We start from the raw sequence: 144179 nt of genomic DNA on the forward strand, positions 1-144179 counted from the left end.
AACAGAAAGAAGACAACTTGGACAATTTCATTGACATCCAACAGCCAAACTTCCCAGGTAAAATTAAAAATTCATATTTTCTAGAAACACCTAAAAACAACATCTTAAACGATTTTTTCAAAGAATTTTCTCACAAAACCATCAACATAATTTCACAAAACAGAAAGCTAAAAAACAATCTTACAAAAAGACAAAAACATAAAAATTCTAAAAGCTTGTTTGTTTGTTTTGGAATTTCGCACAAAGCTTCTCGAGGGCTATCTGTGCTAACCGTCCCTAATTTAGCAGTGTAAGACTAGAGAGAAGGCAGTTAGTCATCACCACCCACCGCCAACTCTTGAGCTACTCTTTTACCAACGAAAAGTGGGATTGACCGTTACAATATAACGCCCCCACGGCTGGGAGGGTGGGCATGTTTGGCGCGAGTCGGGCGCGAACCCGCGACCCTCAGATTACGAAGCTCACGCCTTAACGCGCTAGGCCATGCCAGGCCTATTCTAAAAGCAGATAAAGGTAACGCTGTAGTCATAATGAACACGAATGAATACATCCAAAAAATGAAGAACATCGTATCAGACACGGACAAATTTAAACCAATACACATAAATCCAACAAAGACACACGGGACGTAACTAAACAAATTACTACTAAAAATGAAAAAAAGCCAACACAATTTCACAAACACTTTATTCCTACCTACGTAAAACCGACTCACGCACACCACAAATATACGGCATCCCCAAACCTCATAAACCAGATTGTCCATTACGACCAATAATGTCCACATATGAATCGTTTAATTACAATCTTGGTAAATACATAGCATGGGTATTCTCCAAATATGTAACATCAGCCAGCTCATTCATCAAAGACTCTTTTAATTTCAAGTCTAATCTAAATCAACTTAATCATAAAGCCTTAATGGCCAGTTTCGATGTTATATCCCTCTTTACAGAAGTTCCAACCACTGAAGCCTGCAAGATCGCCTCAGAACTCTATATCCGAGACCCTAACCCAACTATAGACATTCCCAGCAACCAATTAGCAACCTTCCTAGAATTCACCACGATAAAGACAAACTTCATGTTCAACAACCACAACTGTATACAAACAAATGGCCTAAGCATGGGCAACCCAGTATCACCAGTTCTAGCCAATATTTTTATGACTCAAGTTGAAACACAAGCAATTAACACAGCATTACATCCACCACTATACTGGTACAGATATGTAGATGACACGGTTGCGAGATTCAGAACTACAGAACACATACTTAATTTTTTCAATCACATTAACTCTATACATCCCAACATTAACTTCACATGTGAACAGGAAGAAAGCAATCAAATATAATTTCTTAACCTCAAAATTACAAGAACCGACACACAATTCAAAACAGAAATCCACCGAAAAATTACCCATACTGGACTATACATTCCTTGGGATTCAGCACATGAAACAAAACAAAAACTCAACATACTAAGAAACCAAATAAACACAGCCATAAAACTATGCTCACCAGATAAAATTAACTGTGAATTAGACAAAATTAAACAATACTTCATCAACAACAGTAAGTTTCCTCCACAAACCATAGAAAACATTATACGAACACACCTAGACAGAAAGCAAAATCAACCAACAAAAGTAAATATATCTCACGAATAAAAAAATCACGAAACCATATACTGCTGCATACCATATATTCCCGACATCAGCAGACAAATAACCAACATTTGGCAAAAACTAGTAACAAAATATGACATTCCAGTTAATACCAAATTTATTCAAAAACCAGGCACAAAACTGAGGTCTATACTATGTAAAAACTACACTGACAAACACCACACCAACATTATTTATAAAATACAGTGTGATAACTGCCACGACTTCTATATTGGAGAAATAAGTAGAAAAATGGAAACCAGATTCAAAGAACATAAAAAGTCACCTTCACACGTTTTCGAACAAACACTGCAAGTCAAATAAACACAACATAACCATAGAAAACACTCAAATACTAAATAAAGAAACAAACATAAACAAACGCAAAATTAAAGAAGCCTTACTTATACAACAACTTAAACCCAAAATAAACCAATATAAAGGAACGCCTTTATACCTATATTAAATATAATAAAATTATTATATATTCAAACATCTAACATTGCCCTCTACATTCCGACACTCAGTTACACAACTCCTCCCATACATGTGGTCAGCTTCCGGTCAGTTACCTCTTTCTTTCTTTGTGAACCTGACGATGACCGAAGAAGGTCGAAACGTTGTTCGCTCTTCTACGCAAAATATTTTCTCAACCCAAACGAGCCGTTTTTGCATATATATAACTACCTCACAGGTTTATGTTTTCTTTACTTTTCTCTTGTATACTCCTAACAGACTAAAATTAAACCGATCCATTTTTGAAATTGTTTGGTCAAGTTACACTTAAAAATAACAACAAACAACACATGTACTCTGCTTATCCAACAATGCCAACTTCATTTCGTATTAATGCTTTAACTATAACATGCACAACTTATTTCCTACATGTATATATACACCTATATTTTTTGGCTTAACCTAATATGACACTCTCTGTAATGATATCGTTATTCCAAAGCTCAGCTTATTACGATGCAGGTTATACATTTATTTACTACAAAGCCTGGCCTAATGTGATACTAACTATACCTTTATTTTTTGATTTGGCCTAACATTATAAATGTATTTTGGACATACGGTGCTTGAAGTCAAAGCTGCTTAACTTTTCTAAAAACTGAAATGTAATTTTCTATCTCTTATTTAGTTTAAGATTTACCTGGTAAACAGTAGTTGTGTGGTTTGTGTTTAAATTAGTACACCTAGACTCTAAGACAAAGAATTAATTACATTTCATAAGAATAATTTGTAGATACATATACATTCAATAAAATTTCCTGACTGTTATGAAGTGCAGTGACACAAGTGACATGTTTAGAACTCTTTCTTCTTTTGGTTCATTGAGGCAAATTGTCAATCAAGGTTAGTAATGATCTTGTTTAAATAAACAAATAACACAAACCACGAATGGGTAAGGTGCTTCCCAGACAAACTGGCTTGAGATATCCTTCTAAAATAAATAAATAACAAACTATAAATGCGTAAAACTGGAGAGAAAGAAAGAGAAATTGCTATTATTTTACAAAAAATGCCTTCCATTTGATAGATGGGAGCTTTTTACAGCATTATACGAGAGTTTGTTTTTATTGAAACAGTAATTAGACTTCTTATTTTTTGGAGTTAAGCACAAAGTTACACAATGTCTGTGCTATACTCACCACAAATATCGAAACCCGGTTTCTAGCAATATAAGTCAGCAGCTATGCCAATAGGGATTGAGTCTTTGCTATTAACTTTAAGTGCTATACACACAACAAATATCGAAACCTGGTTTCTAGCAGTATAAATCAGCAGCTGTGCCTCTGGGGATTAGGTCTTTGCTACCAACCATAATTTTTTTCAACATGTTGCAGAGAACGTAGAAAAAAGTTTTTCTTCAGGCGTTAGTGTTATTGTAGTTTTCTCAAAAAAAAATGGAACACTTAAATTTCTCTAAGTGCATTTTCGTAACTATCGAGAGAAAGTAATTATACCAATAACGCAAAAGAAAGTGCTTGCATATACTATGTTCAGGAAGCCAAAAAGGTGTAGCATTTGACAAAACTGACATATATTTTGTTCTTCTAAAACTACGTGATAGAAATAACTTCATTAAGTTCTATGCATTGACTCAGTGCCCTTGTTAACAGAACGAAACTATTACTTCTTTAACTTTCACGTTTTTAAAGGGTGGGAATTGGGAGTCATACAAATGTAGAATTATTGAATGGTTTATTTCTACTACAAGGTTATTTGAACATTTAATAGGAATGACTGCCTTTCCACAAATGTCTCCAGACACCAAAAGGCAGTAGTAGTTCAGACTTTGAGAGTCAAAGCACTCAACCCTTAACACCTAATTTGATATTCCGTAACGGTTAATTAGTTTGACATTTACGTTTAGATCATGTCTAATAGATGGAACATCCCCAACACCTTTAAGCGTTATGACCACAGGCATTTTTCTTTACAAATGATTGTGGCAGGAACTGGCTATGAACAGTACAATACACATCTCGGTTCTGGTTTTTATACTAACTCTTATCAATATTACAGAGTGATGATTTTATATATTTTATAGTACATACGCTATTTACTTACTTGTATATGGATCAAGCGTTCACAGCTGTTAGCATGTTAGGCTACGATCGATGGGTCCGCGGTTCGAGGCGCGATCCCACTAAGTATGCTCTTCATCTTCAGCTTTGATCATATTATTAAAGTGACAGTCTAATCCACCGTTCGTTTCAATAACCAAGACAAAGCTTTTGCAGTAATGAGTATTGTTAGCTAACTGCTTCCCTCTGATCAAACCTTATAAATTACTGACGATTATGTCTGAGCCATGAGGATCTCTAACGTAGACACTTAGTCTATGAGTATGAAAGAAAGTGGTCGTTCAGTTCTAAAATTATATATGCATATAACAAAGCCATACAAGTGTATTATTTAATATTATAATCGATATTCTTAATATTATTTACTTATTTATGCTTTTCAAATTTGCGATCAAGCATTTTCATTTATTAATTATAAAATACAATCAAAATGATGACCCTACTTGGATTTAGAATGCTCTAATATACCTAATTTATTTATTTTTATCTCAAAGTCTCCCGGTGGGACACAAGTGATTTAATAGATTTATAATGCTAAAATCTAGCCCCCCCAATGGCACGGCCCGGCATGACCAGATGGTTAAGGCGCTCGACTCATAGTCCGAGTCCTTTCAGCCATGAGGCGTTATAATGTGACGGTCAGTCCCATTATTTGTTGGTAAAAGAGTAGCCCAAGAGTTGGCGGTAGGTGGTGATGACTAGCTGCCTTCTCTCTAGTCTTATGCTGCTAAATTACGGACGACTAGTGCAGATAGATCTCGTGTAACTTTGTGCGAAATTCAAAACAAACCAAAGCCCAGTGGCACTGCGGAATGTCTGCAGACTCACATCGTTGGAAAACAGGCTTAGATACTCTTAGTTAGCAGAGCACAGAAAGCCTATTGTGCAGCTTTGTGTTTAATTCCAAACGAACAAACAAGTTACAATCTAGAATTCGATACCATACGGTGGACAAAGTGCAAATACTCTCTTGTTTAGCTTTACACAAAGAAATAACAATAATTTACCTGTCTTTCGCTGGGACAGTGGTAAGTCGTCGGATTTAAAAGGCTAAAATCAAGGGTTCGTTTCCCCTTAGTAAACACATCATATAGCTGGATGCAGCTTTGCTATAAGAAAAAAACAAACAAAATATATTCACACACAAAAGAAGTTACCAGGAAAAAAATAATTATAGCACTTGTTTGACAGTTTCAATCAATTTATGCACTTCAGATATTTTGATTATACTTCTGTTCTTGTTAAAAAAAATAACAAATGTTAAAAACAAAAAAAAATGTTTTTGAAGTAACTCATATCATATTAAAGATTACAGATTAGAGTTCAAGAACATAAGCTTCGTGGTACCTTTTCTTGATTTAAGGGAAAGCTTAATTCATTTTCCTTTTTAGATAAATATTCTTAGTACTATGATTCTTGCACCAAGCAAAATCTATTAAGAAATATTAAAAACTTACTTTTACAGTTCATCAGCTAATACTATAGTAGTTTAAAGAGAGCAAATAAGTATAACTTTAATGGCTTTATTTTGTCCTTATGTAAGTGGGTTCGAGTCTCGGTAGTAATTAAGTAGCCTTTGTTAGTTTTGAAACAATATTCCATCATTCGTTTGACTTGCTCCTGTTGTCAATGTGAGATGAATAATTTGCTCTTTGGAGAAATATTTGTCAGAAAATGGGAAAGTAGTAATCTTGATGGCTAGTGCTAAGAGGCACTCTTATTGTTATTTCTGAAAGACCTGCTTTATTTTAAACATACTTCCCTTTTATTTGTCTAATTGTGTTTATATCTTTGATTTGTTAGAACCTTATTTTATCTAACTTCTTAGCTTACAGGATGGGTTAGTATTTGCAGAAGTATTTAACTTATTGAAATTTTATATTTTTGTGTGTATGTGTGAGATTTTTTATTATTTGTTATCGAACTTAATTTCAAGTCATCTTATGTTCATGGATAGACCTTCTAGAATCTATATCTTTCACATTGTTCAAGAAACGAAATTTACCGACATTGCTTTAATCCTTCAGTTGAAAAATCCCTTTCATTCTTTGATCGCTTCGTACAGCCTCGCCATAATTATAAGGGTTGTCGTAAAAAAACAAACACACACACACACGATATTATCCTATATTTTACTCTCATTAACTTAGCATGGATTCTTCTGCTTGAAATCCTTGATCTGTTTCTACTGTAGTAAACTAACAAATATATTTTTTCTTGAGCTTAGAAAACCTCTTTTTAGCTCATTTATATAACCAATCGCTACTAGCTAAAGCAATATTCACTACTGTATTTATTACTATTATCGAAACTTAAAAGCTGGCAGCAAATGGGGAGTAGTCCCTGAAGTTAAAACACAAAATAAGTATATAATTAATCAGCTTTCTACCCTCACTTCTATATTAAACTTTGATGAATGATGTTAAGAAACCCCCTTTTTTGTTGAAGGTTATCTTGTAGTCTCATCTTGGAGCATGGTTAACTCATACCTGAAGACTCACTGGGTTAATTCTCTTTACTCATCTTACGTTGCTTTTATTCGTTATCAGAAACATCATCCATATAGTAAACAGAGTGAGAGTGAAATATTATTTTACACTTTTCTAGATTTTGAAAAATCTTTAAGGAACTAGGTAAAGAACGTAATGATAACAAATATAATAGATTTAACAGTAATATATGTCACTTAAAGCATCTCAACTTTACAATAAACTCAGTTTTTAGTTCCTTACACAGTGTAATAAGACAAAAATGATACAATGAATTATAAAAGGTATGAATAATTTAATAATTTACTCTGTAGAACTTGAAAAATTCTGCATAACTATTTGATTTGAGAAAATGTCACTTTTGTTTATTTACTCGAATGTTATAATAATCCAAGTTTTTTTACCATTGGTTATGTGTTTTTAATGTGCTAATTGAAGTACATATATTTATGTGTTTTGAATACTATCAATGATGTTTAATTGCTTTACGGCTATATAGTATGAAGTTTACTGTCCATTATTACTTTTTGTTTATGCTTTTGTGTTGGAAAGGTAAAACAAACATGTCTTTTGAATAAGTTATTTGACAATAATCGGTGTACTCTGTAGATTTTTCCTGAAATGATAAAATAGCAAAAAACATAAACCATTACGATTTTATTAACGACAACATTAAATATGTAAGGGATGTACATATATGATATTGAGATAAAAGCGTACTGACGATCTAAAATTACAGGAAGAATAAAAGATTTTACCAGCGGGTTTGACATTCAGTTGATTCGTTAATCGTCGGTATGACAAATTAATAAATAATATTAATTAAATACACTTGTGTAAAATATCTATTTACCATGAAAAGCAAGAAATCGTTAAAATCTTACATAATAACTAATTATTAAAAACAGTGACATGCCCTAAAAGGCTCTACATATATTTCGGTTTGGTTTGTTTTGAATTCCGCGCAAAGCTACTCGAGGGTTATCTACGCTAACCGTCCCTAATTTAGCAGTGTAAGACTAGAAGGAAGGCAGCTGGTCATCACTACCCACCACCAACTCGTGGACTACTCTTTTAGCAACGAATAGTGGGATTGACCGTCACATTATAACGCCTCCATTACTGAAAGAGCAAGCATGTTTGGTGAAACAGGGATTCGAACCCGTGCCCCTCAGGTTACGAGTCGAGTGCCTTAACCACCTGGCCATGCCGGGCCTCACATATTTCGGTGTTTATATGACACTATCTTCAGATTATTGTTTTTGAATTTCGCGCAAAGTTACTCGAGGGCTATCTGCGTTAGCCATCCCTAATATTGCAACGTAAGGCTGGAGGGAAGGCAGCTAGTCATCACCAACCACTGCCAATTCTTAGGCTATTCTTTAACCAACGAATAATGGGATTGACCGTCACATTATAACGTCCCACCGCTGTTAAGGGAGAGCATGTTTGGTGCGACGGGGAATCAAACCCGCGACCCTCGGAGTACTAGTCGAACGCCTTAACCCACCTGGCCATGCCGGGCCCTTCTTCAGGTGTAAGAGTGGAAGAAAGATTATCTTGAAAGTATTTATCATTATTCACCAAAATATTTAACGTTTGGTTATTAAATCAATTTAAACTTATCCCCTGTCTAGATTGTATTTGAATCAAATAATTGATTTGAAATTTGATCTTTTGATAATCAATGTATTCTAAACATCCTGTGGTTTTTCTGTAAATTTCATATATTACAGAAACACCACTTCAGTGATTGTCTGGACTACTTTCATTGAACTGGTGTTTAAACCCTGTGTTATGCATACCTTTTTCTCATTGTTTAACAAAAAAATTACTCCTTGTTTAGTTCTTGATTTCATGCTAGGAAGGAATATTTTGCTTAAAATGTGAAGTGACGTAGTCTTTGATTAGTTACAGGCTACACGTTTACTAAATGAAATGAAAGGGTTAGAAGATAAAGCTGAGGAAATTTCTACTGACAGAAGCATTTCCACCTTACTAAACGAGGATTTTCTCTGCAAAAGTAGTAAATGCATTAATTTTAGGAGCTCCAGATGGTAATTGTTAATCATCGTGTTAAGGTAATATTGTAGAAAGAGTTTCAATAGACTGATTATCTAAGCCTCGAGAGCTTACCTTCAGTCTATTTACTTGTATTCACATTTTCTTGCGTTCTTTAGTTTTACAGTTAGATATTTATTAATCGCAGTTTTGAGAAATACTATAATTGTTAAGTTTACTGCAAAACTTGTAATAATTATATATTATGCAATACATAATAATGTTATTTATTAATTTGAAAAAAATAATTTTAATATATTGTCCTGTTTATATTTTATAAAGCTAATAGTAGCGTTTGTTAATGATTATGCGCATTAAGAAATATATTCAATAAATTAATTAAAGGCAACGTAGAAATAATATCTAACTCTATATTGCTACATATTTATTAAACCTAAGAAAGTTCTTTCCCTCTTTACCAACAATAAAAACTTCACAAACTTCGATGTTAAATCAACTTTGAGATGGCACATACAAAATCTAACTAAAACGTTCTACAGTCGAAAATAAAGCCTTCCAGACAACTAATTTTAAAATGACATATTTACAGAAACCCATAACAGTTTTGACGAAGAAGAACATCAAGAAAAACCGTAACGTTTCTTCAGCCAAAAACCAACACCATCTGCACACCATCGTGACGTTTCATTAGCCAAAACCAACATCGTCTTTACACCAACTAGAAAGAACAGAATGTATTCAAATTGAGCTTTTTCCATTACTGTAAAGTCAATTTTTTGCGAGTTTAACTTGCGATTAAAAAGAACTTTTTACCCTTAAAATACATATGATTCTTCAATTTTTAGCAAAAAAATCATAGAACAATAAAATACTCTTCTTAACATGAAATTCAGACTGTCGCTAGTCAAGGAAGTCATGACACCTAATTTCTTCGTATCAAATTTTCGTTTGAATTTCAAGAGTGACATTCTTAACTATTCAGAGTTCGTTCTATAGGTAGTCACAGTACCGAAATTTCCATTTTATAGCGTCGACTACTGTCCATTCAAAAATAATTTTTTCATTAATGGGAAATTCAACATAAAATCAGCTTTAAGATAAAGACCTGGTCACAAACATCCGATACGTTAAATACTTACACAATTGTAAAACTAACATTTTCAATACGTTCGCTAACGTACACAACAGGGCACAAGATTTCAATTAATTAAACCAAATTTTAAGTAAAAAAACAACAACAAACTTCCAAACACAAATTAAAATAAGTAAATTGTAGCAATACTGAACAATCAAATCCCAATGAATAGTCAGTCACTCGCCAAGGTTATCGTTTGTTTGTTTGTTTTGAATTTCGCACAAAGCTACTCGAGGGCTATCTGTGCTAGACGTTCCTAATTTAGAAGTGAAAGACTAGAGGGAAGGCAGGTAGTGATCACCACCCACCGCGAACTCTTGGGCTACTTTTTTACCAACGAATTAACCGTCACATTATAACGCCCCTACAGCTGGGAGGACGAGCATGTTTGGCGCGACGGGGATGCGAACCCGCGACCCTCAGATTACGAGTCGCACGCCTTAACACGCTTGGCCATGCCGGGCCCAAGGTTATCGTGAACCACGATAATGGTTCGTATAGTTTTGTATAATTCCTTGCGATCCTTATAATAGATATTTCGGGCAAAGAACATCTAAGACATCAAAGATTCAGTTCAAACAACATTTTAAACCCTTTACCACTGACTGCTGAGGTTATATATATATCTAGATATCCTGAAAAAAAAACACGCACGTTTGACTTACAAGGAAAAGAAAATTTGCTCAAAACGTTCCGTTTGTAATTTTTCTTATTATTATTATTCTCTTTCCAAACTAATTTACTGTATTTACTGTACCTTCAATTTCGCCTGCTTACTTTGCTACGACACCTATTTACAGGTTTTTAAATTCCCATTATTTTATTTATATTTTTATTATATCAATCTATAAATAGCTCATCTCACGCACATCTAACCTGATACCAGTCAGTACAATTTGACTTGAGCCCCTCTTTAGTAACAAGCTACGAAAAGAAAAGAACATGAAACTTTGTATTATCCTCCATCAACTACTGATCTGAATATTAATTCTTCTTAACAAATTTTAACGTTCTGTACATTTTTAATGAAATATATTTGTTACACAATAATGAATAACATTGCAAGAATGTTGTAGATAATCAAAGACTACTATTACAACAGAACTGATTTCAAAGCTAAAAAAGAACAACGATCATCAGTCTAAGATCATAGACGAATCCAACTTTTTATATGTACAACACTTTCAATACATAGGTTCTTTATGAGCATCTCAACTGGATACTATCATTGATTGATTGATTGATTTAGTGTTTTATGGCACAAAGCAGCTAGGCTATCTGCGCCAAACGTCCGGTAAAAACGTAAAAATAAATTAAATGTAGTAAAATACAGAACAGGAAATGAAAGTAAAACAAAACATCATTGAAAAACAAAAAATGTTGACACCTAGTTTACAATGTTAAGAGAGAAAGCAGAGTAAGAGAAGTTGTAGAGTATTTACTCTAGCAAAATGGTAATGATCATAACCCGCCAGGAAGACTAACAGGTAAGTTCAAGAACCACCGTCAGTCACCTGAAGTTGGTCTTTCCAGTCCTGGTTCCGGGTTATGTGTCATAACAGCCATTATCAAAAGGTAAAGTAATAAAAGTTTAAAAGACATGCAGCAAAAGTGTAATAACAACTCGCCAGGACGACTAACGGGTAGTTCAAACGGATAGTTCAAACAGCAGCGTTAGTCACCTGAAGTTGACCTCTCCAGTCCCGGTGTCGAGTTATTTAATGTTCTGGCCATTTTTCAATGTCAAATTGAACTAGAGAGAATGAAACTGTGAAAAGGGAACCACAATTAAAAAGTTGTAATAAATAAATATCCAACACTTAAATGAGATTAAAAAACTAAAAACTTTATCCAGGTGGACAGAGTCACCATCACCAACAACACTGTCCAATGTTACAGATAAACCCTGGGAAAAAACATGTTTAAAATATTGCCGTCGTTGAGAATCGTAACGATGGCAAGAAAGTAAAATGTGGCTAACAGTGATTTGAGTGTTACACAAACTACACACTGGTGCATCAGTTCCAGATAAAAGAAAACGAGGAGTTAAAAAACTGTGACCAATGCGTAGTCCAGTTAGAACAACTTCCTCCTTCCGAACCTTACGGAAGCTAGATGGCCAAAGTCCAATATAGGGTTTTATTTGAAAAAGCTTGTTGTCGCGTTGCTCACTCTAAGTGGACTGCCAGCTGGCACGGAGCCGAGCCTTGAAAACAAGACCATAGTCCATGTATGGAACAGGCACAGTTGTGATAGTGCCGGAGCAGATAGATTTAGCTGCCGTGTCTGCAAGCTCGTTCCCGCGAATACCAATATGGCCTGGTATCCAGAAAAAACTGGATAGAAGTAGATGTTAATGAGAAATGGGCCAGTCGGTTTTGAATGTCAGCGAGAACAGGGTGTGAACCAACGTGTAGCGATTCCAGGGCCAGTATAGAACTAAGCGGGTCAGTATAAATAGTGCAGTTGGATTACTACTCAGCTTCAATATGATCCAGGGCAAGAGATATGACATACAGTTCAGCAGTGAACACAGAAGCTGTGGAGGGGATTCTGCGCGCAACCACCAAACCGCAGCAAACCATAGCAGAGCCTACTGAATTACCTGATTTGGAACCATCTGTATAAATGTGAACGGAATGATTGTTTGAAAGATGTTCATTAAATAAAAGACGGTACTTCCAATCTGGAGTATCTGCCTTTTCCAGATGACTGAAAGAAAGGTCACATTTGGGGGCTGTAATAAGCCATGGTGGGATGGGCTGACCTGTGGAATCTGCAATGTTATCCAAGGACAGACCCAAGTCATCCAATTGGGCCTGGATGCGAAGGCCAAACGGAGCAATGGCAGATCGTCTGTTCTGAAAAAGTACAGCCCACCGAGGAAGAAAAAACACATCCCCAGGTGGGATGCTTTGGTAAGGAACGACGTTTTGAAGAATATAGTAAAGATAGTTGCAAACGGCGAAGGTGCAGAGAAGGTTCATGAGATTCAACGTGCAAGCTTTGAACTGGAGAAGTGCGGTAAGCCCCAGTGCAGAGTCGAAGTCCTTGGTGATGAATGGGGTCTAGCATCTTTAAGGCCGAGGGTCTGGCATAGCCATAGACCATTGATCCATAGTCGAGTTTCGATCGAATAAGAGCACGATATACCTTTAACATAGAACATCGATCCGCTCCCCAACTGGAAGCAGACAGGACACGGAGGATGTTCAGTGCTTTTGTGCATTTGACCCGTAGCTGCTTTAAGTGTGGTATAAAGGTCAGCTTACGGTCAAAGATAAGCCCCAAAAACTTGGTCTCAGGGACCACTGGCAGCGAAACTTCACCAATACGAAGTTCAGGATCAGGGTGAATACCCCGTTGGCAGCAAAAGTGCATGCAAACGGTTTTAGAAAGAAAGAAATTTAAACCGTTCGCCACAGTTACATTAAGTACACGATTAAGTGCAGTTTGTAGTTGCCGCTCAATATATCTCATGTTCGACGACTGACATGAGATGTGAAAGTCGTCGACATACAGCCCATTCGCAATAGTGAGAGGGAGTTGTTCAGTGATGGCATTTATCTTTATACTGAAAAGTGTGACACTCAAAACACAGCCCTGAGGGACTCCAAGTTCCTGTACAAAAGAACGGGAAAGTGTCGAACCCACACGAACTTGGAATCTCCTGTCCACTAAAACCTTTTTAATAAACATGGGTAAATGGCCACGTAACCCATGTGTATGAAGGTCTCGCAAAACGCCATATCTCCATGTTGTGTCATAAGCCTTCTCAATGTCAAAGAATATTGATACAAGATGTTGGCGTTTGAGAAAGGCTTCCTTGATTGACGTTTCAAGTCGAATTAGGTGGTCTGTGGTGGAGTGCTGTCGTCGGAATCCACACTGGGTGGGCGAGAGGAAGTTGTTTGATTCGAGGAACCAAACAAGACGAGCATTAACCATCCTTTCTAAGGTCTTAGAGAGACAACTCGTCAAAGCAATTGGACGGTAGTTTGAAGTAATCTTAGGATCTTTCCCTGACTAAGAGAAAGGTAAGATAATAGCCTGGCGCCAGGCATCAGGAAAAACATTATCCTGCCAGATCCGGTTAAAGACAATTAGAAGGACATCAAGAGAAGCAGGAGATAGATGGGGCAGAATGTCATGGTGTACATCATCATGTCCAACAGATGTACTGCTAGACCGATGAAGGGCCAGTTTCAGTTCCACCAGTGTAAAGGGACGATTATAGTCAAAGAGATAGTCAGTTCGAAAGGAAAGAGGTGAACGCTCTGCCCGAGTCTTGATGGCCAAGAAGGTGGAGGAACAATCGGAAGTGCTAGATACCTGGCAAAAGCTTGCACCTAAAGTATCAGCGATGCTCCGGACATCAGCCACCTCCTGACCATCAGAGAGTAAGATCGAGAGGGGAACAGAATTGTAGTGCCCACTGACCTTTCGAATCCTGTCCCATATGACCTTGGAACTGGTGGTAGAAGATATGCTAGTTGTGAACTTAATCCAAGATTCCTTCTGGCTTTGACGTCTTACCCACCTAGCATGTGCACGGGCCCGTTGGAAAGCGACGCGGTTCGAAAGTGTGGGATATCTACGAAAAGTATCCCAGGCCCGATTTTTAGCCTTCCGTGCTAAGTGGTAAGCAGGATTCCACCACGGACGAGGATATCGTGGAAAACGTGTGAAGGTTTTAGGAATACACTGAGCAGCTGCCTGTATAATACAGCCAGTTACTGCTGCCACACAGTTGTCTATTGATGGCTGATTCACGATGGCAGGATTAAGTTCTGCGAAAGCAGTACTTGTAGTAGACCAGTCTGCTTGATCCATTTTCCACCGGGGCAAGCAGGTAGGGTGACATCGACCACGGCCAATCTCTCTCAAAAGTATTGGAAAATGATCACTGCCTAGCAGATAATTGTCAACCCTCCATGAAAAATGGGAGAATAATGAAGGGGAGCAAACTGAGAGATCAATAGCGGTAAAGGACTGACTAGGTGCATGAAGATAAGTGGAAGAACCAGTATTGAAAAGAGAAAGATTGTGATCAGAGAGCATACGCTCTCCAGAGCGACCCCTCCCATCAATAACAGCACTTCCCCAGAGAGGATGATGTCCATTAAAGTCCCCCAAGAGTAGAAAGGGAGACGGCAACTGTTCAATGAGAGCATCAAGGTCTGATTGATCATATGTCTCTCCAGGGGACATGTAAAGAGAACAAACAGTGATGGTATGACCCAAAAAAACACGGATGGCTACGGCCTCCAAGCATGCTAATCAACCAATGGTGCCACCATGCACTCATCCATCACATAGCCTGTCATTTCTGTACAGAGAAAACTGCCGAATGGTGACAGTATCAGCAGGTTTTAGAAATGTTTCTTGTAAGGAAAGACACACGGGATGGTAGGAAGCAATCAGTGTTACCTCTAGGAGTGGAGTGTAAAAGATTTTTTGTGGTTGCTATTCTTGAATTTCAAATATACTATGCATATGTAGTATAGTATGAAAACATTGTAAACTCATTTATATCATAAACATAAAAAATAATCATTTCTATTTCCACTGTCATGTTAATTTAATGAAGCTATTAAAATATATTGAATATAAATAATTTGTTGCAGGTTGTCTCTTATTATTTTTGTATATTTTTGCAACATATATAAACTACAATGTTTCTTCTCAATAAATAATTATGTAGGAGGAGGTAAACTTGTATATGGTTAGTCGCAAATGAGCATATAATGTAATTAGTTATCAGATACTTATATTTTTAGTTATTATTGCTACTATTGAGTGGTAACACAAAGGCCAGTGAAAGCGAGAATTCAGACATATAGGAATCTGCAATACATACACTACTGGCTAAAATCGTAAAGCCAATGAACAAAGAAAAAATATGCATTTTGCGTTGTTAGACTCAACCACTTATTGAGTAGAGCTTCGAAAGATGAAAATAAGAAACGAGAAAATAGAAACAAAAAATCTTTCAGCATTTAATAGGGAAAATGTGAACACTATGAAATTAGCCTAAATATTAGCTGGTCAAAAGCTTAAGACCATACTAAAACGAAGCGTTAATCGGTAAACACGTAACGAAATTTGTGTTCAAGCATTAGCGTTGTCAACATCTCCCACTGATATCTTCTGTGTTATATTGGGTAAAAACATTGCAAAGGCTAAAAAGTTGACAGAGTTTGAACGTAGCAAAATTGTCGGACTGTAAAAGCAAGGTCTCTCTCAACGTGCTATCGCTGGTGAGATTGGGTGTAATAAAACTGCTGTTGCAAATTTCTTAAAAGACTCTGAGGAATACGGAACGAAAATTTCAAGCGGTCGGCCCAAAAAAATTTCGCCGGTGTTGAGCAGGAGGATTCGAGAGGTTGTCCGGCAACACACCAGCCGATTGTCGAACCAGATTAAGGCCCTTACGGATGCAGAATGCAGCTCAAGAACAATAAAACGGCATCTACGAGAGAAAGGCTTTAAAAACCGTAAACGTCTTCAAAGGCCACACCTCTTTCCACACCACGAAACCTATCGGTTAAACTTTGCTGAGAAGCACCAAACATAGGACGTAGAAAAGTGGACAAAAGCTTTGTTCTCTAATAAGAAAAAATTTAACCTGGATGGTCCAAATGGCTTCCAACGTTACTGGCACGATAAGGATATCCCATCAGAGACATTTTCTACACGACACAGTGGAGGAGACTCCATCATGATCTGGGTTGCTTTCTCCTTCCAAGGAAAATAGAACTTCAGGTTATAGAGGGGCATCAAACAACAGCTGGCTACATTGGCATGTTGGAGAGAGCATCCTTATTGACTGAAGGCCCTCGCTTGTGCGGAAATGACTGGATCTTTCAGCAGGACAACGCTGCAATCCACAATGCCCGCAGGACAAAAGACTTTTTCATGGCGAATAACGTGATTCTTTTGGACCATCCACCGCATTCGCCCGAACTCAACCCCATTGAAAATGTTTAGGGATAGATGACAAGGGAAGTCTTTAGAAATGGACGTCAATTCCAAACAGTGCATGACCTTCGTGAAGCCATCTTCACCACTTGGAATAATATTCCAGCCAGCCTTCTGCAAACGCTTATATCGACCATGCCAAAGCGAGTATTTGAAGTTATTCGCAATGACGGCCATGCAACTCACTACTGAGACTTCTTGTTGGACGTTTATCTACCCTGTTTAGGGCTTTTTTTTGGTATGGTCTTAAACTTTTAACCAGCTAGTATTAAGGCTAATTTCATATTGTTCAAATTTTTCATATTAAATATTAAAAAAGTGTTTTATTTTTATTTTCCCGTTTCTTATTTTCATCTTTCGAAGCTCCACTCAAATAAGTGGTTGAGTCTAACAACGCAAAATGCATATTTTTTCTTCATGTTCATTGGCCTTAATATTTTAAACCAGCAGTGTATTACCAGAAAAAGTCCGTACAATAAAATGGAATAACACGAAATAATAGGATATGAAACACACAAGAAAAAAGTAGCTTTCAATATCTACATAACTAACAAAATACTCAGAGTATAAAAGTCGGCAAGGTTTGAATACCCTCTTGAAAGCATTAAAATAATTAGCTGATTAAAGCTTTGATGAAGGATATTCCAAGTGAGTGGATAAAACTGGTGACTAAAACACGAAAAAATACAAAACAGGATTTTCTTGAATATAACAATAGCCTAAATGTATGGTATAAAGTAACAAGTAAATTAGAAAATGAAATACAAATAGTTACTAAAGTAATCGTAAAAGCTACATCATAATCTAATTAACACAATCTTACCTTCTTTTTAAACACAACTATACTAAATGTCATTAACTGCTGTGGAAGCAACTGAGACAACTTATTATATTTGTACAATCGCAAAATTAAAATTTTCAATATTTTGCCAAAATACACAACAGGATACAAGATTTTAATTAATTAAGTTAAATTTTAAGTAAAAAAATATACTTTCAAACACAAATTGAAATAAAGAATAACACTGTCGTTTGAAAACAAGTACATTATTAAATTTTGTATCTTGATGTCTTACCTGTAGAAGTAGAGTAAAAAAAATACACTGTTCTCTTATCTAAATCAGTAACCTTAAAATATTTTTTGTTTACATGAAAACGTTAGCTGATTCAACACTTTATAGCGTGAATATTGCGTCCGTGAGAATTTTATCTCGTAAGCAAAGAGTAAGACACTCTAATGAACGTGAAACGTCTTCTGTTGTCCATATTCATGTGTGATGGTGTTTAGTGTTAATTTTGTGGTGTTATTTCTTTAGACTTATAAACATAACACTATAAATTTATTTCATAGTAATGGGGACAATACTTGAAAGAGCTGGTGGCTAAGTCATATAAAAACATTAGCGAATTATAGGTTACAAAAACATACTAGTAATAGAAATAATTTTCTCACGGATTAACGACAAGGAATCATAATCCAGAAGTCCTGGGGCTAATGCGTCAGAGAATGTTATAGAAACGTATATATGACAAGTCCACTGTAATTCATATAATACAGTCACCTGTATTACATAAGTATCATCTATTGCCGTAAACTATTTTAAATGTTCAGAAATATGTGATAAATGCGCAAAAAAACACCTATATCTTCATTCCACAAAAATACATATCTATCTATATGTGGTTAAAAATTATATATGTAAATTACAACAAACACAGCATATTAAAAGAAACAGGGGACGGAAATGGTCTAGAGTTTAGCATGTCAAGACAGTTAATCTGAAGGTTCATGGTTCGTGTATCCTTGCCGCAAAAATGTTTTCTGCTCTTACACTTTGATCCATTGACGTGCTACAAGACTGACGGCCAAATCCTATTATTCGATCAGACAAAAGTAGTTCCAGAGTTGATAGTGTTAAGTGATGATTAGGTTCTTTCCCTTCAATATATCAGAGCTAAATTTTTAACATAAAAAACAGTTATTTTATCTAAAGTCAGACAACTTAGTAACCCTAAAATATTTTTTTGCATGAAAATATTAGCTGATTCAACACTTCATAGAATGAATATTGCATCCGCAAGAAGTTTATTTAACCTGTTTGATCCGCTTTGCCGAAAAGTATCTTTTCTTTCCTGCCTTTCATCGACGAGTGGTCTGCAATTAATTCATACATTTTGGAAGAATTGGGGAATATGACAATGTGGGAAAGAACAGAAAAGTGTCGAATCTACACGAGTTTGGAATTGCTGGTCCATTAGAACACTTTTTGTTATAAATGGGCAAATGATCATGCAACCCACGAGTGGAAGTCTCACAAAATGCCATACCTCCACGTAATATCTTAAGTTTTCTCAAGGATAAAAAGAGAAAGTAGATATTTTTGCTTAAGAAAGGCTGCCCTGATTGACGTTTGAAGTTGAATGAGGTAGTTCATGTTGGAGTGCTGTCGTCAAATACGATGCTCGATGGGCGAGAAAAGGTTATTTGATTTGAGGGACCAAACAAGACAAGTATTAACCATCCTCTCTAAGATTTTACAAAGGCAGCTCGTCAAAATAGTTGGGCAGTAGATTGAAAGAATCTTGGGATCCTCCTGGGTTTGAGAGGACAATCGCCCAGCACCAATCACCCATCAGGAAAAGTATTCTCCTGCCAAATCTGGTTAAAAATAGCCAGTAGCGTAGCAAGAGAGGCAGGAAAGAGATGGCCCAGAATCTAGTAGTGAATGACATCTGGTCTGACTGATGTACTGCCAAACCAATGAAGTGCATACTTGAGTTCCACCAGCATAAAGGAGCAATTATAGTCATAGAGACGATTAGCCCAGAAGAAAAGAGGTAATGGTTCTGCCTAAGTCTTGGTAGCAGAGAAAGTTTGAGATGAAGCAGAAGTACTAGATACACGAGAAAAGCTTTCACCATGAGCATCAACAATGGCTGGGCATCAACAACTTCCTGGTCATCAGAAAGCATAATCAAAAGGGGACAGAGTATACTGCCCACTGACCTTCCGAATCTTGTTGCATATGTCTTTGGAACTTGTGGTAGAGGAAATGCTAGTTGTGTACTTAATCCAAGATTCCTTCTGGCTTTGATGTCTAACCTGCCAAGCATGTGCATGGGCTCACTGAAAAGCAAGACAGTTTAAAAGTGTTGGATAATTTGGAAAGGTATCCCAGGCTTGTGTTTGTACCTTCTATGCTATGTGGCAGACAGGATTACACCACAAATAAGGATACTGTGAAAAATGTATAGAGGTTTTAGGAATACACTGATCAGCTGCCAGAACAATACATTCACAGTCACTGCTGCCATGCAATCATTTATCAATCGTTTACAGATGATGACAGGATCAAGTTCTGAGAGAGCAGTGAAAGAGGGCCAGTTGGCTGGTCCAACTTCCTTCGAGGCACTCGGGTCGGGTAATAGCGACCACGGCCAGTCTTTCTCAAAATGATATGAAAATGATCAATGTTTCGTGGGTTACAGTCAACCCTCCACAAAAGGTAAATGAAAAGTGTAGGAGATCATATAGAGAGATCAATAGCAATAAAATGCTGACAAGGTACATGAAAATAAGTATAAGATCCATTAGTAAAGAGAAAAGGTTGTGATCTGACAGCATACTCTGTGGAATTACTCCTCCAATCAATATTAGCACCACTCCAGAAGGGATTATATCCATTAAAATCCCCCAAGACGAAAAAGTACAGTAACTGTTCAATGAAGGCATCAAGGTCTGATTGATCATAGATCTCTCCAGGAGAGGGTAGAGAGAACAAGTAATGATGGTACAAACAAACTGAACACAGATAGTTATGACTTCTAAGAGTGTATCAAACAACTAAGACAGGGTGGACACATGCTGATCGATCAGCAGTATCCCCCTACATGAACTCGACCATCATAAAACCTGCAATTTTTGTAAAAGAAAACTGCCGAAAGGCGACTGCATTAGCATGTTTCAGAAACGTTTTCTGTAAGGTTTGGTTTTTGAATTTCGCGCAAAGGTAATCGAGAGCTATCTGCGCTATCCGTCCCTAATTTAGCAGTGTAAGACTAGAGGAAAGGCAGCTAGTCATCACCACCCACCGCCAACTCTTGGGCTACTCTTTTACCAACGAATAGTGGGATTGACCATCACGTTATAACACCCGCACAGCTGAAAGAGCGAGCGTGTTTGGTGTGACAATGATTCGATCTCGCGACCCTCACATTGCGAGTCGAGTGCCTTAACCACCTGACCCTGCCAAGCCAGGTCAAGTAGGTAGATCTCTGTCTGTGAATAAATATTACAACAGCTGAGGGAGTGAATTAATAATCGTTTTTTATTTCGGGGCTGGAGAAGAAGATAGATTTGAGGAAACACCCAAAGAGTTACGAAAAGGGGTGACAGGAACAGAAATGGAGTAGACAGACTGGTCAACACTTTTAACCATAGAGTGTAAAAGACTTGGCAAACGACACTTTTGGAGGTATGGGGACATCTGTCTGCATTCCTGCTGTAGCAGTGGAATGGATTGAATCAGCTTATATCCAAGACAGAGTGGGGACAATAACTCAAGCCTCTGGGAAGGAGTTATTGTTCACAGTCTTCAAGTATTGAATCTCTTTCTTCACCCCCATTTAGAGCAAGATGTTGAGTAAGAGAGGTGTGAACCACTACAGTTAACACAGTGTGATTCCAGTTCGTATTTGTATGTGTCGTGGTCTTTGCCACTGTAATAAACACGTGTTAAAGAACCATGACATGTCTTTGAGTGACTAAACCACTGACACTGGAAACATCCGAGAGAGTTGGAAATCTATGGCCAGTTCAGGTAACCTGCCTTGACTGTGACAGGTGGACGTGGTGAGGTAAGCGTCAAAATCAGAACATTCTTACTTATCACAATTCCGTCTTTGCAAGTGAAGATTTGGTGCACTGCAAAAACACCTTGGCTGACACATCCAGAGAAGATTTTCAACTCGGGAATGTTCTTCACGTCCCTCTCAACAATAACTCATCTTGAGGAAATCATGGAGAGTAACCTCAAATGGGTACACCCCAATGCTCTTCGAATTCAGGAGGAATTTAGTGTTTCTACCAAACTGTCCTCAGCTCGTTACTTTCTTACTGACTTAGCTAGTAAACTCCTCTACTCCCTTTTGAATTAAAAAAAGGCATTTGCCCTAAGAATTTCTCAGAAATCTAGGCACAGAAACTGACTATGATGGTGATTGTTGAATACTCATCCATTCGTGGCCATAGACCAATTATTATTTTTTCTCAATTTATTTTATGTTTATGAATGGGGAATCCATAATAAAGTAAGAACATTTCAGCACTCACTGTCTCCATTCACCACAGAGCCCTACGAGAGAATGCTAAATAAGGACATTGCAGCAATACCAAGGTTTTGTGAGCACTATACCTAACACCCATATCAGACACAATGTTCACAACACCTGTTGAGAATGTCCAACACTGGTACTTGGTTGACCATAGATAGCATAAGGGAACCAACCAAATGAACTTGGGGTGGAGCAACCAAGGCCGCCCGTCTACAGGAAGTGAGGCCAAAGTAGTGCATTATGGTTCGAACCCTCAACCCCAGCATCCTCTCCTCTCCTTCTTAAGTCGCCTCGCACGGCAAACATATGCATAGATGTTCAGATCCCAGAAGGGGTAAACTGAAAGTACAGAATCCTTTCTAAGAGGTCCCCTCAACAGGTATAAGAGCCCACCTCCTTGAAGAGGTGCAAGTTATTGCTGAATCGTTGTCTTGAAAGACTCCTTGTCCTCCAACGTGAAAAATAAAGCATTGAAAAGGAGTTGAATTGATGAGTATAAGTAACGACATTCAAATAAATTATGGATATTTTACCTTCTAAGTGTCACATAACTCTTTGTCACAATAATGTTGACACTTATAACACCCCAACAGCATGTACTGTTAGAACACAGGACAACATAACAATGGCCAATGTTCCATGTATTTCTTCATATGCTTACCATCAGTACCAAAGAAAGGTGAAACACGAATCTACATATCGTATTACAGATTTTCTGGCTTCCATAATCTACAGTTCCAACTGAAAGTACAACTGAAACGGTACTTCCTTGTTTTCATCCGAGGTAAGCAATTTCGGACTGCATGGCAGTTGCTTTGTGTTTGTTTATTATCTCTTATGTGGTACAGTTAAAAATGGTTGAACCCTATAAACACTGTTCAAGGGACCAGTCATCTGGAACACAGTTTGGTATCTGTAACACTATAAAGACTGTTCAATGATCTTTTCTTTTAGTCTATCACAAGTAGTTAGCGAGCACACTTTTGATTTAGTTTCAAGGCAGATGTCTTTGAGCACCTGATAACAGTCAACAGTTAATTAAATCGCTCTTGAAAAACGGACACCTTTTATGCAACTTTGAATGTCTTACTACTTGTCTTGTAGGTTAACCATGCTATACCTACATTTCTTTGCATTTATGGAGCTGAAGTGATGGCCTGACACATCACATAATCACTCAGTTTCGCATACACAAGTAAATGAATTACATTAAAACTGTGTTTAGTGAAGCCGAATAAAATAGAAAGTCATTGTATCAAAGTATTGACATTGATGTTGACAAGGGTAATCAAATAAGTAACAATGTTTATAAACTTCTCTTTAGAAGAAATAAGTTAAGTTACGAAAAGAAGGTAAGTCAGGTTAGTTGTCATTAAGTTTCAAAACATTGTAATGAATAAAACAGAAATCTAGCTTTATAGATGCGTACATTTCCCTTACATTGTATCCTACGAAGACTAATTTCTAGTGTATCCGCAACTTAATGGAAATATTAGATATTTCTAGAAAATTATAAAACATTGAGATAGTTTCAACAAAAAAGTACTAGAACCAGCATAAGAACAGTTGGAAAATGTAAAGATTTTAAAAGTGAATTAAATAGTTACCTGAAAGTTCAGTTAGTCCCTTATTCCAATTTTCATTGGTCAGTTTAAGCATTTCATTGTATGTGCAATCGAAATTCGAACATGTGCTGTCTGGTACGTTAGAGTTACTGCATAAGGAATGTTATAAAATATCATAACAGTTACCGCCGTAACAACCAACCATACGATCACTTTGTTTCAATTTTCATTATTATACAGTTCCCACATCCAGAGATAACTGTAATGTTGTTTGATTTTAAATTTTCTCTTAACATTTAAATTACAGAAAAATAAGAAATCTTTAAAAGTCTGGAATCTCTGAAAACAGAATTAAGTGGATAAAGTTTTTTGATATTCACAGATGAGGTTCCAAAAAAGGTCGTTTGATCTCAATACTGATCAATTGTTATTTTCTTACAATTTCAACCATACATTTGTATACTTAGATTTTAATGCACTTCAGTTCTAATTAGATAGTGGTTTGTACTTGTACATCCAGCTGTTATCTGTGCTTCATTTACTCAGTTGGCATAACCATAATTTTTTAAAACATCTGTAACTGGAGTTACACTCAATGAAACTGCATCCTTTGCACAAATATACGGTCTAAATATTTTAAGAAATAGTTCAAATGCTTGTTTAAAAAAAAATAAATAAAATTCTACCTAAGAATATTAAAACGTCCACAACAAATAAGTGATTCTGAAAATTCCTATAACTGAAAGATTCTTTATATTTATTATTGTGTAAAACAACTTCACAGTTATATAACCTTTTCGTTTGTTTTATCTTCAATACACTTTACCGAAGAATTGTTTGTTTTTAAATTTTGCACAAAGCTTCTCGAGGGCTATCTGTGTAAGACTGGAGGGAAGGCAGCTAGTCATCACCGCCCACCGCCAACTCTTAGGCTACTCTTTTACCAACGAACAGCTAAAAGGGGGCGAGCATGTTTGGCGCGACGGGGATGCGAACCCGCGACCCTCAAATTACGAGTTGCACGCCTTAACGCGCTTGGCCTTTACCGAAGAAAGAATCACTCGTACTTTAATAGTTTACTCGTCATAGTTCAATACTGTACCTACAAATTAACGTTAAATCTCCATAATTCTGATATAGAAATTGTCTCTTCTTTATCGACCACACAATGACTGCGATTGTTTCTTCCAAATAAGACAAAAACTGGTTGGATTATTTTTCCGCTCTTATATTTATAAAGCATTCAGAAAATCTAATAACTTGGTCTCCTATAGTTAATGAGACCCTTATTACAATACTTCAAGGTCTACAAGCAGTAATCATATTCCCTAAGTATTAGTGTCCAACTAAATTTGCTCCATAATCCGTTTCAGAGGATAAAGATTTTCACTACACAAACCGTATGATTATTATCGTTCAAAAAGACAATCATAAGGTTATAAAGATTTGTTTTAAAGTTTGTTTTAGGTTGTATAGATTTGCATTAAAGTTTGTTTTGTAAACTAAGTTCATCATAAATTTGTATATTTTACCAATTCACAATGACATTTTTGGGTAGTACGTCTGTTCTTCAATAAAATATTAAAACTACAAATATCCTTTTGTTAAGAAGCATAGATTAGTATATACAAGTTGTTTAGTCTGATGCATAGATCCATCTTGGTCAATTATGTTTCAAAACGTTCAAAAATTGTTTATTCGTAGCTACTGTTTCAAACGCGTGTCTTGTTGCTTGCTGATGTTAACACAAAGTATGTGTGTTTTCTTACAGCAAAGCTACATCAGGCTATCTGCTGAGCCAACCGAGGAGAATTGAACCTCTGATTTTAGCGTTGTAACTCCGTAGACTTACCGCTATACCAGCGAGGGGCCACAAAATAAGAAATTCAATGTTTTTTGTTGTAAACTTAATTTTATGCACAAATAATGTTGACCTACACCTGTTTTGCTGATCCTCAATAAAAGTATATATGTGTGGGTGTGTTTTAATGAGCAATGTACACATTAGTAACAAATTAAAAAAGTAAAGATATACTCTCATCAGAAATATGAATAATTAATTAAAGACAAGCTTAATTAAAAGACTAGCACCAGATCTTGCAGCTTTCCACAGGTTTGATAAACAAGAGTATTTAAGGAGTCTGGAGTATTAAAATATTACTGCGATGAATACACTTCAGATAAGAATAAAACTCGAAATATATAATAAAAATGGGGTTGAGAATTCCACTGAAAATATTCATTGATATAAAGAGTATCACTGTCACCCACCTTGAATACGATACTTGATACTAGGCTACATAAAGTTTCAAAAACGAAGTTTGTATTTTCAATAAACAGAGCAGAGAATAATCTGTGTTAAAATATAAATTAAAAAAAAACGTAACTTCTGGTGCAGGATACACACCATTGACTGACTACTATTTGTTTTTAAAAACATCTTGTAGTCATTAGTTTATTGAAAAAATGGTGAAATGTTAATTTGGTGACGAACTTGCATCAGAACAAGAAATTGTAAAATCAAAGCTAAAGTCACATTTCCAAAACAATTATTTTGAAAACTAAAGAATAAACTAGAACTAATATATTTCCAAAATAAATATATGCACTAAATATAAACATGCTCAAAAATTACGCTTTTTGACAATTGCTAACAAATTCTGGCATATTGATCCTTGCCAGTGAAAATGGATAATATTAAGAGAACTTCCGATAAGGAGAGCAACACTCGTGATCCAATGTTTCTTAGTTGCATCTTTTAAAGAACAGAAAAGACTGAAATACCCTGTGAGGCAGTTAACTAAAATAAAACTTCTTAGGTTAAACATTAATGCGTTTTACTTAAAACTTCATGTATGCATTTTAATAAATTAATTTTCTTAAATATTCGTGATTACTTGGATAAGTTTATTGTTTTGTTTTGGAATATAGTACAAAGCTACACAACGGGTGATCTGTGCTCTGCCCACCATGGGTATCGAAATCTGAATTCTATCGGTACGATTTCACGGACATATCGCTGTGCCACTAAGGGGAGGTGAGTGCTATTTGGATAAGAAACTACTCATCCGTACATACGTTGTCGTTCAAGACTAGTATTGTCAACAACAGTATTGTTGTTTTCTTAAAGGGTGAATGTTTAAACTATTCTTAAATTATCTCAATATGGTTGATAAATACCTCACTTTTTAGTTATTCTTTTAAATTCAGTTTTGTGCCCCGCTCAAATGATTCTTAATATTAATAATTGAAGAGACAAAGAGGACCAAGTACAGTATATTAAAACTATTTTGAATATGCAAACAATTCCATATTTATTTCTCACAAACTCATTCCTTAAGTATATACATGCATACATATTATAAATACACACACACACACACTGTTCAACAACGACTAGAGCACAAAAGACTGAAATTACCCCTTGCCATAAACAAAAGCTAAATTCATCTTACCTAAACAAGATTCCTAATTTTCTGCAGCATCTACTTTATGCTTATATATATATAATTACCTTATTCTCGAGAGAAATTGAGTTAACAAGTGATACCAAATATCCTGGAGTCCTACCGCTTACGAATAATCAGAAGCCATTCTAAACTGAAGATTACAACAATGTAACTATAACAGAAATATGGTACTTTTTAGGGTTAGGCATTTAATCAGTCTCACAGCTTACAAAACTAAATTTGGATTTCGATACCCGCGACTGGAAGAACACGAATAGCCCATCGTGTAGCTTTACACTTAATTTATATAAAAGGCATTTTGCAGAAAAGTGATATTAACATACACGAGTGGCTTCTGTTAAGCAAAAACTACATATACTGTAACTAGTTACGTTAGGAGTCACTTGAAATGATGTTTGTGTATTCACAACAGTGGCTAGTTTACCTCTGTAAATCCAGCTTATAAAGTACGTCTGTATAATGCAACACATTCACCAGAAGGGCAAAAAATATCACTGCATCATGTTAGTTTTTGAAAACTTATATTATGTGACATCAATGTTAAAAAACACAAAGTTGTATTTAGTGAGCTGAACTATTTTCTTGCAAGAAAATCTTTTAACACAGTTCACTAGATAGCACATTTATTCACCAAATAATTACAAGTCATAGAATTGGACAGTGGTCAGCTAAAGCAAGGTGTGTTGGTCTTAGTGTTATACAAAAAGTAGGTTTTGTACTGTTTTCTGCAGCTTCATAACCCTTTAATTTCAACGAACATAACGTATTGTTAACGAAAGTTTCTCTGAATACAAAATAACATTTAGACAAACAAGAATAGTGTATTTTCAGAAACGAGTAACTAAGTTAACACTTCATTAGTTTTGATAACACTGCACAACAAAGTTTTTGCTTCTTGAACACTGTTGGGTGTTCCTTATAGATTTTTGGCTTTTATTCACGAAAATCACATCCAAATTTGCCCATCACGTACCGCTTCATCGAAATATTCAGTTTTGCTACAATGGAGAAAACGATATCAGGGCAATTGGAATCCATCAATGCTTGCTGACTACTGTTGGACACTGCAACGTGATGCACCTGACATTGAATACAAACGAAAATCAGGAGCAAAACACTTTTAATTATGTTGAACTTAATAGCGTATTAGAAACATAAACGCAATTAAATACGTTATTGACGATAAACAGTTAACTATTTCTCAGAGTTCCTACGTGATGAAGCAAAACCAAAACTATTTGTGCATACCTACCAGGTACCTGTCACAATCAGCAAAAACTTTTCAGTAAGCAAAACGTTTCAAAAAAAAATTGTTGTACAGTGTAATTCATTAGATAGAAAGAGACAAAGTTTGTTTTAATTATTATAGTTTCATCTGAGAGGTGCACACGCGAAAACGTAAATCTGATAAAAGCATGATGTAAGCTATTTTATGTTTTACATAAAAAGCGGTACCAGAATTTCGGTATTAGGGTATTCTGAAGAAAACAGTACAGAACTACATTGTCAAATTGCCACTAAATAATTTTTCTTATGACAAATCAACTAACTGATGCTTTCCAGTTACCCCATTTTTCGATCTGTGATCATCTACTAGCCTTTCAAAAAGATTGCATAAACCAGTTACTAAGATCGATAACTACAATATATATAAACATTAACTCGATATCGAGTGTTTCGTGCTAAATTCATCTCTTCAGTGATGTTCTAAAGTACGAAATTAATTTATCACGAAAGTTATACTTCTTAAGTCTTCATAGACAATCATTTATTGAACTTTGTAAATCTTGTCTATCACATAATCAAACATCAGATGAGTTCCAATTCTGAATTTTCGCAAAATACTAAAAACACAAAACCAGTTACACCAGTTTTACAGAATTTCCTGGCAAGCTACGCTCCTCTAGCTGGGTTTCTGGGCACGTGATGTGTTTGCTGCTGCCTCGACCATCCGGAAGAGAATACCTCAGTTTTTCCCAAAACCTCTTCTCCCCCCAACGAATGACTACTGCTGACCTTAGGCACAAGCGCGTATCAGCGTCCATGTGCTTAAGCGAAGTGTTGTCCAAAAGCACAACCACTAGGCAATGGTGTCGATTACACCTAGTTTCATGGTGAGCAGACTTCAGTTCAAAACGACACCATTCATTTTTGAGGAATTGCTCGGAAAGCACAACCACCGTTCTGTGACTGCACTCGATTGCTTCCGTGATAGCTTCTGCCACATATCCGACCATGGGAAGATCACGGTAACGCAGACATAATCTCTGCTGTGGGCTTGCACATTCGAGCTCTGGAGCCAGTATTTGTGCCACGAAAGCTTCGTCTTTTTTACAGTAGGATACAAAAGCATCGAAAAGCTTCTCAGCTTCTGGCGTGTAATGATTCTTATGAAACAGTCGTATGCCATATTTGGTATAGAACCAGATTTTGATTTCCTGCCTATATACACACAGTAACGCCATTATTACCACTATAAATAGAAATGCAATACAGCCCACAATTATGAAAGGCATGTAATCATGTACTGTGAAGGCAGCTTGGAAAATCGTTATAGCTGTTAAATTTCCACAAGCAGAAACGTTGAACGTTAAAATAAAGGGCCCTGCAGTGGTATTCTCATGGCATCGGATATTTGTAATATCATAAACATTTTCCCTGTGTAAGAATAACCAATCCTGAAATGCAGCCAGAAAGTCACAGTCACATGTCCAACTGTTATGACCAAGAGATAAGACCTTAAGGTTGGGATTAAGTGCAAGTATCCACACCTGAAAATGTGTAATGTAATTATTGTCTAAGAATAGGTACTCCAAGTGTATAAGGTGAACGAATGTTACATTATTAATTGTTCGAACTTGATTGTGTGACAAATGAAGCTCTCGCAACATACTAAGGTTTTGAAATTCAAAGCCCTGAAGAGCACTCAACTGATTGTGTTCCAAGTGAAGTATTTCAAGAATTAAAAGCCCATTAAATGTCCGGTTATGAATTATGTGAATATTACTATTGTTCAGATAAAGAACCTTCATGTTTTTTCGACCAATAAAGGAGTGACTCGAAAGACGAGACATATCTGTGCCATCAAGATAAAGATCAGTCACATCCATGGGGATTCTTTGTGGCATTTTGTTGTAGCTACTGGAGCTGCAATCCACAATATTTGTATTCCAAGTCTGGTCTGAGTAGCACGTACAGTTTTCTGGACACACCATTTCACAGTCACAAGCATCAAACTCACAGCAATGACACAGTGCAAAACAATGGCTTTGGTATTGACACAGAAAATCTTGTGGTGTTGTTTTGGAGAGACTAATGGAGGTGGCATGCCGTTTGAAGGGTAATTGGCACATAACTTTGTCTAAGTCTTCGACCCGTGGATACTGTCGTGTCTTATGCAAGCTGTTAATCCGCTGCAACCACTCCATGGTACAGTCACAAAAGAATGGGTTACCAGACACATGTAACTGGGGAAGAGTCTTATTTGAGGGAAAGCTATTCAAACGAAAACTGTTTATGTCCACTACCTGAAGGGAATTGTTGGACAGGTCAACATCAGTTAGGTTTTCTTTTCCCATGAACACAAAAGGATGAATCACGTTTATTCTGTTACTGTTAAGACGTAAATACCGAATGCTATTTGGAAACGAAGCAGGATTAATTTCTGTAATGATATTGAACGAAGCATCAAGATATTGCAGTTTTAGAGCTGATTCCAACTCAAAGTAATTGCCTAGAGAATCCACTCGATTGTCATGAATGTCAAATGTTCTTAGTTCAGCAGGTATTAGGGCATAATCAAACCACTTGATCTGATTTCGGGAAACATTTAGGAACCGAAGATTGTGTAAGTTCATAAACAAACCATTGATGTCAGTGAGAAGATTGTCCTTCAAAAGCAAGGTTTCTATGCTAGGTGTTTCTTCTAGCATGCCATGCTCCAACCACTGAATAACGTTACTGGAAAGGTCCAGATATGTCAACGATGGGAGATCTCTGAAAATCCCTCTTGTAAGGTTCCCAATCTGATTCTTTTGAAGACTAAGTTCGTTTAGCTGTTTTAATCCTACAAAAGTTGCGTTAGTTAAACTGGCCAGTAGATTATCTGAGAGATCCAGACTTTTGAGAAACTGTAAAATAGTCAGTGCTTTTGGTGTTACATCTAGACGATTTCCACCTAACTTCAAATCTTGAAGATTGCTACAGTTTTTCATTCCTTCTGAATGAATACTATCTATGCGGTTCATTTCTAAAGACAAAAAACTGAGAACGTAAAGGCCATTCAACGTGTGGACATCAATGTACTTAAGCAAATTGTAACTCAGATCTAGTGTATGTAGATTGTATAAGGAAGCAAAGGCATTATCTGTTATCTCTGTAATCCTGTTATGACTCAAAAAAAGCATTTGTAGGCTATACTGTGACTGAAAAGTTGAGGAATTAATAAACCCCAAGAGATTATGACTCATGTCGAGGACAACAAGTCTAATAAGATCAGTTAACGTCTCAGGAGTCACCCATTCGCTGGAGATGGCATTCCTGCTAAGATTCAAGGCCAAGATCTGCTGCAAACCACTGAACTGTTGAGGAGCCAATAATCCAAGAGAGTTGTTCTGGAGGTATAAGGCTCGAAGTTCTCCAAAATGATGAAATAAACTTGGAGGAATGCTAGCCAACTGATTGCTCGACAAGTCAAGAATCTGAAGTTTTGTAATTTCTTTGAATGTATCGGCTTCGATCTGTGATAACTGATTTTTCTGAAGATTTATCTCAATAAGTTTGGTAAGTGATACAAAAGAGTTCCTGTCAAGTTTCTGCAGATTATTGAAAGATATATCGAGCTTTGTAAGCTCTTTACCACAAGAATTAGGTTGCTGCTCCACTAAAACAGTTAGATCTTGCAATCTATTATGTGTAAGATTAAGTTCTTTTAAATTGGACAGATCACAAAACAAAGACCTTGGAAGTTCAGCAATATTATTGAATCCTAAATTTAAAATCTCAAGACTTTTCAGAGATGATAAACTTTCACGTTCTATTTTTAAGGAAAAAGAGCTCCACTTACTACTATGGCTATGAAGAGTTAAGTTTTTCAATTGGTGTAAACCATGAAAAACTCGTCTGGGTAAAAAAGGAAGTTTACAGTGAGCTATGTACAAAGATTTTAGGTGTTGCAGATCACTAAATGTATTGTTACTTAAATGACTTTCGACAAGCACTTGATCACAGATAAGGTGTAAACTCGTGGTACGATCTCTCTCGATTAAGCTAAAATTTGTACTTTGTCTACCACTTTTAAGAGCCATAACGTTACATGTTAACAGCACCTCATCCTCACCAGGATTCGGTGTTTTCCAAATGCAGTCTTCTGGAGCAACATATTGACGAGCAGTGGTACTAACAAGAATGGTAAAAAACACTACAACCAGCAGTATCGAAGGCTGAATCAAACATTTTGTAAGGAATATATTGACTAATGACGCAAACTGGTCATTCACCGTTGAGTGGTTCATATATACTGCAGAATTGTCCAGCCTAGATAAACGCAAATATTTCCTACAGAAATGGTGCAGTAATTTGTTCTCCCACTTCATGTCTTCGCCTTTTGGTGACCTTCTCATTACAAAGCCAGGACGGACCACATCACTTGTATATTTCGACAATATTCCGTAAACACGCATCAGATGACTCAGGAAAATAGTCTCTGTCAACTAAAGCTGGAACAATTTTTCTGGTCAGTTTCAAACACCATATTCTTTTCGAAACAAGTACACAGTAAATTGTAACTGGTACATGGTCACATTGGTTTCTTCACCGTCAAGATTCTACGTCAGGAACCTATGATAAAAAGAATAATGTTCACAATAAACCTTGCTTCCTCTATAATATATATAAATTCAGTATTAATAGATCTCAAACGAAAAATCAAAATAAAATTTAATAGTAAAATCACATTACTCAGATGAAAGATGGCAAATTAATATTTGAAACGAGCGTAGAATCGTAGCAATTACTTTATTAATTAAAACTTTCAATTAAAATTTCCCAATAAGATGCGCGCTCATTTGCTCACGATTTAGCTGAGAAATTACTTATGTTCCGCGAACACTAACCAGTGACTCCAGCTGTTTTTGGATATTTTTCTTTTTCACAGTATATTATTTTTATTCAAGATATAACGTAAACTAATCAAGAAGTATTAACTTTTGTTTCTTTTTGTTGTTTTCATTTCAGGAACACACGGATACAAGTTTTGTTCGTATATGTGAAGGCTTAGTGTTCTTATTAACTTTATCAGCTCTTCGTTTGCGGTTTGTATAAATCTGCCTGCCAAATAAATTTCACGGCTGGGGCATTTGCTTATCCAATTTTAATGTACAGGGTGGCCAGTAAGTCCCTACCCACCCATATACCTTATGTATCCAGTGTACCTGTGTGGTGTCACCAGTATTCTTGCGCTCATGTACCTACGTACTTGTCACAATACGCTCTTCAAGTGTAAATGGGCTTACATCGGCCATATTTCTCTGAAAAAAAAAGAAACAAATTTATAATACATGCGTAATTTAATATAACATAACAACATATGGATGGGTAGGGACTTACGGGCCACCATGTACAATTTACTCATGCGATGACAAATGTTCTTAGTATGATAAGAAAAAATAACAATAATAATCCTATCTCACCGAGACAGATTTAATAGCCAACAACAAAAATCACAATTTCTAATACATAAATAGTTTTTTGTTGGTTTTTATTTTGTTTGTTTTTGAATTTTGCACAAAGCTACTCGAGGGCCATCTGTGCTAGCCGTCCCTAATTTAGCAGTGTAAGACTAGAGGGAAAACAGCTAGTCAACACCACCCACCGCCAACTCTTGGGCTACTCTTTTACCAACGAATAGTGGGATTGACCGTAACATTATAACGCCCCCACGACTGAAAGGGCAAGCATGTTTGACGTGACGGGGATGCGAACACGCGACCCTCAGATTAAGAGTCGCACGCTTTAACACTCTTGGCCATGCTGGGCCGGTTTTTTATTTCCCATTTGAAAACTCAGTATTAAGTAAGACATACAATTCACATGCGTCATATGAAGAATGTTTGCTCTACCACGAAACAACTCCACAGTGTTTACAGCAACTGCCCTGAGAGCATAGGGATAAATTGTAGTTCGTTATTGTGGAATTGCTTAAAACCACAGGAAAAACATCTTTCACGACAAACATCCTCACGTCTCTGAAATTAAACAGATTGCTAAAAACATGTTTAAAACGTAGCACAAATGGTAAAACTGCGAAAAACGACTGTAAAATAACAAAAAGTCCAAATACTGTTAAATCCACGATCAAGACGACTTTTCGTAAATTTTTGGTTAATCTTATGTTACAACAGTATCAAAAATACAAGTGAAAAAATATTTAATATAAAAACATAAAGCTCAAATTATCTACTCGCTTACATATCATTCACCAACATTTAGGTTCGCATATTAAGTTAGAGTAATTTTGATTCTGCTTGTCACAATGCTCAGTGTAATCAACTAAAAATTTGGTGGATCCATTCATTTTATCCGTAAATTACATAGAAAAAACCTCAGGAGTAATTGCAGTAATTAGATGGAGAAATTACATAGGAAAAACCTCAGGAGTAATTGCAGTAATTAGATGGAGAAATTACATAGGAAAAACCTCAGGAGTAATTGCAGTAATTAGATGGATAAATTACATAGGAAAAACCTCAGCAGTAATTGCAGTTATTAGATGGATAAATTACAATATCAACAATAGTTGTGTTTGTACATTTTTGTACGATTCGTATGTTATAACAAAAGGCACGGCCCCCACATGTAATAAACAGTAGTGCCACACACTAGGGACTGGAGTAGCAGTCCCAAACATTTTGGTGCACCCGATGAAATCTAATTAGCACTTTCCGCTGCCGCAAAGACTTTATCTCGTTTTGAACCGAATAAATAGCGTAACCCTTCGATTATCTGATTTGCACGATGGCATATCCAGCCCAGGCATAAGATTTACCAAAGAATAAAACGATACTGTTATAAGTATCTCATTCATAGATCAAACAGAAAGTAAAAGTTCTGAGAATACTTAATTTGTGCTGATGCTTATCACATTTTCATATAAAGAACAAATAATTTGTTACATTTACCCCCTAACTGCTCTTTTCATGCTTACAACTACGAGAAAACTTAAACAAAACATTTCAATTAAAAATTCTTAGGGCTAATAAGCCGCACTTGTACTATATTAATGTATAGCTTATATTTTTAGGCATTATATACGAAAGGTGAACTCCTTTTCTGGATAACGTAGTTTATTCTGTTTGAGCTGGAAACGTGTTGTCATGAATGCAATTAACAACATACTAAACACCCACAATAAGTGAAAAAGTAAGGAAACAAAGCCACTTTACTAAATAAGTTGTATATACTACAAAGTAGTGTGATTAAACTTAGGAAAAAAGAATATACACTATCGCGTTGTAAAGTATACGAAAAAACAGTTCTACTACAACACACATTGACAACTTTCAATTCTATTTTCTAGTTCTAATAATCTGAGTGAAACAAAAACAAAAACAAAATAAGGAACGAAAAGGTCGGCTGGGATACGACAGACAGTAGTAGTTATGATCTAGCCGCTATTTATATCATTATTTTATGAACATCTGTTACGGGGTGAAGTAGAAAAGATAAATGAATTAGGATTATCAATTTTCCAATCACTTACACATCAGAATTATGATAAGGATTAATTACAGTATTATTTATACATATTTTAACATCTATTATTAGTTGCAGTAGTACTTGAATTATTTGTTATTAAGTGCTGGAGAACTAGCAGGTTAGTCTGGTTACAATAGAATGTGTTCCATATTTTTCTGAAAATGATGCACAATTATTAAATTTCATGGATATTTCCTTCTTTCACCTTAAGTATAATTATAAAACTCATTTGGTTAACAGTACAATTCAATCAACAAAAAAGTACTTCCATGAACCCAGAATTTATAACCACGTTCCTACAAAATTTTACTTCAAATAGTTTTATTTATATTAAAGTAATTTGACAATTTTTCTTCATTCTAATCTAAACCAGGCCTATTACGAGAAAGACATTACCCTAAATTAAAATGTTAAAAAATAAAATGCTTCAATTACAGTGAATTTAGCAGAGATTGAAGAATATTTCAAAATATTTTTTTATGACCAAAATTTGTGGGTTTTATAACAAATATTCTATCTTATAAAAGGAAGCACCTTACGAGAGATTTGTACACTGGGGATGTAATTACTAGCAGCTCTAATGTTTTTTTTGTTTTTTTACTGGACTTCTAAGCCTGGTGAAAAACACCATTTCCATAAGTAATATTTTTACGATGTCTGTACAGTGGTTGGTTAATTTAGTGTTTTATGGCACAAAGCAGCTAGGTTATCTGCACCAAACATCCGATAAAAAGTTAAAATTAAATTTAGTAAAATTCATAAAAAGAAATTAAGATAAAACAAAACAAAGTTTAAAAAACTACATTAATATCATTAAAACCAATGTTTACATCTAGTCTACAAAGGTAAGAGAAAAACTACAGCAATACAAGTTGTAAAGCACTTTCTGTAGCATAATTGTAATTATCATAACTCGATAGGAAGACTAACAGGTAAATACAAAAACCACCATCTGTCACCTGAAGTTGACCTTTCCAGTCCTAGTTTCGAGTATTTTGAGGTTACGGCCATTTTCTAATTTCAAAAGGTCCAATGTATAAATTCAAAAATGTTAATGACATTAAAAAGATTAACTAAGGTGGACAGCGTCACCATCACCAATAACACTGTCTAACGTTATGGACAACACTTGGGACCGAACAGTGTTAAAATGATGCCATCGATGAGAGTCATAACGATTGCAAGAAAGTAAAATGTGGCTTATTATTCCAGGTAAAAGAAAACGATGAGTTAAACACTGTGACCAATGCGTAGTCTAGTTAGAACAACTTCCTCTTTCCGATCCTTACGGAAGCAAGACAGCCAAAGTTCAATAGAGGGTTTTATTTGGAAAAGCTCGTTTTCACGTTGCTCACTTTCACGTTGTTCACTCCTAGTCGACTGCCAGCTGGTATGGAACCGAGCCTTGAATACAGGACCACAGTCCATGTATGGAACAGGCACAGCAATGACAGTGCCAGAGCAGATAGATTTAGCTGTGGTGTCGGCGAGCTCGTTCCCGCAAATACCAATGTGGTCCGGTATCCAGAAAAACTCGATAGAAGTAGATATTAAAGAGAAATGGGCCAGTCAGTTTTGAATATCGGTGAGAACAGGGTGCGAAATAACGTGAAGCGATTCCAGGGCCAGTAGAGAACAATGCGAGTAAGTATAAATAGTGCAGTTTCAGTATTGCTTAGCTTCTATGTGGTCCAGGCAAGAGAAATGGTGTACAGTTCAGCAGTGAACACAGAAGCTGTAGAGGGCATTTCTGCACACAACAAACCATGGCAGAGCCCATGCAGGCACCTGATACCGAACCATCTGTATAAATAAGAATAGAAAAATGGTTCAAAAGATGTTCAGCAAATAATAAACAGTATTTCCAATTGGGAGAGTCTGCTTTTCTCAGACGGCTTAAAGATAGGTCACATATGGGAACTGTAAGAAGCAATTGTGGGATGGGCTGACCAGTGCATACAGCAATGTTATCCAAGGACAAATCCAATTCATACAACTACACCTGGATATGAAGGCAAAAAAGGAGCGATAGCAGATCGTTTGCTCTGAAAAAATGTTGCCCACTGAGAAAGGAAAACACAACCCCCTGGTGGGATGCTTTGGTAAGGAACGAAGTTTCGAAGCATATAGTAAAGACAGTTGCAAATAGCAGAGGTGCAAAGAAGGTTCATGAGACAATGTATAAGTTTTGAATTGGGGAAGTGCAGAAAGCCCCAGTGCAGAGCCAAAGCCCTTGATGATGAAGGGAATCCAGCATCTTCAAAGCCAAGATTCTGGCACAGCCATAGACCAGTAACCAATAGTCGAGTTTCAATCAAATAAGATCATATATCTTTAGCACAAAACATCAATCTGCTTTCCAAGTGATGGAAGAGAGGACACAGAGAATGTTCAGTGCTCTTGTACATTTGACCCATGTCTGCTTGATGTGTGGTATAAAGGTTAGCTTACGATCAAAGATAAGCCCCAAGAACTTTGTCTCGGGGACCACAGGCAGCACAACTTCACCAATATAAAGTTCAGGATCAGGAAAAATACCCAGTTGGCAGCAAAAGTGCATGCAAAGGGTTTTAGAGAAAGAGAAGTTAAAGCCATTTGCTGTGGTCCACTACAGTAAACAATTGAGGGCAGTATATAGCTGCCGCTCAATATACCTCATGTTCGATGACTGACACAAGATGTAAAAGTCATTGACATAGGCCCATTTGCAACACTAAGAGGGAGTTATTCAGTGATGTCATTAACTTTTATACTGAAAATTGTGACACTCAAAACACAGACCTGATGGACTCAAAGTTTCTGTAGAAAAGAACGGGAAAGTGTCGAACCCACACAAACTTGAATTCTCCTGTCCAGTAAACAATTTTTAATAAAAATGGGCAAATGACCATGCAACCCATATAGGTCGGTTTTATAATGCCATACCTCCAAGTTGTATGCATAAGCCTTTCAATGTCAAAGAATACTGATACACGATGTTGTCGTTTGAGAAAGACTATATTCTGATGGACGTTTCAAGTCAAAGCATGTGGTCCATGGTGGAGTGATGTCGTCAGCACCCACACTGGGTGGGTGAGAGGAAGTTGTTTGATTCGAGAAATCAAATGAAACAAGCATTAACCATCCTCTCTGAAGTCTTACAGAGATAGCTCGTCAAAGCAACTGGACGGTACTTTGAAGGAATCTTGGGATCCTTCCAAGGTTTAGAGAAAGGTAGGACAAAAGCCTAGTAACATGCATCAGGAAAATATCCTCCTGCCAGATCCAGTTAACAATAATCAGAAGAATAGCAAGAGCAGCAGGAGATAGATGGTACAGCATTTCATACTGTACATCATCAGGACCAACCAATGTACTGCCAGACCAATGAAGGGCCAAGTTTGAGTTCCACCAGTGTAAAGGGACGATTATAGTCAAAGAGACAATCAGCTCGAACGAAAAGAGGTGATTGCTCTGTCCGAGTCTTGATGGCTAAGAAGGTGGAGGAAGAAGCAGTAGTGCTAAATATCCAAGAAAAACTTTCACCTAGAGAATCGGCGATGCTCTGGGTATCAGCTACTTCCTGGCCATCAGAGAGCAAGATCGAGGGGGGACAGAATTATATTGCCCACTGACCTATCATATCTTGTCCCATATGACTTTGAAATTGGTGGTAGAAGATATGCTGGTTCTAAACTAAATCCAAGATTCCTTCTGGCTTTGATGTCTTACCCACAAAGCATGTACAGGCCTGCTCTGAAACGATGCGATTCGAGAGTGTGGGATATCTACGAAAAGTATCCCATGCCCGTTTTCGAGCCTTCCGTGCCATGTGGCAGGCAAGATTCCACCAGAGACAAGGATTTCGTGGAAAAGGGGTCGAGGTTTTAGGAATACATTGAGCAGCTGCTGGTATAATACAATCAGTTACTGTTACCCCACAATCGTCTATTGATGGCTTACAGATGATGGCAGGATCATGTTCTGCAAGAGCAATGAAAGAGCCAGTTTGTGTGATCCAGCTTCCACCGAGGCACGCGGGTCGGGTGGGATCGACCACGGCCAGTCTCTCAAAATTATAGGAAAATGATCACTGTCTTATGAATCCTTTATGAAAAATGGCAGAACAGAAGGGGAGCAAATTGAGAAATGAATAGCAGTAAAGAACTGACGAGGCACATAGAAATAAATAGAAGAACCAGTATTGAAAAGAGAAAGGTTGTGATCAGAGAGCATACGCTCTACAGGGCGACTTCCCCAGAGCAGATAGTGTCAATTAAAGTCCCCAGGATTATAAATGGAGACAGCAACTGTTCAATGAGAGAACCAAGGTCTGATTTATCATAGGTCTCTCCAGGCGATAGGTAGACAGAACATACAGTGATGGTATGACCCAAGGAAAGACACACGGGATGGTAAAAAGCAGTCAGTGTTTTGATGTCATCCAGATTAGAATGTAAACCTGGGCAGTTCCATTGTGTCAAGGTGGCCATATTTATTTATGTGTAGGCGTATTGGGCGTAGAACGCTTCTGTTTACAACCACGTCTTTTCTCCTTACTTTCCTTATTCGAGGGAGATCTATCGACCTCCATGGATCCTACCCTGGGTCGATTGGGCAGGTCTTTGCTGTTAGAAGGGGATTCCAGAGACTGAGGACGTGAACGAATGATTGTTTTGCATCTTTGGGTGAGAGAGAAAGATGGTATCCGAGGAAATGCCTGTACCTGGAACCAAAAAATGTGGATCTTGGGGTTTGGTGGAATGTATATAAGGGACAGAGATAGGTGTCGAAGTTGATTCAACTTTTTTAACCGTGGAGGTCAAAAGACTTTTCATTTGTTTGGAGAAAACTTATTTAGGAGGCACAGAGAGATTTGTCTGTACTCCCACAGTAGCTGTGGAAGGAAGTGCAGCAGCAAACGTCCAAGATGAGGTGGTGGAGAGCAATTTTTGAGCCTTAGGATAGGTAATGTTATGAATCGTTTTCAAATGCTGCACCTCTTTCGTCCAACCATTTAGAGCAAAAATGAATTTAGGATTGGTGAAAGTCATTGCAATTGATGCAATGAGGGTCCGTTTCACACTCATAGGCATCATGGTTCTTGCCATTGCAATGAGCACACGTCAAGGAACCACGACATGATGTCTCCAAGTGACCAAACAATTGACACTGGAAACACTGGAGAGGGTTTGTAATGTATGGTCATACTCTGCAATTAAGATAACCTGCCTTGATGATGGCATGGGAACATGGTGACGTAAATGTCAGAATGAGGCCATTGGTCGGCACTATAATTCCATCTTTGCGAGTGGAGATATGCCTCACTGCAGAAATTCCTTGGGTGGAGAAACCAGTGAGAACCTCCAACTCTGGGATGTTCTTCAAGTCCCTCTCAGCAATAACTCCTCGTGACGAATTCAAAGTAGCATGAGGTGTAACCTCAACATGTATATCCCCAATTGCCTTTGAATGCAAGAGGAGTTCACTGTGTTGAGATGTAGATGTTTCCACCAATATGTCACCAGATCGAAGCTTCTTTACTGACTTTGAAGAGCCAACAAGTCCTTCTAGTCTCTTCTGAATGAAAAAGGGAGATATTTACCTAAAAAATTTGTCTCATAGTGAATGAAATATAAGAAAATGAGGTACAACAGGTTGTACAGATGGTGAGAATTGCTACTCAGAATCTTCAACGTGGTCATTTACCTAGACTGTGTTTTCACTATTTTATTAAGATTTGTAATTGGAGTATCCATAATAAAGAGAAGAAAGTTTCGATACCCACTAACTCCACCCACCATGGAGCTCTATGAAGGGATGAACTATAATGTCAAACAAGGACGATGCAGCAACATCATGGTTTCGTGAGCACTATATCCAAACACCAGCATCAGATATAATGTCTATAACATCTGTTAAGAATATCCAAAACTGGTACTTTGTTGACCCTAGCCCAAATGGGACAACCCCAAAGCCGCCCGTCTACATGAATTTAAGGCCAAAGTGGTGTATTAGGGTTGGACCTCTTAACCACCAAGATTCCCTTCTTCCCATTCACAGGTCGCCAGGCACGGCAAACACGTGGGTGGATGTTTAAATCCCAGAGGAGGTAAACTGAAAGAACAGAACCTTCCCTGGGAGGTCCCCTCGCCACGTACAAGAATCCACATCGAGGGGGTCGGTACAGTGTGCATACACTTTATTCGTATGAATAAACTGTAAATGCTTAGTTAATTTTAAATGTATGCATTAATCAGAATTTCCTTCTTAAAAATAACAAATGCTGGAATAAATTAATGGCAAAAAGTAATCGTGGTTACAGTCTGTTTCCTGCTTGATGTTAGGTTGTTCCCTCTGACTTTGATTACAACTTGACATCGTTGTGACAAAGTTTACGAGTGACTGAAAGTAATCTGGGGGTAATTCATAATGTTACACACAAATTAAGGCTTCCTGAAGTTCTAAGGTGCTTCTGTATTTCTCCTCTTGTACTTTGTTACCTTCGGCACTTTTCGGAAGGATTGAGGTTTAGAATGTTGTTACCTGGCTAGCATAGCAGCTTGATCTTCTCCCTTCCATTATTTTTCTTTATTTCACGCCTACTGCACAGAATGCATGATTATTAAACTTTTTTAGCTTTGTAGCATGGAGCAGAATCATCCTGCAATGTGAATTAGTCAGTTCTACCAAAGTTCTCAAACTGTTGGTTTTAATCCAGACTCCAGGATTTCGGATGTATCTCTTGGCAATGACAGTGTCTCTTCCAAAATACAGATGTACGGCTAGGGTTAGGGACGCCTATCTCCATATCACCTGACCCTGTGGATATTTCATAATTACATTTAAATACTTCCCATCAGACCTATATAGGATGAACTTTGATTTTTTCTAAAATAGATCACTTTGCTATGCACTGCTTCAGTCCATTCAGTCCAGTTTCGCCTCATCTTATTGGTGACGAGTAAGTTTCTTTCTTGGCTGTGTTGCTGAGAGTTCAGTCGAACGTAGAGAAGAAATGTGACTGTCCATGCAGTGACAATGATTCTGAAGTTTCCTGCCGTGTTGTTTTGAGATCTGTGGACAACCGACGACTCACGAGTCTCAAAAATATGAACTTCAGCTGTTATGGCAGCTTTCTTCCTACCCTTTCCCTTCCGTCGCTCAACATAACCAGCGTCATATCTCTGCATCAATCTGCTCACAGTAAACTGATCAAATATGATCTTTCTGCCTCGTTCATAGTAGTTTACCCAAAGAAACAATTACTTTTTTTTTCGTAAAATTAACTCGTAGCCTTTCATTATGGTATTATCACATACGTTGTAGCAGACAGGCTTGTAAACAGTCTTAGCAAGGACATTTACTCATAGTTAAAAAAAAAACTGATATGATACTTAGTCTGGGAATTTGATGATGCAAAAATTAACAGTATGTCATCGTCTACATGATACATTTGCGTTTGGGTCTCAGAAGTGACGACAATTCCGAAGAGTGAAAAATTGGGTAATGCAGTAAATTATTTCACCACTGTAAGTACGTTGAAGTATATACTTTGAAAAGGTAGAAACTGACGTTATAAGCTTTCAGATGTCGCAGTCAATTACAATTTTACGATCGTTAATATCTTCATGAATGGCATTTTAAAACAGTAGTACATAAAACCAGAATTGAAGCAGTAAGGTGATTTTCGTCAAAAACAGAAGCTGCATCGAAATTGAAAAATCTGAAGTTGCCAGGCATTATTTTCGAAGAATCCTTTTCGCTCTGCTATACTACAAACGGTATCCAATCCAAGGTTGTGGGGATGTACAGTTACGATTCATCACTTAGATATTTAACTAAGTTTCTGTACTGCAGTAAAATACAATGCAAGTGATATCACGCAAAAAAAAAAGTACTCTTTTTTGCGGGTTTTTCTTTTCAGTGAAAACGTTCACGATAGCCTTGTCCCAGTAAATCTAAAAGTCATTTTAATTAATTTTGTTCAATATTATAACTGTATTGATATTAAAGAAACAGGTAATCCCAAGATTATTAAATTGCAAAATGAATTAAGTGTTATTTTCTCTCTCTCTACTTTTTAAAACAACTACAGTTATTTAGACAGACAATCTCGACACTTCCACTAACAAAGAAAATTTTTCTACATTTTGGGCCAGATGTTCTTTTCAGGTTGTGCCTCAATAGCAACATGTCAAGCTCGTCAAACCGCCCAAAGCCGGTTTTCTTTTACTTGGTGCTGGACTCGTATGGAAACACCTGGTCATGCAGCGCTGTCTGAACAAAAGTATATGGTAGAAAGAATTAATAGCAAAAAAACGATGTACTACACTGATGTTAGTCATCTCCCCAGTGTGTCTAGAATATATAAAATGTTTGTGTTACTGTCTGTGCTACGGTTTATGAAATTCATAAACAATTCATTGTTCAAAAGTTGGTTTATAGTTTGATAATTGGTAACGAAGTTGGGAGTTAGGCGAAGTTTTTGGTTCTTTGTGATGAGTATGTACAAGTATTAAAAAGTGCACAAGTTAATTTTCTATCTTGTAAAATTTAAATTTGTTTAGCAAATTACTTTATTGACGTTTAGAAGTATAAATGCATTGTTACGGTGTTAATATAAATTCAAGTGAGAAAAATTCCTACATCAGAAGTTGGCGAACAATCACTCAGATTATGGAGACGAGGTCGTTTCTGTTTGGAATTAAAGTGTGCTTTCAAAGATATTCCAAACAGTACCATGTACGAAGTGCTACCTTTTCATTAAGTTTTATTCAAAATATCTACTAATAACCAGAATGATATAAATTAACATTCATTATGAATTAGTAATATGTTGACATCTGAATATATTAAATTATACACAAACATCTGCAAGCCTAACAACAAATATAAAGGTACTTACACCGTTAGTTTTAAATCATCGCAAAAAAATTCAAAAACTTGTATTTGGAAGGTCGTTTAAAACAAGCAGATTAAAAAGATGTTAATTTTAAATGATTTCAAAGCCATATGTATTCACGAAGTGCATGCGCTCTTCTTGCTTTATTCAACGTTCCGTCTTAAGCCTGTCCTAATACACAACCAACCATACTCCTTGGAGAGAAATATTTAAAAATCAAACTAAATCTATAATTGTCATATTGTTTGTGGTATGTCACGTTTTCACACTTCCAGCCTACATACAACTTGAAACATTTACATAATTTGCTTAAGCAGCTTAAATTTTTAATGAACATCATTCATCTATATCTCACAAAACATTCATTTTAAGAGTATGAACACTATTTGCAATTCTTAAATTTAGCAACAGATATTTTTGCAAAGCTTTACGTTTACAGAACTCATCTGATAAACACTTCTATTCAGTGTTTGGGCCGCGTATTCTCTTTCTCTCACTATGTATTTCCAACAAATCAGAGAAGAAACCCTTTGTAAATGTCAAACAATCTTTTAAAAAATATTTAGAATTTTATCGTTTTATTCACGTAGTCCTTTTCTTTTTTTCTCTGATCGGAACACAGTCGCAGAAAAATGTAGTAAGCAACGAAACTTTGAGACACTTACTGAAATAAAATATTTATCGGTACTAGGTAAACAAGTAGGTTGCTACTGAATAATCGGGTCACGTAGAGAAGATACGAGAATACAACGTTAAGGTATTCATGACAACCAAAGTACCCATTCCTAGTGATGGGAAAGGTTTAGATTAATTTATCAATTAAAATTATTTCAAGCACTTTTTAAAGAAATTGTATCAGACTCTTGGTTTCACTTACAACCAAAGCTCTAAGCTACTTACACCGCTAGTCGCAAAAATTAATTATCGATCATTTGTCATGCTAGGAGCCGCTGAACAGTAGTATACGGTAAATCTACAGGTTTATTCTTTATATTACCTCAAAATTGTGAAATATGAATGATAGTTGATTAATATCTATCAATTTAGTGTTGAATATCCTGTTTGCGACATAAAATTTGGCATAAACGTTACTCATGCCAGTTTTCCAGTCACTTTAAAAGCGAATGAATATTGAGCTTTGTCTTCGTGCGCAACCTTTCAAACGTGAGACAAACAAACGTTGGAACACACACCACGATTTGCAATACATTTTATGACTAGAGATAATTAACAAGGAAAGGAAATGCATTAAATAATTATAGATTCTTTACTGTTTAATAGTGTTGATTTCAATCGCCTATTACCAATAACTAACTGGTAATTATTGAGCAATTTATGCATATATAATATTAGCCCCCCCCCAGTGGCTCAGCGGAATGTCTGCGGACTTACAACGCTAAAGACCAGGTTTCGATACCCGTGGTAGGCAGAGCACAGATAGCCCATTGTGTAGCTTTGTGCTTAATTCAAAACAACAATATAATTGCTTTTTTTTTTCAAAACAAGTTATAAATCCTTCCTAACTTCCTACAGCATCCATATTTAATTACATAATTCATATTTCAAGCTCATACAAAAGTAATACACGCACCTGCACACGTTCAGTTTATTTTTTATAAAATTTGTAAAAAAGAACTGATTGTTTTTAAATAAGAATTTTAATTAGTCACTAGCGAACCAATATAATCAGGTACGTAATTAACCGATATCACAGTAGTTGAAAAATTTTACACTATAACAAAACACATTATAAAACAACAACCAATAAGGAAGTTTTTTGCCATGAAAAATGATCATACGATTATACAGTATCATCTAATTCTATTGATAATTGTTTTATCCAGAATTGTACGTTATAACTTTTTCAAAATTTTTGATCATACAAAAACTTCTTTACGAGACTAATCACGTTAAAAAAATAGAGAAATCTAAATTTGCAACTGCTATATACCATTAGTTTTTATTCCTTCTTTTCCGTAAACAAAGAAAAAATAGCACTTCTGTTAAACCATTATTCAGTGTGCATCTCCGAAAGTACAATATTTCCTTCATAATAATTACTTGTTTTTGCTTTCAGCAAAGACTTGCACACACAGTAATTCAACTATAAAAAAACCATACACGAAAACCGTACAACTTCAGTTTAGACACTAAAAACAAACTGACGTGTACGAGTAAATATCAAACAGGATGGTAGACTACCGAAATATTTTGTAACTACAAAATCTATGACAAAGAAAGCCGACATGTTTCAGTATTAGCTAATGTTCTCCAAATTGTTTTATTACTTGAGTTTCATTCACACAAATAACTTATTAAATAGATTTACTGGTGTGTATATTTGACTAGAGTTGCGCGAAACAATAATAATGGTCGCGCTATATCACCAAAATGTTTATATGTAATTCAGTTATTTATAGTGAAGAAAGATGTTTGTAGTTAGGACTGAACTTGCATCTACAAAGTATGCCGGCTGATGCTGCTTGACTACCTCAGATAGGGAGGGTTTGAGATGATTCTTTCAAAAAGGATGATATTATAGTTTCATAAATTTTCACCAGAAGACGGGTAATAATATAACACCAAGTAGAGAATGTATTGCTTCTTGATTACAAGAAATCCACTTGAAATAAAAATGCATCTCACAACGTCTGGTATGAGTATTAACACTTATTGATAAGCAGAGAACTAACACCTTTCTAGGTCATCTTTAGGAGGATATACTACTAGGCCCCCCATAACTAGTGGCCATGACGTCATACGTAATGACACATGACATCTCTCAACATCAATAAATTAATCATTTAAACCGACTAAATATAGTAGTTTTTTACATAGTTTATAATAAATCCTAAAAATGGACGTTTAACAATAATTATTTAGTTAATTATTTATAATCACATCATTATTTTATAACTAGAAAAAATTTTACATATGATGCTTTGTAGTTTCATTTTTCTTACAAAGACAGACACTATACTTCCACATGTGATCAATGTTTATATTTATTCAACAATCTTAGACTTTTTAGAATTTTAACAAATACACTGTGGCAGTGTTACTATACTTCTACATGAAACTATGTTTAAGATTCAATTATGTCAAAACCATTATTTTGAATATTTTAACATTTGTAATAGAATTTACTACACCTAAAAATAAGGACTTGGTAATTGTTTATTCATCCATTTTTATATGGCAAACAAGTCCAATCTTCTTTAGGTACACAATACTTGTGAAAATATAAATACTTTTGTTATATAATCACAGCTTCTTTCAGACAATATTCTGAAGGACACTTTCTGTTGAAGTCGTACCTATCGTTTGAATGAGGCAGTCATTACAACTAATAATCATCCTATAACTAAATATAATAAATGAACAACTTACTGTTCAACTTTATTTAAAATAAGAAACTGCGTAGAACATTCATACTGATTAAGACATTATTAGAAAATATCGTGCACACACTAACACTGGGTACTGATATCAAGACAAATGTTTGTTAAGAGGCTGTCACACACTTGCATACAATGTGGGGCTACGAGATATTTCAACTTACCTTACCAGTCGATAATACGTTTGACAGCTGTTCATTAGTCACATTGAAAAAAAAATTCCTTTCCACATCTTTAAAAACTATGTACATTTGAAGTTATTTTTCAAATACACAATTGAAAACCACAGACAGTTAACTGTAGTTTTTCACTAATATTTCACTTTATACAAGTATCCTGTGATTATTTCGTATAAAACTCAAGTTACATTATAGCCAAACATATTATCATGCACGTAAAATTAACTTTTCTCATACATACCTACCATAATTTATTTGCACAGATTTCGTATTTTGATACTTAAACACTGTAGTTCAAATGAAGAGTAAATAAATAAATAGGTTGAACGTAGTGTTATTAATATATACGCAAAACAAGTGTACCCCACTTCACAAGTACTAAAGAAAAAACTGTATGAAGTTGACGATCTTAAACTTACATTCTTGTAAAATCTTAATTGATGAAATTAGCATTCAATAGTGAATAACTGTTTTTCATTCTATATTTAATCAGTTACATTTATCGGGTTATATCAATGAAACTTTCTGGGATACCGTAAAAAAGAACGCTTTATTCGAGAGTTATAACTTATGTATATTTCTCCTACCTTCCGAACATTAAGAACAAAATCTGTTAAATGACTGATAATACAAAAGTGTTCCAAAAACATTTCAGTTGTTGTTTCTTACAAGATAGTCTTTCACGTTTTATAAGCAAGTTTTGTTTACAATCCAGATAAAAGTTCCCTATACATCAGTTCTGACAATAAAGAATAGATTTTGTATGTCAATGAACCAAACATTCCGGAAAACAAAATATGTTCATGTACTTTACATAACAATATGAGAAGCTAAGTGTACATTCATGATATTTTCAGTATTTGACGGTCATTGTGAAATTTTCTGCTTTTAAACTTTTACTTTCTTGTTTTAATCTTACTTACATAACCGCCTTTGAAATATAAACTTACTAATATAACCATAAACACCTATATATAGTGTAAATTGAAGATGTAATCATATAGGCACGTAAAGAAATATCCCTAGTGGCAGAGCTAGAAACCGGGTTTTGATACTCGTGTCGAGCATAGCACACATAGCACATTATGTAGCTTTGTGCTTAACAACAAATGAACAAAGCAAAGATACAACGATTGCGTCCATCTTATAATTTGGACGAAGTTTTCCAATTTTAAGTGATGGCCCTCGCGTAGCTTAGCGTGAAATTTAAAATCAAAGTAAAGATCATCGTTCAAAGACCAGTCTGATAATAATTTTGTCGTGTAGGGAAAATAATATTTTTTACATCCTAAATGCCAATGAAGTTGTTATAAGATTTACATGTAAATGACAGAGATGTCTATGCTTGTAGACCTTGCCTTTTGCCGAAGATTACAGAACTCAAGAGTGTATCCAGATTAAATCGAGAGAGTAATTTATAAGCAGAAAATTTCCTGAATATTAAGTTCAACGACAGAAAATCCGTTCTTCATTGTCAGACCTAATGTGTAGTGGACATTTATCTGGATTTTAATAAAACTGATTTATAAAACGTGAAAGAAAACTTGTATTGTAAGAAAGAACTGGAACATTTTGTGAATAACTTTTGTATTGTTATCACAGACGTTTTACAGATTTTCTTTGTCATTAAAATGATAAAAGATACGTGTGTACACACACACACACACACTATATATACATATATAAAAATTCTTTAATAAAGTGTCTTCCTCCACAATATCCCAGAAAATTTAACTGATATAGCCTGACAAATGTAACTTTGATTAAATGTAAATCGAACAAAAGTTATTCACTATTGTCATCGCTGATCTCGTGAATTAATATGTTGCAAAAATGGCAAGTTTGACAAAGATCGTCAACTTCATACTGTTCTCTCTTCAGTGCTTATAACTCAGGGTACAATGGTTCTATGTATATATTAATAAGATTTGATGTAATTACTTTTCATTACGAACTAGTGTTTAAATATCAATAAGAGAAATCTGTACAGATACATTCTGCAACTCTGAATTTAATAAGACAAACAATCTTATAAGACAGTATAAATACCATGACAATCAAATAGACACGTAAACAGAATAGAATAAATATTAACACATGCAAAACTAATTACACTTCATCCTTCTAGAAGAAAATACTGTTCAGTTTTATTCTATATATGTACACTAATGTTTCAGATCTACTGTTTAAATTCCTCCCATTCTGTTGAAAAAAAAAATACCCCCTTTGGTTCGATATTGTTTTCCCTTTCCAAAGTCATAAACTGTTGAATTTTAATATTCAAATTACTCTAGTAAGTTGATTGAGTGATGTAAGGGTAATTTCCAATAGGAGTTCGGCAACAGCTTTTCCCCCAGCCAAATCGTTTCCCAACAAAAATGATACATCCATAACACTATGTAACACATTTTGTTCCTGGATAGTATGTTATTTCTTAATTGTTTATATTGTAAAATTACAGAAAATGGCCATTATTCTCTATATTTGTTTTTGTAACCTGGATAATAAAATTTAAAAATTAACCTATTTTCTATATAAAAACGGGCAAATTTGCACATTTTCATTTACATAAGGTCTGAATAAAACATATGAGTCAAGATTTACATGTATTTATACTGAAGTTATACAAAAATGAACAAAAATGTTTAGAAGTGAGTAGTTTTTCGAGATTTACGAGAGTAACGTAAATCACTTTCACGTATCAGCCTTCAAATATTGTCTCCCATCATGTTTTCGTTATATACTCCTTGGTAGCGGCGTTCAAAAAGTCCAGTATGTCTTGATGGAAGCGCTCGCCTTGCTCTTCTCGAGTATGCTCCCATGTTTTCCTTGAAGTTAAAGATGAGCATCAAGGATATGGACTTTCAGGGACATCCTGCAGCCCATTTTGCCGTATTTCTTCACCACAGTCTCAACCAGTTAATTCCACATAATTTTCGGCCTTGTGACTGACCAAGAAGCCCCGAACCACTCCAACAAAGCTGCTCCAAGCCTTTTCTTCTTTCCTACCGAGCTTCTTGAGGAATTCCGTGTACTCCAGGATTTTCTTTATTTGTGGTCCAACCAGCTTTGACCTTTGTCTCAGACAGCTTGGGGAAGAAGTCTCGAAGGTACTTGAAGACTGCAGACTCCTTATCAAGAGCTGTGACAAATTGTTTCATAAGACTCAATTATATGTGCAATGGTGGGAACAACACCTTCTAGAGGTCCACTAATGGCTCACACTAGACAATGTGCCTCCCGACAGAGAACTCGGTCCGTTGTGGCCAGTGCTTCCTTTTGTAGAGCACTGTGGTGTCCTTGCTGTCCCAAAAGGCAAAGATAACAGAGAAACTTGGTAAAACCTCCTTGAAGACCCATCAGGAATGCCACCATTTTGAAGTCTCCCATAACCTCCGAGCCATACACCGAATAAGCCAGGGGGAGAGAGGGATACATATTCCCGTTATGGAGCAGCACATCTTTGAGGCTTCTTGCAAGGTCGAGGAAATTCTCTATCAGCTACTCAGCACTGAATTTACCTGGAATGTTCTGGAAAATGGGTAACTTTGAAAATTTCATTACCCAGGTCACAAAAGCAAAGTCTGAAGAGAAAATAGGTATTTTCCATTTACTTTAGGCATGAGCAATTAGGAAATTACACTTTCTGCTCAGAAACAAGAAAAGTAAAAATTTTGTTACATAGTGTAATAAGCAGAGTTGGTCTTACTCCATCCACAACTGGTCCTGAAACGAAGTCTGATGTTAAATAAATATTATCAAGATGAATATTAAGAACGCTGCTCTCAATAACCAAAGCAGTAACAGACTCGCCAATGGCAGAAATCGAATGTAACGGCAATATACTCTTTAATAACAATGATTAATCGCCCCAGTGTCACATGTGTAATATACGTATAGGTTTGAGTTTAGCAGTGTCATTTGTCGAAGAAACAGAAACAAAAGATCCAAATTCCTCCTTAACTACATCACCCTTTTTATCAGCAGCCAAATCAACAACATCGGGTGATCTGGTGAATGCACTGAGTGTTGTGTTTCATATATATAACCGGACTTTTGTTTGTTTGTTTACAAGAATGGTAGACAGGCCTTGATTTTCAAATTTTATCCCGTCTGTAATATGATTCCAAACTTAATATGGATTTGTAATAAAATCCTGAACTTTACTAGGGTTAGCAGATAGAGTTTTGTCCAAATGGTAGGAATTTTTCTTCATGGAAAATTGTGTTAGCCTAATCATCGAAAAGTGCAGTTGCTTCCTGTACTGTTTCAATTTTATTTTCATCAAAGTAAGTTTTCAGGTTGTTACTTACATGTAGTGTGTTTAAATTCTGCAATCAGATAACTGTCTTAGTTTGTTGAAAGTGTAGCTAATATGCATAGAATTATACCATCGATCAAAATAAACTTGCTTGTGATAACCTCAACTTTTGGGAATAAACCTCTGGCACTAAGTCCTATGCTTTGAGAATAGCAACTTTAACCTTATCTTAATCAATCTTCTAGAGAGAGAGAGAGTGGCATGGGCTTCTTGTGCTTTACCAGTTATAACAGTGTAATAATAATAATAATAATAATGACCGTTCTTTGGTGGGCCATTCCAAGATTTGAAAAATCCTTCTCAAACTGTTGGAAGTATTTATCAACTTCATTTTCATTAAATGGTGATACTTTAATACATCGATTGAGTTCAATGTTGTCATTTTACCTTAATGGATCAGAATTAAATCTAGCTTCCATATCTTTCAGCCTAATTTCTTTCTGGGCTTCGACACGAGCTTGTTAGGCCTCAAGTCGTTTACACTCTTTCCATTTCGATGTGGACTTCAAGCTTGATTTGTTTGAATTTTATTTTATTTTAACTTATCTTGATCACTCAACTCTGATTGGATAGTGGAGACACTAGAGTATTCCCATAATGCTTCCTCACACAACAAATCTTTATCGACTAATATTTCAATAATATGCACTTTTAGTTCATTTTTCTCATTACTTTCTTAACTTTATATTCCAATGTTTTAACAATTCCCAGCAATTGGCTGTATTTTTCTAGTTGTTCGACGGAGTTCAATTCAAGAAAACCTTCGAAATCAGACACGATCAAAGTTTGGCACTAATAAATATAAATTGAATTATAATTTGAACTTAATTTAGAACGAATTTTGATCTAAATCAGGTTCCAGACGAGTCCCCAATTTATTATGTTAGGTATTATGATTTTTTTACCAGTCAAGTCTCCAATGGATTATGTCACGTAAGCTTCTTATGATTTCAACTAGCCGAAATTTTAATTAGACGTTAATTAAATATTAATATATGTCAAATTTATATTTGCTAACAATACTGATACACACTTCTTTTTTAACAGAAATGTACAAAGAAGTACAATATATAATAATGATTAGTGCAAATAATTATTTATGTACAAAAATTTACAAACCTGTAAACAATATTTAGTTTGTTTTTTTATAATCTGGAACTAAATTTTTATTAATGGTTCTGGTCTACGAAGCACAAATTATTTGTTGATACACTTAACTTCGCAGGAATGCTAGCTAGCGCTATTTTTACTGACAATATCCAATGTCCTCGTAGAAATACTAATGTCTAAAGTTAAATGTTTCACAATATTGGAAAATTATAAGCGTTCCTGATCAAATATCTGTAGTTTTCAGATTAATAAGCGTTAATCACAATTATAACTTCTGAGGCTTATATAGCATACTGACTGTAGCAAACACAAAATATTCTACAACTGTCTCTTGATGCGTCAGTTTACAATCTTTAAGCAAATTGCTCAAAATTCACTTAGCATCAATATTTGAAGACACACCAGTGCTTTCGTATAACACTGTTGATTCTTACTCTATAGAATCTTCAACAAATTTAGAGAACAGGCGGGACTTGTGCAATACATCTTAAACATGCATGAAACTGATACGAACGTAGATATTAAAATGCATAACAGTAAATCCGTTACAGTTCAAATGAAAGTTACCTGTATTAGTTAACACTAAAAGTAGTGTTTCTAAACTTTATGTGCAGTGGGTCTTGAATATCAAACACGTGACCCATGTTAGGAATTACATCTATAGACCATATTCAGTTGGTAAAAAAAGTTCTACAAGACAATAATTGTCATTTACGTAGATTCTTTAAACTCAACTGACTTAAAGCTAAACATAAAAACAAGCGTTTTTAAGACAAATCGTTTGATATATTTGTAACACTAATTTTAGTTGACACTAACATGAATTAATTGCTTCGAATCTTTTACTTACATTTCAGAATATACGAAAAATTAATTATAATATGAAAAAAATTAAACTCAATGTTTGACCGAATGTTATAACGTACAAAAATTACATATTGTTTATAAACTGTATAAAATGTTGAATCTCGAGTAGGAATGGGCATGATTTGTATGAAAACTAATCCAGAAAATTATAAACTATAGTACTAAAATGTTTCTTAACTATGCATGATATGTTAATTTTATTTACATGATAGTTTATTGGACTATAAGAAACAATTTTTATATGAAATAATCACAGGATACATGTATAAATTGAAATAATAAAATGAGAAAGTATAATTAGATGTCTGATTTCCATTTGTGTGTTTGAAAAATAACTATGTTTAAATGTGCATAACGTTTTTAAAGATGTGGAAAGGAATGTTTTTTTTTCAATTTAACTAATGAACAGCTGTCAAACTTATCATCGACTGGTAAGTTCAAATATCTCGTAGCCCCACACGTAACAGCCTCCTAACAAACATTTGTCTTGATGTCAGTACCCACAATGCTAGTGTGCGCGCGATATATCCTAATAATGTCTTAATCAATATGAATGTTATACGCAGTTCGGTGTTTTAAATAACAGTAAAGTTAAACCGTAAGTCAGAGATGCCAACTATTTCAAATGACTGAGCGTAATGATTGTAGACAGAGCCCTTTATAATTTGCGGCTACTAGGCCTGACCAATGTCTCTAAGCTGTTTATTATTATTATAACTATTATTATTTATTACTGCTATAGACTGCTCATTTATGACTGTTTTGTGTATTTAATAAATAAATTTAAAAAATTATTTTGAAATTATGTCTTATTTAGCTCAGAATAACAAACATACTGGTAAAACAACATTGAACATGCACAAACAGTAAGCAGAAAAAACTTTTTGTGTAAGGACTAGTTTATATCATGTTTATGACACTTATTGTAATAGTTTTGCAGCTGTTGCAGCCTTTGCTTTCATGAGAATTTATCTGGATGGTTGGGAATTATAACAACATTGTCCATTTGACTGCATACACGTCTAGTGTCTTATAATACTGCTCAAAACTGAGGTGCTCAAGTTTGGTCTGAACTTGCTTTTGTTTTTAGTCATTAAACTAAATATCCTTTCACTGTCAGCATTACAATGGAAAATTGTAAGAACTCCAAGCATGACCCTACACAGAATGTCATACTTATGGTTGCCATTTCCATCCTTAACTGTAGACAGCTGAACCCAAAACTTGTCAACTTTCAACTGAAGGACAGTTTCCGAGAAAGTATCAATTTGATAGTTCAAATATTGCCCTTCCAACCTGTCAATAGTGTCGTACTCATGTGTATTGACAAGGACAGGATACCCATCTGTGAAGAAGCGTAGAAAAGGGAAATATTTACTGACTTTCAGTTTTGGATCAGCAACCTCTGCGTGAATCAGAAGTTCATCATTTAGAGGGAAATGTTTCATCATGTAATTTGTAGCTGCAATATAGTATTTCTTGACACTGGTGTAGAAGCTGATCAGGTCCAAGTTCTTTTCATATTTAACAATGTATTCCTTGGCAGCATTTCCAATAGAAACTGCCTCATCAGATTTCTGTAAGGATTCATTGTTGTAGTCAAGTTCAGTGAAGTTGCCTTCAAGATATTCTGGCTTGATGTATCTGACAAGTATATTTTTAACTTGTGTAATCAGAGTTCTATGCATAATGTGTATGCAATGTTCTTCTCTTTGCAATATCAAATTGGCTTGCTCAAATAGAGGAATTGCAGACTGAAAAAAAAGACAAAATAACAAGTTCATTTTGTTGTCAAAAAAAAACAACTGTTAACTTATCTAACTTTCCCTGCACATAACTTTTCTTGGTTACTTCCTTGCTAGCTTTCGTTTTCTTCTCTTTTCATTGATTGTCTCTTCTTTAATTCAAGGTCAGACTGCCAAAACATATATTGAGTTATATCAAATGTTTCTTTGTCTGCTTTTGGAGACTGTTGTCTTGTTTCCCTGTGTGGCTGAGAGGGTGTCTTGAGTGTGTCCCTGTGTGGCTGAGAGGATATCTTGAGTGTGTCCCTGTGTGGCTGAGAGGATATCTTGAGTGTGTCCCTGTGTGGCTGAGAGGATATCTTGAGTGTGTCCCTGTGTGGCTGAGAGGATATCTTGAGTGTGTCCCTGTGTGGCTGGGAGGGTGTCTTGACTGTTAAAGTCTTGCTGCCTGACTGAGCTGCACGTTTTAATCCTTTTGAATCTAGTTTTTCCTTTTCACAGTGAAAATACTTCTTCAATGGCCTCCACATGTCCAATATTCTGTTGAGACACACCCCAAGTGATAGCCATCTTGTGTTAACAAGTTGTAGAATTTTTCTTGTTTCTTTGTCATACAATCCTTGAAACTCTTTGAAATGTTGTTTTCTGCTAACACTTTTGTCCAGAAAATAGTAGATATCTATCAATATATCAGAAAGTGGGCAGGGCAGTTCTCTGGAAGCTTTCTGGGCAGCAATATTCATGAGGTGACAGGCGCAGGCCATGAAGTAAATGCTTGGCTGTCGTCTTGAGATGTTTCCCATCACACCTTTACCTATATCAGACATAACTGAGGCATTGTCTGAAGAAAAACTAAGACAGTTTTCCAATGAAATTTTCCTATTTGTCAGTTCGTGGTCCAAAAGCTTGAAAATATTCTCTCCCGTTGTAGCTTCTTTCCGTTCCACTATCGTCAGAAGAGTACAATTTTTCCAAGCAAAGGGTCAAGATATCGTACAACCACTGGATACAGTTTTGAGTCATCCATGTCTGTGGATCCATCTGTGGCTAAACTGTAAACACTGTTAGTAAGTATGCTTGAAATCATTTTGTCATATTCACAACCCAACATCTGTACAATGGCTGTAATTTTGGTTCTAGCACAGCCATATTTTTTTGCTATATCAGAGTCTGGGAACATTTTTCTGAATTGATGTACTGCATGATCGGCTACAGCTAGAGGTAAATTATGAGCAATGACGAATTGCGTGAACATCACTTCTGCATTTATGGTTTCATATTCTGAATTCTTACTCATAAATGTCGTTATCTGCATCGTTTTTGTCTTCACCTCAGCCTTTTGTTGGTGAGATGCTAATTTTGTATGTCTGGAACAATCGTTTACCCCGCCATGCGCCACAGAAAAATCGATGTGACAAACTGCACAAAACGCATGACTGTCACTGACTTTTTATGCAATGACCGGATATTTTGCACTATACTCTTTCCTAAATTTTTGATTCACAGTTTTAGTCCTTTTAGATTTGCCAGAAACAAGACAATCTGGTGAACGAGGCCTCTTTTTTTCCAAATTGTGAACGATCGCATTGGTGTTTCTATGCCGCTTAAAAAACGAGAAATACCCATCTACGCGAGCGCTGATTAGTTGATAAGCACTTATGACGTAACTATGGATTTCCCCACGTACCCAGTATGGAAAAGAACCGCACTCAATTGGTAGACGTCGGAAATACAAATATTTTTTTATTATTTCAAGCATAAACATGATTATCGCAAGTAGCCACTTGGACTATGTCTTTTATTTATTATCAAAATTTATTTGTATCTCACTAGAAATTTTCTTTTCACCACTTTCAAGCCTTGGGGGAATAATTTATCACTTTACTGTATAGGCCTATATAATATAAAATAACTTAGGAGTTTCAACAAGTCGTAATATTTGTCTGTATGAGCGTATAGTCGTAATGCATACACCAAAATCGTAATGGTTGGCATCTCTGGTAAGTTGTTCATTTATTACATTTAGTTATAGGATGATTAGTTGTAATAACTGCCTCACTCAAATAATATGTACGACGTACTTCAACAGAAAGTGTCCTACAGAATATTGTCTAAACGAAGCTGTGACTACGTTAGAAACGTATTTATACTTTCACAAGATTTGTGTACCCAAAGAAGATTTAAGGTGTATTTGCCAATGATCAAATGGACATATAAACAGTAAGCCATTAATATATTTTTTAGTTGCTACAAATTGTTTAAAATATTCAAAATAATGGTTTTAACATACTTAAATATAGGCATTGATCGGAAGTAGAAGTGTCGTGTCCGCCTTCATAGAACACGATAAAAAGACAACGAAGTATCGTGTGCAAAATGAATTACTCTGTCAAGTTATATAATAAGTAATTGAATTAGCTAACGAATCAGTGTTACACATCCGTTTATAGAACTATGATTATAAATGATTTAATTAACTAATAAGTGATTTAAGCTGATTAAATATAGTAACAGTGAGACATACTGTGTGCGTCACTGTATATGACGTATGAATGTCTAATTCTTACTACGAAAACTTTATGGTAATAATCTAGTCATTACTTATAGAATCTGTTATATTCCAGAAAATACGGAAACTCTGATCTTCACCACGACCGTCTCTTCAGAGTAGAAAGTCACATATACTACTGTTCTGACTGACATGGATATTAGTACGTGGGTCATTAATCACCTGAAATGTCAAAGCTACAGTAACCTAGGGTTTGGTCAAAGATGGTACTTGGTTCGCTGACTGGCATTATCTAAACGTCTACAAGCTTAACCTACAGTAATGTGTAAATAAAATTGTAACACAAGTATTTCATATTCCGTGATTTAGACTGCCAATAGTATAAAAAAGATAAAGTTTATATTACTAAAAGGTTACTGGTCTAGGGTACTGCGTCTGCATCTGTATGGTGACCATCGCAGTAGTATTGATTTTTGGTTCTCCCATAATTCGTTGCTCGACAAATATGAACTGTGTGGAGTAACAGGTTAGGAAAAGCGTTATTTTCATAAACATAGTATAAAAGAAAATGTATTTTCATACTGTTTCCCAAGCCCATAAACACCAAAGAAAAATGTAACAGATGGATCAATGCCTATAGTTATAACAATACAATTTGCAATACAAATGTTACCGCAAAAATGTTATCGAATTTGTTCTTAAAATTAAGTCATATTCTACATGTTTAACAACACAGATAATAATGCCACACTATCGCATACATTTAAACTGATGCCTTTCAAATATTCAGTATGGGTATATTTTACGAACTTGCAATACATCATTGACTCACAAAAAACCGTCTAACGAAGCGTTTATCATTGAATAAATATTGCTATTTTCATTCTCATTAAAAGCATACGGATATTTTAATAAAACTAGGCCATACAAGTTTTATCTATCCACCAACTGATGTTATTAGAAATACTGTTTACATTGTTCGTGAAATACGATTTCAAAGCTTGAAAGTACTATGAAACTGTACCTTCTTTACCAGCCGACAGACTAGGGGATAACCAGTTCTAAAACTACATTCATGGACGATAATCAATGAACACCAACAAAAGTAACTTGAGTCGTTACTAGTTCATTACTATATTGTAATTAAGTAGTCTACATCCTGTTGTGAACTATTCCATCTTAAAACTAACTCAATTATCAGACCTTTCAAGTTAGATAAATACAGCTGACATAGGCCTAAAGTATAAATTTATAAAGTATAAAGTTCGTATAAATTAGTACTGATTATACACGATCTAACATTACATTTGAATTTAGTAGATGTCCAAACCTCACTGATTCTATCAATAAATTATTCAGAAGTAGTATATGAAGGAATGTGTCACAACGCAACTTTTAGAGGTTTAAAAGTAGATATTTTACACAATATACCCATTCACAACAAACAAGCTCACACACATTAAAGCGAAATATATGTGCTCTTTTTTTCTAGCCCGCTAACACGCATAGTACAATAGAGACATTTTCCAACCTCTATATCTTGGACTAAATTTATATTAATGTTCTCTTATATAGTACTGAGAGTGCAAGCCAATGTTATTCGTTTAAAACTACAGATACATCAAAACCGTTATGACAGATTTCAGAGGAACGTGTGAAGCTGACGACAACGTCCAAATTATTAAACGGCGCGTTTTGTGTTTTCAAAAGTGCACAATCACATACTTGTACTACTCATCCAAGTTAGTCATACCTTAAGCATTTATATTACCAAAATAAGATCATTAACATGTGAGGGTGTTTATAAAACACATTTGTTGTCTTCAAACATACAATCTTTGTAATTTTCAAGAAAGAGGATTATCAATTATTATCTGAAGAAAAAAGAAAGTGTTCGGTGTTGTAACCAGAATTATCTAAGACCAGTCTTCATCTGTTGCTTTTTTTTTTTTTTTTAACAACCTCTTTTCTTAGCCACCCGTAACAGCTTTCTGAAGGGACAGTTGGAATATTCCAGTTTTCCTTAGATGATGACGGAAAGTTACCAACCAGCAAAATAATCTTGAAGAAAATCTCTAAGACTATTTCAGCGTATGTAGAATAAAATATTCTTCACATAAATAGTGGTCTAACAGAATTGTACGAACGAGAGGCAGCACACGATTCACCTCGAGCTAACTATCGAATAAAGATTTCCCCCAATTTTTGTTATTGTTGTAAAATTTAAAACACTGAGTTCCAATAAACAAGGTATGCCAAATTGTCTTACTCTAATACGCAGTTTTCGTGTGTTTTTTTAACACAAGACAGTTTAAAAGATCTCCATCTGTTCAGATAAAACAGATGTATATAAAAAGTCTTTTTATTCATTGATTAGTACGTGGATCATATGACACTTAATAAATTAAGTTAAAATAAAGCTTGTTTATTTTAAAAAACAAGGTTCATAACTTTCACCCCGCAGCAAGCAAACAGAATGTGTCGTAAAGATCCAGACATCGTATCTCAAGCCTGCTGGTATGGATATTAAAACTTTTATCAAAATAAAGGCAAAACGTTTTTCTATACGTTATTTTAATAAAGTTTTAATACCCATACCAGCTGTCTTGAGATATATTTGTACTTCAAGTAGGTTTCTCGTTTTCACGAGATCTCGACATTATTCCGAAGATTCTGGACCTAGTATTCGGTAAAGAATTCGTCCTTAAATCCCCACGACCTAGTTTTGTTTGAGCGTGAAAATGACCACCGGATACGCGTTATTAAGTGAAAATGACCACCAACACGCGTCATTAAAGCAAGGAACGGCAAAGAAAAATAACATTTCTTGTCTGTGATTTCCACAGAAAAAATATTTTGAAATACCGCAGAGAGGGATAAGAGCGCAATTATATCCGGCTAAGGATTTGGCAGCCCCCCCATCCGGAAAATTTTGAAACATTAGGTGATTTCAAAGTGATTCTGAGCATGTTTGGCACAAAAATATGAATATTTTCAGGTGCACTATATCGTGTAAAAATTCCATTGTTTCTCCTCAGTAAAGGGGTTATCTATACTGGTTCGTCACCCATGAATAATAAACAGTCGTTTATCGTATTTGCTAAGTTAGTAAGTAACTATTATCGCCATAAAAAACAGCCATAAAAGTTCCTCCCAAACTTTGAAAACTTAGTTTTCAAACTAAAATTATTCCCTTTAAGTCCAAGCAATTTCACCTCAAAGATGTATGTTTATATTATCACACATGGCTGCAGCAGCACCATGTAGCGTCAAAATATGATTGATTTGATCATTCATGAAATAAATCCAACAGTATTCTTTGATGGATTAGTAGGTAGAGTATACAGAAGACGAAAGACTTTCAAAATGTCGTTCTCTGCACTTGTACTTTTTGAAACCGGCAGTTGCCGTCCATTCCAGATTACTCATGAAATCGAACAGTTTTTCATCTAAGTTAAAGCTCATTTTAGGATAAATGGCTTAACATATATAATAAATGTCTACATAAGAAGAGGAGGTGCTCTACTGATAGCATTTTTTTAAAGTTGAACTTCGACGAATTATATCGCAGGTTTATCTGATAAATCTCTGCTTTCACATAGGCACGATGGAGGTAGCTATAGCTACATCGCACAGCAGATTGCACTAGAATGTTCTGTGGTGGGTAACCAATGGAGTCGCATTGTTTACAAAACATCGTGGTAGCGTGTCCTATGCCCCCCTTCCGTATTTTTAAACTGGATTTACAGGAATCACAGAAAACAACCCAGGTGACGATGAAAAACTCTAAAATCTACGGAACGTTGGCATTCCAGTTCTTTTGGAATATTTTCGTCAGCTAATTTCACACAGTCTATAAAAAGTTATTTAACGACGGCTATGCTTTATCATTACAACGAGTCTCTTTGATCCTAAGATTTTCTTTGTTGTCAGAACTACACAATACATTGAAGTTTTCATCCTACACTCTGTCTTTCGAATCGCTATTAAGAAGTGTGTAAACACTTGAATTGTTATTCGAAGTTAACTATAGATGTTTTTTAATATGTTGTTCCAAGCGGCGGATTTTAGAATCAATGTAATGTCGATCACAGTGATAAACAAAACGACAAACTTTGCAGGAGCCATAAAATGTGCTAATCACATCCTTGAATATAAAAGGGTGCTCGAAGGGAGGGGGCAAGGGGAACATTCTCCTCTTGGAAAATGAGAACTTTTTTTTATTCACTTACTTTATGTACATGAATGTTTATTCATTTCACACTACTTTGCTTCTCCCCTTGTGAAAAAAGGTTCTGCTTACGCCCATGTCTATTCGTGTGTAGATTTTAGGGTTCGCTTACAGATATTCCTGAATACTTATTCAAAACATTGACTATTTCGCAACTCAACTGTCCCTTGCCCATGTACAGTAGACTAACACATGTCGTAACATAGAATGCTTTTTATTACACTATTGATCAAGGATAAATGAAAGCCATTTATAAAAAAATGTTTTAGTTCTCTCCAGTTCTTTTTAAAAATAATGGTATTTTCACATGATATGATAATTAACATCTTTCTTTACAGAGCTCAATATTGTTTTGTAGCTCATAGGTGTAAAACTACTTCTATGATTATACAACTCTGCGTACGCAGGTTTATGATAAATATTTACTTCCAAATGTCTGTCAAAGTTATTAATTTCAAGGTCAAAACATAACTTAAAATTAATTTATTCTTAAACAGTAAATTTTAAACTAAAATACTGTGTATTCAAATACTCGAGTCCAATTTCACACGCCACTTTATCCTATATATAACAAAAATATCATTAAGGTATCTATGATATGTAATAGATTTAAACTTATCAAGCCAATCTTTTAACCATTGCTTCTTATTTTGAGCTAAGAAGATATTAACAAGGCTAGGTGCAAAGTTGAAACCCCTGTCAATTTGATTTGTTTCATCACAAATAGAATTGTTAAAATGTAATGAGATTGGTAGAAAACTCTAATAATACCTTAAACATTGATTTTTTTCTTTCCTTGAATTAATTCTTCAAATTCAAACACAATGTCAGAAGTTAACTGAACTACTTCATGCAAATAAAAGGATACAAAGTTCACAAATTTGTTCCTCAAATTTCAGTTTTCTCAACTCTTATGATATTTCAAAGCTATTTTTACTGCACACTCATTTTTCGCGAATTTCTCAGGAAAGGAATAAAAACTCCAGCAAATGTATGGTTATAAGAACCAATATTAGGTACTAGTGATATGATTGGACATCCACTTTTGTATCTTAGACCACAATAAGAACCAGTTAGTCTAACAACATTACATACTTTGTTATTAAAAACACTTTTCAGGTTTAGAAGGTTGCGTTCACGTTGACCTCTCTTTCTTGGGTGGGAGCACATTTTAATTTAAAAAATTCAGTTTCACCAGATAACAGTACATTATTCACAGTTGTCCCTATTTAGAAAGACTATACCATTACCTTAGCTGGTTTCAAGATAGCCAAATCATTCTCTTATTTTGAAACAGGTTCTGTATGTGTGGTTCTGACAAAGAATATCTTAAGATAAGAGACTTTGTATTAAGAAAGAAAAGCCATCATTAAATCATAACTACTCATCAACTGATATTCAAATGCTAGATTTGCAGTTTTCACAATAATCTAGCAAATATATTCGTATTAAAACTGAAATATTTTTCTAGTAAAAATACTTAAACTTTGATCAACGAAATATAGATAAAATGACCACTGCAAGCTATAAGCGAGGTTATCTGCATGTACTTGTTCGTAAAATCGATAAACTTAAAAGAAATAACAGCCGGCACGCAAACAACCAGTTCGACAACTGTCTCTTCATCGACTTATATCTTACAATTAATGACATCTTTCTTTACAGAACGTCAAATGGACAGTGGCCTTCATGACCGATCATCCATCCAGGTTCTAGGTACATGTGATGATTATCTATTGATCCGTAAGCCTTATGGGAAAAGCAGCAGCATTTATTTAGTATACAAAAAAAAACTCGTGTATGATTATCACGTGACATTTATATAACTATCTTAAAGCGTACTTTTCCTAAATAGGTGTCACGCACTAAAAAACAAATACAACAGGATATTCAAACCTTTCTTAACATAGAAAATTGATTATATAGAAAATGTTGCTAAGTAAAAAGCCTCGATTTCATTTCCAACTTATGAAGAGTTACCTAGAGATTCACACAAGCACTACTTAACAAAATTCAATTGTATTAAATAAATTAATTCAACTTCTTTAAATATTTGAATGTGTCGCCGAAATATAAAATGTTCATTAAAATAGTAAATGCATATACTCGAACCAGAAACGAAATAAAACGCATTATTATATGAATTCATGAGGCTAATAGTCTCGTTCTTTGTAAACTATACATTCCTCAGAGTATTACAAGAAAGTGGTTATGAATCAACGTAACATTGTCAATAAATTGGATAATTAATTTAAAAATAATGTGAGGACGCGAAGTTAAAAACAACACTAGACAACCAATATAAAATTGTAGTTTTCAAACGTGGGCTATAAAATGGAAATATTCATTAGGTTTATACAATGAGAATTTAACCGTCGCAGGAAAACACTCATAAGCGAGAATCAGTAGTATAAGGATTTAGACTTAGTGAAGATAACATTGCAGTGAGATTTGCTAGATGAATCTTTCAAATTTATGAACAGAAACTAAGAATCGTAGTAGCAGCTAATTAAAACACTTTACACTTCATCGCTTCGTAGAGACAACTTTAAACATGTTGACAAGAAAGTAAGATATCTAGATAATAGGTCAGGTCATCGGTTACTTCACTGTTCCTCAAACAAAGCTAGCACTATGCAGTCACGTTTAAAAGCCGACGTATGCAGTTCCTGACTTCCTGTTGATTATATAGAAGTATTTCCAACATTCCTATATTCGACTTCGTATTATAGTTACCGTTTCATTCAAACTCAACAAATAACAGATGTCCGCGTCTACATTACTTCTCGGATTAATCAACGACATTACTTACAATGTATTAGTTTACTCATTATTGCACTGTTTTCCAAAAAAGATATTCACTATCCAAACTAGATCGACAGAAAACAACAGTTCACATGAACAACATGATTCAAGCAACAGTGTTACGAACACGCATTCTCTTTCACTTTTGGGATATTAGTCAGTGAACGTGACTGTTATAATACGGAAATGCTTTTAACAGTCTGCTAACAAAAGAAACTAGTGCAGCTAAACCATCAATGCAACAAGGAAAACAGATTCGTCTTTTTCGTGCAAAATTGGCCTGATGGATCAGAAACTTGAGGGTATAGAGTATCGTGTATTCCTGTCTTGTCTGTTAGAAATATCAAGTTGAATGGAGTTACATAAACCTGTTTGATTTGGAATTCTCTCTAGTTTTCAACTGTTAATACATGATATTTGATTCGAAAGTGGCGCTGCTTTATAAAGTTTTTCCACCAATCAAACTGTCGTAGCTAATATGCTGATCCTAAAAAAATTATCGTAACGTTCCATTTGACTTGTTACAATAAAATTCACAAATAAACAGAAAATACCTCACCCATTTTAAGAAGGTTTTACTGTTTCATTATTCACAGGGCCAGATATAAACACCAAATCTCATTAGCCCACTGCTTTGTCCATATTGGGTTGAGTCCCTACTGTACACTGTATAGCTAACGAAGTAGACCGTGTTTACATTACTTACGTTTCCTGCATGAAACTTTATATGGAAAGTATAAACTGTCCAGAACAAGTTTTCTTCTGTAGACTGATTCTCTTTTCTAATTCCTGGTTTTTGCATCTGCAGGTTTTGGTATATTTCACTGGCTTAATTAAATCATATGCAGACTACTGCAAGAATATTGTTTGAAGTATTCTGAAAACAATATAACGTAGACTAAGTGAAAAGCATATTAATGATCGTCAGCTTTTCATTATTCTTACAAACAGCAAAATGTCAATCCAATAGTTCCAGCTTCTCTCCTTTCTTACAAAAGTTCAATGTGATTATTGTTGCCGCCTACACCTCCTTTAACACTTCATCACATTATTCGTATTTCTGTCTAAACGATCCAGTACAAAACATTCACTATGATCATTGCCTCTAAGGGTTGTAATACGTACGTTTGTTGCCGTTGTCTAGCCTTTCAATTTATACTTAAGTACTACCAAGTATTTCAGTTTTCTTTATCTTCATTACCACTATATTTGAAAGGGATCCGATAAATATATTTTCAAAAGCGGTTTAACTATTATTCTTTTTGCGTGTAATTTCCCAGATTAATCTTCTTATCCAACATGTGCAACCGCAAGGGTGATTAAAAAAAAAAACAAGTTTTGAGGATGTATTTTCTTTGTAATGGCAGTACTGGTCGATAAAACAAATGTTCTGTTTGAAGTTCCAGCAACGGTAAATCATAGATGTTCTGTTTAGTATCAGCGTTGACGATTCACTCGTGCATTATTGTTCGCAACCACATGCGGAGTTGATACCCAAATTAATGACAATTATAAATAGTAAAATTATAGCATATGAAATATTTATGTGTTCGGCACCTTTATTTTGAAAAGCTAATCACTAATCGCTGACTCAACGGGAGAAAAAATGGTTGGGTATTTTCACGAACCACATATCTGGTAGTGTTTTATTTTCTGAAAATTTACAAAAATATGCATTATTTCAAAGGGGAATTTAAAGGTGCAAGCCGAACTGGAATTGGATAACATCCAAAGAAACTGTTTTTTGCCAGTAGTTGGCTGAATTTTTTACCCATAAATAAGACAATGATCACGAAATTCTTCTTGTACGTTATTATGAAACACTCATTATTCTTTTTGTAAAAACCGTGAGGACTTCTGAAACAAGCCATGAAGATGGGTGTGGCGATATAGTACGATAATCGTGATAGGATTGTATTCATACATTGTACAATAAGATATAATTTTATATCTTCACAAAATTCTGCAAACTTGCAGTAAACATTGTCTTTTGTATATACAAAACAACAATTTCTAATAAAGTATTCCTGCTAAAAGATATTATTTTAACATATGGAGTCAAAGTAGTTGCTGCTCCTAGTGTGAAGCGACTTGATAAAATTAAAATTACTTTCTCCATTTAAAAATTAACAGATTTCTTTTGTATGATCTCTAAAACCTCGGAAATAAATCAACTTTATTCGATAAATTTAGTATTTTGTGTTATATTCACTACCCTAATCTTACGTTAAATCAGACATCTTGACCAGCCTTGTAATCACCATAAAAATACAAACTAAATCAATCATTCTGAAAAACTTAAAGCTCTTAACATTATACGTCTGTTTCTAAATATTATTGTTAAGACCGTGAAACTTTGTAACGAACCGTTCGTAAAAAACTTCATTATCTTATCAGGTCAAGTACTCACGATGGTACACCAGCTACTCAAAAAATTAACCGTAAGGTCAGAGACGCTTCGCTTCAGTGGGGATACTGTTAAGCTCCCAACGAGAAGTACGTTAGTGTGCAGAAGACTAAACTGACTTAAATATCAGACGACTTGTCCTCAAATGGAGACAGAGGAGGATGACAAGAAACATTCAAAATGAGATAACACGAAGTTTTGTTTTGCTTTTTGAAGTGCAAGAATATTAGAAAGAGAGAAATACAAAGATAATAGCGAAATAGCATGCCTATAACGTACAGGTGGTCCAAATTTATAGGATAGAAACCCCTTAACAACAAATCGAATCAAAGAAAACATCACTGTAAAATGATTCCTCCAAATCCACGTACCTCACTCTCAGGCTTCCGAATCTAATAGAATACCATACTGCCTACCAAAATATTAATTTCTACCGTTCAGTTTGATATCACTTGTTAAAGAATGCTTAAAGCTCGCAGACTGAACTGGAAAAAGAGGAAGGCAAAATATAAATACAATTGAATAAGCAGATTTATGTCAAAATTTAACTTCTATTCCCCATTGAGTAAAGAAAAACTAATGTAGATCTACCTGTACAAGTCAGAAGCATATATATTTGAAGCAGCTCCATTAGCTTACATTTTCTATCAAAATTCTAAATTTCCTAACGAGGAATAATACATCTCAAAAACCTAAATTTCATTAGATGTAGATTTTATTTGCTTTCAGAAAAATAAACTACAATCTAACATACAGCAACTAGAACTATAGCCATCAGTAACGAGTTTGTTCGTTCTTTTAAGCAAAAGTAGCAGTAATAAGTTTTGGGGACTGAAAATTTTGTTTTCGTGCTAATTTCTCCTCTAACTATAATATTTTAGTTTGACATAAAACGTTTAAAACGCGCAACTAAGCTTATAAAGACGCTGTACTTACAAATCTATGAATGCAATTCTTAAACATCCAGTTTTAACGATAAATAGAAACATTTATATATTGGGAAATTTTCAAAACAGAAGTTAACAAAAACAAAGAGTGGTATAATACTTAATATGAACGAAATGCTTTTGTAGATCGTTTGTTTCATGCACCACTTCCAATTAGAAAAATATAATGTACTTTTCTAAGCTGATTTTAGAAATATAAATTAAAATTTGGAGAACTGAAGAGAAATATGTTTAATATTTTTTTCATTTTGCTTACTATGAACAAAAGTATTTTTAGCATCATATATCTACGTAGTTAAGATATTGTAAAACATAATACAAAATAAGACTGGATGACAAAACAACAAATTCAGTGTGAGAATTCATAATATTCTTCAATATTTGCTTGATGAAATCACCATATTCATACCTACGACACTACATGAACTCGCAGAGATACGAGTAAATTACGTTACGATTACTTCTACAGTGTCGTTTGTTACGTCCCTTAACCGAATTCCAAGTACTGTCAGTTTGCTGACTACGAATACCAGTAACTGAATTAATGAAAGATTCATTATGGTTTACAGTGTGGTACTGAAAGTTAGTCTAATTGTGTCATTATTTATCTAACTTTTCCCCATATATAGTAGATCCTAGAAATATGCTGGCTTTGAGCAATATTCCAGTGTCTCCCCGTCTCTCTGATTGACAGCATAAAAAGAAACAGCCAAGCCTTCGTATACATTCCTCTCAAGAAAACTCATTATTCCCGAAGTTGTCTTCCTCGATTACATTTTCTTTTGGCATAAAATCTTTCAGTTGTTGAGATTAGAGCAACCGGTTTCTATGGGGTTCTTCAGAATTTCTTCAGCATAAATCTCAATTAATATAGCACATTCATTTATTGTAGGTTAGATTGAGTCAGGTTAGGTTAGGATATATTTTCATTTTACATTTGGTTAATAAATACCTTACACCTCTCTTAAGTAGTAGTTGTGGTAATCTACTGAAGTACAGTGGTTCGTATCAAGTTCGCCCTCCCTTACTGGCACAGCGGCGTATTTGAAGACTTACAACGCTGAGTCCGGGTTTCAATACCCGTGGTGGGCAAAGTACAAATAGTCCATTGTGTTGCTTTGTGCTTAACTTCAAACAAAGTTCATGCTTGCATATTCCTTTCACTAACAATATATAAGTATAATACTACTTTTCAACGGAAGCGATGAGCCTTCTAACAAGATATTTTTGAGTGTTAACAAATTAGTTGCATGATTTTTTTCAACATCGCCATTCATTTCGCTTTGCTAGAAAGTTTATAATAATTCTGTGCTTTCGGGAACAATATTTATCTTCTGCAATAATTTTGTACCGTTGAAGAAATCTTCTGATTGCAAGTTTGTCCAAAATATTAAAAATTGATTCCCTCATGTCAGGCGAGGCAAGGTTAAATTAGGTCAGTTTAGATCAGACTAAATCAAATTAAGGCATTTCATTTTTTAAAAATAAAGATATTTTCCATTTTTTTTCAAAATCAATCATCCAAATTTTAATTTATATTTCAGACATCAGCATTAGAAAAGACTGAAAAAAGTTAGTAGAAAACGATGAATGAAATAGACAAAATCCGCTTTTGATTATTTATGTTATTAGCAACTTACATGAACACGCTTTTTGTTTGCCTTCATGGTAATTACTTACGGGTGTTTAAGTGTCAAAATATTTAAATTTTACTAGAAAATTATTCATAAATTAATTTATTTTTATTCTTTAATCAATATTTATTACAATTTAACTTCTCAAAGTCCTCGAAGTCAGTTACTTTCTTAATGTGTTTGTACAGTCTCACAGAAAGAGCTAAGTAATGAAATAATACACAGGTTGAACTTTATTTTCTACAACAAAATTATAGCTCTGTAATCATGTCTAGAAATAAATTGTATTTTGGCAATTGAATATTGAACTCAGTCAATGAGATTTGTGTCAGTATCAGCTAACAATCACATTCATGCATAGCGTTCATTGAGGGAGTTTTACTCATTTATTATAATTATACAATGCTTTAATATAAACATAATTGAAGTAACAAATTAACCCTATCAATACAGACACTCTTTATCAAATGCGTTTCGGTTGGCTCACCAAAGACGTAGCTTGAAATGATAAACAAAAAGGTAGCAAAGTTCAAATATGAAAGTTTTCATGTTTACAACTCGGTCTGAGACTTTACTACCACTAAGGGTATCGGGTTTTATGGTACACAATCTACTCTGTGGTACCAATAAATGTTACTGCTCTCAAGAAACTTCGAAGCTTTGTTTCACTTGCACCTTACCTTCGGGCTGTGCCATTAGTACTACAGTTAAAGCTGTAGGAAGCAGCTTAAGCATCGATGTCCGATAACAGCATTGTGTTTCTGAAAGATTCACTATGCATTGAAAATACCCACTAACGTCTTACATTTCGATTTTCTTGGAAGTTGAAAACACTAGTTTCTTCAACTGCGTAATAACAGAAAAGGTTATCACTGGGAACCAAGGATAAGTACTAAAGCTTTAAAGTAAACACATAGCACTAAATATGTATTAAATCTGTACCACTACCAAAATTCTCACAATTTATGAGACAATGCTCTGGTAACATGTTGGTTCAACATTCGTTTTGGAATAATGGCAAAATAAGTTCTTCAGTCCTCAACATTTTCACTTAATATAATAAATTTAATATTACTAGGCCTAATTATCTAATTATGTATAATAACTTATTGAACACGTGCTGTATTTCATTTATCTGATGTTAGGTTTAAGTACAATTATGTCGTCTAACATTACAGCAAACTAGTGAATTCAATACTAAATCTTATTTGTTTATAATAAAGCATAGTAAAACGAATATTGTTAAAATAACTTAAAGTTTTAACCGACAATAACTTTAGTTCATAATATTGTTTTGAAATTATATACATATATACATGGTTTAATTATAAAAATGAATGCACTAAAATGCAAGATCCTTTTCGATTTAACGTAATTTGGCTACGTGAAGTCTACATACAAAATACTAAATGTTTTAGGTTTTGTATCAATCATAACGGCAGGAACTATTACAAATCAGATCATTCTTTCGTTACAAACATTTATACAAACAAAACTTCTTCAAATATATCACAGCAGTTTGATATATTTGATATTCAAGATGTTTTTTTGTATTTGTATTCAAAATTTAACTTTATCCTGATCTCTGTTTATTATTCTTCACGAGCTGGAGTAGAATTTCTCTTTTTTACGGTTCTTCATTTTTAAGCAACTTAAAAGAGGAATTATTACCTATACCTAGAACGAGTGATGCATTACGTACCAAAGTGTACTTCTATTAGCTTGCAAACAATGTTTCTTTGGTGCGTAGAATATAATAATAATGCCAAATTGTAATGAAATTCATACAACATGAGATGTATATTTCCAGTCCAATCATGCAACCACATAAATCATGGCTGCTATAACCCAAACACCCCAAGGAGAGGGTAGTCTATGATGACACGCTATAGTTCCAACAATTGTCGCCAAAAGGCGCCACACGTCTCAAGGGTGGTGTCATGAAAGATAACAACGTCATAGTTCCAAAATTTGGCGCAAGAAAGCTAGTTCTTAGTAACGCGTTGTTGGACCACTATAACAGGCAGCCATGATACAATGTTTCAAACGAGACGCGTCTCAACACGTCTATATTTAATCACTAATTCCTCAATTAAATCATTCTAAAAGAGATGCTTAACTAATTAAATCATTCTAAAAAAAAGGGAACATAACGCCAATTCATCAGTTAAATTTCATTACCATTTATATGTCCTAAAAGGATATCTTAATTGAAACTTACACAATAAAGTCGTTAAAGATTTCCAGTGACATCAATATAATAAAATGTCAATAACATTACTTAACGTAATATATTTAAATGAAATAACATACATTTCACGAAACACAAGTCCCAACATCTCCAGATTTAAATCACCCTAAAAGAGCAATATAATACAGTAGCTACAACTTATACTTTTATCAATTTGATCTTATTAAAAACTTTACATCGTCAAGAAAACATTGTGTAATATTTAAATTTTATATTATTAGTATAACTGTTTCACAAAATATTTTATACAATGTTCTACATAAAGGCGGACACGGTACTTCCTTCGACGTATGCTCACTGTCTATGTTAAAACAACTATTTAACGACTGTCCGTAGGATTTTAACAAATTGTGACAAAACTTCCACATAAGATGAATGTCTAGATTTAATTACGTTAAAATCATTGTATTACACATAACATCCGTACGAATACAACTAAAAATAATAAATGAAAGGCAACGTTAATTCATCCAAATAAAGACGGACACTTTACTTTCATACATATTCAATGTTTATAATTATTTACCATTATTTTAACGACTGCTTCAACAAAGGGTGTTACAGTACTTCCCCGTGTCACCAAAATCTAGATTTAATTACGTTAAAATTGGTACATGCGTACCAGAATATTAAAAAGAATACATGACTGACTTACTAACCTGTTCAAGCGAGCACAAATCTTAAGAAAGTAATGATTATACAACTTTATAACACAATCAGATTGAACCCTGTCTACAGAGTGTGGCTGTAAATATGTAGAGATGTGTATCACTTAATATTATTATATTTAATAAAACTGACGCTACCTGGGTAAATTCATTATAGTGATATTAAACATTATGTATTCCCAATATTTGATATGTTTGAAAGTTTTGTATGTTGGGTCTTAACTTAAAGCCATCGTATGTTTGGCCTGAGTAGACGTTTTTGAAGGTTTATATAGAGAAACTCCTTATTTGGCTGCTACAATTACTTAAGACCGAAACTTCGAGGCTGTGGTCAAGCACTTAATCCCCTTGTTTTTTCTCATTGGCAGAAATAACACTATCAACACATACAATTTACCATCAAAAATATCATAAAACTAAAAGAGAATTATTCCTATTACTACAGTGAACGTTAGTTAATTATCGTAAACTTTATAACAAAAGAATAACAACGATTATATACGAGCTTGTATGAAAACTAATTTGTTATTTGTAAATATCAAAAATTAATACACTGAGAAGAATTTGTCCCTAACATAAAAGTTGTTCAGTTGTAAGATGGACGATACCAATGTTTTTTCTTAGGTGCTTAAAAGATTACACCTTTAAGAAATTAGACTATGTATATAACTGTTATATTTAACTGACAAATATACGAGTTATAGTTTAAAACAAAGAAGTAACTTAGAAATAGAAAAACAATATCCTATTGAACCATCAAATACTGCAAATTAACGTTTAACTTTCTGTAATGTTATATTAAGGGTGAGAATACATGTTTGTTTTTAATACAAAACCATTGTCAGACTTATTGGACAGTGGACAACGTTTTAATTGCAAAGTTGATTCTATAATGATAGACAGTAGACCTACAGTCATGTGAAAAAATTAGGACACCCTATGAAAGCCTGTGTATTTTTGTAACATTTTAAATATACAGATATTTAATCTCAATTGTAACAATACTGAGAGATTATAGGAATATAACTAAACAGTTAAAACTGAAGAAAAGACTTTTCAAGTTCTTTGTAGATGAAATTCTACAAAAATGCATATTCTAACTGAGGAAAAGGTTAGAACACCCTACCCCCTAATAGCTAGTTTTACCCCCTTTGGTTGAAATAACTACAGTGAGATGCTTCTTGTAACCATCCACCAGTCTCTGACATTGGTCTGAAGAAAGTTTGCCCCACTCCTCAATGCAAAATTCTTTCAGCTGCGAGATGTTTTGAGGGGTTTCTTACATGTACAGCCCGTTTCAAGTCACCCCACAGCATCTCAATGGGATTAAGATCTGGACTTTGACTCGGACATTCCAGAACTCTCCATTTCTTAGTTTTCAGCCAGTCCTTGGTGGATTTACTGGTATATTTTGGGTCATTGTTGTGTTGCAGGGTCCAGTTCTGCTTCAGCTTTAATTTTCATACAGATGGTCTCACATGATCCTCAAGCACCCTCTGATACACAGTAGAATTCATGGTGAATTCTATGATTGTGAGCTACCCAGGTCCTGCTGCAGTAAAGCAGCTCCAAACCATGACACTTCCACCTCCATGCTTCACAGATGGTATGAAGTTCTTTTCTTGGAATGTTGTATTTGGTTTATGCCAAACATGTCCTTTGTTCTGGTGTCCAAATAATTCAATTTTGGACTCATCTGTCCAAAGAACATTATTCCAGAAGTTCTAGTCTTTGTCTACATTTTCTCTAGCAAACGTCAGTCTGGCCTTGATGTTTCTCTTAGAAAGAAAAGGTTTCCTCCTTGCACACCTGCCATGCAAGTTAAACTTGTGTAGTCTCTTTCTGATTGTAGAAGCATGCACTTTCACATCAACAATAGCCAGAGCCTGCTGTAGGTCCCACGATGACATGTTAGGGTGTTTGGAGACCTCTTTTAGCATCTTGAAGTCTGCTCTCAGGGTGAACTTGCTTGGACGACCAGACCTGGGCATGTTGGCAGTTGTTTTGAAAGCCCTCCACTTGTTGACTATTTTCCAGACAGTGGAGTGGCTGATTTCAAAATCTTTTGGGATCTTTTTAAATCCCTTACCAGACTCATAAGCTGCTACAATTTTCTTTCTGAAGGCCTCAGACAGCTCTTTTGCTCTCACTGTGGTGCTCACTCTCACTTCAACAGTCAGGAGCACACCAAACTAAATGTCTGAGGCTTAAATAGGGCAAGCCTCATTCAAAATGCTGAGTAAATATCTTCTAATCATGTGCACCTGGTGTGAAACACGTGTGTGTGAGTTGAGCCATTTTAAGTGGGAATAAATGTGGGGTGTCCAAACTTTTTCCTCAGTTAGAATATGCATTTGTGTAAAATTACATTTACGGAAGATCTTGAAAAGTCTTTTCTTCAGTTTTAATTGTTTAGTTATATTCCTATAATCTCTCAGTATTGTTAAAATTGAGATTAAACATCTATATATCCAAAAATATTACAAAAATACACAGGCTTTCATAGGGTGTCCTAACTTTTTCACATGACTGTATATATGTACGTGTGATGCTTTACAAGTCTTTTCTTAACATATACTGAAAGTAGTACATCAGTTGCAAGATCAGCAAGATAGCAGACAGGCAGTTTCATTTTGTATAAAACATTTCGTACATTTCAGTTTCTAAAATAAAGAAACTGACTACTTCACAATTATGCTTCATTTATGATAATTAATAATCTACTTGAACAAGGATATATGGCAAGTATCATTCCATTTGATGCATTTAGTATTTTATAAACTACCAAATTTTCTTAAATAGCATATTAGTACATCTTTAAGTTTTGTTCACAAATGTTTCGGTAAGCGTGTTAAATATGAATTTACACACACACACACACACATGCATTTACATATTTTACTTGCATATACTAAATACAGTATATCAGTCAATGATGTAAGGCGAGTTTCATTTAAGAAAATCAGAAAACTCTTATTTGTAACTGATAGTTTTCATAAATTTAATAATAAGTAAATGAAAGATAATTCATGTAACTGCAAATTTCAAAATTCACGTGAATAAATGTAACTTTTGGAACATTTGAATAATAATTACTTGATCTATAAATAAAACGTTTCTTTAACAATTATGATTTACCTAATTTTCATATTTGTGGTGATTTTTCTATGTGACTAATATTGTGATAAAACAAGTATATACAGCAGGTATTAGACAAGCCCAAGTCTGACTGAAATGTCACTGATCAAACAGAAATGAGTTTTATTCTTATTTCTAGTGGCTTTCACTGATAATGACAAATTTATGGGTGCAATGTTTTTACTAGTTTTATTTTTATAGTATAATTTGAAGTGAGTAACCTATAGAACATTTTGCTATTTTAAATATTTTATATATTTTTACATTAATTGGTTGAAAAATAGTAAGTGACAACTCCTAAGATAGTGGCAGCCTCTTCTTTCTAACCATTGAGACAATGAGGTCATCATCCTTCACTCACAGCCTAAAGCCCTAAAGTATGGATGTGGCCATCATCTTTGACACAAGTTCTAGATCATACAAGTCTATGAGTTAACTTTAATGTTTTGTGAACTTTTAATAGATAAATATAAAGTAATTCTTTATTATTTTTAGTTGTAGCAATATGAATTACTAACAAAAGGTATAAAGATAAAAGACTGTCTAGTTTACCTGAGAAAACAATACAACGGGTTTGTTAAAACCATGGTTAATTAAATCTATGCATATGACTCTGTATTTTTAGTTAACAAAAACTGCTAAGTTTGTTGCATAATACATGGGAAATTGCTTTTTGAAGAGTGATTGGTGTTCGCTTTTTTTTTGTTTCACACAATTAGTACATTCTGTGTGTAATTGTTATGATATTGACTGTCCATGTAATAAATCTGATGAAAATGTTTGTGCAAACAAAAAGTTCTGTCGTTGGTATAAAAAAAAAGTGTCATAAAATACACTAACTGCTGTTAGATAAATTAAAAATGGTCAAAAACATCAACATGCAATATTTGAAATATTCATCTAACACAGAGTAACAAAGTTTCAAAACAGGATAATTAAAATAATATCTCAAATGTTTAAGTACAATCAATCTTTCATTTTGAAAATTTGTTGTACGCCAAGTGATAAAGTATGGAGGTATTTTAGACACAGTATACAATAATTGTACACTAACCCATCAAATACTGAGAATACATGATTAATATTTAGTATAATTCTGTAATGAACTTTCATAAATAGCTACAATGTTTAACATTGATAATTTTAGTTTAATGATATACAAAAATTGTATTTAAGTGATATGTATCACTGCATATTTACCATTTTGTAAAGTGAAACATCTGTTTCAAGTATACTGTAAATACATAGATAGTGACAGTGTATTATAATTGACTTAAGTTTTCATATGCTCTAATGCAGGGGTTCCCAACCGGTGGGTCGCGACCCCCAAGGGGGTTGCGAAGCCTTGGCAGGGGGGTCGCGTAGCCTTGTTAGAAGTAGCTTGGGATAACATTAATTTTATTTCATCAATTACATTTTCATGTCGGAGTGCCAAAAGATTGGGAACCCCTGCTCTAATGGAAGTTTTATCTGTTGCAACTAAAGGTCATGTTATGCATCACTTTAATTCTCTCATTCTTGATTTCAGTTCAAGATAATGTGATGAATCAATTTTTCATTTTGATGATGAAATGAGAGATATATAAAAAACTAATGTTCAATTGTACTTTGAGAAACAACTAGCTTTAAATGTGCATAAACTTTAAAAAGACAGAAAGGAAACATGCAATGTTCTTTTCAATATGGCTAATGATCAAAGGTCATCAACTGGTAAAGTTGAGATTTCTGACAGTACGAATGGCTATGGGACAGACTCCTGACAATCATTTACTTGATAAAAAACACAATACACTATTTGTATGCACGACTTTTGTAATTCTTAAACGTCTGTATCCAGACTATGCATGTGAAGTAAACTTAATCAGTATCATGGTTTGGCATTAATTTGAAATCATACAGGTTTGTTAGCTTTTTAAACTTTTATTAAAAAATCAGAGTGACAAGTAGGGTCAACCATACCCAACCCACTTGTTTACATGGGATTTTCTGATAGTAGTGTCTCAGCATTAGGCAATCTAAAAGTACTGATATTGTAAGTATTAGTAAGTCATTTATTTAATATATTTATTTGTATGGCAATTACTGGTTATGTTTGATTTGTAAAAGTGAAACAGTAAGTATCCTACAGAACACTGATAAAAGTCAAATAATCTATAGTTTCACAAGATTTGTGTTTATTTGGAAGAGTTTGCTAGTGTTTGTTTGTTTGGGAATTTCGCACAAAGCTACACGAGGGCTATCTGTGCTAGCCGTCCCTAATTTAGCAGTGTAAGACTAGAGGGAAGGCAGCTAGTCCTCACCACCCACCGCCAACTCTTGGGCTACTCTTTTACCAACGAATAGTGGGATTGACCATCACTTTATACACCCCCACGGCTGGGAGGGCGAGCATGTTTAGCGCGACGCGGGCACGAACCCGCGACCCTCGGATTACGAGTCGCACGCCTTACGCGCTAGGCCATGCCAGGCCGAGTTTGCTAGTGAACAATAGCTATATAGAAATTGACAGGTAAGTATTAAGTCAGTCATTTATTATTTTTTCATTGTATTGATATTGATGTTAAAATATGTAGAATAATGATTTAACATAATTCAATCTAGAACATTTGTGATATATGGAAATACTGTAACAGTATTTGTTAAAATCCGACAATCAACTGTCAAAATAATTATATACATTAGCGATGTCGAGAAACCCACTTGTTGAGAAATTTATATGCAACAACGGCTCGTTTGGGTTGAGAAAATATTTTACATAGAAGAGCGAACAACGTTTCGACCTTCTTCGGTCATCGTCAGTTCACAAAGAAAGAGGTAACTGACCGGAAGCTGACCACATGTTTGACCACATATACTGTGTGTCGAAATGTAGAGGGCGGTATTAAATGTTAGAATATATAATTTTGTTTATTTTATTATATTAATATAGGTATAAAGGCGTTCCTTTATATTGGTTTATTTTGGGCTTGAGTTGTTGTATAAGTAAGTAAGGCTTCTTTAATTTTGCGTTTGTTTATGTTTGTTTCTTTATTTAGTATTTGAGTGTTTTCTATGGTTATGTTGTGTTCATTTGACTTGCAGTGTTCGAAAACGTGTGAAGGTGACTTATGTTCTTTGAAGCTGGTTTCCATTTTTCTACTTGTTTCTCCAATATAGAAGTCGTGGCAGTTATCACATTGTATTTTATAAATAATGTTGGTGTGGTGTTTGTCAGTGTAGTTTTTACATAGTATAGACCTCAGTTTTGTGCCTGGTTTTTGAATAAATTTGGTATTAACTGGAACGTTATATTTTGTTACTAATTTTTGCCAAATGTTGGTTATTTGTTTGCTGATGTCAGGAATATATGGTATACAGCAGTATATGGTTTCGTGGTTTTTTGATTCGTGAGCTGTATTTACTTTAGTTGGTTGATTTTGCTTTCTGTCTAGGTGTGTGCGTATAATGTTTTCTACGGTTTGTGGAGAAACTTATTGATGTTGATGAAGTATTGTTTTTTGTCTAATTCATCGTTAATCTTATCTGGTGAGCATAGATTTATGGCTGTGTTTATTTGGTTTCTTAGTATGTTGAGTTTTTGTTTTGTTTCATGTGCTGAGTCCCAAGGAATGTATAGTCCAGTATGGGTGATTTTTCGGTAGATTTCTGTTTCGAATTTGTGTTAGTTCTTGTAATTTTGAGGTTAAGAAATGATATTTGATTGCTTTCTTCCTGTTCACATGTGAAGTTAATGTTGGGATGTATAGAGTTAATGTGATAAAGACAAACTTCATGTTCAACAACCAAAACTATATACAAACAAATGGCCTAAGCATGGGCAACCCAGTATCACCAGTTCTAGCCAATATTTTTATAACACAAGTTGAAACACAAGCAATTAACACAGCATTACATCCACCACTATACTGGTACAGATATGTAGATGACACGGTTGCGGGATTCAAATCTACAGAACACATACTTAATTTTTTCAATCACATTAACTCTATACATCCCAACATTAACTTCACATGTGAACAGGAAGAAAGCAATCAAATATCATTTCTTAACCTCAAAATTACAAGAACTGACACACAATTCGAAACAGAAATCTACCGAAAAATCACCCATACTGGACTATACATTCCTTGGGACTCAGCACATGAAACAAAACAAAAACTCAACATACTAAGAAACCAAATAAACACAGCCATAAAACTATGCTCACCAGATAAGATTAACGATGAATTAGACAAAATAAAACAATACTTCATCAACATCAAGTTTCCTCTACAAACCGTAGAAAACATTATACGCACACGCCTAGATAGAAAGCAAAATCAACCAATAAAAGTAAATATATCTCACGAATCAAAAAACCACGAAACCACATACTGCTGTATACCATATATTCCTGACATCAGCAAACAAATAACCAGCATTTGGCAAAAATTAGTAACAAAATATGACATTCCAGTTAATACCAAATTTATTCAAAAACCAGGCACAAAACTGAGGTCTATACTATGTAAAAACTACACTGACAAACACCACACCAACATTATTTATAAAATACAATGTGATAACTGCCACGACTTCTATTTTGGAGAAACAAGTAGAAAAATGGAAACCAGATTCAAAGAACATAAGTCACCTTCACACGTTTTCGAACACTGCAAGTCAAATAAACACAACATAACCATAGAAAACACTCAAATACTAAATAAAGAAACAAACATAAACAAACGCAAAATTAAAGAAGCCTTACTTATACAACAACTTAAACCCAAAATAAACCAATATAAAGGAACGCCTTTATACCTATATTAATATAATAAAATAAACAAAATTATATATTCTAACATCTAATACCGCCCTCTACATTTCGACACACAGTTACACAACCCCTTTCAAACATGTGGTCAGCTTCCGGTCAGTTACCTCTTTCTTTCTTTGTGAACCTGACGATGACCGAAGAAGGTCGAAACGTTGTTCGCTCTTCTATGTAAAATATTTTCTCAACCCAAACGAGCCGTTTTTGCATATAAATTATATACATTGATTATCCATGAAAGTAACGTGTCTATCTTTATTTGGACGGATAAACATTGTTATTCATTCAATATTTTCAGTTGTATTCGTATGGATGTTAATATCTAAAGCAATGATTTTACAGTAATTAAATCTAAAGATTGATCATATGTAGAAGTACTATCACAATATTTGTTAAACTTCTGCAGATAGTCATTAAATAATGGTTTTAATATAAACATTAGTCATATGTGAAAGTACAGTGCCTGTCTTTGTAAAACACAACGTTAAAGTAACAAAAGTTAACATCTGTCAAATGATTTAATTAACTAATGAATTAGTTTAGCGTTATTTTTAGAATGAATTAATTATAGTTATACATTATAACTTATATGATTATTGCTTAGTTGTATGTGCTTTAGTTAATTGATTAATTATAGACATGTTGAAATGTATCATGCAAGTCATTATATCAAAGCCGACTGTAGAACGTCATAACTGGCTGGTATTGAATTACGATTTAAACCCAACATCATAACCAACTGTCAAAGCGTCTAACAATTCTCCCTCTATTGACAAATTGTGGAACTATGATATCTTTGACATCACCCGAGATTAATACCGACTCTTTCGCCTCTTTTCAAAGCAGCCAATCAGCACGTGCGTCCAGAATAGTGGCCCTAACTACTGTAATTGCACTTATTAGTCTGTACCTAAATTTGTTTCCAATTCATATAATTAATTTAATAAGCAGAGTTAACATACGCTGAGTCAATTTAATGTTAAAATCATGAGACATCTTAAACAAGTGTCAAAAACAAAAGTATCGCTCACGTCTTTTACAACAACAAAAAAATGGTGTTTAATATTTCTTAAAATTCACACCAAAACACCACTGGTATTGTTTCCATGTTATGACTATCAGTAATAACCCATTGCAGAATCAGTTATGTTACGCTCTTAAAACTGTTTATAAACTGTAAAAATGTCCACACCTGAACAACTCAACAGTAAGGCTAATTACAACACATTACTCTATTTGTGGACATTAGTAAGTTAACCATCTCAATATCACTTGAATATGCAAATCTTTTTTCATGCAAAATTTAAACTGTATTCCCTTTAATTTGTTTTTGCTTCTAATTCATCATGAAAAACCTATAACTTATAACCTTTAACTTACGACCGAATCAGTTTGAAGAAAGGATATACAATTTCTGAAAGACTATACTTTCCAAACAAAACATAGCTGTCAATTCGACGTTCTGAATAAAAAGTAAGATTCCAAACATGTTAAGTATATTGGTAATGAACGGTTTCTTAAAAAGAAATGATCCTTTGAATAGCGTATACGTTGAAACGTCAGTAATAGATCTAAAAATAGAAACACTCACAAACATCGCTAAGCTTATATTGGCATTATATGCAGGTGAGTCTCGAGTCGTAACAGCAAATGCGTAATGACATTCACACAAACGTTAATGATAGATGACGAAAGAAATAAAGCTCTATAAACTGCTCTCTGGAAACCAAAATGCATCTTTTAATAACTGGTATATTTAAAGATGTATCGCTGAAAACGTGGTACAATCAAAATTATCTAAATACTGATCATTAACCTGCATCTAATCACAGTGTAACTCAGTCTGTGTCCTTCACATTAGAGAGATCTTTTAAACTACTAAGTTTCTCCGACATCTAAAATGCTGAATGCCAGGTGAAAATTTCAGAATTTCTTACTGTGAACTTGTATCTATTGCTACAATGACTAGGGTTAAACTGCCTATATACTGAAAGAATTTACTTTTCATAAATTGATGTATCCGATTTATATATCTCAAACTACATTATCATAGAAACATCATACAATTAAATATCTCGCAGTGAAGTCATCTGCGACGTGTGATCTACTTTGATAACAAACTAACAGCATGTTACCAAGTTAGACAAGTCTAATATTTTAGCACTAGAACTGCCGACAGGATAACAATAAACACTACATGTTTCGCACACATTTTTCTAAACCATTATTTCTTCACAAAGTTGCTCAGGGCCCACAGCTATGTTGGTTACGTAGGCTTTAATGTCGCAAAATAATTAAGATATCCTCGAGAGCTAACCGCCACAATTACTTGGGTGTTCTATGTATTGTACCTAGCAAATAAGTCCTTTCACCGAATTTATTTAAAAATGTATTCTCAGCTAGTCCTATAATACCCAAAAACAAAATTGCTCAATATGATCTAATATATGAGCAACACTTGTAGTGAACAGTACAAAAATGCATCACTACTTTAAAAGGTGTCAACTTTATTGTGAGATTGAGGAAGTAAAATGGGTTGTTCCATATATCTGTGGTGTAATACCATTATACTCAACTATCCGTGATCACAGTTAAACAATAACGCTTTAACTCACTCACGAAACCCTCATTTCCAAACAATATACTGAGATACGAGATTGGTTGGACTTTGATGTACATTTACTACGAGAGTTTGGGGTTACCTAACAACAATACACAATAACGTAGGTACAAATGTCAAGTGAAACAATTTCATAATATATGAACAAGTAACATTTTAAATGAAACAGTGCAATCAAAATTAACCGGCCAAAAATTCTTATTTAAAAAGAGCTCTAGAATTCATTTCTACAAAAAAATCAGAGTCAAAAATCTATTATATAATGCAAAGAGTAACGTGTGTGATTGCGTGCGCGCGCGTACGACGGCACGGAAACCTTTTTCAACTTAATTAAACTATGCCAAAAATTAATTTTATGTATGGAAGTACAAGGTACGTAACCATATGCGTAAGGAGGGGTGGGTGTAGACGGTACTATATATTTAAGGGATGGATTTGTTATCCTTCATGAAGAGTATGTGTAAGCCTCTCTACCCATTCTTAACAAAACACAATAGCAAACGAGCACCCATAGCAAAATGAAAAAAGCACACTAGTAATGAATTTCTCAACTAATGCTAAGAAAAGATATATTGTTATTGTTTATCTCGTGCAGTTCGATTATGAGAAAACTTTTCCGTTGATACAGACTGATTGGCTCGTGTTTTTCTTATTCCATTCTATGCCTGAGGATGAAGTGGCGTCATCGAATCAGTGTTCACCGTCCACATTGAATTGGATGTTTTCTTTCTTTCTCTAACATTCCAATTACAATAGCACCCAAGGCATCCTTATAACCACTTTTTAATCAAAGTTTAGGAAAGTTTGAAAAATCAGTACTACAAAAGACAAATGTCAACGCAGTAAAGAAAATGTTCAACAGCTGTCTATGATTTTTTTTATCAAAGAATTCATCTGTTTATTTTGTGCGCTCATCTACCTTCAACATATTGAGCCCAAAACAGTGTGTTAGCAAAGAGTAGTTCATTAACCGAAAAACGTAATAAGTGCGTTTGGAAACCCTACATAAATAAATTTAGATGAAATGTTGCGTCTTAGCTAAATCAGCACAACAAAACGGAATATATTTCTATATCTCCAACTCTTAAAATGGAGAGAGAAAAAAGTCGTGGCTAAAAACTACTGACAACACAATACACGTATCTGGATATTCAAAATATATACTGCATAATATAAACAGCCGCATTGTAATGAAGCCAATAAAGCAACAGTCCCACAGGGCTTTTAATCTAGGTAATAAAGTCTGTCGCTTGGAAATGATAGGAAGAACCTAAATCAAGAAACAGATCTCACTGAAAAATTTTATTGAAACAGTAGTCACAGATAATGAACGATCTTCCAAGTTTTTCGCCACTGATCGATACAGAAGTTGTGGCTGAAAATAAAAACCTGAACACAAAAAAATGCTGAAAACCTGCATGAACAAGTAATATGACGAAGCTAGGTATGGACTGTCATATTTACAAGTGTTTTTTGCTGTATCTAATGAAACCCGAGTTATGGAAATTGGTTTACCAAATACAATTGCGCTTCAGACTAACAGCGTGAATCTGACATGAAGAACTACAACATTAAAATTACGAATTATATATGCATACTAGAAAATGACTAGAATTATAATTAATACAAATACAGAAACGAATTATGTCATGTAAAATGTGACAGAATGTGAAAGTTAACGTTCTTGTTTTTATCATGTACAAAGTATTCTACAATGAGCATTTCTACTACCAATGTAGATAGCTATGCATATTTTAATACTGCTATACAATGCTTAAATTATGATTATATTTTAAAAACTCCCGTTCCTTATATAATAACAGCAAACTATACACTAAACAATAATATACACAAAAGTACGATAGAAATGTACAAATGTTAATACCAAAAAATATTGCATTTGTTTGCAATAGCTAGTGGCATTTTTAAGAGAATTACAAACCACTATTTTTCACATAATTTTGTTTTACACTTTGTAATAACTTGTTCACCTATTCCGACACTTCAATCACAGGATGTTCCAAAGACTGCACAGAACGTATCTGTTGAATAACACAGATACCGCAAATTCAGTTACCAGATAATTTATGTAAAGAACATTTGATTAAATTTTGACGCGTATAAGTAACGTATTTTATACAATGATGTACTTGTTAGGTATCTTTTGTCTTTATTTTTCTAACTATTCCTTATCCTCACCTACGGAGAAGCTAACATTATTACTCAACCTCACATATCTGAGAGCTATTCTTCGTTCTCATATCAGTAACAATCACTCTCACGATCTGTATTCCTTATACATCACAAATATATGAGACTTTCATATATTTGAGTGATTCTCATGTTTATTCTGGATAACAACTCTCGTTACATTTCAAAAGATTTATTGGAATACACAGAAACAACAAACTAGAGAACAAGAACGTGAACCAAACAGATGAAACATGTTTTGGATCGAGACTCTTGTGCAAAACTTGCAGCTCGTCATTTTAAAGTATCACTTCTGCACGTAATCTACACAGCACTTCAGTCTTCGGAAACGAGATACCGTACTTAAGCACACATTGTAGTGGTCTACAAGCTCCAAGTACGATAATAAAGGAAAGCTCCAAACAACAACTAATGAATTTGACGCTCTTTTCATTTTCAAAGTGCGTATAGTTAAAGTACACAACAATAACAATATGTTATTTCGAAGGCTAGTTTTTAATAGTCACAAAATAAAGACATCCACCAGGGCACTGCTTCATATCAGGCGTTCAGTACAAACCTACGACAAAACCAACATACTATGATGCAAATTTGTACTTACGATAAGAATAAATATCCAATATCCGAGTAAAGAAAATGTTTCCCCAACAGTACAAAAATGTAGTATCTTTTTATTATTTGCCAGTATCTTCAGCAAGAAGGTATGCAAAATATGTCACTGCAATCGTTTAGTCAGGCGCGTTAAATCACAGCAAATACGTTAGGCCGCTTATTAGACTTTGTAAAGGTCTAATATAGTGACTTTAAAGAGAATTTGCTATACATTTTTTTTTTAATTTTATCAAAATAGTGTTCGATAGAACGCCGCTGGCAATGTAACTTTGTCCAAAAACCGACGTGGACTGAAGCTAAACTCTGAAAAGAAAAAAAGAAAGAAATTACGACGTACGCGAATATTTAACTTCGCCTGCAAAGCTGTTTGTATCAGACTAGAAATGGCTGAAACAACGATACAACAGACACCTGGTCTACACCTCTAGTCGTGAGGTGAACGTTCTTGCTAGCTCATGAAGGTTGGCTTCGTATCGTGACATTAGACTTGTCGGTCAGATATGTAAACTTCTCAGGCTTGCTGACGCCGAAATTCCGAGTTTAAAGGTAAAAACTTAAATATGACCTGGCTTAAAATATTTAAGTTAAAGCCTTGTCCACAACAATGGAAAACCTACCGAATTCTTTGCAAACTTCGCTGTACTTATTACATTTATATCGATATAAACTCATAATATGCATAACTGCATATGCTATTTCTCAAAAAATACGATTTGTAGAGTACATACAAATTTTAGTTGGACCAAATATTCAATAATTTTAAAACAGCCACACATTACTTCAACGCGAATCGTACTTACTATAAAAATGTCTCCTGACATTGTAGTGGATAAAATTAAAAACATGACTTCATATAAAATATCTATACAGTGACAAATTTGAGAAAAGGAATAATTTTAATACGTTCATTATTCGGAGAACAAATAATCAATTACATCTACTTTTTACCCAACAGGAAGGACCAAATTTACTCGATTAGTTTCCCATTCTAAACAAACAGTCTCCACAGTTCAGAATAACTTAAATCTGGTTTACAACAATGAATTTAACATTTATTGAAAAAATAAACTAAAAACATTCGATATAAAAATAAGTTTACAAAGAAAGAAATGAGGAAATACGAAATACCTGAAATAAAATGTTCTACTTTATATATATTGAAGCCATGGTTACCAGCGCCAATGACTTGCAATCGACTTACAAAATCATTAAGTTTTTTGTACCAAAATACCACCAAATACGTTTTACCTTTGACCACACGTTTGCCGCTTTTAGTGTCACCACATAAAAACCACAAAACTTGTATACGTATGCATTAATGCAACTCTTACTTTTTCAAACACCGTTTTATCTGCATCAAATTCCTTGTTTAATCCTGTTCTCACATTTTATATGTAATACTTAAATTAATTAACACACAATACATCTTACATCTACTACTAATATTTTTATCTGTCTCACTCCTCTGCTTTAAACCACACATTCAATTTTAAAGCCTTTGTCACATTCAAAACAGTCTTTACACAACTCTTTTCTTCTTTACTATGTTCACCCCCTACAACAGTATCTTTGCAATCAAGTCTTTCACAACTTAAGAAATAACACCTCCAAGTAAAATATACGTTCTTTATAATTACCAGTCTCTTGCTGAGGAAATCAGCAAATTTAACAGCGTTCATCATGAACATTCTACTGATTTTCCTAACCATTTCAGTGAAATATATTCCTGATTGAGTCAAAACATAAGCCTTTTAGACACACCAACTACCATACAACAAATGCCTGTTTCCTTGAGGGAGATCAAGCTTTTCCAAATAAAATTTATAGCAATGAAGATACGACAAGTATAATTCATTATGTCCTATTATAATAATATCCACAAAATTTATATGGAATCTCACAGCAGTGGAAATTAATCGTATATTTCAATACTTTTTTTTTTTTTTTAAGTGACGCAAACACGGGTACAAGTTATTTAACTTGACTTAACAGTCAACTCAAAGAACATAGATAACTACGTATGTATAAATTTATGAAATTAAAAATTACACTGCACAACAATTTTTTTTTAAAACAGTTTTGCTTCCTGAAAAGTTTTTGCTGATTGTAACAGGTACCTGGTGGGTATGCACAAATATAGTTTTGGTTTTGCTTCATCACGTAGGAACTCAGAGATAGACAGTTAACTGTTTACCGGCAATAACGTATTTAATTGCGTTTATGTTTCTAATACGCTATTAAGTTCAACATAATTAAAAGTGTTTTGCTCCTGATTTTCGTTTGTAATCAATGTCAGGTGCATCACGTTGCAGTGTCCAACAGCAGTCAGCAAGCATTGATGGATTCCAATTGTCCTGATATCGTTTTTCCATTGTAGCAAAACTGAAGATTTCGATGAAGCGGTACGTGATGGGCAAATCTGAATGTGATTTTCGTGATCAGCAGCCAAAAATCTACAAGGAACACCCAACAGTGTTCAATAAGCAAAAACTTTGTTGTGCAGTGTTCTAGGTGTTTATGCAAAGATGTCGCTGTCAGTTGTTTGCGAAATCAACATTTACAAAATACTTAGTTCACTCCAGAAACATTACAAAATGTTTTTAAAAACATTAAAGTCATAACATACCGGCTTTGTGCACTTTGTTCTATTGCAGTACGAATGTCTTCCAAAGTTTTATGTCAAAAATAAAGAAAACTGCAAATAGCTCAGTCGTTAGCTGGACAAAATATTTTCAAAATGAGGATTTCTAACATCAACAAAATTAAATATGGTAGAATTATTTCAACGATTTACTTTTCTGGGCTTTTTAAATATAACATGTAAATCATTTGCTAGTTAAATAACAAGCAACTTCAGATATTCTGTTATCTAGTCTACATTTGTACTTGACGTCAAAAGTTCTAGTGACAGAAACATGACTCAACGGACAGAATGTATTTATTTTTTTAACGCCATAATCAAAACTTTGCAAAATCTGAAAGTATCCTTAAATAACGGTACCCTCTGTACAAGTGGATTATGCAACATAAAATTATCGAATTAAGCAAAATTATTATACCATATTTAAAACATACACCATGCCGTAGATAACTTAGTATCAACAATTCAGAGTTTCAGTATTTTCCATAACATGCAATAGGCAACTTACTAGTGTCTTTCAAGATCAAAGCACCGTTTCAGTGCTTCGTGAGCCTCTCATTAAACATAAACAATACACCGTTACATTATATTCCATAACATGCCATAAATAACTCACTGTTATTCTTAAACACAGGCAATCTGAATTTTCCAGAAGACCAAATGAGTTTCAAACAGGAACAATGTACCACTTCAATCTCTTCCAGAAGAAGCCATAGATAACTAGTTTCTAAACACGAACAAACCACCAGTTTAATATTTTCCATACAGCAAAAGAAACACAACACCAAAGAAATGTAAAAACTTGTAAACTATTGCTATCATTGCGTTACAAATATTGGACACTGCGGTAAACTAGATGTCATATCATTTATTTTCCTGCAGTGGAACTAGTGTGGCAGCAGACTAAAAGATGGAGGATAGGAGGGAGTTGGATCTTGAGTACACCAGTCGATAAATTCACGTAGCTGCAGACAATCGAGGCTTCCCTCTCACAAAACAGCACCGGCGTGCAGTTTGTCGATATTTCGAGCGAGTTGTTTCTGCTACAGCCAGTATAGGCAGATTTCCCTTGAATATCGCGACAGTCATGCGCTTTTCAGTTCAAGAAAATCTGATAAAACTTCTGCAATATTTTTCCTAGGTTGGTTAATCACGAGAAACGACACTGAGAAAAAAACAGTTTCACAAACGAATTAAAAGTAAGGCTTACTCTTCTCTTTGTTTATAGCTTCTTTTTTTTAAAAGGATGAAAATACAGTACACATTATATGTAGATAGGATCCAAACATTAAAGTTTCTTTTATATATCGAGTTAATGATACTATCTTTTCCACAGTGGCCTTTTATGTTCTTTTTAGACACGGTGAAAATACGAATATTGCAATATTTTCAGCAAGAATTTTATTATTGTACTGTTCGTACTTCATTTATTTTTTTCTTCTAACTTTTAAGAACAAATTGTAATAAATAAAATTATTAGGAACCTCAGAATGGTCATAACTTATTAAATAATTAGGTAAGAGTTCCGCATTTAAAGTTTACTTTAGTCATAATCAAATCTGTATGCTTTTCAAACTCCTAAACTAAGCATTCATTTTCAAAATATTGGCAAGTTTTTAAGTTTTTTTTTGTTTGTTGTTTCTCGTCTATATAAAACCAGTATTTCTTGTTAACGAAAAACACAAGCATGTTACGATTGACGTAGTTCACGCTATTAAAAATATATTAATTTCATTATAGAAATATCTTTATGCATTTATTTATTTTAATTTCATTCTCTCCTTCCGTCTTGACATTAAAACTACTCTCTTTGTGGTAGGGTTAACTTAAACACGTAACGTTCAATTTAATAAACAATGCTTTCATGAGAAGCATGCTGAATGTAATAAAAATGTGCATAAGAAATTATTTTCACTTAATAGGAACAGTAGAGCAAAACAAAGTTAAATTTTTTAGTAACATATTCCTTGCCACAATGAACAGCGAATTTTTACGCAATGTAACACAAACCCCGAAGCTTTTCAATATACGTATCCATTTCTAAGAAAGATATATTATTTTGTAAAAAAAAAAAAAGGCATTACTTATGTCATTTAAATTTTTTTAAATGTTTCACATCTTTTAACTACATATAATTACATAAAAATATTAGTTTTAAAGGAGGAGCAAAAAAAATAGTATTGAACATTGTAGGTAGGCTGAAAAAAGACCTTTACAGATTGTTACACAAGCACGTCGATGCTTCAGCGAATCCACTGTGTGATGGACTGGAAACAGTTTTGATAGAAGCGACTAGTGCCAAAACTATGAATGTTCTTTTATGAAATTCATCGTGCTAGGAAGGTCTACACAAAATAAAATATACTATCAGATTCTAGCGCTTGGAATATCTTGATATTAAATTTCTTTCTATTTATTATTTGATATATTGTACACTTCTCTATTATTGTTGAAAGTAAAGCTGGTTGCTTTTTAAGAAATGTTTGATTAGTTGTTTCATATAAAATTGAAACGTACAGCAAGTTTAGTTTTACTCGTTTTTCTTTTAAATTTAAGAAACTAATATTGAAGGTAAGTCTTATTAAACCAGTGACAAATATTAATAACGAATTTTTCCAAGTTTTCATTTGCGAGTTTTAATGCCAAAACAATTTCGGAAAATTTAGAAAATAAGAACTGAAATCACAACCCTACAAGTATAATTCAATCTTGTAAAATGGTGCAAAGAAATAATAACGTAGTAGTTTTACAACGTCAGAGCACTGTATGTTATGTAATTTACTTTCATGTTAGGATTTTTTCTGATAAACTGGAAGCGGGATCGCCATCAAAACGTCAATCTCACAAAAAATACGAGATTCATCTTCATTCATATTTATTATGATCTCTCCTTTCACACTAAGTTGCTGTCCGTTAAACATCTCAGTTTTATCTCATGTAAAGAAGGTATAACTGACATGCATAAGCGTCAGTTGTACTTGTCATTGGCACTTGCTTTACACATTAACTGTGTGAAGGATGTTCAACTTTATAAATTTGTTGTTTGATATTACTTACCCACATGTAACGTTAAACTATCATCGTTTCAGATTACTAACAATGAACCTTTATGTGTAAAATATAAATTACAAGAATCGTTGTCATAAACACCAGAAAATGTTTTCCTGCTAAAAAGTTTATATGTTCAACATAATATATAAAAACATTCTACATGCTTCTTTTCGTTGTAGTATTGTTAGTTTCAACCAAATTTCTTCCTTCGGAAAAACACTTACCAGCACTGAATACGTTTCCATGGTCATGATGGCACAGTTTTCCCTCACTTAAGTGTTGATGGTTCCACACATACAATTCAACTTCAAGGGCGTTGTCTCCTGCTGTAAGCTCGCGTTGTTATATTGACCGTATATGTGATTCGTGATCAATATCTATCAATTAGTTTTTTAAATAGAATGAACTCGGAAATCCTTTGATAATAGAAAAAAATTCATATACTATCCGACCTTCTTATTACACGCTTTTACACAACAGCAATGTCCAAATTACTCACACTTAGTTACCCAACAGTAACAATCAACTCGTCCTTCGTAAGCTGCAACACCGAGCTATTATACTACCATAGCGCCCTCTCAAAAACTATAACTGCATATTGTCCCCTATCGTCCAAAGCTATTACGAAAATTGTCCATATACTTTAGTTATGAAGATTATCTGAGCAAACCGGACACAGATATTTCTATGTGTTTTATTATTATTATAAATTTGTCGATTGCTACAGTTAGAGCAAGATACGGGGTATTTATTCCACGCATGGCCCACACTTTTATACCTTCTGTTTAGCTCAAGAGATGGCACTACAAAACAAAAATCGCAATTCTATAGAAGTCAGTTCAACGTAATTCTTTTGGTTCAAAATGAAAATTTGTCCATGCCATACTGAAATGACAATTACAATTAGTGATGTCGAGAAAACCCACTTGTAGAAATATATATGCAAAAACGGCTCGTTTGGGTTGAGAAAATATTTTACGTAGAAGAGCGAACGTAAAATATTTTCTCAACCCAAACGAGCCGTTTTTGCATATGCAATTACAATTAATTATTATGATAAACAAAACTCGTAAAGAAGAAAAATATCTTCTAATAAATTTAAGAATATTAGTTACGTACGTATCAAACGTTAATTATTGTTGTCCCTAATCGATTCATGCTTTTGAGACCAAAATACACAAACAATTTAGTGTGTAGAATACAATGAGATCATGGTCAACACAGTCATCATAAACTTCTGTGTAAAAGAAAATGTTTAAAACTATATCCATATATTGAATATCACCAAAGCAAGATTTCATTTTTTTTTACGATTGAAAGCTGGTTAGGTCGATAAATATATGTTTATTTATTTAATGTTTAGAAATATTGTGCTATTCATGGTAATTAGCTGAACTACAAACTGAAATGTATCTTTGCATTGTCGCAGTTTTTCTTAACGTACTCATTTAATTGCACGTGTATGACAAGAACTGCAAAGGTGATCTAAAATTCATTTCGATCATAACGTCGATTTATTATTTAGGTATTAGAGACACAAAAATAAGAGTTTGAATGCTAATGTTTGGTAATTTAGATACATTTTCCAGTTATTTCATTAAAGTTTTGTATGAAAATTACATTATATTTGATCAACTAATGAATTATACAGCTTTCAAATTTTATTAATATTGTGTTAGCGATGACATTTTCAGTTTGCCTTTGAAAAAGATCTACCTTTCGAAAGCGCTCAGTTTATAGGGTTTTTATCATTTTATGTTAGCGATTAAATATAAGAAAAATCTACTTAGTAAAGACATTTTTCCAAAGTAATTCTTCCGTTTTTTATTGTGTAAACATTCAGTTCAATTCAACAATTTATTATCAGATTGGTTTGTTTATAAAGTACTGAAATAACATAAGTATATTATCCAGACATTACAATGTCTTTTCACTGCCTTACTAAACATGATAAGGTTCTATTTTCTGGTAGAATATCGGTTCATCTTTATGTATTAAAAATGCAAGACGTGTTTTCAATAATAAGACTTTAGGTATAGTTCACTCTCGACCATAGTTACGGAAGATCTGAATTGAAGTTTGTACAATCATGTTTTTGTTTATTTGTTGTTAAGCACAATAAACTACCTACACTGTACCTACCTGGATTTCAGCGTTATAAGCACTCAGTCTTTCCTCTGAGCTACCAGAAGAATATACATGTTGCATTTCGTTTTTTCATTACTAAGTATATGTAGGTTTACAGTGATTTTGTATGAAAAATATTTCAGTTGTTCATTGCTTTATAATATCCAAAACAATTGTGAGATCAGATTACTGTTCTCAAAATCTTTAATTACACGAGGTTTAAAAAATTGTGGTTAGGGTGCATTTTCTTGTGTTTTCCTATACTTTCACGACAAAATAAAATTTTAACGTCTGTTTATAATTTCCATTGAAGTGTAAGCCTCATGGCATTATCTATATAGTGATTCTCAGTTGTATACTCTTCAAAAAAAAAAACGCAAATGGCAAAATATGAGACAAATTGTTAACAAGTTTATTCCGGGTAGTTCTGTATGACACGTGTGAAACTTTGCACATTCACTGCTGAACATCCAAAGTCTGCAAAGGCGAAGTCCACGCTCACTAGGTGAAGTTTAACGTCACTCAACGTCAATAACGAATATGCCCCCCGTGAGCATCAATAACTGCTTGGCATCTCCTGCCCATGGAAGCGATGAGATGACGAATCACATCCTGTGGAATGGCTGTCCACTCAGCCTGCAAAGCTGCTGCAAGCTGAGGTAGAGTCTGCGGTTGAGGTTGTCGCCGTCGCAGATGTCGGTCCAACTCGTCCCAAAGATGTTCGATGGGATTTAAATCTGGTGATCTGGAGGGCCAGGGAAGAACGTTGATGTTGTGGTGTCTCAAGAAGACAGTGGCGAGTCGGGCTGTGTGTGGACGGGCGTTGTCATGTTGAAAAACGTCGTTGACGTTCACCATGATGGATTGCACATGGGGCCTAAGAATCTCGTCGACGGTTGCGTACGGTCTGATCGGAAATCCTACGCAGCCCTGGTATGGTTGAGGCAAAAGACGTCGGAGTGGTGGTCCTATCCCGAAGGTGACGTAACCGGATGTTGCGATCTTGTGCGGGCGTGGTCACACGAGGTCTGCCAGATCGTGGAGGGTCACGAGTTGATCCATGTTGTTGGTGACGATTCCATAGCCTTGTGATGGTGCTTGGGTGGGCATTCACAGCTCTGGCAACATCTGATCGAGATTCGCCTGCTTCCAATCGACCAATGGCGTTGTTGCGTTATGCTTCAGTCAGTCTTGGCGTAACTGTATTGCGTGTCGGTGGCTTAACACTGAGCTATGGAAACCGAGAACCCGTCACTCTTATAGGAATTTTGCACATGTTGCACTTGCAGAACATGCAGATCTCTCAAACAAATTTATTGGACACGCACGCGATTTGGCGAAAAATCCGATGTTTTCCTCCGTTTTCAAAGTGCACAACTTTTATTGTCATTTTGGTCTGACAATCAGTGCCTTAACACGTGTAACATCACATACTCTGAGTTTGTAACGTTATTACATATATTTCTCTTTAAAATAACAAAATTATCCATTTTGCGTTTTTTGTATTGAAGAGTATACTTTTGCTTATTTGATTCTTAAACTTCTCCAAAACGTTTTGACCAAACGACTTTAGTTTTTTGTTTATATATATTATAACCATAAATTTTAAGCCATAAACAAAACATATTAAAATTAAACAAAATACGCTGCATATTTTTAAAAAGATCCCAGGGTACAAGCTACAACGTGGAACTATAAAATATATGCTAGATTTTGGAGGTGACTACGGAAGTAGGGCCCACATTGTGGTGGTGATACACCGTCTATCAGTCTTAACCTCCAGGCCGGGCATGGCCAGGTGGTTAAGGCGCTCCACTCATAATCCAAGGGTCGCGGGTTATAATTCCCGTCACACCAAACATGCTCGCCGTTTGAGCTGTGTCTTAAAGTGCAAAATTAGGAACGGTTAGTGTAGATAGCCCTTATGTAGTTTTCCGCGAAATTCAAAACAAACCAAACTTAATCTTCAGTACGCTAGTTTCACATGAGATGATTAGAAATTTAGAAATTAGGAGAGCGAGGTGTGGGTGCTAAAACCCACAACATCCCACATCTATATCATCCTTCACTGCCTGTAAACAGTTGTGTAAAGGTGACTGCTCTCCCAAGTTAAAATAAGAATAAGAAAGAGATAAACATAAAAATATGAAAAATAAATGAATAAAATGAATAGAAAATAAGGTACTACCACTTGGGGGTAAGTGAGTTAAAACTCACCTCTTGAAGTTAGCATTCCTGCCCCCAATATGGTAGAGGCACTAATTAACACAACATCAGTAAAGTGATAGTTTAATGTGAATGTCGTGCTTTTATAGGCAGCATAAGGTGTATCCACATAAAGTAGTACCAAGTTCTTAATTGACCTTGTTCTTAACTGAAAATAATTATTAGTAATGTTTAGTATATATATGTATATATGTATATATATATATATTTTTTTTTATTTTTTTTTTACTACCACAATTTTCGAAGTGAGGGATTTATGAATTTGGGGTTCTTAAGCGTGTCTAAACCTAATTACCTAAAATTGATTAACATGTAATAAAACATTCAAACTTGTTAGACGTTGTCAAATATGAGCCTCTATACTGGAGTCAAAGAGGTTTTGAAAGTCGTCAAGCAAATACACTGGTTTAATGGGTATCAGTATGGATGAATAATAAGTTGTTTAACATAACTATATGTTAATAAGGATTTCAAAGCAAAATTAGGGATGAGTATACATATATGTGTGTGTACTCTATCCAGTGCCAACGAAACCTTTCGCCAGTATGTTTAGATTCTTGAACTCTTTTGGTATCTCCGAGCAGAAGGCCAAGAGAATTTTGAAGATAATCAAGACTTCACAGACTTACTTGAAAACTAATAGATTGTTTGTTTGTTTTGAATTTTGCGCAAAGCTACATGAGAGTTATCTGCGCTACTTGTTCCTAAAATTGAAGTGAAGGACTACAGGGATGGCAGCTAGTCCTTACCACTCACCACAAATTCTGGGGCTACACTCCTATTAACGAATAATGGAATTGACCGTAACATTATAACGCCCCCACGGCTTAAAGGGTTAGCATGTTTGGTGGGATGGGGAATCGAGCCCTCACCCTCAAATTGAGAATACAGCGCCCTAACCACTTAGGCATGCCATGCTGTGAAAATTAATAGGAAAAAATTACGTATTTTATAAAGTATGCTTGAAAGTAATTACACACAGTATATAAAGGTTTGAAAATATACTTAGATTCAATTCATCTATTAAAAATGAAACACTATGAACAATAATTAGAGTTCTCGAGAAATGAAATATCTCTCAAATGATAGTAAAGCTGGGGTAATTATATGTCTAATAGTGTTATCAAATAACAATATTAATTTGGCATGTTCAAATAAACCATTCTATATATATGTTTCTTTTTCCTCAATAGACATCTAGTAATTGTCATATCACGAAATCTTTGTCGAAGCATGTAAGTAAATACAATTACATGTCTACAAAATTTAATGTTGTATTTAAAGAAGACTCATTTGGGCAGCCTCTCACGAACATTTTAAATTCATTTAACAATATTGTACAGAATGGACGAAACCACACATCATTTAAAATCCAAAGGTAAAGTAAGAAGCAGTATATTCTAAGGATATTTAACAGGTGTGAAAGAAAGAAGAACATTAAATTAAAACTAGGTAACAATGACGAATTACAGCGTATACATAACAGGCATACATAAAACAAGTAGCACATGTTTAAAGACAAATATCTATTTTTACCCAACATGATATTGTCAAATACCGAACTTGACCAGACTGAAAAAAGTGTTAACATTTAATGAATCATTTTATATTGTTGTTGTTGTTTTGAATTAAACACAAAGCTACACATTGGGCTAAATGTTTTTAAAGAAATATCACGTTTTTGTCTCTTATTTGCACTAAAAATAAAAAGAAATTTCAAACTCACTAGAATCTTACCTTACTGCTTGGAATCTTGTAGAAAAAAGGGTTCCATATCTGTATATTTTTAAAAGGCTCAGGGAGTCAGTAGAGGGACATTCTGAGCTTTCGATTGGTTATTCACACATCATTGATCGTTGTTCTTTTGAATTAAGTACAAAGCTACTCAATGGGCTATCGGGTATGCCCATCACGGGTATCGAAACCCGGTTTTTAGTGTTTTTAGTGTAAGTCCGCAGACATACCGCTGAGCCAGTTGGGAGCTTTTTGAATAGATGATATAATAACATTTAAACAACATATAAAAGTTCAAATACATGTTGTGTTTTAAATTAACTTTAATAAAAGACATTTCAAGAAAATAGTTATCTTTGATATTACGACTATGACAACAATTTTGTTGTTATAACATAAATGAAGAGCTTTCTCAGCGTCTTATATTACTATTCCGATTGTGATAAAGGGTTTAGTAATTTAAATAATCACTATTGTACGAGTTATTGTAATGTCTGTTAGAGTAAACTATATAAACAATCAACCCCTCCATTGTGTAGGTTGTACCAGATTATTTTGTAAATCAATAGACTGTAACAACAGACACAAAACCAAAAAGGAAAACAAAGTGTCATTATGTGACAAATTTTTTCAATGCAAACTATCTTTTGTTATCATCGGCAGGACAAAACATTGTTCTGCATTTTACAGTTGTTGCAAAACACGTTGTATAGGATGTAGAAACTTTGTCTTCAATCCAATGATGTTAAAGACTCATTAACAAATTTTTTCTTTTTTATTTCGCGACCAATCAAGAGATCGAAACACATAAAGTAAATTATATTTTAATAGTAAACAGACTGTATTTAAAGGATACAAGGCATGTGATGCGCTTTGCGGGGTTTTATTTTCCAAAGAACATAAGAATGACATAGCCATAGGTCAAAACACGAAAACATTTGATGGTGATTTCATTTTAAGTCATTTTATCCAACAAGAGATAAAACCGACGTTATTGTTAATAGCAGAAAAATAACAGTCATGAGCATCAAGTCCCATAAAATTAGGATGATTTATCGATAGTTACAACTTTATTCATGTGAAATTGACATCAATCCCTAAAACCTTTGATTTAATTAAGTTACAGAAAGGATATTTTCTTCATCTGTTTAATACAAAGTTAAGCTAAAAATATCAAAGCTTTTCTTCACCAGACACCTTGGTAACACCCTTAAGAGAAAGATTTCTAGACTGGCACCAACAGCGTCCTAAGGGAGGGTGCCTCTTCGGTTTTTAAGATGAGATATAAAAGTAAGTCTTTTGATAGTTATGGTATTATTCCTTAAGTTGTATGTTCTTAACTATATACATAACCTCACAGTGTGTTTGTATGATGGTAAAGTGTAGAGAGTAAACTTTGTTGAAACACATATTTTTCATATAATTTATCTCATTAGATACTGTTGATAAAACATCGTTGATGATGTCTACAGTTCAGAGATGTGTTTCTCGCCACCTGTGGTATTGACCCTTTCGGGCGCACGATTATTGCTTCTGCACGCAAGACTATATGCATAAACAAGTTTATACCACCAAAATCTATAGCACTTGTACATAATTATGGATACAATAGAACTAATAACTACAGTCAATTAGACTACATGCAGCAATCTTAACAGTGGCAAGCTTAAATCATAAATTATAATTTTGATGACTTCTGTAAGGATCATAACACTATATACGAATTTTATGGGTGTTTACATCAAAGGTGTAGTTCATGTAAATAGGCCCATGTGTCCTTATGGTCTATTAAGGAACATTTAAAGGGCAGGCAACATAAACTAAAAGCTCAGGGGTAAACTTTTGTTTCAGTCTGGAAACATGAATTAAATCACATGAAATCAACTGATACTGATTTAATTAATTTCTTTAAGAACTGCATAGTAGTTCCTCACCTGTAAATATCGGACAGTTTCCATTATGATGGTAGAATTTGTTACGATATGAAGGAAGATGAAATGATCAAGAGTGTTGACTTTATGTCTCTATATCCATGTACGAATAAACTGTGAATATCCAGTTGGCCATGCTGTAACACTTTGTAACAAAATTTTACTTTTTTTTTGTTCCTGGGCAGAAAGTCTTATTTCCCAATTGCTTATGCATTAAGTAAATGGTAAAGACCTATTTTTCTCTTCAAACTTTGCTTTTGTAACCTGGGAGCGTATAACAAAAACATGATGGAAGACTATATTTAGGGGCTGATACGCAAAAGTGATTTACATTACAGTCGCAAATCTTGAAAAACTACTCACTTCTAAACATTTTTGTTCATTTTTGTATAACTTTAGAATAAATACATATAAATCTTGATTCATATGTTGTTTTATTCAGACCTTATGTAAATGAAAATGTGCAAATTTGCCTGTGTTTACATAGAAAATAGGTTAATTTCTAAAATTCATTATCTAGATCACAAAAGCAAAGTTTAAAGGGAATAATGGCCATTTTATATACTTTTACAACATAAGCAATTAAGAAATAACATATACTATCAAGGAACAAAATTTGTGTTACATATTGTAATTGCCACAACAAACTTTTCAATTTAATTTAACTATTTTGATTTTCTTAAGTGCAAAATTTTAGCCCTAAAGAAATTATTATCCTATTTTACCTCTGTGAAGTAATGGTAAACTAACTTTTCATCTATGTAACATATGTATGTGTCAATTTATGAATATCATCCCATGTAGCTACTCCAAAGATGAAAGAACATTTATCAGCACGTAAGTTACTGAGGAGGTGAAAAAAGCAAACAAGTGTGATTATGAATCAATCAATGACTTAATCAATTAAGTCTTTGAAAAATCTACACAACTGCTTAGAAATGATATAAACATTATATGATGACTTTACTGGTGAAACAAAAGTCGTAATAAATGATGTATCTGTGAAACATACAACTGTCTTGTTTTTCTTCAATTGTTCTTTAAGATGTTTACAAAATGCTTTCACTTGTTCGGTATTGGATCGAACTGGAAGCCATAAAGCCCAGTTGTTAGCAATGTGTTATCAAATTGTTGTGAAATCATATACAATTCTTGTATTGTTCTGTAGTGAATTCCAACAAATGTATATTTACTCAATGCATACCATTTCTAACGCCTGTTCTATTGAAAGTTTACCAGAAAATTTTCGTGATTACGTACAGCTGGAAAAGTCAAATCTTTTTTTTTTAATTGACAGTCTTATGTATTAAAGTGGAGAAACAAAAAAATCACGTGGAAGTCACCGCTTGAATTTACCTACACTCATTGGCCTCTTTATTAGATACACCTATATAATACCGGGTAGCACCCCTTTTGCCTTCAAAACAGTCTGAATTATTCGCGGCATACATTCAACAGGAGACTGGAAACATTTCTTAGGAATTTTGGTCCATGCTGACTGATTAACATCACGCAGCTTCTGTAGATTTATCGGCCAAACATTTATGCTGTAAACCTCCCGTTCCACCTCATCTCAAAGGTATTTTATTGGGTTGAGATCTTGGGACTGTGCATGCCACTGGAGTTCATTGAAGTCACTGCCATGTTCGTGGAAGCAGCTCAAAATGATGCGTGTTTTGTGACATGGCACATTATCTTGCTGGAAGATGCCATTAAAAAACGGGTAGGCTATGGCCGTAAAGAGATGCACACGATCAGCAACAATGTTCAGGTACACTGTGGCATTCAAATGATGCTAAATCGGTATTAAGGGGCCTCTTAGGTGCCAAGAAAAAACGTTTCTCACACCGTTAAACTACCACCATGAGCCCGTACCTTTGACACAAGGCAGCATAAATCTATTGATTCATGCTGTTTACGTCAAATCTTGACTCTACCATCTGTGTGTCGTAGAAGAAATCGAGATTTGTCAGACAAGACGACGTTTTCCCAATCTTCAATTGTCCAGTTTCGGTGATCCCATGCCAATTGTAGTCTCATCCGTCTGTTCTTAGCTGACAGAAGTGGAACCCGGCAATGTCTCTGCTCCTGTAGCTCATCCTCTTCAAGGTTAAACACGTTGTACATTCAGAGATGCGCTTCTGCACACAACTGTTGTAAACAGTAGTTATTTGATTATTTGCATTTTTCCTGTTAGCTTAAACAAGTCTGGCCATTTTTCTCAGACCTCTCTCATTAACAAAATGTTTTCGCCCACAAACTACCTCTCACTGGATGCTTTTGTTTTTCGTACCATTCTCTGTAAACTCTAGAGATTGTACAGCGTGAAAATTCCAGGAGGTCAGCAGTTTCTGAGATGCTGAAACCATCACGTCTAGCACCAACAATCATTCCACGGTCAAAGTCGCTTATATCACGCATCTTCCCCATTCTAATGTTTGGTCGAATAACAATTGAACCTCCTGAATATGTCTGTGTGCTTTATTTATTAAGTTGTAGTCACATGATTTGATTCGCTCTTTGGCTATTTGCGTTAAATAGTAGACGTACCTAATAAAGCAACCACTGAATGTATGTCTTATATTGTAGAGACTCTATTTCGTCAGTGTAGAGAAATGCACATTAGCTTAAACTTTAAATATACAATTCTGTTTAAGAATGTGAGAGGTAGGTTTCAACTAAATTTTTTAGCTAGACAAATGTTTCTTACACTGTGAGACACTTAGAAGAAGCCTTCCATGAAGCAGTTCGACACCCGTTTTGGTATCTAATCATCGATTTGAAATTGTAAATTTCTGACCAATTACATTCAATAACTAGTTTATTTCTAGGAGATGAGATTGTATTGTATGTGCCCAAGTAATATATGCTCACACATTATGATGCTTTTGACTCTGATAGATATTGAGGGATTTCATCTGAAGAAAGGGTCATATGCTATTATTAGCATTCAACTGTTTATACAGTGGTTATATAGGTGTGTTTTTCTTTAAACGAATATTTTGAAGCAATTTCTTTCAGACACAGATTGCAAGCAGTGTGACTGATTGACAAAAATATTCACAAAATATCCCGGAAAAATAGAACCCTTGAGTATATCGATGTCTGGAATATGGTTAGTTTTTAATGACAAAAATTTACAACTGAGTTTAGTAAAAAGAATAAGAAAACCAAACTGTTGTGAAGTCTAATCCGAATTTCCTGATATAATTTGGAGTCAATCGATTGTCTCAGAGTTGATAAATTGGACAGTGTATGAAGTTGATAAACTTCATAAATCCACTCTACACTGTCCAGTTTGTAATTATGAAATAACTTATCATTGTAGTGTTAAAAAAGTTGTTATATCCAAATGGATTGACAATAATTTTGTAAACATATGTGTAAATAAATATATTTATACATTGTTCACACATTCTATTTTTGTCATTTATTTATCACGGTATCTTGAGTTAAACAACACCTGGAATTTTTTTCAAGTATTATCCAAAGCTACTTTAAAACAAATTAAAGATATGATTATCAGAGTTAATAAGGTTTTGATAACTTGTATTTGTGAATGTTCTTCAAATGTTTTAAAAGATAATGCTTATATGTTGAACACACAAAATCACAAACCTATACAAAACAAGTCATTATTGAAAGTGTTAGCTTAAAAGAAAACGTCTGCTAAACAGAAAAGAAACTTACTAATACAGAAAGAAGGATTTTTACCAATACTCATAGTGCCAATACTGTCACTACGTTGTGGTTTGACAGGACAGGCTGTTGGTAAAGCTACTGGTCTTTAAGATAATACATGCAAAATAAATGGTTTTCGTTCCTGGAGAACTTGTACACTGGCTTTATCAAGTTTATGAAAGATCTGTTAATAAAACATTAAACTCTAGAGATAACGATATGAAATTTGTTATATAGTAATAATAATAGTCTACTTGCAGATGATAAAGCAAATATATTAAATCAGCTGAAACAATGTCATCAAACTATACAATCACAAGTTATGGAACCTGTTAAAATTAAAATGGAACTGGTAGCTCACGAAAATTTAAATATCATTAACAGCATACCTCTAAGATATAAAAGAAAACTTACATACGATTAAACTTAATACGATCAAGTGGAAATATAACACTGAATGATCAAAGAGAAGTAGTTATTAATGGAAGATCTGACTTGAAGAGTAACATAATCGATCTGGTCAATTTTATTCTTCTGGATTAAAAGAAGTTGCCAAACAATTATCATATATGAATATCCCATAAGAAGTTGTTAGAAATATAGACAAATAGTCATATATGAAACATGAAGATCGAACTATTTAAAGACCCAAACAAAGTATATATAAATTCGGCTCGTTTTTAATCAACGAATATTGTATTAAGTATTTGTTTTGTTTTTGTTTTTGTTTTTGAATTTCGCGCAAAACTACACGAGGAATATCTGAGCTAGCCGCCCCTAACTTAGCAGTTTAAAATTAGAGGAAAAGCAGCTGGTCATCACCACCCATCGCTTACTCTTTTACAAAAGAATTATAGGAATGAGCGTAATATTATAACGCTCTCACGGCTGAAAGGACAAGCATGTTTGGTGTGACTGGAATTTGAACCCGTGACCCTCATATTACGAGTTGAGCGCCCTAACCACCTGGCCATGCCGAACCTTGTATTAAGTAATCACTTGTTACTTGATTTTCATCATTGACTGTTGTCAACCATTGAATCCTGTAAAATTATCAGTCGGATAATTTCGCCTATTGTAAAGGACCAATTATAATTACTGCTACAGACAGTAAACCAAACAGAAAAAATTGGTTCAAATTTATCAGATAAGAATCTGAAATCTATTTATTGTAATAATTCACATTCTGCTAATTGCAGTAATATGCAGCCTTTATATATGTTAGTAAAAGTATTAGGATAACTCTTAAGTCTAAATCAAGTCAAGGAGTGGTTGGGATGCTAAGACATGTATACATTACACAAACCTACAAGATACAGCTTTTTGAGAAACAGAGTGATTGTTTCTTGTACTGATGAGCAGTGGCAGGCTGATTTAGTATACCTATCTAACTTAAGTCAGTGTAACAACCAGTTTAATTATTTCTTTATGTGTATCAATGTGTTTTCAAAATATGCAGGGTTGTTCCAATCAAGGATAAGAAAGGATTGATACTCGTAAAAGCTTTTGAGCAGATTTTATAGCAAGGAAATGAGCTTTGTAAACTTGAAACCGGTGCTGAAAGAGAATTTATTAATGGATTTTTTCAATACTTTCTAAAGTAACAAGACATTTACTTATTTAATATACACAATAAAACAAAAGCTTCTGCAGTTGAACATTTTAATTGTACTCATAAAACTGAAATGTGATGCTTGTTTGTCCATAATGGAATATTCAAGTATATCTTAGTGTTAAAAAATTAGTCAATATCTCTAATGGTTCGTATCATTGAGGTATAAAAATGATACCAGTAGGTTTTAATTACATTAAACACACTGTGCCATGGAAAATTCTTCAAACCATATACAAAAAGTGAAATTTAGATTTCAAGTGGGTGATCAAGTTCGAATAAATAAAGCAAAACGTCAGTTTAGAAGAATATGTATACCTGAGTGAATAAGTGAAATACTTACAGATTGCAAGAGATTGAAAGCAAACCCTCTGAGAAATTTTGCAAGACCATTTTGGAGAAGAATTAGATGGGACATTATATGAATCTGAATTACAATAGGTTATCAAGTTCTGGAATGAAGTATGAGGTGTGGAAAGGATATTACGTGAACGAGAAAGGGATAAAACAAACAATATTTCGTTAAGTGAAAAATTTCCTGATAAGTTTAATAGCTAGATCTCTCAAACCGACTTGAATCGACTGCCATCACAAAAAGTTATGTATAATGCTGTTACCTATTATTCAACATGCATGGAGGATTTATTCACTCTACGCTCACTTGAATATTGTGGAACATTGTATTGTTGGTGACAGCACGCATGACTTACTGTTACGAATCATTCAATTAAGTTAAAGATCAAGATAAAGACATGATCACTGAAACATTTATGAAACCTCATTATAGACCTGAACCTAAAAAGAGAGCTCAGACTACTGTTATAGATATAAAGGATGACATGGTTGGTACATACCATTTGAACACAAGAGAGTCATCATTATACTTCACTTTCATCGTCGTGATGAGAGTACCTTACTATAGCGACCAAGTACTTTATGACACGTATTATGATTACCAGGTGGAAAATGGATTACCATAACAAACACGTAGTCAATGGCAACGACGTCACAGTTTGGGGAATATCTTAAAAAGCTTATTTTCTTCAGCCGTTTATTTTTTGAAAAAGGGAGTATTAGTTTTAGGAAACCAAACAGTTAAATCAGGTATAAATTTAATATCAAATGTCATACAAGGGAAACATTTTGTTGCTCCTAGAAAACAACATCCAAAAGAAAGAGCTCAAGAGTTGACACAAATTACTCTACCTAATAAAAGGAAGAGATGAAAAGGTCTAAAAAGAGTTGACACAAATTACTCTACCTAATAAAAGGAAGAGATGAAAAGGTCTAACAATCAAAATAACTAAAATCCCAGAAAATATCGATCCCTGATTTTTTGACAAATAGTTATGCCCCTTTCTACTTAATGAAAAGTCTTGTCAGTGTACAAAGTCTAACTTAGATTTAAATTCTATTCTTCCTATACAAGTAGTGACTGAAGAAAGTAAGTGGACCACACAGTGAGTGACATTAAACTCATTGAATTTTCTATATCAGGATGGAAGATTAATTCATAAGTCTGGCATAAATGTACACTGCTAGCCAAAATCTTAAGGCCAATAAACATGAAGAAAAAATATACATTTTGGTTGTTAGACTCAACCACTTGTTTGAGTAGAGCTTTGAAAAATTAAGATAAGAAAAGAGAAAATAAAACTTAAAACTTGTTTATCATTTAATACGGAAAATATGAACACTATGAAATTAGCTTAAGTACTACCTAGTCAAAAGTTTAAGACCATACCAAAAAGAAGTCCTAAACAGGGTAGACAATGTCCAACAAGAGGTCTCAGTAGTGAGTTGCACGGCCGTCATCGCGAATAACTTCAAACATTCGCTTTGGCATGGTCGATATAAGCGTTTGCAGAAGGCTGGCTGGAATGTTATCCCAAGTGGTGAAGATGGTTTCACAAAAGTCATGCACTGTTTGGAATTGACGTCCATTTCTATAGACTTCCCTTGCCATCCACCCCAAACATTTTCAATAGGGTTCAGTTCGTGCGAACACGCTGGATTGTCCAAAAGGATCACGTTATTCGCCATGAAAAAGTCCTTTTCCTGCGGGCATTGTGGATTGCAGCGTTGTCCTGCTGAAAGATCCAATCATTTCTCTCCAACATGCCAATGTAGCCAGCTGCTGTTTGATGCCCGTGTAAAACCTGAAGCTCCATTGTTCCATGGAAGGAGAAAGCACCCCAGATCATGATGGAGCTTCCTCCACTGTGTCGTGTAGAAAATGTCTCCGGTGGGATATCCTTATCGTGCCAGTAACATTGGAAGTCATTTAGACCATCTAGGTTACATTTTTTCTCCTCAGACAACAAAGCCTTCTTCCACTCTTCTACATCCCATGTTTGGTGCTTCTCAGCAAAGTTTAAACGAGATGTTTCGTGATGTGGAAGGAGGCGTGGCCTTTGAAGACATTTACGGTTTTTAAAGACTTTCTCTCGTAGATACCGTCTTATTGTTCTTGAGCTATGTTCTGTATCCATAAGGACCTTAATCTGGTTCGACGATTGGCTGGTGTCTTGCGGAACAACCTGTCGAATCCTCCTGCTCAACGCCGGCAAAATTTTCTTGGGCTGACCACTTAAAATTCTCGTTCCATGTCTCTCAGGGTCTTTTAAAAATTTGCAACAGCAGTTTCACTACGCCCAATTTCACCAGCGATGGCATGTTGAAAGAGACCTTGCTTTTGCAGCTCGACAATTCTGCCACGTTCAAACTCTGTCAACTTTTTAGCCTTTGCAATGTTTTTACCCAATGTAACACAGGAGATGTTAGTGGGAGATGTTGACAACGCTAATGCTTGAACACAAATGACCAAATTTCGTTACGTTTTTACCGATTAACGCTTTGTTTCAGTATGGTCTTAAACTTCTGACCAGCTAGTATTTAGGCTAATTTCATAATGTTGACATTTTTGCTATTAAATGCTAAAAAGGTTTTTTTCATTTCCCTTTTCTTATTTTCATCTTTCGAAGCTTTACTCAAATAAGTGGTTGAGTCTAACAACGCAAAATACATATTTTTTCTTTATGTTCATTGGCCTTAAGATTTTGACCAGCAGTGTATATACATGTGAAGGCAAAGATTTTTAAAAAATATTGGGACAAACATAAACAATGAAGATAAGTGGGCTCATGTCAGTTTGGTTCTTTGTTTTCTATTTTCTCAAGTTCTCAACATCTGAATGACAAACGTATTTCTTCGTCTCACAACCTCTATTTCTGTACGACATACGTAGAAACACGATCGAGATATAATGGAAAAGCCATGAAAAGGCACCATACTACATACGTGTGAGTAATGGACACAGTGGGTAGTTTTTATTAACTCGACTTTCGTGATGAAAAGAACAATTAAATCAAAGGCTGCTGCTATAATATTTGTAGTATTCAAACTATTCACTTGATAGGCCATCTATATTTTATGAAACAAGCTCTGGCCAAATGGTGTTACTTTAAAACTACACCTTGTACAAAGTAAAGACGCATTTTGCATTATTTTAAATGATGAATCACATTTCAAAGTTGTTCTACAGCACGTTTCTATCTACGTTAAAAAATTAAAAAACAGTCCTTCAGTCATTGTATAGTATGCGAAATCCTTTTGGAAAGCAACTGCTAAATATCTTTTGTAACATACAGAGTCACAAATCATTTTCAATTACTCAGGAAAACTTACAAGCATTTATTGACAATGCATTTCTAGATCATGGACCTATTGTTATAGGACGTGTTAATAATGATGCATTTAATGGGCCTTGGAAGAAACACTTATACAATTTCAAAAATTACAATATCATTTCATGGCAATCAATTTGGATGAAAAACAAATTCCTGCTCAACCTTAACATTATGATTTTGACGCTGACCTGTATGCACGAAGCTACGAAACTTTATTCATTTGAATGGGAAAACAATTTCAAAATCAAGGAATATGATGAATATTCAGAAGGATGTGCACTTTCGTATTTCATCTTACACCAAACCTATCATCTGGTGATTCTCACTTTACGCTGCTGAAACAGGAAAGTGTGCGAACAGAAAACGATTCAGTAAGCCTTACTTAACTCTATAAATTTTCTCTCCTATGCAGAATTTCAGTCATTTTAGAAATTGACAAGCCCAGAAATTCTTAATAGCTATCTAAAAAATATTGTATACTTTGGAGATTTATTCTGTATTCTCCCGATATTCGTGTACAAGATAGAAGGAAATGTGTTTGCCAGTGATCAGCAATCTGACTATACAGAAAACAACTGTGAATCATCAACTTAAATCCAAATTATAAACCTGAAAGTCACTGGATTTGTGTCTATAACATATGCTTGAATGCATATGAATGACAAACTCGTAGATATCTAAAAAGTAATCATTATTTTTGAGTGAACTGTACAAAAAAAAAATTGTCAAAAGTGGTCTTATAGTAAGGAGATAGTGCAAGGACCTTATTCAACAGCCTACGTACAATATTATAGATATTATATATATTAAAATTAACGGCGAATTTCGATTTAATAAAAATATAAATGATTTATTTGTTCATAATTTTATTACAGAGTGATTTAATGTGATTTAATCAATTACAAGATATTCCTTTTTATGTATATTAAACTTTGGAATATTTATTGAACAAGGAAAAAAATAAATGTTTTAAATTGAATATATTGTCAGAGTGATTTGCATTATTTAGAAGACAATAACCTCCTGTATCATAATAACCTTGTTTGAAGATAAAGTAAAAGATGTCTCATGAATATATTTTAATTATAGAATACAGCTACTTAGTCTTATAATGATTTTATTACATAATCTAGCATAGGGGTGGGCAACTTGTTTTTGATAGTGGTCGCAACTGTGGCTAATGAAAACAATGTTGGCCACACTATTAGAAAATAAGATATTAGTTTAATCAAAATAATTGCATTTCAAGTAATCTTCAATGTGAAAATTGATGGGGGTTTCATTAATAAGGTTCGTGAAATTTGGCTTAATATCTATGCTCAAGGAGCATTTTAGCTCTGCTTCTAAATTTATGTCAGTAAGCCGAAATTTGTATCTAGACTTGAGAAAATATAGCGTAAAAAATGTTGACTCACACACCAATGTGGATCCAAACATAAAAAAATAATTTTGGAATTGCTATCTTTAAATTTGGAAGACTCATTTATCAGAATAATGAGCAACATCTTTCTGATAGAACATTTTTGTTTACCTTTTATGTGTTTTACATTTTACATCTCGTCTTCAAATCCACACTTGTCCAAAGACAAAAGAGATGTAATTTCCTTACTGAAATTTCCTAAGTTAAATTAAAATGGATCACGCAAAAAGTCAAATGTCAATTTCAAATTTTTAAATTCGGAAAAACGTGATTCAAATTTTTGAGATAGATTTTTGATCCAGTTTACATAGAGATCATCTTTAGCATTAGAGAAATCATAGTTCTTATTATTTTCTAGAAAAATAGAAAACTATTCAACTTTGGAAAATGTGTCAAATCATTCTTTTCTAATTGTTCCACAAGGAGGTTTAGCTTCAATTGAAATTCATGAACAGACTGTAATTGCTCGCTTATTTTATTACCTCTTCCCTGAAACTTCGTATTCAAATGAGCCATCATGTTGCACAGAAAGTGCACATCACACTGTTATGACAAAGTTTCATTTACAGGAAAATTTTCAATCTTACCTTTATCAACAAGATACTCTTTTTATTTGAGGAAGTAAGGAAGTAAATCGTTCAAAGACTTTTCCTCTACTTAACCATCTTACATTTGCAAAATCAGTAAAATCATCGAAAGTACAATCACTGCTTTTCTTCAAAAACTGAACAAATTGTCGATAGATGAGAGAACTTCCACTTCTAATATAAGTCACAATTTTTACAACAATGTCCATCAACTTTTTCAATTCATCACTTTTAGACATCTGAGCACATAAATTTTTCTGATGCAAAATGCAATGAAAAGCTGGCAGCGTGGACTTCACATTATTTTCAAGTAAATGTTGCTTCAAAAGAGAAACAAATCCTAATTTCACCCCAGTCATGGCGAAAACACCGTCTATTGTGACAGAAATCAGTTTTTAAAATCCAAATTGAATTTTTTTAACATGTCAAGAAATTTTTCAAAGTTGTTTTTCCACATGTTCAATCTCGTAACCCACAAAGGCCAATCAATTCTTCCCTCACTTCAAGATCGGAAGTTACATACCGAACCCAAAATATCAACTGTGCAGTGTCATTATCATCTGTTGACTCATCTAGTGCTAAAGAAAAATACAAATAGTCTTTTAGTTGTTCAAGCAACTGATTTTCTGCATCTTTTGTTAAGCATTCTGTGGACAATTGTTCTTTGACTTAATTGCAAGTTATTTACCTTTTGAAAAATATCATAGTTTATTTTTGGATAATAATTCTCCAATAAAGTTTCAACGAACACAATCAATATTTCTTTCACTAGTTCAGCATCAGAAAATGATTTCTTTTTTGGAACTAAAATCCTAGCTACTTTATAGACAGCTAACGTAACTACTTTTGTCGATGATAAATATCTTTTTAAGCCTCTTTTTTGTTCATGAAGTTATGCTTTCAGACTTCTAATTTCATTCATAGGATTTTTGCTATCAACTGGAATTTTTATGTCAAATTCGTTGTGAAAAATTGTTAAAGTGTTGCTTAAAGTTGTATACATTATTATTTTAAAAAACTTTGTTATACAAATGACACACTGGCTTATTATTTGCTTCAATCACTGCAAATTTTAATTCCTAAATTTCATTAAATTCTCGTTTCACGTTTTTCCAGTCACTCACCATTCTCTTTTAGGCAGTAAAGCCAGAATCAGTTAAATTGTCTTTATTTTCTGAGTGTTCACCATCATTTGGATCCTTTCGTTTTCAAATTATCCACTTATCCATATTATGGGATTAAAACCAAAAAATATTTAGACACTTGAAAGTTACACAATAAAAATATGTTTGCAAGCGCATTCAAAACAACTCACACTCGATAACAAACATCTAAACCAGACTGAAGTTACAAAATGGGCGGAATATGTGGCATTGATGAAGCGCGCGACATTAGCGATGACGTAAGGCAGTGCAGTTGCTGATAGCCAAATTTGCGATAAAAAATAAATGATGGGAAAAGTTGATTCCTAAACTGGAGCTGGCCACAATTGTGCTATCGACTAGCCACATGTAACCAGTGGTCATGGAGTTGCCCACCCCTGATTTAGCAATACGTCTCTGGTGTTGTTGACACAGGAATGATTTACATATTTGGTCAATGCGTTATACGAGCTTGTCATAAATCAATGCCTTCAGCATGGGTCGAAAGTCAATCAATATCATATTTGTTTGCATCCGGCTCCATACGACCATATTAACTATTATCATAATTTTTTAAATACTAACAAATATCAATTGAACACAGTGAATTAAAATGTATCCGTTATATTGCCACAACTGGACTTCATAATGACAGTAAAAAGTAAAACAAGCACAAGAATGATCAGAGTGTCACACTGTACATATCGGAAGGTCAAACTTTTGTAGGGAAAACTTATGTGTGAAAAAGCTAGGGTTTAGCAGAGCCTTGTCTAAACAAGTTTCTCTCTGCAATACCTACAAAACCCAGACAACCAAGTGATCAACAAAAGCTTTATAGGGAAAAGCTTATTTCACTGAATATTGGTCTAAATCACTTCTCCTATGAGAGAATGCTTATTCTGATGACAGTATTCGCATTAATAAATAAAATAGATACAGATTTAAACGTGTCAGACAAGTATGATTTAATTCTCGATCAGCTTATTTTCTCACCCTACCCCACTGGTATGGTCAGAAATTCTGTAAAACTAAAGAAGTAGAAATATTAAACTTATATTAACTAGTTATGATTTCGCAGCCTTCATTGAGCTATGCAAGTCCATGTAGATTATACAACACTACTTAGCTTCTATGTGCTATTTACACAAGTAAGTTTGCACGCAAATCTACTATAGACACAAATGCTGAGAAGAGATTCTATGAACAGTCACAGAAGTATGGTAAGCCATGACACGAGCCACAGCATTACTTGGAACAAATGGTTCTATGAATGTTCAACAAACAAGAGTCAATGCTTCCAATTAGGTATTTTCAGTTGGTTCAGTGAAAAACAACAATGGCAGATAATAACAAACCATGACGGAAAAAAATGATAATTTGATTGAACAATTACATCCAATCTCAAGCCCATCTCACAAATATTTGTTCAAATATAAAAACCAAACTTAGATACAGCAAACCGTACAGTTTCCAGCTAATGTATAAGCCAGAGATCAACAGAACAGTTTAAGAAGATGAGGGACATGACACGCTCATAGCATAGATCACTTGTATGGTTCCAAACAATAAGAGGAAATGTAGAGATTTTTCAATACCTTATACTTTGAATTTTATCTGCTGTAAGTGTGGAAGCAAATCCTACTTATTGTAAAGTAAGTTCTACGTACATTTTCTCCAACACCCTACTGGATTTATTCATTGTTATATTTTTTAATTAGAAACTATGTATTCTAATATAGGAACCCATCTGCAAATTAGTCTCTTGCATAAATATCTGCTTTTATAATAAAAGTAAAATAAAAGTAGCATAAAAGTAGCATACAACAAACTGGTAACTAGGACCCACAACCAACCTACTCCCTTACCATGGCTGCTTTAGACAAAATTGACATAGCAAAGGAACGTTTTATAACAGTATTTCAAGGTCACGGGCATTAGTGAAACAGAATCAAAACTAAAAAAGTTACAAGAAGGGGTGAAATTTCAATAGAATAATTTGATATAAAAATTAACAACTGTTAACAATGCGATCTAAGAAAGTGATGAAATACCCGAGGACCTCAGTACATCAGTTTTTATTCCTCTCCCCAAACTTGAAGCCATTGAATGTTAACACAATTGAACCACCAGTTTAATAGGCCATTTGTTAAAGATCCTATTAAAAATGTTTATAGTGGGAGCTAACGTACAATAAGACTGGAGAATGCAAAAATTAAATATGGTTTTATTGAAGATCATGACACACGAAAAATGCTATATTCACAACATGAATGCTTTCGGAGAAGGGTATAGAAATGAAGAAGAACCTTTGCTTACGTTTTATTAATTATATCAATGTTTTTGATAGAGTTAAACATGTAAAGTTAATGAAAAGTCCTGGAAGAATTGGACATTAATGGGTAACATTTGTGAATTATGAATACGGAACCTTTAGTGGAACCAAAATGTAACTGTGAAAATAATTGGTTGGTTGGTTGTTTGGAATTAAGCACAAAGCAACACAATAGGTTATCTGTGCTCTTCACACCAAGGGAATTGTAATGCGGTTTCTAGCAGTGTGAGCCTGCAGACATACCACTGTGCTATTAGAGGGAAGCAGCATTAAAAAAAGGCAAGGAATTAAATTATTTCATCCAATTTAAAAAAAGCATGAGGCAAGGCTATGTATTTTCACCTGACTTGTTTAATTTAAACAGTAAGGAAAGCCTAAAAGAGATTAAGGATTTACTTGTGTTATGTTGATGATAGAGTTTTAATGGCTGATTTAGAAGAGAAGCTGCAAAACATTCTAGATAAATTTATTAGTGAAGGTAATGTTAATTTTTTGATTATGAACTTCAAGAAAGCATAATGCACGGTAATTACAAAGAAGAAATTCATTCCTGTATGTAATGCCATAATAGGTGAGGAAAACATGCAAGGCAAATCAATAACTTTAATTATCTGGAAAGCTGGATTACATCATATGATAACTATGATGGCGAAATAAAATGGAAGATATGGATGGTAAATGACGCACTTCAAAAAATTAAAAAGATACTGATAATCAGTAAAATGTATGTTATACCTAGAGAAAAAGAGGCCAATGAAAATATTGGAATGCCCAGTTACTTGCCTGACCAGCTTATGTGCTTTAGTATAAAGTATGCAAATCAATGTCTTAGAATGTTTGACATATTTCTCACCTGTCCATTTAAACCACAAATATGGGAGTTCTAATGACTGGAACACATAAACGTAATAGTGCATACAGTGCTTTTATAGTCTTTAGTGCTACAGTTAGTACAATTAGAAGAACAGTGGTAAACAGTGCCGCATATAAAGGTTTGTTTAGAGCATGAGAGTCACAGTAAACGTTATGAATGAGTGGTGGTTGGGTGTTATACTAGTTTATTAGGCTACCAATTAGTGCCTTTCTACTATAATGGGGAAAAGAATGTTAATTTTAAAAGGTAAGTTTCTAAACTTGCCCCTAAATGGTAGCACCTTATTTTTCTTATTCTTACTTTCCAATTATTTTTTCTTCTTTACTTTGTAAAGCAGTCACCTTCCTACAACTGTCTGCAGGCAGTGAAGGTTGATATGAATGTCTGACGTTGTGGGCTTGAGCATCAACATCTCGCTCTTCTAATTTCTATTTATATATCTATTACTACTATTTTATTTTATTTCTTTATGTGAGGCTGGCGAATGGAGATTAACACTGATAGACGGCGTATCCCCACCGCATTGTGTGTCCTATTCACAGTTACCTCCAAAACTTAGAGTACAATTTATACCTCACATTATAGCTTGTACCCTGGGATGTTTTTAATGAGTGCAGTATTTCTTGTTTATTATTTTTAATTTATTTTTGTTTCTGCTTGTTTTTAAGTGATAACAAACTAATATAATTAGTCAAAGGTTTGGATACGGTGATTTTAATGCAATCATTTCTTAGATTTTGTTTACTTAAATTTGTCGGTAAAAATTTTTCTCTAATATATATATATATCTGCGTGTGTGTGTAAATTATATAAGACACTTTTCCAAGTGTTTTTATACTATTGATAATTCTAGGTCAAAATTCTCAGACTTTAATTTTGTTACTGTTTTTCCCATTGATTGTCAGCACTAAGACAAATAAACTTTTCACATGCGGACAACATCGAACGTCGGGTAATACAAAAAGGAATATGATATTTTTGTTTGTTTGTTTTTTAATGACTAAAAATATATGATAAAAATGAACAGTTGACATAATTGAAAGCTGACAAAATAAACTTCAGATCTTTGACTGTATTTATTAAACAGAATATATGACTTTTGAAAAAAAAATTGTTTTACAATGATTGTCATAAGAAATGTAGACTCTTCACAGAATTAGATAGTATTACAATTATACATTGCGATTTTATTACACTTGACAGTGTTTGGGGAGCATTTCAAGTCTGCAGTAATTTGTCAGAAAGTCCAACCAGCATCACGTAGATCTTTTATGTGAATTTTCTGTTCTACTGACAATCCTCTACACTTTTGGGACCATGATACGGGCATAACAACAAAACTTAATATATAGTGTTAAACACTTTTTTATCGATATTTATTTGTGAAGTGCTATTAAATTGATAATTTTAGTATATATCAGTACCATATGCTAGCTATTTACTAGTTTTGTTTTATATGGTTAAAATACTGCATGTGGTACCATGACAGTTATTTCAGACCCTTAGTGTGGTCAGTACGTTCATTCAAGCAGAACCTCTTGATACAAGTATATGTACATTTTAAAGAATAAATATTCTCTCCTTAGCTCATTCAGTTGTCAACAGGACTCAGTTAAGCATTAACATAATGTAGTAGCTGCCATTCTTCAATAACATGGAAGAATTATCCGAACAAAAATGGAAAGAATTATAAAATTTTCTCTTGTTCTTACACTTTTGCACATAACAGTATTCTTGTTTTAAATGGTTGGACTACATGCCCTGAAAACATAACAGTGCAATAGAATAAAAACTTCAGAATGTACCAGCAGGATATGTAAAAAAATTATATGAGAAATTTAAATTTAAAAAATTTTAAAGTCATACTAATTAGATTTTATACAATAAGTAAAAATACAGTGCAGAGAAGGTCCATATGAAGCCCGTAAAGTTGTACCGGATTTGACATAGAAGTTTCTCATTTAGTCTTACCTCTACACATCCTGACACACATCCACGTGGTAGTCTTACTATGGCAATTGCTTTTCTTTCAACAAATCGCCTGAGTATCAAGTAAGCTGAATTTTTTACAATACTGTCGAGTCAGTTGCAAATATATCGGTGGCAAAGCTAGATTTTTCTCATTCTCTTACTTCTCAGACATCGTGTAATTCAGACTTGCTTTACTACACTTTCTCTCACTGTTACAACTCGACAAAAAACAGAAGTATCTGTTAAATAGAATTTATGATCTAGCTACTATGCACAAATTATATTTTTAGCTGCTGGAGGGTGTTATTGTAGAGCTAGTTCCTTTCATATTGTATATAAATTATCTTATAATCTACATTCTGCCTTTCATTTTGTTAAACGTAAACTGAAGCAAAAGGTGTAAAAGATGGTTGCATTCCATTCAGAGGACAGAATCTGAGACTTGAAGAACAGTAACCCAGCAGAGCTTGTAGTTGTCTTTACGTCATGTTACGCCTTATTCTTGTGATGAATCACTGTTCACGCGAACAGTTTTGAAGGTCAAGTAGAACAATAAAAAAATATATTTTTTTACTGCTAGACAAAGTATTAAGCATGAAAATTTTCTGGTCACATTCTAACAAATGCAATGTTGTATTCCACAGCAATCTGTCATACATTTAGGTGTTACAGTCCACTACTAATAAATGTAATGTTTTACAGACATGCAAACCCTCATACCTATAAATATTCTCGTTGAATACTGACACAAACATCGTTGTATTGGACCCCAAACTATTATATATATTTATTTAGGTATTCTAACACGATTCTGACTAATTCAGTATTGTATTCAATAAAAAATATTATACGTAAAGATGCTGTTTTGTTTTCTAGTCGAATGTGAACAAATATCATTTTCCATTTAACAGTAAGCTATCTTACAAGTCGATGTGGAAAGAGATATATCAGAAATATATAATGAAGTTAATTGGCTTTAAATATGGAGTGTAATGCCACCGAAAGTTTATCGATTTGGGGGAAGACGTTTAACAGCTCCTTCCAGCCCAAAATATTAATATCCACTAACTGCGATAATAAAAATGTGTTTATATTGGGGATTTAAAACTCCCAAGACGGTGATATCCTTTGATTCTTTGAACGTACTATAATAAAAAAGAATCTCAGCCTGGGAAAGCGACATAGGTGGTGTTCACACAATTTGCTTTTTATTCTATTCCGAATAAAGGCATAGCGCACAAATCTGCAGACACAGTACCTATCGATTACTGTGCGATGAGATTGTTGAAACTGGCGTTGCGAAACCATCTTTATTATACACTAAATAGGCTTAGTAAAACCTGCAAGAAGGGCTGTTGTTCTTTGGACATGACAGCTGTATGATAGAACATTCTTCAATAAAATCAACAATATCAGGGTACAGTCAAAATGCATAGTCATCATATAAAGTATGATCGGACATGGTGGTATGGAGTATTATGGAATGAGATATTGAAGCCCAAAAATTGTTTTAATTCAATATATCCAGCATTTGTACAAGGTAGACAATTAAAGAGATAACAATCACATATGTACATATCTTGTGTAAAAATAAGATCTTTTATTAAACAGCAGTCATACAAATACATTTTCTACCTTCGTTTACTCTTATCTTTCTCAGCGAGAAAGAACAATGATGCAAACACATATTCATGCTTGTCAAACCTGTTCTAAACAAAATGTATTCCAGCAACATACTTCATTTTATAACATTTTACCTTTGTACGACTGCACATTTAACGATTTCTTAAACAATAAATGATAATACTTATACATATTATGTCTTAATATATTTTTCAACTAAACATTCATTTGCAAACAATTTACATGTGCTAGCGAGAGATGCGTGAAGTGTTTCATTATATAGCATCAAAAGATGCCGTCTCAAGATGATTGGCTGCATCGGGGAGGGGTGGAGTATATAAACAAAGAAGATGACATCGTAATTCCACGGGGGAGCGCTGCTAGGCCACCATGACTGAAATAGTTTCACAAATTGTTGCCAGATGGTGCAGCTATCTTAGAGTGGATTGAAATTACAGTTCGATATTTGACAGGGTGTAACAGTTCTACATAAACAGAAAATGTGTTTCTAGACGACCATGAAAGGCGGTCATGACTTCATAGTTACAGTAAGTGGGTCATCATAAATTTGATCAACATGTCACAACACAACTGTATTTAATACAATCAGTTTTAAACAACAATTCATTAGTTTTATACATTTTCTGATCATTTATACATAAATCATTCTAAACAGAACGCTTATCATTAATGTATTAGTTTTGTGCATTTCCTGAACATTTATATTTAAATCGTCCTAAAAGGACGATATCATGAAATAATTAAAATTTACTGTTTGACTATTTAATTGTAACTCAATTATAGATCAGTACAAAGATTTACAGCGTTATTTAATAAGCAAGACAACATTTCATTTTACCCGTGAAATTTTTAATAGTTTTAGCTCATAGCTTATAAATATGGATAGTGTACTAAACATACATCGGGGCCCGGCATGGCCAGGAGATTAAGGCCTCCACTCGTAATCCGAGAGTCGCGGGGATCAAATCCCCGTCACTCCAAACATGCTCGCTCTTTCAGCCGTGGAAGCGTTATAATGTGAAGGTCAATCCCACTGTTCATTGGCAAAAGAGTAGCCCAAGTCTTACGATGCTAAATGAGGGACAGATAGCCTTTGTATAGCTTTGCGCGAAATTCAAAACAAACCACATGCATCGTATTACTAAATCAAAGTGTTTTTAAATGTATCTCAACACCCGATTACATCATCAATAAAACGTTTATTAAATATTATGTAGTAATTAAACTTACATCTTACCAGTTTGAATTTATGCTATAACTTTACAAAATATTTCATTTTATGCATGATACATTATAATTTCATCTTACACAAGATTTACAAGGATGAACACTACACTTCCACATCTCTATATTTAACTACATCAAAATAATTATTTTAACGACTGTCTGTAGGATTTTAACAAATATCCTGTGATGTTACTATATTTCCACATGTGATTATGTCATCAATGTCTGGACCTAATTTTGTCTAAACCATTAATTTGCATATTTTAACATCTGTACTAATACAATTTTCTACAACTAAAAATAATAAATGAATGACTTCCTGTTTATCTATCCATTTTCTATAAAACAATCTTTTGAATATTAAAATAGCAAAAAACTTTGTGACTGTCTAATACCATTAAAAATAGATTACGGGGAAACAAACCTCTAAACTTCTTTATGTACATAAATCTTGTGAAAGTATGGAATACATTTCTAAGCTGTTCATAGCTTGTTTCAGACAAAGTATGTTTTTGTGTTTGCAAATTAAACATACCTATTATTTGAATGAAACAGTTGTTATAACCAATCATTTACTTTTATTGTCCTATAACTGAGTATAATAAGTGAGTGACTTGCCCTTTAAATTTACTGGTACTTAAAATACCAAACTGCATTAAACTTTGAGATTGTCTCATGCTAAGAAATCACACACGTAAAATCGGAACACTGGGTTTTAAGAATTACCAAGGTCGTCACGTGGTCACACATACAGACAGTAATTCTACAGTACACAAACCCACCATGGAAATATTGACGTCATTATCATTCACACTTCAACCATATTTTAACTTAGAAGAGTGAAGCTGAATTAGTATTCTCTTTGGTCAGAGTGTGACGTCTTTGATATTCTAGGCCACAGCCCGGCTTCGTTTTAGAAAATATACAGAACAGGACATCAATCAAGTTTAGTAAATCTTCTGACCTTTAATATTAACTAAAGCAAAGAACACTTTCGTTTGTACGCAGGAAAGCTTTTATAAAAATAAAAGTCAATTATGTTACATGTAGCAATGTACGCATTTAAATTACATTTAATATTGAAAATAAGCTGCACATAATTTTAACGTTCACTATACTTTAACTAAAGTTTTTATACGCCATTAAAATATATGTTATTGAACGTACTCGACAAACAAACTGAGTCAGTCGCCCTAAAATAATTTTTCAAAATGAAAGATCAACTCAATTATAATATGATAATTGTGTAAAATATGAAGTATATAGGATTTCATTATACACTTCAAATAACTGTGTACCCGAATGGTGACAGAGTTAGCTGTTTCCTAATTACTCTTGAAAACCTCGGTTACAAGTTCAAAAATGTTCCAATGTTTAATATGTGTCTACAATACAGTCTAAAGTACAGTTAGCTCTGAGTCACATTTCAAATATAAATATCCTGTCCGTTTCACCACTAATAACGAAACTGGTGCAGTTTTATTACATGGAAGAAAATATAATGAACCAGCTTTTAATTATATGTATATCATTATTCATTAAATATATGTATATCATTACATATACTTCTTTGCTTATGAATCTAATTTCTGTGTTTCTTTGATTTGTTTGTTTATTTTTATTGAATTTCGCGCAAAGCTACACGGGGACTATCTGCGCTAGAGCAGGTTTCTTTGCAAACATTTTCTTTTGAAATACTCGGAAGTTGGATTTCTTAATTGGGTTTGTTTTTGGTTTGTTTTTAATTTCGCCAAAGCTACTCGATGGCTATCTGCGCTAGCCGTCCCTAATTTAGCAGTGTAAGACTAGAGAGAAGGCAACTAGTCATCACCACCCACCGCCAACTCTTGGGCTACGTTTTTACCAACGAAGCGTTTCTTTGACGTAATAATACTTGTTTTCTGTAATATGCATTATAACAGTATATAATGCTGATGTGATTTCCTATTTATATACTATTTTATAATATAGTATATTGTAAAGAAAAGAAATGCTGTTGACAAGAAAGAAAGAGTGAGAAAGATCAAATCCAGCAACGAAGAAGAACCAGTAAAACTGAAAAAGTGACAGTTATACAACATGAAGAAGCGCCTGAATCATCTCATGTCTATCCTGTTGGAAATAATAATTACGTCACTCCAGCAACCTACAAAATAATCTGAATAACTGAACAGTTTGGAAAGTTCAAGGACTTTGAAAAGAAAAACTATATTCGACCAAGAAAGGTGTCACTCTTTCTTCAACAAAGTAGGTGTAATTTAAACAGTGGCTTTCAAGTGCAAGATATGTTTTGTATACTTTCTAAGACTACATTGGAGACTACCTCTTATGTTTCATTTATGATGATTTATTCTATGTGACTAATAATCTGCTAGAGTAAGTATATACTGTATAAGTGATCCGTGATGACGCGTAAAGAAGGTCGAAATGTTGTTCGCTCCTCTATTAGTGCATTCTCTATCCATACCAGTCGTTTTCAAATACTTAATTTGAATATATATATTGTAGGTGTTTTTACATAGAACTGTAAGTGCGTAGAAACAAGTTGTATTTATAAAATATGAAAGACAATACATTTGATTGTAAGAAACAATAATTGATATAATTTGTCAACAACACTTTCATTGTTATCACAATTATTTTACAGATAGGATATGTGCACATTATACTTGATAACTCTTGGATAAAGTAATCTTTCTATACAGTATCTCACAAAGTTTCATTGATAAAACCTGTGTGACGGATTTACTGTCATTATTTATTTTAATATCCATGTTTGTTTTAGTTAAATATATATTTAGAAATGCGTATAACTTATGTTGTTAAATGCGTACTGCATTTACAGAAGATTCTCGAATGTAAGAATGAACAATGTACCATGTGCGTATGTAAACACTAGTGACTGTTAATACTGGTACCAACTGAAATTTCAAGAACCTCACCTAGTTAGTATAAAAGATAGCCATCGCAATAAGCAGAGAGACAGTTTTATATTGTTAGTTTGCTACAGCTAGTGTACTATAAACCTCGGAAGCTATAACTGTGATAAACGCTTATTAATCAGGAAACTACAGATATTTTATTAAAAAAGTTTATAGATTTTGAACATCATAAACCGTTTAATTCAACGAATTAACTTCAAACGTTAGTTTTTCTTCGAGGACGATACATATCTTGGTCGGGGAAAAATCAGCTTATAAACGGCGTGCGATCAGACAAGAATGGAGAGCTAGTTATGTGCCCTTTAAATGAACTGTACTGATATCAACTCTAAACTAATTGGCTCATTGTAAACCGTTGATAAAATATTCAGTTCAAAACCAGATGGAAGACTCAATATTGTTTATAAATTTGTAATATTTTTTTATATAAATCATTATTTTTTATTACCATTATTATAAATTGTATTATTGTATGTATATTAAGATATATTTGTTTTAAGAAAGAAAACTGTACATATCAGTCTTGTTTCGAAATATCACAAATTTGATACATATCGAATTCAGTTCAATTCTAAATTAAAATTTAATGCTTCTTGAAATCGTAATATATAATATAATAAACTGGGTTTGTTCAGGATAAATTATAATATATAACACCTGACAAATTTAACTCTATGATTAAATGTAGATTGAACAATAAATTTATTCATCCTTGTCAATACTGATCTCAAATATAACCATACACATATATTGTGATTTAACATGATACAAGAATGAAGAGTTTGGCTAAAATTGTCAAATTCACGCTGTCATTCCTACAATACTTGTAAAATAGGATGTACTTATTAATATCTATTTTAAATAAGATTTGGTTTAATCTATTTATTCAATCACTATTCAACTATATTGTTTAAGTATCAAAATGAGAAATATTTGCAGATAAATTCAGCAATTCTAAATTTGATAAACAGAGATAATCTTATATGATAGCATCAATGCCGTGATAACCAAATAGATACGTAAACAAAAGAGAGGATTTTTTTTGTTTGCTTGTTTGTTTGGAATTAAGCACAAAGCTACTCAATGGGCTATCTGTGCTCTGCCCACCACGGGTATCGAAACCCGGTTTTTAGTGTGTAAGTCCGCAGACATACCACTGTGCCACTGAGGGGCCAAAAGAGAGAAAATATTAATACATGCAACACTAATTACACGACTTCATCCTTCTAGAAGAAAATACTGTTTAGTTTTACTCTGTACAGCTACACTAATGTTTGGGACCCATGGTTTAAATTGCATTCATTCTGTTGAAAAAAAAACACACTTTTCTTGGTTGTAAACCATCAAACCATTTAGATTATTCTGTTTATGTTGCTAGAGTGATGTAAAGTCTATTCTCAATAGGATAGACATGAGATGATTCAGGTGTTTCTTTACGTTGTATATATGTCGTGTTTTCTGTTTTATTGGTTCTCCTTCACTGCTGGGTTTGATCTTTTTCGCCCTCTTCATTACTATCAACAACATTTATTTTCTTTACAATGAACTAAGATAAAAAATGGTATATAACTCGTAAACAAAAACATTTATAACGGCTGTTCTCATTTGCAATGACTGTAAATGAAACAACAACTGGTGTAATACTTGTAAAAAAGTTTTCTGGAACATCTGAAACCCTTCCAGCCTATGACTTTCACAAAGAACTGTCCATCTGTATTCGTATTACATAGAGTTTATCACTCGTAACTAACCAAATATTTGCATTCCATCACTGAGAATCTTCAAATGATATCGTCTAGGTCCAATAAGTGATGTAAAACAAAACAGTATTCAGCTTGTTTAAAATCAACTTTTTTGTTGAATATTTATTTTAATGCTACTTTTGTAAGTCTTTTTATTATCATGTTCACACACGCAACAGTTTTATGGTAATATATATTTGTAACATTTATAAGTCACATGTTTCTTTCGCATTTTATGTACTAAATCTTTGTTCATATTCATTGGGTGTTTATTTTTTACATTTTTGGAGCATCTAATTTGTATGTGAATTTATTTTTCTTTTTTCTAATTATATTTATTTAATAAAGAGTTTCAATATGTATGCAATAACAATATGCTAGTTAGGTTTTTTCTATTATATCGGCTCGTCATAGCCAGGTGGGTTAAGGCGTTCGACTCGTAATCCGAGGGTCGCGGGTTCGAATCCTGGTCACACCAAACATTCTCGCCCTCTTAACCGTAATGGCGCTATAATGTGATGGTCAATTCCACTATTCGTTGATAAAAGAGTAGCTCAGGAGTTGGTAGTGGGTGGTGATGACTAGCTGCCTTCTCTCTAGTCTTACACTGTTAAATTAGGGACGGCTATTGGAGATAGCCCTTGAGTAGCTTTGCGCGAAATTCAAAAAATAAACAAATCTATTATAATTAATTGAGATATTACATCTTTTCTATTAAGCTCATCTCAAAGGTAACAGTTAACAGTGCGTTACAGTTAACTAACTTAGTATTCATAGATAGGCATTACAATCAGTAATTTAATGTGTCAAACAAGACAACCAAAACTTTGATTAAAACAAAATCTTCTTCATCATCATATTTGCTGTCTCTTAACTTCCCATTGATTAAATATTTTTGTAGTCTTACTTTTTCTTTTTTCCCTTATCAGCAGTTGTTGTTTTGTCCCTGGGGAGGTGGAGTTTTCATAATACTGATGGTTGAGATAATCTACTGGTGGTTTCATCTTTGGTGGCACTCTGGAAATAGTCTTTCAGGGAACCTTGGGCTGTTAAACAGGTTCAGTTAATCATACTAACAAAGTTTTCTCTAAAGCCAGCATATTGGCCAATGTACTTTCCAAGACAATCATTGCGGATGGTTTCTTGCTTGTATTTTTGTACTTTTGGATTCTATAAATTATATAATTTATTCTCTCGGTTGCACCATAGTGTTCTTTCTGAAACCTATTCAACTTTGGAATTCAAATACTCTTGCAACATGGGTTTTACAGATACTTTATCTTCATAATGAAATCTGTTAAGTTCAGCATTTATATGAGTGACTTTTTATCTTATCACTAGCTGATTTAAGTATTTCTCTGATAAAGTCATGCATGGCATCAATATGGCGCTATTTAGTCTCTCTATGTATAAATGCTTTGTGCAAGATTATTCTGAATAATTTTTCTCAGAATATGATTACAAAAGTTTCAATGATACTTTGAGGTCCTTCTGGAACATCAGGTTTTTGTAGCTATCTTTTTATCAGGCACTTTAATGTTGCATTATTTCTCTGAAGTATAGAGTTTTGTACACATAGGTAATGATGGAAATAGCTCAGAGCTCAAACAATACTGAATAGCTTCTTTAAAGTTGTAGAATATCTTCTCTCTAAATAATTCTGAATATTTTTTTTCCAGTGTTGTATTTCTCATAACAATAATCCTTCTACAAAATCAATGGTGCCTGTAGCAGAAGTAGTGATTAGTTCAAACATACTGTTGATGTCAACATGCTTTGTAGTCACTTAGAGAAAAGAAAGCATTTTATTCCAGCCAAAGACTGGCGGGCTGCTAAAGAGGTACACTCTCTCCTAGACGGAAGATGGAATGAAGAAAGGAGAAAAAAGGTAAAGATGGAAGAGTAAGAGAAATACTACAAAGTGTTGTTAAGATGGATGGGAAAGAAAGAAAAAAAGAAATAATGTACAGTTAGAAATCAAAACTAAGAAAACAGAAAAAGTAAGTCAGCTTGTATCAGTGGTGTTGATTTGGAATCTTTCAATCAGGAGAAAAATTATAATGAAGTAGGTCACTCAGCGGAATCACAAGATGTTCGGGATCATCAGGTGGAAGGGACAGAGCATAGAGGTCTAGCAAATGTTTCAGTGGAGGGGTGACGTGGAAAGGTCACTGAAGAGGATTCTTGAATGCAATAGCAAAGAGAACACCTGGTTATGGAAACAATGTTATACATAACGAAGCCGAAGATCACGAAAGTGGAGAAGGGGAGATCAAAGAGATATAAACTGTGATGTAAGACCAGCTTATTTTTCTTTGGCTAACTTGTGTTCAGAGTTGTCGAAGAAGAATGGAATTATCCAAAACTAGTATAACTCAACACTCATTGATCAAAACAAAAATTGAACTTCATCATCCTTGAACTTAAACTAACTAAAATTATTCTATGCAGATGTACACCTTGAGCCACATATAAAAGCACGACAGTCACAGTAAACTATCACTTTACTGATGTTGTGTTAATTAGTGCCTCTGCCATATTGGGGGCAGATATGCTAACTTCAAGAGGTAAGTTTATGTTACTTACTCCCAAATGGTAGTACCTTATTTTCATTTTTTATTTTTCTTTATTTTTTATTTTACTTTATATTTATATAATTCTAACTTGGGAGAGCAGTCACCTTTACACAACTGTCTGCAGGCAGTGAAGGGTGATACAGATGTAAGACGATGTGGGCCTGAGCACCCACATCTCACTCTGCTAATTTCTAAATTTCTAATTTTCTCATGTGTGACTAGCGAAATAGAGGTTAAGACTGATAGGCAGTGTATCCCTACCGCAATGTTGGTCCTACTTCCTCGATCACTTCCAAAACCTAGGACACATTTTATAATCCCACGTTGTAGCTTGTATCCTACGATCCCTTTTTAAAAAATGTGCAGCGTATTTGAAAAAAAATTAATTTCATGTTAATGTGTTTTGGTTTATGGCTTGAATATTTTATGGTTATAATATATATATATAACGTTTGTGTGGGCGTGAATATCTTTTTTAAACTTCAATAAATTATGCAAACAAAATTAGAACTAGGAAAGTACGGACAACGTCACTATATAGGCAAAGAGGGTAGTCGTAGATAGTACTTTGTAATGCAAAGGGGAAGTTATTTGGGGAATTGATCTGCCATTTTTCAGTGTTTTACCTTAAACAGATGTTTTAGGTGTTTAGGATTAGTGTATGAATTTCTTCATCTGTTTATAAACGCTTAGAATACTGATACCGACACCCTTTTGAATTTTCCTACTTGACTCTTGATATTCAAGTTTTGAAAGCTACACTATATCTGGTTTGCTCAATGTATTTCTTGTACTAGAAATGTTTAGTTGGCATGTTGTGGAGCAAGTTTAATCCACTTAGGTTTAACCTCACAATAATTGAGGTGCCGCCCCCACTGTCATCAGATTCTTTCAAAATTGTAGTACCTTATATCCTATGTGAGTAGTCTCGACATGTCACTTAACTGTTTTAATTACTTTAAATACGCAGCAGTATTATTTTGCGTTTTATAAACTTTGTGCATTCAAGTACAAAATAACAGAACCAAAAAAATGTTTCTGACGCGAAGCACGTTTTCTGTCTTGTTACTTATTATTTTCGCTCTTAGCTTTTTTTTTTTTTTCGATTGTCAACATGGTTTCAGCTAGCGAAAATCTTGCCTCACAAATATTTTGACATTCTTTAATAAGTTTACTGCTTATGTAAATGAGGGCAATAATGTATATTTATTGTTTCTGGATTTTAAGATAGCATTTAACATTGTGCCACATAAAAAGCTTGTAAAAATTATATCTATAGATATGGAGGATATGTGAGTTAATTGAATACAAGAGTGGCTAGATGGATTGTTTGTTTGCTTTTTAACTTCGCGCAACGTTACACGAGGGCTATCTGCGCTCTCCGTCCCTAATTTAACAGTGTAAGACTAGAGGGAAAGCAGCTAGTGATCACCGCCAACTCTTGGATTACTCTTTTAACAACGAATAATGGGATTGGCTGTTACATTATAACGCCCCCACGGCTGAAAAGGTGAGCATGTTTGGTGCGATGGGGATTCGAACCCGCGACCCTCAGATTACAATTTGAGTGCCTTAACCACCCGGCCATGTCGGGCCATCTTCGCAGGTTGTCTGGTTTGTTTTTTTCACAGAGAACGATCAAAAATCGACTGCTTAGTAAGACTAAAAAATGATGACTGGTCTAGCCATGAAATAGTTGTTATGCTATGATTTTCAAGCCATTGTTTTATGGTTCGGGAATAAGTAGAAACCTCTTCTCGTACGAAAACAAGTACTTACCTGGTAAGTTGATCATTGGTTTAGAAAGGTTGAAGGCCTTCTTCGAGAATTGTGATGTATCAGATAGTATTGCAGTGATAGCAGTGACTATCCTTCACGTATCACTAGCTGTTATCTTACACCTACCTATTTGAGTCCCTCCAGACACGCAGAATTGCAAAAAAAAATGCTGTATTTTGTTTGTGGGTTGCTGATAGTTCAATGAAAGATTCTGAAAGAATAGCCGTCAGATTTAGGTGTATGCCACTGTCCGAGAAGTGTGCAATTGTAGATTCGTCGTAAAAAATTAGTGTTTCAAAATCAAGAAGAATGTGATGCCCAGTATGCTTAACGTACGATATTAATATAACACAGCATAAAATGTAAGGACAACAAGGAATCTGTTAGCTCATCTTGTCTACCCCATGCAATAAATTAAATTAAACTTTAAAATAACATAAATTCAAAGTTAGTCCTTCTTTATCGAGTATTTGTTGATTTTTCCCTTCAACTTCCTAAACTTGCTACTTCCACCAGAGCTGAAAGCAACATATTTCAAAGGCCAACCACACTCTTAAAAAATTAAACTGTCTTACCACATAAAGGATATTAGATTCTGTTTAAAAGACGTTTTCAATACATGTATTATTAAGCCCATTCTTACGTGATGAAGAAAGACATTATTTGAAACTAATTTTCAAACTTTATATTCGTCTTGCATGATGAAGATTATGTTCAGTTCACTTTTTATCTTTTTCGTAACCCAATAATTCCAAAAATGGGGTCTGGCGAATTATGAAGTTTGTAATATTATTTCAGTAGACTCATAACATATAGAAATATATCCTTTCTCATATAATTTTAACATTTCAAAATTGCTTTTGTTAGCAGTTTGTACCATTATAGCAGAAAAGAAAGTAATGTATGAGCAATGAAACGAGCAACAGTATCTTCTGTGTCTTCTCCTGCTAGTGATAGCCACTTCCTTATTGCACAGGTAATTTCTATTAGTATAATCGACCAGTTATGCTAAAATAACTTAAAAGTACTCTATATTGGTCTACCAGTAAATCAGCTGGACCTGGTGGTATTTATTATGAGATGTTGTGTCATCTATCTCCTGCCACTCTTGCTCTTCTTCGAGTTATTTTTAACCATGGTTGACAAGAGGATGTTTTTCTAGATGCATGGCATAAGATTATTGTCTATCCTCTTTATAAGCCTGGGAAGGATCCCAATATTCCTTTTAATTATCATCCTAGGGCTTTGGCTATCTATCGCTGCAAAGTTTTCGAGAGGACAAGTAATACTCTTCTTGTTTGGTTCCTAGAATTAAACAAGCCATCTCTTTCACCCAATATAGTTTCTGCTGGTGGTGATATGATGTAGACCACCTGATTCGACTTGAAACATCAATCAGGGGAGCCTTCTTCAGGAGAGAGAGAGCATCTTTTTCACTATTTTTTATCATGAGAAGGCCTATGATACTACATGTCAATTTGTTATTTTACAGGACCTTCGTTATCATAGATATAGTCATTTATCCGTTTTCATTCATAACCTTTTAACTTACATGTCATTCCAAATTCATTCAAATTCAACATCGTCCCATTCCTTCACACAGGAACTTGTAATCCTCAGATCTGTGTTCTGAGTGTCACACTTCTCAGTTAAGATCTATCTTGTCGCTTAACAACTTTCTCCTGCTGTCTAACAGTTTCAATATCGACAACTTTCATATTTCCTTTCAGTCATCGAAGTTTATTGTGCAATACCTTACCCTGCTTTCATTCTCTTATTAGGGTGGTCCATGACAAATAGTTGTAGCTTCTTTTCTTCCAAAACTCTTTGCCACTGACATAGTATGCGCTTGAATCCAGAGCTTATACTGAGTAATGCTATTATATCTGTGGTGGCTGTAGCAAAACTCGTAATACTTTTCATTGACCATAAGCTAACATTTACTACTTTACATTTTAAGAAGCTTTTTCTCAAGGATAGAAGGGCTCTAAATATTCCCATGTCATCTCTTCCACTTCTTGGATAGATATTACATTCTGAAGATCTATTATCCACTGATTTGATTGAAACTAGACTATGGATTTACGGTCTATGGTACTCAGGGATTCTGCCTTGAAGACTATGCATCCTGTAAAGAGTTAAGGGCTTCAGCTTTCCACATGGACTTTCCACACTTCTGCAGTCCACAGTGTTTACACACAGACCTGTGAATCTCCACTTCACCTCAGATGTTTGCAACTTTACATGCAATGTGTTGCAAAACTCCATTATTTAGCACAGCACCCTACCTGATATTTGCCTTCATGTCTTGATTGGATGTACTTTTTGACAATAGGCAATCTGCCATTCCTATATTTGGCTTTCATATTTGACTGAATTGAGTTTGACATTGCCTAGTATTGCCTGTCCCCCACTAATACAGCGGTAAGTCTAGTGATTTACAACGATAAAATCAGGGGTTCGATTACCCTCGGTGGCCTTATTATATGAAAACACACACATACCTATTATTGCAAAGTCCAATGATCATCCCATCCCACCATGGCTGTTTACCATCCCCACTTTTGATCTTTCTTTGAGTTATCTGAAAAGTTCAGTTACTCCTGATTGAAAATGCCATCCTGAACATCATTTGAACCATTCTTTTGTTACCATTTTTAAAGTGGATTAAAATATCATAACGCTATGATCTCTGCCATGGTTTGCTCGGTGGCTGCTTACAGAATCTATCTACATATTTTATGTTCACTATCGAGTTGTGTGCAATTTCATTTGCCTTGATAATGTATAGTCTGAGAAGTACACTAAGTGTATTATATATCCTGACATTCTCAGCTTTTTGATGACCATAGAATTACTTAATGTGAATTCTTACCCAGGTGGTTTGGATACTCAGAAACAACTAATCCACTTCTCTTTAACATCTGTATATATTAAGCTTTTTCTGGATTCATGGCCATGTTGGTATCAATGGGAAAGACCTTGCTGACATCACAGCCAAATCCATCTGCTCTGGCCTTGTCATATCCCTGCCTTTTAATTATATGAGTTGTGGACCTGTCAAGAAGGCATGTCTATTCTTCATCTAGCAGTCAGTTTGAAGTAAGCCACTTCATTACCAGCATTTTCAGATAAAGCCTCTCTTTTTTTTTTATTTGACTGTTAACTTTCCGTAAGATACCAAGATGGAAAGTTTTCTTGTCTAAGCTATGTATTAATCACAGTTTCGATACTCGTCGTTTTCTTCTACGAGGGACAAATCGCCAATATGTGGCCTTTATGACACTCAAATCATAATTGTCCAAACTTTACTTTTGTTCCATCTCTACAACTTACAGCGGTAGTACCATTTTCGATATGTTTTTCCCTAAGGGTTTCCCTTTAACAATAGAAATTGTCATGCTTTCAACATGGGCTTGGCCCAGGGTACTGACGTCGTAACCATTTTGTGCTTGTTATAGTTTTATCCTGTAACTTTTAAATTAATAAGTGTATTTTCATGATTCTTTTGCGATTTATCACTAAACATTACAATATTATACTTTTGTATTAAGTTATTTATTTTTAACTAACTTTCTTTTCTCGTGCCTTTCTTCTCGGCCCGTAAACTGAGGGTCGCTGGTTTGAATCCCCGTCGCACCAAACATGCTCCCTCTTTCAGCCGTGGAGGCATTATAATTCTACGATCAATCCCACTATTTGTTGATGAAGAAGTAGCACAAGGGTTGGCGGTGAGTGGTGATTACTAGCTGCCTTCCCTCTAGCTTTACACTGCTAAATTAGAGACGGCTAGCGCAGATAGCCCTCGTGTAGCTTTGCGCGAAATTCAAAACAAGCCAAACCTTTCTTCTTTTCGAATGTTGACTATCCAACAAGTAAAGTAAAGTAATGGGTCAATTTTAATTTTAAGATTAAAAATACTTTTATGTATCAGAAAATTGTCATTATTCACGTGCAAAATTTTTATAACAACCATATTATTACCAAGTGTTTTTAAAGAAATATTACGTTTTGTCTCATATTTTCACTAAAAATAAAAATAAATTTCGAACTCACTGGAATCTTGTAGAAAAGTGGGTTCCATATCTGTATATTTTTAAAAGGCTCAGAGAGTCAGTAGAGGAACATTCTGAGCTTTCGATTGGTTATTCCCACATCATTGATTATTGTTGTTTTGAATTAAGCACAAAGTTACTCAATGGGTCATCGGGGCTCTGCCCACCACTGGTATCGAAACCCGGTTTTTAGCATTATAAGTCCGCAGACATACCGCTGAGCTACTGGGAGGGCACACATCATTGATAGAAGTAGGTATACACTAGCAAGTGATTCCAAAAATGATAAGTTGAACGTTTCAGTCAGTAAATACTCATCAACTAGAAAAGACAGGAGGTTCGTATTTTATATCCTAGCTTGTCAACATAGCTAGCGGGCCTGGCATGGCCTAGCGCGTTAAGGCGTGCGCTTCGTAATCTGAGGGTCGCGGGTTCGCGCCCGAATCGCGCCAAACATGCTCGCCCTCCCAGCCGTGGGGGCGTTATAATGTGACGGTCAATCCCACTATTCGTTGATAAAAGAGTAGCCCAAGAGTTGGCGGTGGGTGGTGATGACTAGCTGCCTTCCCTCTAGTCTTACACTGCTAAATTAGGGACGGCTAGCACAGATAGCCCTCGAGTAGCAAAAAGATTTATAACACAAATCATGAAATATTAAGCTTATTAATCTAACTAGTTTGTTTGTTTATTTGTTGAATTTCGCACAAAGCTACTCGAGGGCTATCTGTACTAGCCGTCCCTAATTTAGCAGTGTAAGACTGGAGGGGAGGCAGCTAGTCATCACCACTCACCGCCAACTCTTGGGCTACTCTTATTACCAACGAATAGTGGGATTGACCGTCACATTATAACGCTCCCACGGCTGAAAGGGCGAGCATGTTTGGCGCAACGGGGATGCGAACCCGCGACCCTCAGATTACGAGTCGCACGCCTTAACACGCTTGGCCATGCCAGGCTTTAATTTAACTAGAGACTAATAGGCAATGAGCATTAGTGAACTCTGACCTTAAAGTTCAGAAGAACAAGCCTTTCAGCTTATTAACTTGCATAGTACAACATATTTGGACTTTACATTTTCAAAAGAAAATAATTTGGCTAGCCTAGTAATTTTTTATATTTATTTTCACACAACAATAAAGTTTAAGTTTAGAAAATTAAAATACGATGAAGCTATTAAACACTGGCTCATGTATCCATTCAATTCACGGGGAAGACATAGGGAATCAAGGGAGTGTCATGAAATGTAGTAGATCCGAACTCTAAGAGCCTTACATCTCTTCTCGAGGTGCCTAAAGATGCTTTGAAAGTTTGATAGAGATCGATATAATAGTACTTTAAACACATAGATCCTCTGGAAAACGAATTAGGAGATAATAGCCGAACGCTGACTCTCTATGCAACTTCCCAGAGGACCTTAACGCTGTATGCCACATGCCATGTTTGGTTGAGATGGTTAAACATTCAACAATTGAAAGCTTAAAGATATTTTATGAAAACAAGTATTTTTTACTTTTCACTCTGAAATGATTAGATTTTACATGTCAAAGTGTGTATTATAATTTGTTTTCTGTGAAACTGAAATTATGTGTTTCACGGTTAATTTAACCATTGTTCACTTGATATAGATAAACTGTTTTGTGTTTAATCTCAAGTGTGCGACGCTTGTTCTTACATTTATTCATCTTGCTAATATGTCATGATCACGTTCATTAAAAAAAGTATTATAAAGTCGTAGCATAAGGCATTATCATTCCTTCTTATCACTCTTACCACAAAGATCAACAGCTCGTGCTAATTGTAGACACTTATCAATAGATTTTCACATGAATTAAATCTATTAGTCCATATTGTATGCCGTCAGGTAATCATTTTCCCATGATTATAACACCAACGAAAAATATCATTTGCTTATAAATTAGTCTAAATTTGGACTTTCAAAACTATAACCTTATTACATTTAATATTTATCCCACTTCTTTACAATATTACCATTTTTCACTTAAATATAACTCGAAGAGCTTATTATTAATTATCCGTAATTTTTAACAAATGTGTTTTAAATACCTAAGTGAAAATGCCTCTGGGGTTTGGCATGGCCAGATGGTTAGGACACTAGACTCGTAATCTGAGAGTCGCGAGTTTGAATCCCCGTTACGCAAAACATGCTGGTTCTTTCAGCCGTGGGGTGTTACAAAGTTACAGTCAATCCCATTATTCCTTGATAAAAGTGTAACCCAAGAGTGGGTGGGAGGTGGTGATGACTAGATGCCTTCTCTTTAGTCTTACACTACTAAATTAGGGACGGCTAGCGCAGATAACCCTCGTGTAATTTTGCGCAAAATTTAAGACACAAACAAATAAGACGACTTTGGTTCTTTATAGACTATAATAAATAATTTAAAGAAAACTAATTGAAATAAGGAATTCATAAGGAATTAAAATAATTTATTTTACTGTTAAAAACAGTTTTTAATTTTTTACTGTTATGTGTTAATGTATTCATCTCTCCAATTTTCGTACTTTTCAAATTTATGATTCCCCCGAAAATTCAGAACCTAATTTTTTTTACGTCCTATCATTTCAGCATATACAAATCACAACTACAACGCTTGGGTGTTTTTTAGCAGCATTTTGTGCTTTCTCCTTCATATAAAATTTGACGTGTTTATCAAAGTACTCCGAAAATTTAGTCATTTTGTTTATTTTATCCAATTTGACATAAAATATTTGTTCACTCAAGTCTCCGTTCTTAAAACAATAAATGCTTTTCTGAAAAACGATTTTAATTCACGTTTTCGCCTAGAGATCAATACCATAGGAAAACTGTTTCGCAAAGCCCCTAAATCTTCTACTTTCTGTTTAAAGATGTGAATTGTATCCAAACTGGAGGCTTAAGTAAGAAAAATCCTGCAGTTCCAGTACTTGCCAATATATTTATCAAAACATCTACGTGCAATTTACAAACCAATTACAAATCACCATCCTCGAAGCAGTAAATGCTGTCCTGGAAAGTTACCAAAACGATTCTAATTAAAGTTTTCACCTAAACACCAACACCTTATAGAATTGTTTCTGAATGGCGGAAACTTTTCTACTACTAGTTTGAAGTGTGAGCTTTATTCAGACTGAGGGCATAAGTAAGAAACATCTTGTTGCTCCGTTACTTGTTAATATATTTATAATCAGAAATAAAAACATTGCCAACTTATATCCACTTTACAAACCAAGATAATGAATATTATTATATCTGAAAGCTGATATTCGAGCCTCACATAATGGTCAGAAACCAAAATATGAAAAGCATTAAGATATTTAAAGTTTCTATTATTAACAGATCTATGCATAGCTCCGCGAGGACGACGCTCCATTTCAAAATTCATAGCGATTGCAATATTATTGCTCCATTCTTTTTCTATATAAAGTGTTACTCGCAACATTTTCAACAGAAAGTATAAATTATAATATTTTGTATTTGTATGTAATTATATTTTGTATGATTGTTTAATTATAACCGAAACAAAAATAAGAAACACTGCACTAATTTAAAGGATCCCATGTATGTAGTGTGATGTCACTAAGACTTTGTCACATTTGGGAAAGTATGTGATGGTCATGAGAAATAACCATGAACGTGGATTAAGGAGATGTGTTCAGATGAAGGACTTTTCAAGATGGAGATAGTCCTTAAACTTAGTTGAATTAAGAAACAAAGCAGCATACATTAACATCAGAACCATTATCAAACGTGTTTCTATATCAACTATTACACTGATTTCCAGTTAATAATTATCACTTAATGTTTTACATAATAGATATTACTTTCAGCTATGTGTTATTTGTTACTTTACAATTTCAACAACATTCAGTAACACCATATCACTGGTATACCTAAAGTAACACTATTTGAAAATGACATGGCAAGATGAGTAGGTGCGCTCGACTACCATTCCGAGAGTAGCGGTTTCGAATCCCTGTCACACCAAACGTGTTTACCCTTTCAGCCACTGGGGCGTTGTAAAAATACAACCAATCTCACTATTCGTTAGCGTTAAAAATGTGCTAAAAATTTTCCATATCAACATCCTGAAAATTAGAGTTAATTTAGTTTATTAAATGACATTTTAAAAGCATGTGGTAAGTGACCAATCAGAACTCTACCACAAATAAGCCATACTTTGTTTCAGTGTAAAGCACATAATAAAATAAACAATTCTTAATAATTAAACAACTAAAATATTGGTGAGCATCTGAAAGATTGGTTGAAGTTGATTAGCGCTTTCTTATCTGCTTTATCTTCTGAGATTAATGTTGAAATGAAAATACCTCCTAATGTGTAGGAGTAGGTGCAAGAATAAACAAAACTGTTAGTTTAAATCTTCACAGACATTTTAATTTTGTTTGGAAAGAGCGTGATAAATGGATATAGTTTGACTTTAAATATTAGGAAACCGTTTAATAAGGAGACATTTCACAAAACAAGAACAAAATAATAGGTTTCATACCCGGGTTGTCTGTTTTCAGCAAATATCAGGAATGTTGGAGTAAGTACAGAGATTTAGGAATTAAATTCTGACGATATTTTACACTTAAGTCGTCTGATAAAGGTTGGCGAGAATAAGGTTAACCACATTTTCTGAAACGTTTAAAATACAAGTTGCAGAAATAACCAAGTGTTATGTATAAAACTTGACAGAGTTAATATCTTTGTTGTTTACTGAATTTTACATCTGAAAATATCGAGGATTGTAAAATACGAGGATTAGACACTTATGTCAGACTTTTTTGTTAGTGTCAAATGGCTCCCAATTGTAAACATAAGATTAAGTCAGATATTTAACAAGATCTAAGCTTTATGAGAAAACACTGATGGTACGGTTAGTTGACAGGACAGTACTTTACTTATTACTTTATTTTGAAAAAATGTATTACAATCTAATAGAATAAATAATTGTCTGGAATCAAACAAATCTAATAAAAAGTATTTTAAAACACGAACATCTTTTCTTTCGTTAAAGACATAGAGTAGACAGAAGTTTCCATGTAAATTCAGTTGATGATTTTATAACATTAGTATAGAAGAATAGTGAAAGCTGAACATTCTACCAGCATAACATAGAAATAACATCCTCGAAGGAAAAAATTGCAAAAAATCCTTGAAATACACATTATTTAGTACCTCGATACATAATGTGCCTAATAGAAATGTCAATTTCTCAATAAGTAAATAATTCTTTTGGTATGAGTGATAAAAACAATCTATCACTATATATTATGTAGAAAAGACTTGATACAGGAGTTAGCACGAGACAATTTGTCCAGATACTTACAGGCTATTATATCAATAAATCCCATAAAAATTGTTTACTCTCAAAATATCTTTTACCATTCATACAACAAAATGTTAATGTTTTCTATCGTATAATTCTTACTAATACATTGCTCCCAGTGGCACAGCGGTATGTCTGCGGACTTGCATTGTTATAAATCGGGTTTTGATACCCATGATGGACAGAGCACAGTTAGCCCATTAAATAACTTTCTACTTGACTTCAGAAACAAACTAATACACTTATTAACTATACTGATACAAAACACTGAAAATGCGCGTGTAATCCAAAAAACAATAATTTAAAATATGTATTAATCTCAAGAATGATCGGCTGACATTATACTAAATGTCCTATTCAAAACCCTTAATTGAAAAGAAAACAAGATTTTTTAAAAGCAAAATGACATTGGCTAAAGAACATATTTAGTTATCTTATCCATAGTGTTAGCTGAAGTAAAAATTAAACTGTACATTGATCAGTATTGTTTCTTCCAGCGCTCTCTATACATCACAATGTCATTTCTGCACAGTATCATAACAAAATTGTTACAAGTTGTGAATATCGATGTATGCAGTTTCATCATTCTATGCAAAATGACTTTTCACTTTCTTTCATCATTCAATATTATTCAATCCATCTTCTTAGAGCCATCAGCAAGATTTCCACATTTATCAATCGTGAGTGGTTTAGTTCCGAAACTACGTATGAAAAGCTGATAAGCTGAAGTTCCGTTTCACTTGAAGCATTAACATTTGTGTCATTAAGCCGATAAATATACAAGTCTTAATCGCTTCAGAATAAACTATATCGATTTAATTCATGAAGCTGGATGTATCTACTCTGAATCAAAGCAATACTAAAGTTCTTATCTATCAAATGCCAAGGAAGTACAATATTTTAAAACAGTATTTTGATAGACATCATTATCAAATTGTGGAACTATAAACATAATACGATTAGGCCTTTATATAAATTATCATGATACATTATAAGACTGTCCATCAAAATAATGCTTTATAGGGTCACAGGTTCGAATCCCCTTCAAACCAAACATGTTTGCCCATTCAGTTATAGAAGCGTTATAATGTTACGGTCAATTCCTCTCTTCATTGGTAAAAGAGTAGCTCAGGAGTTGGCAGTGGGTGGTGATGACTAGCTGCCCTCCCTCTAGTCTTACACTGCTAAATTAAAGATGGCTAGCTCTGAAAGCCTTCATGTAGCTTTGCGCGAAATTACAAATATACAAACAAACATATACAGTGGAGCGCCGTTAAGCCGCGGTATTTGGGGGTTAACCTGCTTAACAGCAACTTAAGTGGTCCGCGGATTAAACCTTTGTGACTGAAAAGCCGAAGTCGCCAACAGCTCCGCCGAGGAGCCTCATCCGGGCCATTGCGTGATCATTATATCGGATTATCGAATTAAAAATAATACTTTAATTATTTATCACTTTTTTCACGGATTTACCGCGGATTAACTTTAATATATGGAGAGGTGTGATTCGGTAACAATGGCGGCCTCCATAAAGCTGACATAGAGGACGGATAAGGTAGATTAACGGTCGATTTCTATTGTAATATATTTTATTTATTTCCAAAATTAAAGCAAATCCTTTTTAAATATCCCCTTGAAGTTATAAAGCTAGGATTAAATTCGTAAGCCGCGTTTTTACACGTTCTTAAATTAGCGGTGAGCCGCGATAATCCTCGCTCACAAGACTTGCTGCAGCGGCTTAAGCGATTTCGCGGTTTACTGGTCCGTGGCTTAATGGCGCTCCACTGTATACACTGAACAACTCACTAAACAATATTTTAAACCTAGTCATTTATAAAGTTCGGAGTACTTTGAATAAAATTATCATTCTCTTTATGATCTCAAAAAAGGTAATTAATCATTTATAAGAAAACTTATTTTTGATACGTTGAAATATTTATTATATTTTTTTTGCAAAAATATTTCCAAAATCTTTATTTCCATTATATTTTAAGTTATTTGGTAGTAATTGAACATTGTCTACAAAATAATTACTGTAGACATCAAAAAGCAGTGGGAGTTGAAACGTTGTGAGAAGTTAGCGTAACTTTTGAAAGACACGTCGTTAGAGAGAGAGTCAAACGCGTGCCGACCTAAGGCAATAGGCAGGGAAATTAGGGGTGATGACATTAAAGACGTTGTGGACATAGTTCCACAAATTGTTATCAGAGGGCGTGTTGCGTGGCCGCCTTGACGTCAGAGTTCCATTAAACTAACATAACATGTTTAAACATGACTGTAATTAATTAGTTTAAATCACAAATTTATTAGTTAATTAAATCATTGTATTTAGATCATGCAAAAAGAGTGTTTATCAGTAATTCGTTAGTTAGTTAAATCATCCTTAAAAGGACGATGAACGCTAATTCATTAGTAATCTTTTATGATTACGTTTGTTCGTTTTGTTTGTTTGTTTTGAATTTCGCGCAAAGCTACTCGAGGGCTATCTGCGCTAGCCGTCCCTAATTTAGCAGTGTAAGACTAGAGGGAAGGCAGTTAGTCATCACCAACCACCACCAACTCTTTGGCTACTCTTTAACTAACGAATAGGGGGATTGATCGTAACATTATAACCCCTCAATGGCTGAAAGGGCGAGCATGTTTGGTTCAACGTGGTTTCGAACCCGCGGCCCTCAGATTACAAGTCGAACGCCTTAACCCGCCTGGTCATGCCGATCCCCCCTTATAATTAAATCATCTTGAAAAGGAAACTTAGCAGTAATTCATTAGTAAATAAAATAAGTTGTAATTAACTCGTCCTAAAAGAATGCTCATCAATGAATTATTAATTACACTTCCTGATAATTTAAATCGTCCTAAAAGGACAGTATTATGAAATATTTAAAACTTACTTTTTGATATCTCAACATTACTATATCTATCTATCTAGTTAAATCACTAAATCGTTAATTTATTAGATTTTCTAACTATTTAAATCGTCCTAAAAAGGACGCTTAACACAAGTTATTAATTACATTTTCTTACCGTTGACGTGTCCTAAAAAAGATAATTTTATGCTGTTGTTTTGAATTAAGCACAAAGCTACACAATGGGCAATCTGTGCTCTGCCCACCATGTATATCAAAACCCGATTTTTAGCGTTATAAGTCCGCCGACATACCGTTGAGCCACTGGGGGGCACAATATTATGCATTAATTAAACTTACACTTTCACTAGTTTGACATTATGCTATAACTTGGAAAAATAATTTATTTGCACATGTTTTCATAAACGTAAATGGTGTGTTCTACATATACTATTGTTGTGGGCCAAAGCACTCAGCTCCTAATCCATAATTTGATCTTCTGTAATATCTATCTATTTTGTAATATGCCTTTCAATCATGTCTGCAAGGTGGATTACCTCCAATACTTTTGAGTAATATACTGCTCCAAAAAATTAAAGGAACAAGTACATATTTCAGTATATTTTTGTCACAACTAAATTTATGTATGAAAAACATATCCGTTCGTCTACAAGTACATTTTTTTATGTTTGCGAGTGAAGTCTGAAGCAACTTAAACGAAATTCACCTCACTCAAGATACCCTATATAAGGCTGTTACGTGAAACTATGCATTCCTTATTAATTCTCGAAACAAATGCCAACATGGATCTTTTGTGGCTCGTTTTGCCAGAGTGTATCTTCATCTTGTGTACCAAAGCAGTGAAGTGCCATCTGACTAAGAAAGAGGTGGCCAGGGCGGTCCAGATGCTGGAGGATGGCTAGACCCAAAGGAGGGTGGCACAGCGCGTCAGTGTATCACCAAGCGTCATCAATCGACTTTGGCGACGATCAGGAGACGAACTCTTATGGCAGGAGACTAGAACAAGGCCATCATCGCTGCACAACAGCCAGATAGTATCGCTACATCGTGACTACCGCTCTGCGGGACAGATTAGCTACGACACGATCACTGTGAAATGATCTTCAGCATTCCACTGAAACCCGTGTGTCGACCCAAATAGCTCACAATCGTCTGCACAAAGGACGCCTTAGGATCAGACAGCCTGCAAGATGCGACATTCTGAGAGCACGAAACCGTGCAGCCAGGTTGGAATTGGCTCGTCAGCACCTGGACTGGGAACTTCGTCAATGGGTCACTGTGCTACAGACAGACGAGAGCAGGTTCACTGTGTCTCGTGATGATGAACGTGCGAGAGTGTGGAGACGTCAAGGAGAGCGATTTTTCGCCTGTAACATTGTGCAAGAGGACGCTTATGGAGAAGGTTCTGTAATGGTCTGGGCAGGCATATGCTTAGGTGGCCGCACGGACTTACTCATACTCAACAGAAGTGCTCTAAACGCACGACGATATAGAGACGAAATTCTGGAACCCATTGTGAGGCCTTTCGCCGGTGCTGTCGGCGATGGGTTCATTCTCATGCAGGTTAACGCGCGAGCCCATGTCGCCAGACTGTGTATGAACTTTCTTGACGAGGATGGAATAGAGACTTTTGAATGGCCCACCAA

General features: G+C 34.4%; 1 pseudogene across 2 annotated transcripts; it reads right to left on the reverse strand.

Moving 5' to 3' along the window:
* Window positions 1-27861: 27861 nt before the first annotated feature.
* LOC143229163 (toll-like receptor Tollo pseudogene) lies at window positions 27862-93603 on the reverse strand (annotated as a pseudogene). 2 transcript variants are annotated; one of them, XR_013015703.1, is made up of 3 exons: window positions 93276-93603; window positions 90617-92345; window positions 27862-33093 (listed from the first exon to the last, which is right to left on the reverse strand). The product of XR_013015703.1 is annotated as a toll-like receptor Tollo pseudogene, transcript variant X2 (transcript). The 2 variants fall into 2 exon arrangements; XR_013015702.1 differs by lacking the exon at window positions 90617-92345.
* Between the last annotated feature and the right edge of the window lie 50576 nt (window positions 93604-144179).

Source organism: Tachypleus tridentatus, chromosome 10, assembly GCF_004210375.1.
Source record: "Tachypleus tridentatus isolate NWPU-2018 chromosome 10, ASM421037v1, whole genome shotgun sequence".
Taxonomy (NCBI): Eukaryota; Metazoa; Arthropoda; class Merostomata; order Xiphosura; family Limulidae; genus Tachypleus; species Tachypleus tridentatus.